This window comes from Cololabis saira, chromosome 11 (genome assembly GCF_033807715.1).
Source record: "Cololabis saira isolate AMF1-May2022 chromosome 11, fColSai1.1, whole genome shotgun sequence".
Lineage (NCBI taxonomy): Eukaryota > Metazoa > Chordata > Actinopteri > Beloniformes > Belonidae > Cololabis > Cololabis saira.
In genome coordinates this window covers 27,760,583-27,904,761 of record NC_084597.1, presented here as the reverse complement: position 1 = coordinate 27,904,761, position 144,179 = coordinate 27,760,583, and the positions used below count along the sequence as shown (strand labels likewise).

General features: G+C 40.5%; 6 protein-coding genes across 10 annotated transcripts; 2 read left to right on the top strand and 4 right to left on the bottom strand.

Moving 5' to 3' along the window:
• Positions 1-14,206: 14,206 nt before the first annotated feature.
• Positions 14,207-22,880, top strand: rnf208 (ring finger protein 208). Of its 2 annotated transcripts, XM_061734275.1 has the most exons (3): positions 14,207-14,831; positions 20,903-21,267; positions 21,371-22,880. In XM_061734275.1, the coding sequence occupies exon 3, from the start codon at positions 21,756-21,758 to the stop codon at positions 22,530-22,532; it is 777 nt and encodes a 258-aa protein (XP_061590259.1). In that variant the 5' UTR covers positions 14,207-14,831; positions 20,903-21,267; positions 21,371-21,755; the 3' UTR covers positions 22,533-22,880. The 2 variants fall into 2 exon arrangements, with proteins under 2 accessions (XP_061590259.1, XP_061590258.1); XM_061734274.1 differs by having other exon boundaries at positions 20,903-22,880.
• Positions 22,881-28,054: 5,174 nt separating this feature from the next.
• si:dkey-106l3.7 (uncharacterized) lies at positions 28,055-32,780 on the bottom strand. The gene is made up of 6 exons (XM_061733402.1): positions 32,088-32,780; positions 29,948-30,100; positions 29,631-29,787; positions 29,432-29,514; positions 29,162-29,259; positions 28,055-28,892 (listed from the first exon to the last, which is right to left on the bottom strand). Exons 1-6 carry the CDS (start codon positions 32,691-32,693, stop codon positions 28,805-28,807), a joined length of 1,185 nt encoding a protein of 394 aa, XP_061589386.1. The 5' UTR covers positions 32,694-32,780; the 3' UTR covers positions 28,055-28,804.
• A 7,290-nt stretch (positions 32,781-40,070) lies between these two features.
• Positions 40,071-53,283, bottom strand: LOC133455310 (AP-4 complex accessory subunit RUSC2). Of its 2 annotated transcripts, none has more exons than XM_061734272.1 (10): positions 53,177-53,283; positions 48,343-49,713; positions 45,863-46,157; positions 44,770-45,756; positions 43,728-43,804; positions 43,412-43,586; positions 43,184-43,289; positions 43,055-43,101; positions 40,372-41,023; positions 40,071-40,287 (listed from the first exon to the last, which is right to left on the bottom strand). In XM_061734272.1, exons 2-10 carry the CDS (start codon positions 49,669-49,671, stop codon positions 40,185-40,187), a joined length of 3,771 nt encoding a protein of 1,256 aa, XP_061590256.1. In that variant the 5' UTR covers positions 49,672-49,713; positions 53,177-53,283; the 3' UTR covers positions 40,071-40,184. The 2 variants fall into 2 exon arrangements, with proteins under 2 accessions (XP_061590256.1, XP_061590257.1); XM_061734273.1 differs by having other exon boundaries at positions 40,372-40,484.
• A 2,212-nt stretch (positions 53,284-55,495) lies between these two features.
• On the bottom strand, positions 55,496-56,569 carry LOC133454676 (liver-expressed antimicrobial peptide 2). The gene is made up of 3 exons (XM_061733401.1): positions 56,311-56,569; positions 56,019-56,158; positions 55,496-55,797 (listed from the first exon to the last, which is right to left on the bottom strand). Exons 1-3 carry the CDS (start codon positions 56,374-56,376, stop codon positions 55,776-55,778), a joined length of 228 nt encoding a protein of 75 aa, XP_061589385.1. The 5' UTR covers positions 56,377-56,569; the 3' UTR covers positions 55,496-55,775.
• Positions 56,570-58,426: 1,857 nt separating this feature from the next.
• scarb2c (scavenger receptor class B, member 2c) lies at positions 58,427-69,442 on the bottom strand. The gene is made up of 12 exons (XM_061734271.1): positions 69,206-69,442; positions 68,534-68,691; positions 67,375-67,519; positions 65,783-65,974; positions 65,593-65,684; positions 65,031-65,150; positions 63,596-63,774; positions 63,273-63,391; positions 61,872-61,945; positions 60,818-60,869; positions 60,356-60,508; positions 58,427-60,042 (listed from the first exon to the last, which is right to left on the bottom strand). The coding sequence occupies exons 1-12, from the start codon at positions 69,326-69,328 to the stop codon at positions 60,004-60,006; spliced, it is 1,446 nt and encodes a 481-aa protein (XP_061590255.1). The 5' UTR covers positions 69,329-69,442; the 3' UTR covers positions 58,427-60,003.
• Positions 69,443-70,648: 1,206 nt separating this feature from the next.
• rai14 (retinoic acid induced 14) lies at positions 70,649-125,196 on the top strand. 3 transcript variants are annotated; one of them, XM_061734278.1, is made up of 21 exons: positions 70,649-70,667; positions 75,165-75,246; positions 97,064-97,194; positions 98,846-98,934; positions 99,090-99,154; positions 103,232-103,289; positions 103,486-103,556; positions 110,290-110,396; positions 110,502-110,701; positions 112,699-112,724; positions 113,545-113,631; positions 114,367-114,447; positions 114,609-114,743; positions 115,304-115,399; positions 115,853-116,590; positions 118,572-119,035; positions 119,435-119,603; positions 119,714-119,881; positions 120,114-120,272; positions 120,370-120,435; positions 123,792-125,195. In XM_061734278.1, exons 2-21 carry the CDS (start codon positions 75,211-75,213, stop codon positions 123,876-123,878), a joined length of 3,033 nt encoding a protein of 1,010 aa, XP_061590262.1. In that variant the 5' UTR covers positions 70,649-70,667; positions 75,165-75,210; the 3' UTR covers positions 123,879-125,195. The 3 variants fall into 3 exon arrangements, with proteins under 3 accessions (XP_061590262.1, XP_061590261.1, XP_061590263.1); XM_061734277.1 differs by lacking the exon at positions 70,649-70,667 and adding an exon at positions 73,390-73,657; XM_061734279.1 differs by lacking the exons at positions 70,649-70,667; positions 113,545-113,631 and adding an exon at positions 73,390-73,657 and having other exon boundaries at positions 123,792-125,196.
• The last annotated feature ends 18,983 nt before the right edge of the window (positions 125,197-144,179 follow it).

Below are 144,179 nucleotides of genomic sequence, written 5' to 3'. Positions count from 1 at the left end.
GTCTAGCGTCGCCACGGTAACACTTTTGAAATAGAAAAGTAATGCGCGTAGTCGCAGGATAGAGATGCACATTTTGATGTATAACACATCTGGGTTCACGATACGGTTCGGGCCGTATTAATTCTTGAAGGAATGGCATATATTGCTCCAAAATTACGCGATTAATTCATAATGTTCAAAATGGCCGACTTCCTGTTCGGTTTCGGCCATGGCGCCAAGAGACTTTTCTTTTAGTTGCGACATGATACAGGTGTGTACCGATTTTCGTTCATGTACGTCAAACTGTATTATGGGGCTTGAGGCGCAAAGTTTTTTCGGTCTGAACCAATCAGATGAAGGGTGGGCGCGCTTTTTGGCGTCTAGCGTCGCCACGGTAACGCTTTTGAAAGAGAAAAGTAATGCGTGGTGTCGCAGGATGGAGACGCATATTTTGATGTATAACACACCTGGGTGCACGTTACGGTTCGGGCCGAATTAACTGCCGAAGGAATAGCATAAATTTCGCCAAAATGACACGATTAATTAAAAATGGCCGACATCCTGTTCGGTATCGGCCATGGCACCAAGAGACTTTTCTTTAAGTTGCGCCATGATACAGGTGTGTACCGATTTTTATGCATGTACGTCAAACCGTATCGTGGGGCTTGAGGCACAAAGTTTTCAAGGGGGCGCTGTTGAGCCATTTTGCCACGCCCATTAATGCAAACCATTACATATCAAATTTTTCGCCAAGCCTGGCTTGCATGCAAAATTTGGTGACTTTTTGGGCACGTTTAGGGGGGCAAAAAGTTCTTCCTTTTGTCAGAAGAATAATAAAAATTCCTGCAAATACAAAAGGGCCTTCGCACTGCAAGTGCTCGGGCCCTAAAAAGTGAAACATGAGGATACTGCACACAGAGCAGAACATAGGTTGCTGTGACATGAGGGCTTAGCACTGGAAAAGAAGCTCCGGTACAAAGTACAGGATTAGTTGATTGATGATGAACAGGACAGACGTTACAAGTTTTAAATGTTGCACTATTAAAGTTCTTTTAAAATCAGTCCACCAGGCTTTGACTTATCAGTTATTGAATGTGTCCAGGTATGACAGTCAGTTTTATTAAGAAAGCAGCAACGTGCCGGCCTCATTTCTGCTTTACAGCCAAATGGCTTCAATCAAGGCCTTCTAATTTGTTAATGAGGACTACTGCTGTCAGTAATGTTTAAATCTTAGATCTTTCATCTGTGTATGATGACCTCCTGATGTCTATGCAAAATTAAAGAGCACTAAAATATTTTAGTAAAAGCCCCCTTCAGTAGACTCTGGCTTCAGTCAGGAATCTTTTAAAATAAGCTGATTATAAAAGGGGTAATCACATTGTCATTGAGTAAAAGGGATTGGATTCTCTTTCTTGGCTCAAGTAACTGATTATAATCAGCTCCACCAAGATTTAAAGTGTCCTTCAACAAAAAATAGAGCCTTTGTATAATGCGTGTATAAAACACCACATGAAGGTAACACATGTTTACAATGTCTGTGAAGAGTAAATGAGGAACATGTTTCTCATACTTCACAAATCCAAATACAGCTCCCTCGGCTAATATTAAACTGATGAGGCAGATAAGCAGATCGTGCTGAAATGTACTCCATCTGCCAGACGTTACTGTTGTGGCATTTCCTCTTAGAGGTTTTTGATAAAATTTCAGCTTTCCTGGCTGAATGAATGAACCTGTCATGGATGGAAGTGTATTATTTTATTGAAGAATTATTTTAAGAATTATTTTTAGTTGGTGCTCTGAGCTCCCCCTCCCTGTTTTAACCACATTAGTCACACCAACACACACTCATCACCAGGGGGCTCCGTCCGGGGTTCCCTCTGTCGCCTGCTGGGAGGGGGGGGGGGGGGGGGGGGGTTGCTGGCGGGAGATTTCCTCCCGCCCTCTTCAGGTCCTCCGTGTGGCTGCTGGTGGCCTGGGTTTCTTCCTTGTCAGCTTCTGGTCCCTCGGGTGGCGTGGTTGTGCCCTCTCTCCTGCACTATAGTTGCAGTTCAGGTAAAACCTTGTTTTCACTTTGCACACGCATACACACCTGTTCACTCACCTACACACTCACCTCACAGTTTGGAGGGACAGATAATCGTAGTAGCCTAGTCTTGATTCAGTTTTAGAGACTTGTTTTCTGTTTGTTTGTTTTCTCTCTTGCTGATTCCAAAGGCTTGTGTGTTTTCCTGTGTTTCTCTCATTTCAGACGTGCAGCGGATGCCACCCCTCACGACCCCCCCACCCTGATCCCCCTTACATATATGTTTAAAAAAAAAAAAAAGCTTCATACATTGATGAGAAAACTGGCTTATAGGATTCTGGCCGGTTATTTTTTAGAATTTTAGAATTTTATCTGCTACCACTTCTTCTTTGTTGTATTGAGCACTTTGTATGCAAATATAGTGCAGTATACATAAAATGTGTGTCGCAGCGTCGAGTAATGGGCTGTACCAATACAAAGTTAAATCACATTGCCTGACAACGCCACCTCGGGAATTTCACCCAAAGAATTATTTAATATCTCTAGTCAAGACACACAAGTTCGTTTACTCAAGGCAAGAGACGTGAAATCCAGATACTTTATAAAAATAGGTTTTATTGCACAATGTTTTAAAAGAATACTAAAAAACCAGTCATGAAAATAAAGAGCAAAATAAATAAGGGGCAGGAGCTGTAGCGTACTGGTGCAGAGGGGTACTAGTGAAGGGAGTGGGAGTCTACAAAAATGAAAGATATTAACGTAAAAATAATTAAACACTCAACCACACGTGGCAAGCACACAGCACACAAAAGGGAAGGACTCCACCCAAATCACCAACACCACCACCGGCCTACAGCAACTGCAAAACAAACAAATTGTTACAAAAATAGTCATATAATAAACACGCAAAATAAGACAAAAGGGCAGGTAACTACTACACTTAAAACACTGCCCGAAATGAAATAAACAAGGTTAAACAAACACTGGTCCCAAAGACTGTTAAACTAAATTAATTAAAAGAAAACGGCACTGTATCGCCACATTTATTATCGGGGTCAAGCCGGGTACTGGGCGAGACTTCAGGGGACCCCAGCAGAGCAGACAAGCACCGCAGTGAGGACAAGGCAGAAGAGCAAGCCAGCAAGCAAGTAAGAGAGCAAGCAAGCAAGCAAGCAACAAACTGCAGCAAACAGCAACAGGAGACGAAACAGCAGCGGTGGCTTTAATCAGCTGGTGGTTCTGACGTCACACCACCGGGGACCCCGTCAGCTGATGAGCCTTCCTACTATAAACAAAACTAAATTAGTATCCCAAGCTAAAAGTAAGTAAACTTGGAAGGCAGCAAAAGTAATAGCATACCTTCTAGTAGGTTCACACAGGCATAGAGTGAGGGAGAGAGGAAACCCGCACGGTCACCAGCATTTGTCCGTGACCACACTAGTGTTCAGCCAGCGTGGATAACAACCATAGTAGAGAGAGAGACCTACACAGGAGATGCTAAATCACGCAAACAGGAGCACGGCATTTAGTCGCCGCTCTGCAAGGAAATACAAATGATTTTAACATACCGAGAGAGCAAGACTACCAACTAGAGTGAAGCAGCAGCAGCAGCATTACCTGAGAGGCAAGAACATCCGGGGCAGAAATGACGCAATGGGGGAAGTGCAAGACACAGGGAAAGCTGCCACTTATATACACAGCTGGACCAATTATGGTTGGCTACCAGCTGTGTTGATTAAGGGCAGCTCCCTCGTTCTGCTACATTCTACCCCCCCTTTCTGCATCGTCGTCCCGACGATGAACAAACCGAGAGCAGACTAGCTCCAAGGTCTAAAGATGGCCTGAACTAAGTTGGACACCAAAGCAGAAGGAGCAGCGGCTCCCACTTCTCCGACTGAACGTGGGAGGTGGTGAACATTAGGGTGACACCCAGCGGTTGACCGTGCCGTCCGGCGTGGCGCCTCCTGGCCAGGACTGGCCCGACCGGCTCGGGAAACAACCCCAGAGGTGGATGCTCCACTAAGTGGAGCCAGAGATGAGGATTCTCCTGCAGAGGAGGTCACTGTCACGCCACCCTCAGAAGAAACTGGGTCAGTTGGTCTGGTGGGGGGTGGGGCAGAAGAACCCACAAAGGGCTGTTGCCCAAGAACTACCAGATCATACTCGAAGGAGCAGCTATCCTCAGAAGGGGGCCCTTCCGAGGACGAAGGAGCAGGAGAGGCATAACCAGGCAAGTCCATGCCAACCACGGCCTTCAGCATGGTGCGGTGAACCCGTTTGACCTTAGTTAGGTCCTCCACTGGCGCAATGGTATACACAGAGCCACCTTCCGCCGGTGCCCTCAACACCTCATACCTTACTGAACTCCACCGGTCCCGGGTCTTGTGTGGCCCCCTAGCAGTGAAGTCACGCAGGAACACCACTTGACCCTCCCTCAGTGGCAGGTCTTTGACACGTTGGTCATGGTAGTGCTTCCTTCGGTCTGCTGCATACTGTAAGCGCTCCCTTGCGCCTTCAAATGCCATCTGCAGCCGAGCCTGGTGCTCCTGGACCCACTCGTGAACCGTGCCGCCAACAGGTCTCTCAACTCTACCCAACAGGAAGTCTACGGGCAACCTGGGTTCCTGGCCAAACATCAGGAAGAAGGGAGACTCTCCAGTAGCCTGATGGGGAGTTGTGTTGTAACAGTACAATACCTGAGGCAGGCACGAGTTCCAGTCTCTCTTCCGAGACACCGGCAGTGTGCGTAGCAGGTTATGGAGGGTGCGGTTAAACCGCTCACACTGTCCATTCCCAGCTGGATGGTAAGGGGTGGTACGTGTTTTCACAACACCGTACAGACTGCAAACTTGCTGGATAAGCAAGCTCTCAAAGTTACGGCCTTGGTCAGAATGTAAGCGAGCAGGAACTCCAAACTTATAAAACCACTCTGACACAAGGATCTTAGCCACTGTGGGGGCGCGCTGGTCTCTGCTAGGGACAGCTATTGTGTACTTACTAAAGACGTCTGTCATCACCAAGACGTTTTCCACACGTTTTGTGCAGGCTCTAGAGTGGTGTAGTCAATGGCCAGGATTTCGTTGGGGCGTGATGCTAAAAGATGTCCCATGTAGCTGTGAGCTGTTGGGTGAACATCCTTAGCAACCTGGCATCTCTCGCACTTTTGGCACCATTTGGCCACGTCAGAGAACATGCCAGACCAGTAGCACCGAGACCGGAGGAGCGCCAGTGTCCGCTCTACTCCCTGATGCCCATGCTCCTGGTGGACCTTGGTCAACACCTCACTTACCATCGCACCCGGCAACAACAGCTGGAGCACAGCTTCAGCACCGTCCGACCGTAACACCTGGCGGTAAAGGATACCATCCTTCTCAACCAACCGGTCCCACTGCCGCAACAGAGCCAATGCAGGCCGGGATACCTGAGCCCGCTCCTCCCGGCTAGGGCGCTGCTTCTGCCTCCAAAATGCCAGCACAGTCTGGATGACAGGGTCAGCCTGTTGAAGGGCACAAATCTCAGGGGAGGTATGTTGTGGTAAGGCTACAATAGCAGCTGTACTTACGTCAACCTTCAACCCTAAAGCTTGCTGCAAGGACTGGGGCATAGCAGTGCCAGGAAGCATTGCTTCCACAGTCTGGGGACCAGGGGGGTGCTGACGAGAGAAAGCATCAGCATTTTGGTTACACCTCCCTGACCGGTACCTGATGTCAAAGTCAAACGATGCAAGCTGGGCAGCCCATCGCTGCTCAGTAGCACCCAGTTTGGCCGAGGACAAGTGGCTTAGGGGATTGTTGTCTGTATAGACAACACATTTGTGACCCAGCAAGTACTCCCTGAATTTTTCGGTCATGGCCCACTTAAGGGCCAAGAACTCGAGTTTCATGGAACTGTAGTTCTGCATGTTCCTCTCAGTGGGCCTCAAACCTCGACTGGCGTAAGCGATTGGTCTTACTTTACCTGCCTGCTCTTGGGAAAGCACCGCACCTAGACCACCATGGCTCGCGTCGACCTCCAGAATGAAAGGGAGGGAGAAGTCGGCGTAAGCCAGCACAGGGGCAGTGGTGAGCTTGGTTTTCAATGCTTGGAAACTCTGTTGGCACTCGTCCGTCCAGCACCTGATAACCCCACGCTCAGACTTCCTACCAGCCTGAGTGCGACCAAATTCAGCCACTGCTTTGTGCAGAGGGGCTGCCAGTTTTGCGAAACCCTCCACAAAACGCCGGTAGTAACTGGCAAAGCCCAGGAATGACCGCAACTCAGAGACTGTGGTGGGAACTGCCCAATTGGCTACAACTTCTATCTTACTTGGGTCAGTGGAGACACCCTGACCAGAAATCACATGACCCAAGTAATTTACTTCCCGCTGGAAGAAGGAGCACTTGCTGAGCTTGGCCTTAAGGCCCTCAGCCTGAAGTCGGTCAAGCACCACCTTCAGCCTGTCCAGATGTTGTTCCACCGACGATGAGAAAACCACAATGTCGTCAAGATACAATAGCAGTGACTGGCACTGCTGATCACCAAAGATGCGCTGCATTAACCTCTGAAAGGTACTGGGGGCGTTGCAAAGGCCAAATGGCATTCTGTTCCATTCAAACAGGCCAAACGGTGTACAGAAGGCCGTCTTTGAGCGGTCTGCCTCTGTAACTGGCACCTGATTGTAACCACTGGCCAAATCTAGTGTAGAGAACCAGCAGGCACCAGACAAAGCATCAAGGGACTCATCAATGCGTGGTAGAGGAAAGGCATCTTTTCTGGTCTTACTGTTAAGTTGCCTGTAGTCAACACACATGCGCAGACTACCATCCTTTTTCCTCACCAGCACGATGGGGGATGCATAGGGACTGCTGCTCTCTCTTATTACCTGTGATGACAGCAGCTGGTTGATGTGCTCCTTAACAGCCTCATACTCTGAGGGTGGAACACGCCTATAGCGTTGCCTGACAGGAACATCATCAACCACAGGAATGTCATGAGAGATCAGGTTGGTACAACCCAGATCTCCATCATGAGCTGCAAAAACACTGGAGTACTGCCTTAACAGAGACCTCACCTGACCCTGTTGCTCCACTGAAAGAGCCGACAGGTCCAGGCCCTCCAGCTGCTGCGGTACCGTGGGTGAAACTGCCTGGGAAGACATGGTAGCTGTCTCTGTTTGCACCTCAGTGACTCCAGATGGGAGGCTGACCACGTTAACTGTGTCCAATGTGCCAACCACAGTGCGGGGATACAACACGATGTCCATAGACCCTACATTAACCACCAGTATGTATGCTGTGCCCCTGATAACCTTAACCAAGGCAGGGGAGGCAAGCAACCCCGCAGGCAAACCAGAGTCCAGGGGCTCAAACAACACTGTGGAACCTGAAAACTGTGCGGAACAAGTGGCTGCCACAATCTTCATGACACCACCAGGGATCCGCCAAGCCTTCTTACCCCTGACCTTCACCTTCCCTGAACTGTCCTCTGGGGCTGCAATAGTAGCACAATGGCACCGCTGCAGTGCCTGCACAACAGGCCCCGGAGCCTTAAAGACACAGGGCTGGGAGAACAAAGCCACACCATGCTGCCCAAAGAGCTCATGGTAGCATTTGCGGATCACATTCATCCCCAACACACCAGGCACTTGCGCAGGCACACCACCAGGGGGGTCCCTTACAACCAACACTCCACAACGGGGCATCACCTTACCACAAAGTTGTACCTCAAGCTCCAAGTAGCCGATATAGGGGATTGCCAAGCCATTAGCAGCTCTGAGCTGCAGCCAGTGACATGATCGGAGGCACTCCGGACCCCAAGGCTCAAAATGCTGGCGGAAAAAGCTCTCGGAAATAGTGGACACCATGGAACCAGTGTCCACTAAGCTAGGGACCTTCACCCCACCCATGTCCACATCTAAATGGGGACAAGAAGAAATCAGCTCAGTAACATCTAAGCTACTCGAGACATCTTGTGAGCCAGTAGCAGCCCCACCCAAACTGTGACTCTGCAGTTCAGTGGGCACTAGTTTTCCGACACCGAAGCAGAACGAGGTCGCCTACCAGCATGGGTTGGGGGTTGCGAAGGAAATTGCGAGCGAAGAGGAGCACGCACTCCATCACAATCCCTTGCAATGTGACCAGGCTGATTGCAGCGCCGGCATATTATGGGGCCAGTACGAGGTGGACGACTGCGCTGCTGGAAATTCTGCAGCCGAGCAATACTTTCAGTTAGTTGACTGAGCTGCTCTTGCTGACGCTGTAGCATCTTTCTCATCTCACCCATCTCAGACACTGGGGGTGAAGAGACAGCACACTGGGGGCCACCTTGAACACCATACTGGACACCAAACACTGAGGGGACTGAATAACTGCGGCCCCTTGCACCGCCAGGTAAACCCTCCCGCTCCCACCGGATTGCCTCTGCCCTGATTTCAAGCAAGGTGTAGTCAGGTTGCCTACGCACTAACTGCTTCAACTCACGCCGCAGGGAACCATCCAACACATATTCAACAAACTGATCTCTCAGAAGCACTTCAGCATTTGGCATGCGAATGGGTGCACGCTGCTTCACCTTCTCCATGAGGCCCATCAAAGCGAGGGAGAACTCCTGAAGAGTCTCTCCCTCCTGCTGCCTCCTGGAGAAGAAAGCCTCCTGCAGAGCGACATAAGACTCTGAGCACCCGTAAAGCTCCTGTAAAATGGCAAATATTCTGTCAGGGTTCTCTCTCTCTGTACCAGGGCGATACTTTATCTCCTCTCTCGCTTCACCCTCCAGGTGGTCAAACAGGAAAAACGCCTGGTCAATCCGGGACAAATGCCGGGCCCTCATACACGCCTGTACTTCCTCCACCCACTCACTCAACCTCATACCTGTTCTACCTCTGAAGGTAGGACACTTTCTATCTCGGGGCACAAACACTAATCTCTCTGCTACAGGGGCATTAGGAATAGAAGAGGCAGACGGTAAAACACTGGGGCCAACCTGTTCCCGTCTCAAACACTCATTATCAGCCCGTAACTGGGCAATCAAATCTCTAAGGTCCTGTAATTCTTCCTCCATAGCTGCAACACAACTCACTACACTAAAGTAGTGACTTACAAGTGTACAACCGAACTACAAAAGCCTAATCTGTTACACAAACCTTCACCAGAACTAAGATCCACCGGGAACCACTGCTGTTTCGTCTCCTTATGCTGCCCAAGGTGCCTACAAGACAGACAATGTTTAATGCATAAACACAACAAAAACAACGACAGACAATGAAAACACAGTAAGTAAAAGGAGTACACGTCTTTGCCGTAGAGTAAATCCTGCCAACGACGCCAAGTGTCGCAGCGTCGAGTAATGGGCTGTACCAATACAAAGTTAAATCACATTGCCTGACAACGCCACCTCGGGAATTTCACCCAAAGAATTATTTAATATCTCTAGTCAAGACACACAAGTTCGTTTACTCAAGGCAAGAGACGTGAAATCCAGATACTTTATAAAAATAGGTTTTATTGCACAATGTTTTAAAAGAATACTAAAAAACCAGTCATGAAAATAAAGAGCAAAATAAATAAGGGGCAGGAGCTGTAGCGTACTGGTGCAGAGGGGTACTAGTGAAGGGAGTGGGAGTCTACAAAAATGAAAGATATTAACGTAAAAATAATTAAACACTCAACCACACGTGGCAAGCACACAGCACACAAAAGGGAAGGACTCCACCCAAATCACCAACACCACCACCGGCCTACAGCAACTGCAAAACAAACAAATTGTTACAAAAATAGTCATATAATAAACACGCAAAATAAGACAAAAGGGCAGGTAACTACTACACTTAAAACACTGCCCGAAATGAAATAAACAAGGTTAAACAAACACTGGTCCCAAAGACTGTTAAACTAAATTAATTAAAAGAAAACGGCACTGTATCGCCACATTTATTATCGGGGTCAAGCCGGGTACTGGGCGAGACTTCAGGGGACCCCAGCAGAGCAGACAAGCACCGCAGTGAGGACAAGGCAGAAGAGCAAGCCAGCAAGCAAGTAAGAGAGCAAGCAAGCAAGCAAGCAACAAACTGCAGCAAACAGCAACAGGAGACGAAACAGCAGCGGTGGCTTTAATCAGCTGGTGGTTCTGACGTCACACCACCGGGGACCCCGTCAGCTGATGAGCCTTCCTACTATAAACAAAACTAAATTAGTATCCCAAGCTAAAAGTAAGTAAACTTGGAAGGCAGCAAAAGTAATAGCATACCTTCTAGTAGGTTCACACAGGCATAGAGTGAGGGAGAGAGGAAACCCGCACGGTCACCAGCATTTGTCCGTGACCACACTAGTGTTCAGCCAGCGTGGATAACAACCATAGTAGAGAGAGAGACCTACACAGGAGATGCTAAATCACGCAAACAGGAGCACGGCATTTAGTCGCCGCTCTGCAAGGAAATACAAATGATTTTAACATACCGAGAGAGCAAGACTACCAACTAGAGTGAAGCAGCAGCAGCAGCATTACCTGAGAGGCAAGAACATCCGGGGCAGAAATGACGCAATGGGGGAAGTGCAAGACACAGGGAAAGCTGCCACTTATATACACAGCTGGACCAATTATGGTTGGCTACCAGCTGTGTTGATTAAGGGCAGCTCCCTCGTTCTGCTACATGTGTTATTATTATTTACATTAAATCAGAATCTAGCATTGAATTTGTGTGACTGCAGTTAAAAAGATTTTAAAAATGTAGAGCTCATGTTTCCAGTGTCAGTTACAGACAAACTTAAGGTAAGATAGGTAGCATAGTTTTTATTTTATTTGACTGGTATGAAATTATTTTCATAGTCAAGGATTCACAATATTATAATTAAAATTCAGAATTTTCTATGTATTTTTACATAGAAAATAAAGTATTTTATGTACATACACACAGTGGTGCTTTACTGTAAGTGTATGCACGGGAATGTAATACCAAACACTTTTTACCAATTTTCAATGATATTTTCCATGCCATGTCAACACCATGAAGGTAAATAAACGTGGCTCCACGACACTTTGAATTTGGCTCATGTGGATTTGATTTAGAACTGGCTTTGTTCTTTGTCATTTCTGTACAATAAAACAATAGATAGATAGACAGTGTTGGTCCTTCTTTTTAAAATGGAGGACCGGATGTCCAACTATAGGGGGACCACACTTCTCAGCCTCCCCGGGAAAGTCTAAGCCAGGGTACTGGAGAGGAGAATACGGCTGATAGTCAAACCTCGGATTCAAGAGGAACAATGGGGTTTTAATCCTGATCATTTTAATCCTGAACACTGGACCAGCTCTACACCCTGCGCAGGGTGCTCGAGGGTTCATGGGAGTTCGCCCAACCAGTCCAAATGTGCTTTGTGGATTTGGAGAAGGCATTTGACCGTGTCCCTCGTGCCATTCTGTGGGGGGTGCTCAGTGAGTATGGAGTCCGGGGCTCTCTATTAAGGGCTGTCTGGTCTCTGTATGATCGGAGCAAGAGTTTGGTTCGCATTGCTGGCAGTAAGTCAGACTTGTTCCCAGTGCATGTTGGACTCCGGCAGGGCTGCCCTTTGTCACCGGTCCTGTTCATAATTTTTATGGACAGGATTTCAAGGCGCAGCCAGGGGCCGCAGGGGATCCAGTTTGGGAACCACAGGATTTCATGTCTGCTTTTTGCAGATGATGTTATCCTGTTGGCTTCATCAAACCAGGACCTTCAGCATGTGCTGGGGCGGTTTGAGGCCGAATGCGACCAACTCCAGGTGGGTGGAGAGGTCCTGCCTCAAGTGAAGGAGTTCAAATATCTCGGGGTCTTGTTCACGAGTGAGGGAAAGATGGAGCGTGAGATTGACAGACGGATCGGTGCAGCGTCCGCAGTTATGCGGTCGATGTACCGGACTGTCGTGGTGAAGAGGGAGCTGAGTCGAAAGGTGAAGCTCTTAATTTACCGGTCACTCTAAGCACCTACCCTCACCTATGGTCATGAACTTTGGGTAATGACTGAAAGGACAAATCGCAGATACAAGCGGCCGAGATGAGTTTCCTCCGCAGGGTGGCTGGACGCTCCCTTAGAGATAGGGTGAGGAGTTCGGTCACCCGGGAGGAGCTCGGAGTCGAGCCGCTGCTCCTCCACATTGAGAGGAGTCAGCTGAGGTGGCTTGGGCATCTGTACCGGATCCTCCTGGACGCCTCCCTAGGGAGGTGTTCCAGGCATGTCCCACCGGGAGGAGACCCCAGGGAAGACCCAGAACACGCTGGAGAGACTATGGCTCTCGACTGGCCTAGGAATGTCTCGGACTCCCCCCAAAAGAGCTGGAGGAAGTGTCTGGGGGGAGGGAAGTCGGGGCAAGACTGCTGCCCCGGCGACCCTGTAACGGATCAGCAGAATGGGACAGCAAGCACAACTGATTTCCGCAGCTGTTTTATTTTCTATGCATCGTGTATAAGATAAGATTGTCCTTTATTTCTCCCTCAATGGGGAATTTCACTTTGTGCAGCAGCAAAAATATATAATTACAAAATATAAACAGTATATACATTAAAAATAAAAAATAAAAGTAAGCATCATGGGAAAGAAAGAAAAAACTGTGCCAAAAAAGCAGATATGATGTGTATGAGTTAGACAGATATTGCACAGATATTGCACATGTTGTTATTGTCCATTACTACTGTGAGCAGGCCTGGTTGTGGAGTCTGATGGCAGCGGGGAGAAAGGACCTGCGATGCCTCTCAGTGACGCATCGCGGGTGAAGAAGCCGGTCGCTGATGGAGCTCTCCAGGGTTCTGACAGTCTCATGAAGGGGGTGGGAGACATTGTCCATGAAGACTCACACAGCCTAGTATGCATTTAATAAAATTACAACTGCCTACCTGTGGGTGAAAAAGCCATTGTAAGAGCAACATGAAACAAAGAATATCTCCAGGTGAGTTTTCAGCCAGTTTTGACTTATGTGTGGGTAGCCAGTGTGGATGGATGGCTATGTTATTGTTGTGTAATTTCCTCTTAAAAAAGGCATATGTATAATATATGTGTGGTATGGCATAAATAAGTCCTGAAGTGCTGTAAAAGTAACTCAAAGTCCCTGAAAAACTGTTGTATGGGAAAGTATTGGATGCAGATTGGCCGACATCTGGGAGAGTGAAAAAGAAGGGTGGTGTTGGTAGAGTATATGCCACCAGTTTTAATGTATACAGAAAAAAAAACAACTAACGCAGTCTGAGGAAGTTTGTAGAACACATTCAAAGCCCTCATTGTTAAAACTCCTCCAAATATTAGCTTTTTGATGCAAAGATGTTCCTCTGTATTGTCCCTGACTGTTGCTCTAGATTATGCATTTAATATTAAATGGTAAAAATGGTAAATGGCTTACACTTATATATATTAACCTCATAGAATCAAGTGCATCTTGCCTTAAAGCTTAATTCATATCATGTGTGGTTTATTTTTACTTTGATTTGAGGATTATTTATTGGTCTGCATGTAGCTTGAGCACGAAGCTTATTGAAATCCTCCTTATGCAACATGACTGCATGTGAGCATCTTTGGCAAGCGCTTGGATTGCTGCCTTTAAGTTTGAGTGTGGTTGTATAGAAACCACAGAATTTCCTCTCTCCCCAACCTCCTCAGTCTTTATTTAATTGTTTATACTCACAAAAAAAAGTGAATAAAAATGTATCTTACTCTGCTAATTGGTCACAAACGTTGGGCCCCACTAAGAGGAATCCACCTCTGCAAGCATGCAGTCAGTGGAAAGGATGAATCTGCTTTCCCAAAGCAGCTGGATTCATAAAAGCTTCAAGGTTTTGTACATGAATGTATTTTTCCTATCTCAGATATGATGCACTCTGTAGATTGAGTTGCTTTCATCGGCCTCATATGCTATTCTATCTGTCTGGCTCTTGTGATTAACCTTATTTATGCATATAAAGTAGCATAGCTGATGGAGTTGTCATATCTCAGACGGCTTAAGTGAGAGTGTGTGTTTGTGTGTTTAGATGGGGGGTGGGGAATATCATCCTGATTGGCTAAAATATTTTCTCTTGCAACGAGGAAACGTGATCCCGCCTGCAGAGGCACTGCAGTGTGTGCTGCAGCGAGAGCAATGGATCAAGAGAAAAAGAGAGGTGAGAGAGGGAGAGAGAGAGAGAGAGAGAGAGAGAGAGAGAGAGAGGATGGGCGGGCAAGCAAATGAGCTCCATGCACATGGGAGGGAGCCAGAAGCACAGCAGAGACAGAGCGTGTGTGTGCATGTATGTGTGAAAGCACTGCGCATGTGTGACTGTGAGGTGCACCGACTAAAGCAGACGGCAGAGAAGAAAGCAGGAATGAACGACAGCTGAGAGATGACAGCAGAGGAGTGGGTGAAAAAGAGAAGAAAGAGGTTTACCTAAGAACCAGAACAAGGCAGGGCAAAGCAAGGAAGAGAAGGAAGTCTATGATAGATCAGAATCTCACATCACTGCACAGAATAATCTGAATAATTTTCAAGAAGAAGAAGGGAAAAAACGGGGAATGGTGAAGAGATATCAGAGAGAGATGCTCAGACGCAACCCAGAAGACAAGGAGCAAGCTTAAGAAATTGAATGACGAGGATTGTGGAGAGAGGAGACGAAGAGGAGGAAGGATGCTGAGATCGATGACAGCAGCCTGATGTATCCACCTTACAATAGGTCCCTCCATCTTACCTCTCCTCCATGTTGTTGGTGCCTCTACAATGAAATGGACAGTGTATCCTTCCACTGACACGACATAAAGAAGACGAAAGGGTTTATATCATCATAGGAAAACTTTGAAACCAAGAACAGGAGCAAGCAGGAGAAACGAAGAGACTGCAACAAGACAAGTGCGTAGGCACAGGTGAGGATAAGGCATGGTTTTGCATCTGTTTTTTATGCTGAAGATGGTGATTGTCTTGCACTATGAGTGCAAGACAAAGACATATTTTGCTTCTTGCTTTGTGACACAGCTGGGATTTGCATGGATGTTGCATCTTGGTAAGTCATGTCACATGTACACATAGATGTGTGAATGGAGACACCTACCCAGAGAGGCACACCTACTTGTCTGCACAGACCATAAACAGAGGCGGAAACCATGATGAGTCTGCTCATGTGTGAGTTTTGTTGTGGACGAGGGTTTTCTGTCTCCATGACATTTGACAAACCTCTGCAATGGTGGAGCATGGGGACAGGGGGAGGGAGGAATGAAAAGGACGGTGTAAGAACGGTCTGTTCTGTAGTTGTCAGCAAAATTGAGGCATCTCAACATTGGCGATACTTTGGTGCTGCAGTCAGAGGACTTGGTACACCATGCTGCGATTGCATAACTCCTGCTTCCAAACGCACCCCTCCCACATGTGCAGAGCAGCGAGCTGAAGCCGCTGCATGTTACACAGTCCAGTTATTTCAGCCATCTCACTTCTGTCTCTCACTTGAGTCCCTCTAGAGACCACAACATAAACAATGCCGTCCACCTTTAAATCTGTGCTGAGACAGCCTGAGTCAGTCGCCTTAATCAATCAAGCCACCGCTGTTATTGAGGAGCTGGGTGCTCGCCGAGCTTTTACCTCGTAAATCTTATATGAGCTCTGTGTTCAGAAGAGAGATGCTGGTTATTACTGCTTTCATTTTTCTAATAGTGTGCAGCTCTGCCTGCTGCTGAGAGACTTACACAGACGAGAACAAAGAGCACTTGGCTGTAATGAATTGCGTGGCAAAATGGCCGATGTCTGCCATGAATGTCAGCGGGCTGAATTATTTAAATCAACACCTTGCCACACACTCACGACCAACAGAAGAAGCACAAACATCTCTGTCAGCAGTAATACAATTAACAATTAATATTGCAGATGCACCAATGAAAACATTGGGTGGATCTAAATCCAAAGCATCTAGATGTATTTAAATACTGGCACAAGCTTGTCATAAACTTGCTGTAAACTAATGCCTGACAATTGTAAGGAAGTGCACAGGTGCCTGTGCCATCTGCATTTCTGGATTGCAGCTTTTGAGGAGCATTTAAAATTGCACAATATGAGTAAAGTTCCCTGCATTTATGTAGTTTTTACAGAAGTCCATCATTTCCAGAGAAAATCTGCAGTCAGTAAAAATTCAGTAAATCTGCGGATTTGTCCTTAGTTCACGCTAAGGTCATGACATGTTATGCAATATTAACACAGCAAATATTCCACACAGGTCCTACAAGAGATGTCGCTGTGTTTTTCACCAGCCGAGAAACACGAGCGCGAATTCAGATGGCTACATAACTGGCATACTTGACATACTGCTGGCATGTTGCATAGGGGCACAAAGACCTGCACCCGCTGTTCTGTACAGACCATCACACAGACAGATGAATGATGAAAGGGGTGGAGGGTAAGGAGGGAGATGGACAGACTCTCAGTGAGAAAATGAGACGGACAGTCAGATATGCACATGCGCAGAGTCTCTATGAGTCATTCAGAACATATTGCCCTTCTCCTGCACTCCCATCTGCACAGGTGGACACCATCCAGTTTTGGTCGTGTTGTCCAGGGCAGAGATGCACGTGTATTTACATACGCACATGAAAGAACATGATAGGAATTTGATATCACAGGAATGTTTCCTGTGTGTGTCTCATTTTTATCATATGGTAGAGAAATAATAATAAAAAAAAATAATAAAAAAAAGGATTTCAGTTTCTTATACCAGCCTGTCATAAGTTCACTGGTTTGTCCGCAGGAATGTAAAGGGTGGTGCTCTGTACGTGATGGGGAGTTGTCTGGGGGTGAGACCGTTCTAGTGTGTGTGCTGGTGTGGCTCTAAAATGCCAAAGCAGCTCTGTGTGTGTTTAATGGTATGAGGAATTTGCTGCTGACTCCACTGACATCTCTGTGGTCAGCTCTCCTCTTCCTCCTTTTGGTTGTTGATGACGAGGTCAAATGCCTGCCATGATTTCATTAGTGTAATAAGTCCTCTGCTGGAAGTTATGTACACACAGGCACACATACACACACAAACACAAGGTCAAGAGAGCCGCAGCAGTTCACACTGTCTTAATATGGTGGCTGGGTGGACCATGGGCTCCTCACATAACTGGAGCGGGCTTCGTCCATCACGAAGAGCCTGCGCCAAAGCTGGCCCATCAGCACCCAGCCTGCATCAGTTATCAGCCCTTGTCATAGTACTGTCACCAAATTAGACGGTAATTTTAGCTGCTTCATCTCCCCTAGGCTCAAAGGCTCCTCACACAGCCTAGATGCTTTATAAACTCAACCCATGCTGCTATCAGATAGATATATTTTTACAAACTCCTTGATCCACTCGAAGATTCCATGAATGAATTACTTTTTTTTTCTGTTGTTTTTCTTTTTGATTCCTTTTCTTAGCCTCAACTTGACATTTCCAAGCTTATAAATGACAAAAAAAATGTATCTTTAAATGAGCATATAAAGAAATGTGCTTCAGGTTTCCTCAATTTGTTTGTGAATCGTGTATATAAAAATTCTTAAATGTGCAGTTACATTATGAAACAATACCATTACAATCTCTACCCAGTATCATATATCCATGCAAACAGATCAGTAGTCACTGATGAGGGAATGGACGCGGATGGGCCTTCAGGGTCAAAGGGTGTGTTTTCATATGAGAAGGGGTTTTATTTTAGCACAATATTAAATTGCATTGATATCAACATCGTCAACACATACTGTCAGTAAGCTTCGTCCCATGTTTTGATCCTGGTCTCAGCTGGTTAAGCCAAGATTCAAAACATACTGTAACTTCAAGTTTTTATTAGGTTTTTGCTGAAACTCAGAACAGATTAAAAAAAAAAATCTTACCTTGACACCATGCAATTTAAATTGTAATAAAAATGGTTTAAGTCGAAGGAAAACACAACATTATAAAGGATCTGACATGTTTTCAAAGCCCACATGAAGTTGTGGAGTTTTAATAAATTATATCACAGATATTAAAACCACTGACAAGTGATGTGAAAAATGTAAAAATCTAATTTGCAAAGGCAGTTGCCCAGCCTCCATTGGTGACTTTTTTGGGTAGATGTGTCCAAAACCATTATCATGGGCATGCCAAGTAATGGCATGACCATATTGCAATTGTCCAGAATGGCCCAAAAGGCAATGTTGCTAGCATTTTGCTAACAAGCTAAAGTCGCAAAAGTCCCACGTCTCACCAGCCGGTGTACAGCATGACCCCGCTCTGATGTGGAAAAAAAAATCCCCAAAAAATAAAACACGCCCGAAAAAATGAGGAAAAACATGAAAATGAAGGCGATATAATGGTATACAGAAAAGGTTTCCCTTTTCCTATTCTTATTCCGCACTCTTTTTTCGTCCGGTAATAGGGGTTACCGTGGCAACGCTAGTTGCCAAAAAGCAAAAAATAAGGCGAAAATTCGGACGCTTATTGCTCGGCCGAACTTTATCGTAGAGACATCGTTCAAACTTTCAAACACTCGGCCCGAGAGGACCGAGTGTATATATATATATGTCAGGGATGGTGAAGAGATGTCCAGACCATAGAACCTCATTATGCCAGTTTTTAAAGTTTTTGCGATATTGACCTTTCATTTTTTTTTTTTTTTTCTCCGTTTGACTCTGTTGCTAGGCAACAGATTATGCTAGAGACATCATACAAATGTTCCCCGACTCGGCACGCTGTGGACTTCACCATATTAAAATTTCATGAAGCTGTGATATAAGGAAAGTTTAATGTGAAATCCATGCCAAATGGCCCCATTCATTCGGATGTTTTTTTTTACCATGGTGGAAAAAAAACCTATCCGTTAACGTAGCCTGAACAGGAACGTGCACCCATGCACGGCACACATCGTTGGATGCTTCTCCATCGTGCCTTGATGGGCATTACTTTTCTCAGTCAAAAGCGTTACCGTGGGGACGCTACACGGCAAAAAGCGCGCCCCATTAATAGCTATTGGGAGCACAGGAATTAATGCAATACAACCGTAAACACCTCAAACTGACATAAAACCACCCCGACCACAAACACTACAGCCCCAAACCAAAGCAGCGAGAGGGGACGAATGGGCAGTAGGGCATTCCCATATCAAAATTTCCTGAAATTTTCTAGTTGATATTGATATTGGTATTGATACTTTATGTATGATTATGACACCAGAATTTCTTCTGCCATATAGAATTACTTTATAGAATATCCTGTAAAGATTCACCATGATCATGTTTAGGTTGCTAATTTCTAGTGCTGTCACATCCTGATGGCTGGAACAATTTGATGAGAAGGCAAACTGACCAGTGATGTTTTAATAAATTAATGCTAAATAAATGAAAACTTCCTCGATATGGCTCACTGCGTCAGATGAGCAAAGCAGTTCTACCTGACAAGAAAAGGAGCATCTTTCTCATTAAATGTGACTCTTCAACAGAAGTGAGGGGGCAGGAAGCCACTAAGAGGTGCACAGATAAACAAACCATAAATAGCAGTCAGGACCTGTGCTGAGCTGAGCTCCCTATCGTGTTTTTTTGCTCCCCCTTCTTCGTTTCTCTTCCTCAGCAAGTAGGTCAGCTCCTCTGCTCAGCCTCTGCTCAGTTTTTTTTGTTTTTTATTCACTCTTTAATGAATCATCACTGTCGACAGCCAAGCAGAGAATGAACGATGTGTCATCCTCCCTCTTCAACTATTTGGCAGCATTTGTTTTGGTCATGTTAAAAATGTCATCTGTGCACTTGTTCCCTTTTCACAAACCCACACACTGCATGACACAAACCCTGCAGATTGTAACATGTTCCTACGCGTTAGATTCAAACAAATGAAGCAAGATGACTGAATGTTTACAAGAGTAGGAAGAATGGTGAGACCATCTGTGTCACAATCACCTGCTCTTATCACCAATATGGACTCTTTTTATGAAACACATTTGCATGAATGTTTGTCTTATGTAAAGTATAATTACATGTTTTTTTTAAAGGTTTGAAAATGTGTTTGAAATTCAATATTTTGTGTTTATTCTGTAAGTCAGAATTTCAAAAAGCTCCCACAGACAATAACGAATGAAAAGTTTGATAGCATGTTGTAGCCAAAGGAAAGTCAAATCATGTCATTTTCAATCCAGAGTTTGGGATTTATAAAAAAAATTATAAAATGCTTTTGTCTTTACTATGTATGCCACCTTTTTTTGAAAAACTAACCAGGAGTTTCTGACAATAATTCCAACACCTTTTGGTGTTTTCTTCGATTCTCTTCCAGAAGGAAATTAAAATAGTTGAATTTCAAGTTGTTTTCTTTTTACAGCAGAACCACAGTGGTATTGATTAAAGTAAGAAACAGCTGATAGCTATGCTTTAGTTTTCACACACTCTATGAGAAGAAACAAGGGAAATATGAGCAGCCACATTTGTTTTTTCCCAGTGTCCTGGGTTCCCAAGTTCACCATTCTGGTATTATACATTAACCCTCCAATTGTATTCAGGCCAAAGGTTACTCACTGCAAAACTTGCTTTTTGGTCAATTTTCTCCACATGACATATAACAATAAGACCTGATCTGGAAACTGCATTTAGAGACACACATATTTCAGATGAAGATTGGGTGTGCTGAGTTTATTTATCAGTGCTATATTGGTTTTATTTTGTCAAAGGAAATGCACGCTTGCTGTGTCTTGCCCCACAGTAATTGGCAACAAGATGATTACCTCAGTATATGAAAAGACACCGCTGCCAAGATGCCAAAGGAAATGGAGCTAAGCTTTTCTCCCCCATGGAATCAACCCCAGCATTTTTTACAATCAGATAAAACACAAGGAAACTGATCTTTATGCAGATAGAGCTCAATCACAGTTAATTACCCTTTTAAAGTAGAGTTAACATTTTATCAATGCAAAGAGAAAGTAAAAATGCAATTCTTCCCTGTATCAAAATCAACGATAACATTTTGTTTCTCTTTTCACAGGTAGTTGGACCAAAGAACTCAAAGATATCGTGAAGCACGTTATGGGATACTGAGGAGCACAAAGACATTTGTCTCTTATCACATTTTCTGCTTAGTTTTGAAGAAAAAACTATTCACTCCCAACTTTGAGGAATTCAAGGAGCTTAGGAGTGTGAAGGAGTGATTCCAACTGCTTTCAAACAAGACCTCCTCCCTCCTTCTTATCAGCATACTCAAGGAAAGAGGTCACACAAAGTCTCCTGCCCAAGCTGGACTGAGAGTATTAAGACTGAAGGTTATTCTTTCTTTTTCATACACTGAAGTATATATAACTAAACCACAGTTATAAACAGGAAGCTAAGCGGTCGTTGGTGAAATTAAACTCGGTGAGTGCAGACATCCCCCAACCTATAGAGGTTTTGTATATATGTGAATATTTGTTCCTGTAAAATGTAGTTAACTGAACATGAACACATATTTGTGCTAAAGTTTTACAGATCTCTGTGAGCTCTGTGAATAACCATCAGAGACATCGTAAGGACATCTGCATTGCTAGAAAAGCCTACATTCAAGGAGTCAACACTTTCTAGGGACTACAAAAAGAACTGTTTACGTAACAATTAGCCCAAAATTGTGTTACTCTGGCTGAGCTCTTCATTAAGTCTCCCCCTCATAAAGACTCAGGCTGACAAGAGCACCTGCCTGAGGAGATCTTTGAAGCAAACATGGAGGGAATCATCCGTCCCCATGTGCCCTGCAATGGCTGACTTCAACAAAGGAGTCTAATCTTCTTCCACTTGTGCACAACCGGGCGGGGTGTCCGTCCCTGATCAGAGACACAGTTCTTCTCTCTTATATCTCCATAAGTGTGTGAATGTCCTGTCTCAGGCGTCAGCCCATCACCATCCCCATGGACACCGTCAAGATCATTCAGTCGGAAAAGTTTCCCAGAGAGTGCCCTGTGCCCGTCACCCAGCCATGCTATGCCCCGCCACCCAGAGTGGCATGGGACGGTGGCGGTGAAGGTGAAATCATCGTCAACCAGGCTTGCAGTGACCTGACACTGGACAAAGCAGGGCCGCCGAGGCCGATGGTGTCCCCTCCGGCCCCCGTGATGCGCAGGGAGCAGAGCTTCCTGGCGCAGCGCAAAGCCAGTGCCCACGAAATCTGCTACCACCAGTTCCACTACAAGATGGATGACGTCATAGTCAATCAGTATGTGCTGCGTTCCTCTTCCACGTCCTCATCCACTTCTTCTTCCTCCTCCTCAGGGCCCGTCATGCCCTGCGAGCCCCTGGACTGCCCCACCTGTGGTCACACTTACAACTTCGCCGGAAAGCGCCCACGTATTCTCTCCTGCCTGCACTCGGTGTGTGAGGAGTGCCTGCAGATCCTCTATGAGTCCTGTCCCAAGTACAAGTTCATCTCCTGCCCCACATGCCGGCGTGAGACGGTGCTGTTCACTGACTACGGTCTGGCTGCTCTGGCCATCAACACCAGCATTCTGAGCCGCTTGCCCTCTGATCCTAACGGGCCTGTGCAGTGGGGTGGGGAGGCCGACCGCAGCTGCTACCAGACTGTGCGTCAATACTGCCAGTCAGCCTGCACCTGCCAGATCGCCAACCCCTTGTCCTCCTGTGGGATCATGTAGACATGGGGGAGGCACTGCAGGCATGACTCGACGCCGCTCCCCATCACCACCAATCTTCCTTTCTATAAGCTAAACCCAATTTGCCAACCCCTTCTCTCACACATACAGTAAATAAATCCCTCCATAGATGTTATCTCTATATTTCATAGCACAGATGGATGCTGTGTGGGACTAAAGGATGCTGGTTCTTCAGTATATAGTAAATAAATGTATTTTATGTATGGACTGGAAACCTATCCACCTTCTCGTTTGGTTGGACGTGTTTGTCATGACATCTCTTTACATGGGAATGCCAGGGGTGGTCTGTTCCCCCAATTTAGGTGAATAAAGATTACATAAATTAAACAAGTACCTCTTTGTGTCCCAGGTCTGTTTTCTTTTATGATTTACTATGTGACAATGGCAGCTTCTATCAGTTATCTCAAGGGCATAGAATTAGCATGGACAGCTGGGACATCTTAAACAATATCCAATGATTATCAAATTGATCCTCTTAATGATCTTGACTCCCCACTTTACAAAATATAAATAATAATAATAATTAATGATAATAATCAAAATAAATAAAACATGTCAATGTGTCATTAATGTAGATGTACACAAAGGGTTGTTCTGAGTCCTCAACCCCCCACTCCCTCCAACCACATGGCCAATGTGATTGGCTTTGCCTTTTCATGCTGGTACGGGAGAGGTGGTGGCTACCTTTGTTTTTTAGCATGCTAGTGTGCATAAAGTGTGCGTAGTAGTGTGCATGAGGGAAAATTATTTTTTAAACTAATATATTATTAAGAAAACTGTTTAAGTCCCTGAGCCACATGTGAGACATATGGGTGTCAAAGGGGAGCGAGGATGGCCGCAAAAAAACAGAAGGTGGACATAAGGAGTAACTCTTACGTTTATGTTACATTTAATGAGGAATGAGTCCATTATGCTTGTTTTTAAGTTTCTTTGGTGCAGGCTAAAATATATTGTTGCTATGAACATGGTATTTAAACTCACTATAGACACACAGCTTACTGTTAAAGTGTAAATATGATCTCTGTCAGTTCTCCTACAGTCCCTCAGAGAGTAACTTCTGTTAAAACTGTGGCAGGGTGGAGAGGCGGATGGGACACAGGTGCGTGTGTCCCATCAACCTCTCCACCCTGCCACAAAACTATGTCAGAAAAACTAGGAATGATCAGCCTGCAGAGCCTGTTATATTGACATGCGAAGAATTTTGGTAACATACAGGAACTTTTTATTCTGATGGCACTGACGTGTTACCATCCTACTAATTTGTCTGTTGTCATTCTTATCTAACATTACATGATTCATTATTTAACATTGTCATATTCATTGTGGAATGAAAACACTCAGAAGCGCATGCAACTAATGTAAACTAATTTAACATCAATCCCTAATATGATCATTTCCCTTTATCATGCTGTATGGCAGGGATGTCCAAACTTCAGAGAAAAGGCAGGGGTACAACCTGGACAGGTCACCAGTCCATCTTAGGTCCACAGACAGACAACCACACACTCACAGTCATTCCTATGGGCTATTCATAATAACTGATTAACCTGACACAGGCCTATAGGCTATGTACCTGGAGAAAACCCAAGCAAGCACAGAGAGAACATGAAAACTCCGGGATTCAAACCAGGAACTCTTGCTGTAAGGCAACAGTTACAGTAAAAGACTTACATTTTTCATCCCGTGTAATGAAATTTAAAAAGCCTTTTTAAGATAAATATATACTCAAGGTACTTGATCTGTCCCAGGAGAGTTTTAAAATGAAAACCCAAGTAATTAAAAAAAAGATGTGTAGATTTATTTATCCTTAATGTTTCTAACGATCGAAAAGCATTAAAAATGTGTAATTTCAGTGCAACTGTTTATTTCATTGATATTCTTTCAATTTGAACTCTTCTGAGGATTGTGATGATATAGTGATATTAAGACATCAAACAAACAAAAAACAGCATTTTTCAACTTTTTTTTGCCACTTTTAAACTCAATTTTGATAGCTAGCTTATAATGCTCTGATGTGTCTCCTGCTAGCCATGAAGCTAATGTACATGTTACTGCTACAGTACTCACAAGACTAAATAATTATCATTGAACTAGCAATATGATTGTTGGGATCACACAATGCTAAAACCTACACCAGTGTGTTTGCTGTATAGCAAATGAGTAGCATATGTCAGTGGAAGTTAGCAAATTAAAAATTACACTATCTTACACTCCTCCTACACCCCTCCTTGAACCGTCACCTTACTGTGGTGGAGGGGTTTGTGTGCCCGAGTGATCCTAGGAGCTATGTTGTCGGGGGCACTTTCGCCCCTGGTAGGGACTCCCATGGCAAACAGGTCCTGGGTGACGGGCCAGACTAAGAGCGGTTCACAACGCTTACCATGATGAAAAAGAAATCAAGGACCGCTACGTCGCCCGGATCGGCGTCACCGGGGCCCCGCCCTGGAGCCAGGCCTGGGGTCGGGGCTCGTAGGCGAGCGCCTGGTGGCCGGGTCTTTGCCCGTGGGACCCGGCCGGGCTCAGCCCGAAACGGCGACGCGGGTCCGCCTTCCAGTAGGCCCACCACCCGCAGGAAGGACCATGGCAGGCCGGTGCATTGTGGGCTGGGTAGCAGTCGTGGCGGGGTGCCTCGACGACCCAATCCCTGGACATCAACCCTCACAGTGGGGACATGGAATGTCACCTCGCTGGGGGGGAAGGAGCCGGAGCTTGTGCGTGAGGTTGAGAGATACCGGCTAGAGATAGTCGGGCTCACCTCCACACATAGCTTGGGCTCTGGAACCCAGCTCCTTGAAGGGGGCTGGACCCTCCACTACTCTGGAGTTGCCCAGGGTGAGAGGCGGCGGGCTGGTGTGGGCTTGGTTATAGCCCCCCAGCTCAGCCGCCATGTGTTGGAGTTCACCCCGGTGAACGAGAGGGTCGCTTCCCTGCGCCTTCGGGTCGGGGATAGGTCTCTCACTGTTGTTTGTGCCTACGGGCCGAACAGCAGTGGGGAGTACCCGGCCTTCTTGGAGTCCCTGGGAGGAGTACTTGATGGTGCTCCAACTGGGGACTCCATTGTTCTACTGGGGGACTTCAACGCTCACGTGGGCAATGACAGTGATACCTGGAGAGGCGTGATTGGGAGGAACGGCCTCCCCGATCTGAACCCGAGCGGTGTTTTGTTGTTGGACTTCTGTGCGAGTCGCAGTTTGTCCATCACGAACACCATGTTCAGGCATAAGGGTGTCCATCGGTGCACGTGGCACCAGGACACCCTAGGCCGGAGGTCAATGATCGACTTTGTTGTCGTTTCATCTGACCTTCGGCCGCATGTCTTGGACACTCGGGTGAAGAGAGGGGCTGAGCTGTCAACTGATCACCACCTGGTGGTGAGTTGGATGCGCTGGCGGAGGAGGAGGTTGGACAGACCGGGCAGGCCCAAACGGATTGTGAGGGTCTGTTGGGAACGTCTGGCTGAGCCCTCTGTCAGGGACATCTTCAACTCCCACCTCCGGGAGAGCTTCTCTCGGATCCCGGGGGAGGCGGGGGACATTGAGTCCGAGTGGACCATGTTCTCTGCCTCCATTGTCGGCGCGGCGGCTCGAAGCTGTGGACGCAAGGTCTCCGGTGCCTGTCGTGGCGGCAATCCTAGAACCCGGTGGTGGACACCGGAAGTACAGGATGCCGTCAGACTGAAGAAGGAGTCCTACCGGGCTATGTTGGCCGGTGGGATTCCTGACGCAGTAGATAGGTACCGGCAGGCCAAGCGGGCCGCGGCTCGGGCAGTCTTGGAGGCAAAAACTCGGGTCTGGGAGGAGTTCGGGGAGGCCATGGAGGAGGACTTTCGGTCGGCCTCGAGGAAATTCTGGAGGACCGTTCGGCGCCTCAGAAGGGGGAAGCAGTACTCTGCCGGCACCATTTATGGTGCTGGTGGGGAGCTGTTGACCTCGACTGGGGACATTGTCGGACGGTGGAAGGAATACTTTGAGGATCTCCTTAACCCGACTGACATGCCTTCCACTGAGGAAGCAGAGGGTTGGGGCTCGGAGGCGTGCTCATCCATCACCCAAGCCGAGGTCACCGAGGTGGTTCGTAAGCTCCTCGGTGGCCGGGCACCGGGGGTGGATGAGATTCGCCCTGAGTACCTCAAGTCTCTGGATGTCGTAGGGCTGTCTTGGCTGACACGCCTCTGCGACATTGCATGGAGGAAGGGGACAGTACCGCTGGGGTGGCAAACCGGGGTGGTGGTCCCTCTGTTTAAAAAGGGGGACCGGAGAGTGTGTTCCAACTACAGGGGGATCACACTTCTCAGCCTCCCGGGGAAAGTCTACGCCAGGGTACTGGAGAGGAGATTACGGCCGATAGTCGAACCTCGGATTCAGGAGGAACAATGCGGTTTTCGTCCCGGTCGTGGAACACTGGACCAGCTCTATACCCTCCGCAGGGTGCTCGAGGGTTCATGGGAATTTGCCCAACCAGTCTACATGTGCTTTGTGGATCTGGAGAAGGCATTTGACCATGTCCCTCGTGCCATTCTTTGGGGGGTGCTGAGTGAGTATGGAGTCCGGGGCCCTCTACTAAGGGCTGTCCGGTCTCTGTATGATCGAAGCAGGAGTCTGGTTCGCATTGCCGGCAGTAAGTCAGACTTGTTCCCGGTGCATGTTGGACTCCGGCAGGGCTGCCCTTTGTCACCGGTCCTGTTCATAATTTTTATGGACAGGATTTCTAGGCGCAGCCAGGGGCCGGAGGGGATCCGGTTTGGGAACCTCAGGATTTCATCTCTGCTTTTTGCAGATGATGTTGTCCTGTTGGCTTCATCAGACCGGGACCTCCAGCATGTGCTGGGGCGGTTTGCGGCCGAGTGCGACGCGGCAGGGATGAGAATCAGCACCTCCAAGACCGAGGCCATGGTTCTCGACCGGAAAAGGGTGGCATGCCTTCTCCAGGTGGGTGGAGAAGTCCTGCCTCAGGTGGAGGAGTTCAAGTATCTCGGGATCTTGTTCACGAGTGAGGGAACAATGGAGCGTGAGATTGACAGGCGGATCGGTGCAGCGTCCGCAGTAATGCGGTCGATGTACTGGACCGTCGTGGTAAAGAGGGAGCTGAGTCGAAAGGCGAAGCTCTCGATTTACCGGTCAATCTACGCCCCTACCCTCACCTATGGTCATGAACTTTGGGTAGTGACCGAAAGGACAAGATCGCGGATACAAGCGGCCGAGATGAGTTTCCTCCGCAGGGTGGCTGGACGCTCCCTTAGAGATAGGGTGAGGAGTTCGGTCACCCGGGAGGAGCTCGGAGTCGAGCCGCTACTCCTCCACATTGAGAGGAGTCAGCTGAGGTGGCTTGGGCATCTGTACCGGATGCCTCCTGGACGCCTCCCTAGGGAGGTGTTCCAGGCATGTCCCACCGGGAGGAGACCCCGGGGAAGACCCAGGACACGCTGGAGAGACTATGTCTCTCGGCTGGCCTGGGAACGCCTCGGACTCCCCCCGGAAGAGCTGGAGGAAGTGTCTGGGGTGAGGGAAGTCTGGGCATCCCTGCTGAGGCTGCTGCCCCCGCGACCCGGTAACGGATAAAGCGGGAGAAGATGAGTGAGATGACTATCTTACACTAGTGGGCGAATTTGATAACATAAAAAATACAATTAGCTTACAACAATGTCACAGGTGTTAAATGTCAGTCATGAAACTAATGTGCATGCAGCAGCCTTATAAATTATCTTTAACATAATTGTTGGTACAACAGCTAACAGTGCTAACTATGAACATGCTACATAACGTCAGTGAAAACAGCTTTATATGATCAGTCGATTTCTATAATAGCAAATTAGCTATTTAGATTACATTAGATGAATAACTAATGACTTACTTTTTAAAATCAAATTAGACAACATGGATATTTGTAACTACTCAAAATATGAATAATCCTTTAGTAGGCAAGCCATTAGCCATTGGACAAGCCATTCAAAGCCTCATTGTAAGTTGCAAAAAAATTATGAAGAGTTATTTTTTCATCTTATAAATAAGAAAAACTATTCTATTCCTGATAAGCGATCATTTGTTTAATCTTATATTAGGTAAAAATTATATTGGAAATTGTATAAAAAATACATCCTATACATATAGAGTCCATTTGCGGGTGAATAAATAAATAGAGTAGATTGCTGCATCACGAGGCAATAGGAAGTGATGTTGAAAGTAGTATCAGTGCTGAAATTGTCTCCTCTTCAGAAACCAAAATGCCAAAGCATGCAGACGAACACTGTGGTCCATTTATACGGGCAGAGCTGTCTTTCTCCTCCTGAACAGCTGGCTCAACCGTCGGCTGAGAGAGTTTTTCTCAGATGACTGCATCTGTTGGCTTGATAGATAGAAAAAAATATATAAGGTGGAGAAGTTGTGGTGGAAGACTGAAGGCAGTGTTTGAGCTAAGTGTCATGAAAAAAAGGGGGACACTGTTCAAGCAGAACAGATACACCAACTGAACATGATCTCTCACCGAAGCCTCTCCATCTAGTGTACGTTAGTTCTGGGCCACTGCGTTCAGTGTGGCTGGCTGCAATGTTAGAGCAGCACACACATTTCCCCTGAGCATCATGAGATTACAGCGTCATAATTACTAAATCTCACCCTTTTGTGTCTGACGCAGCATATTCATCTCTTCTTCTTAAAGACCCAACCTTTAACCTCCAGTTCTTAATTTTATTTGGCTCTTTCTTTGTCAAGTCCTGTAAAGATACAAATATTTGTAGTCCCAAATAATAGAAGATACAATTACAGAGAATAACAATACGTTTAAGTGAAAACACAACATGGATGACAAGTATGTAAGACATTATATCCATTGTGTTAACCACCTAATTATGACCTATGTATGTGTTTTGTATGAATGTATCTCACCTCCATTTTATAGTCTTCCACTACCATCTCTAGCAGGTCATTTGTACTCAGCTGCTGCCCTCTGCAGTTTCCATTCAACTTTCCTGCACCAGGTACATACAGTCTGTCAAGCCAGCAATCTTTTCCCATACAACTACAAAACGTACAAAAATATCAACAAAAATGTATTTTAAAAAGATAGAAAGTCAAGAAAATTTACTTGAATGTAGCATTGCAACAGTTGTGTCTGAGACAGATCTCCGCCGAAAATGTTGGTATTTCTGCTGCTTGGGTTTATTGGAAATGTTCTCTGAATCTTCTGGATGTTCAAGTCTATTACAGGGAGACGGCTCCTTCTCAACTGCTGCAGAGTCACTCTGACAAGTCAATTGGTGAGAAAGACAAAGTTGTAAGGATTAAGACATATTAAAATATGGAACAACATAAAGGCACTACATCGTTGCCAAATGGTAAACCTGCAAAGCAGTGATTATGTCACTAAAATTACTTTTGAAAATGTCACTTCACATGTTTCACCTGTATGTCTTTATTTTCCAAGAGAGCGTCTGTCTCCATCTGTAATCTTTGGTTTTGCATCTGCTGTCTGGCAATTTCTTCCAGCATTTGACAAACCTGCTCCAAGTAGCAGAGCCCGGGACTCAGTTCCTGCCTTTCCTGGACATCACAGTCCTGCAAAGATCAGATTAGATTTAATGTATTTTTAAACTTTGAGCAAAAAGGTATCTCAATTTGTTTTTAAACAATCAAAATTTAACTGCAAAAACTGTCAAATTATTATTTGACATAAATGACACTTCATACGTCATACGTCATACAAACAAAGCAGGAAACATAAAACCACCATAAATTATGTATTTATTTATTTATTCGTCTTAGTGGAGGGTTAGGATTAGGGAACAAGAGGGAAGGGCGCAATACCCATCTCTGCCCAGGGCCCCATTGTCTCAAAACTTAAAGGGGACCTATTATGAAAAACAAGTTTTTTTCTTGCTTTAACATATAAAAAGTGGTCTCCCCTCAGCCTGCCAACTCAGAGAAGGAGGAAAGGAACCAAATTCTGCAGTGTCTGTACAGCCGCCCGGATGAGCCATCCAGTGTGATGTGGCTTCTACGAGCCGTTCAGATTCTGCTCCTGACGTTACGTAACGACAGGAGCGATATACATAGGTTTCTCCAATGCGCCCACAACTACTCCGCCGGCCGGAGCTTCCGCCATTTTTTCGTAGCGGTGCATCCCGTCATTCAGGCAGCCAATCAGCACAGAGCCTCATTATCATAACCTCCCCGCCCACTCAGAATCCCGCATAGATAATGAGGTTAGAGACTGGGATGATAAAGACATGGTTTAGAGGCTGAATTTCTAATTTATTTAGCAAAAACAATCAAAAGCTTGTTTTTAAGACATTCAAGGCCTGTTTAAAATAGGTATTAGATGCCATAATAGGTCCCCTTTAACTCCTTTGATTATCTATTATTTCAGCTTATTTCAGCTCCCTTCACCATGGGGTTTATAAATTATAAGGAAAAAAGTTCCTCAAGCTATAGAATAGACTACCATGAACATTTCTCCAGATATTTATCTTTTCCTCAAACTGTTAAGAAATAATTCATTCAAGCTTTGGCAAGTGTTTTGAGAATCTTTATCAATGTTTTTTTTCAACACTTTTCAACACTAAATTAAAAAAAAAGGTCAAATGTGTGTCAGCAACCACACTTTAATTAAAAACTTGAAGAGGTCACCATAGGGTTACATTGAGATGAATGACAGAAGCAACGATTCGCAACCTTCTGAACTAAGTTACGCTCTCTGATGAATGTTTAGGTGAACTTTGGTAACAACAAGTAAAATATAAACCTGTTTAGTCTGAGTATCCAGATTTAGTTAGTGTTTCCAACTCATGAGCTTCCAAATAAAGAAACTCATTGACAAAAAATAATTGTGCAGTTATAACAAACCTTTATGTGACCTCTTTCTTGTTGCATTCCTCAAAGCCAGTAACCCTGAGCACAACAATACAGAGAAAACTTGTGCACACACACACACCCAAGCAGCGAAACATGTTGCATGTTAGCAGCCAAATATTACAAACTGCTAACATGCCACACTTAATCCAGGTTTTTAATCCTGATTTTTCAACATCAAGTCCAAATCATGAACATGTTTTCTCTGCTGTCTGTCTCCAAAAATATCGTTCATGTCTATCAAAAACCCTCAGATGACTCAACCTCCCCCTCATGTCTCCATCCATTCCTCTCATGCCTGCCACCTGGACAGACCGGTTTATGATGCCTCGCGCAACGGAGGGATTCATGTCAGGTCGTGAGCAAGAAGAAAAGATCCTGCATGGGTAATGACATGCCTTTCCTTAACTTGAAAGCAAGTATGTGAACGGGTGTTGCAATCCTTTAACGACCAACTCTCTGCCAGAACATTTTTTTCTCGGAAACTTGTTTCTTTACAAAACCATAAAACTGTGAGTCACTGACAAGCATATAATACTGAAACTAGGCAAATAAATGCCCCCCCCCCCCCCCCCCCCCGACACACACACACATGGATTCAAGATACTGTACTTAATTGTAAAACAATTTCTCTATTTCAAAGATCCTTAACTCTTGAAGATTTTGGTTCATCACCTTGGACATTAAGTCTTACCTCAGATCTCTGCTTGTAGCATTCTACAGAAAGTGGTCGTCTTTCTGACGTCTGCCTGATGGCTACTGATGAATTATCCCTCCTTGAGCTGCAACTACCTGACCTTTGACATCTCACTATATCTATTGTGTGCCATTTGGGCAGAGATGATGGTCGAGGGTGTCGGATGAGCGCCTCTCTGGAAAGAGTGAGATGTTTAGTGTTGGTCCTCTGCAAAGCTTGTTCCACTTTTTGGTGCAAAGTGCTCGAAACTTCCTCAGCTCTGCTGCGACACAGGGGTGGAGATGAAGAGGAAGCAGAGGAAGGCATGGGAGAGGCCAGTACAGGAGACTGGGACGTTGATGCCATGGTGGGTCCATTCATTTGTGGCAAGAAAATATCCATTTCTGCAGTATCTGTTGAGACGGAGCAGGATGTCGCAGGGTGCGGTGAATAACAACTGGCTGTTTCCACTCCGGAGTCAACAGACTCTGAGCGCAGGTTCGTTTCCATGTCAGAGCAAGGTACAAAAGTCTTTTCAGAATTATTTCCATGCCACTTAGTATACGTCTGATCTTCATGTACCAGTACCTCCATGAGGTTTCCAAAACTCTTGTATAGATTCATCTCCCAAAAGCTCCAGCTCTGTCCCTCACGCCTCTGCTGTTCAACTGCCAAAGGAGAATGAACGAGCCACCAGTTTGAGCAACGTACGAAAGGTGAGCAGATGATGTATGCTTGAAATTATCCCCTTTGATCCGCCTTCGTTCCTTTGCCACGCCTCTCTGCATCACAACATGTTGATACCTGCTCTTTCCTGTCACCAAAAAGTCACTGCAAAAGAATGATATAGTTGCAATACTAGTTGAAGGTTCAGATGTCAAACCTGTAAACGATCATATAGATTCCACCTGACACTAAAATGCTTACGAAAAGGAAGTAAAAACCAAGGAATGCTCACGTTTAAGAAAAGGTGACAGCTTAAAGACCTGCAGCATACTCATAGTTTCCCACAAGCTGAAGTGGAAACAAAAGTCCCTGTCATGACCTGCATAACTTAAAATACCAGACACATAATGTTGTGAAATCTTCCAGCAGGTATACAGCCTCAGCCCCGAGCTGTAGGAACTTATATTGTTACATCACATCAACAAGCCAGACAAGCCGACATTTATCTTAGACAACAGGAATGTATAAAAGGGACACCCATGACTGCTGACGTGATCTGCATTCTCCAGGTGAACATATCTCTGCTCATCTGATAACACTCATTTTAAACTCTGAATACGCAGACAGAGAGAATGAGTCTGTGTATTCGGAGTTTAGCCCTTAAGAGTTTGGAGAGGCAAAAAAGCTCCCTTTTCACAAGCAGTGAAGTGGTCCACAGTTAAATATCTCGCTAATTTGATGACTAGGCTACTAGATGCTATTTCTGTTGTCAGTTATTAATCATTTAACTCAGTAATTGAAAAGATAATTCCCCACCCTTTATTCACTAATTCACAAATATTTTTAGATATCTTAAATGCACTGCATTGGTAGCATGGCTACCAATGCAGTGCATTGTGCGAGTGAGTGAGTGAATGCATTGTGTGAGTGACTTGTGTTATTGATTCTTACATATTTGACCTCCCTGTTCTCCCGTGGGCGGTTGACTAATTTTTCTAAGGATGCTTTGACGTGTGGACTTATGAAGCCGAGGGGATGAACTGTTGATTGTTGCATGTGTGTTTCTCTGTCTTAGTGTATGGTTATTATCAATATTAAGAAAATAAAAGTAGAACATACAATAAACCGCACTGAGCAGCAGAGCAGTGTTTTGAGCATATAAATACAGCATGACGGCTGGATGCAGCCCCCTGACCAGTCTGCCCTTCTTAAATACAAATGAAACAATACAATAATTAAGATGAATAAATGAAAAAAAACAAATCACTTTTGACTGAACTCAAAACCAAACCTTCGCTACGATTTGATTTGACTACAGCACGTAACACTGCCTATTTTCAAATGACCGTACAAGCTCGTAAAAAGTAGAAAACCTTCATCTGACAGTGATATTTAAAAAAAAAATTATATTATTGAGTTGTCTGGTAATCTGAACCAGTGTTTTGTCCAATGTATGGCTTTTTGTATAATTTAACTATGATATGGTGAAAGAAAAAAAAGCCAAAATGTGGTTTAGAGTGTCACAATCTGAACGGGAATGTAACATATAGACCTGTAATTAATCAAAATAGAAAAAAAATATATATTAAAAAAGATTTGAACTTTTCAGACGGATGTAAAAGTGTTAATGCTGGTGTATGTTTTATTATTCATTTGGCATACTTATCAGCATATTTATATAAAGAAAGCGTTTTAAAAAATACAGCAGTTTATTGCAACTTTATTAGATCTACTCCGGCACTTTAAAACCAATATGTTGTAAATTTTTTCTTTTAATATTATTTGCTCTTTGGTATTGCACCAATCACCACAACAAATTCCTTGTGTGTGTTAAACTACTTCGCAATAAACATATCTGATTCTGATATGCTGTTTCACGCATGAGACACTAGATGTCGCTGTTATTCATTTGTCAATAATATATCATGCGTTTCTTGTTTGGGCGATACTCCTAATAATAGTAATCTAGTTTGCTCACTTGTTTAGTTGAGTATTCAGCAGAAGCCGGAGCTTTTTCCTCCGTACCCTTGACAATGATCCGCTTCAAATTATTTGAGTTTGCATCTGAGTGTCTTTGTCGAAAGCAATAAATGACGCATGTGAGACCTTATACATGTGCTGCAACCTCATGTAATTGATCATAATCGCTACTGTAATAATATTATTTTAGTGTTTTACAGCAATAAAAATGTTAAGTTCAAGAAATGTAAATGTTAATGTTTAATGTATACGCACGTGTGTGTGTGTGTGTGTGTGTGTGTGTGTATGTATGTATATTTATATATATATATATATATATATATATATATATATATATATATATATACAGTGGTGGACAGTAATGGAGTAAATTTACTCCGTTACTGTACTTAAGTACATATCCAGAGGATTTGTACTTTACTTGAGTATTAGATTTCTTTGGTACTTATTACTCTTACTTGAATACATTTCCAAGACAAATATTTTTACTTTTACTCGAGTAAATTTCTAGGAAGGCTGAAAAGTACTTGTTACTTTCAGGTCTGCTGTTTTTTCTTCTTCCGTAAAATCCTATTGGACACAAGCTGTTTTTGTCAAAGGAGGAGACCTATCACAGTGCACGCTCTCCACTGGGATGTACGGAAAGCGGAAATACATCAAGCCTCCCCCTGAGGGGGATCCAGACTTAGTGGGATGCTGCAGGTTCATTTGGTTTCAGTTCATGATTGTTAATAAACTCTGCATCATTCGCTGTCCTCTTATGATCCCATTCATTTGATTTGTTTTTGGTGTTTCTAACATTGTGGTTCTAAAAGCAGCACATCAGTGCAGCTGGTTTCAAAGAGTTAATTCTCAGAAACAAGAGTTAAAAGATCCTTAGATTAATTTAGAAAAAATATAGTAATTTACTGATGTGGAAAATAAGAAATTTACTCTTACTCTTACTTTTACTTAAAGTTAATTTAAAAGCATTTACTTTTGGATACTTAAGTACCTTTAAAAGCAAGTACTTTTCTACTCTTACTCGAGTAATATTTTGACTGAGCTACTTTTACTTGTAACGGAGTAAATTTTGACCATTAGTATTTGTACTCTTACTCAAGTACTGGGGTCGAGTACTCTGTCCACGTCTGTATATATATATATATATATATATATATATATATATATATATATATATATATATATATATATATATATACACACACACACTCTGAGATAGGGTTCTCCTTATTTAAGGTTGTAGGAACACCTCTGTGTAATTTAAAGGGCACATTGGTGTCACAGTAATACTAAATAATAAATGATTGGAAAGATGAAGAAACTAATTTTCTAACTAATATTTGAGTTCAGTAACAGGAAATATATAGTTTTCCAGGTCTTTACATTTCAGTTCAGTTCAGTTCATATTTATTTCGAGCAATACAACATCACATAAGTGACCTGCATGCAACAGAAAATTAAACAAATACCTTTAACAGTAGATGTGTAGGTTCAAAATACAAATGAATTCATTAACACTCGAAAGGGAGTGGGAAGAAGAAAATGTATTTAATCCCACCCCTGTTTCTCATCAACAACTTGACAGATTTTTTTAAGGCTTCCTCCTGTCTCAATATTTAAACCAAAACAATGAACAAAAGACCTATATCAAATTATAATAAAAATGATTATTCTACAGTTCACCTCACCTAAATTTACACACATTGTGGCCATGAAAATGCAGATGATCACAACCACAATGCGTGCAAATCCAGGAACGATGTATACTGTCACCACGGGTGACAGTTAACCGTTAACTTATATTTATAATACATTTATAATACATACCAGCAATGGTAAGGACAACAATACCAGAAGGTAATGGACATAATGGACATGGACAGATAGTACATACATACTGTACATACATATAGTACATACACGTCAGTGATGGTCAGAACAACAGTACCAGAAGGTAATGGACAATACATACTTACTAAATGAGGAACAAAAATTACACATCAACATTTGGATATTTTGTCATTGCTTGTGTTGGATATCTAGACTGTTCCAAAGTCTCACACCACATACAGACACACAAAAACCTTTACAAGTAGTTCGAACTTTAGGTATTTTAAAATCACCATATCCTCTCAAATTATTAATATGTTTGTAGCCCAGCTAATTTCTTGGTCTTTTCAGGCTTTATTATTAGGTATAGCTGAATATCATCTCCAATAATCAATACAATTATATGTCATTCTGCCTACTAATGGAAGCAAGTATAGAGTGAATATTAATTCAGATTTAGATTCAGGGGCTGTGGATGTGGGGGATGGTATTTAGCAGCTGGAGTTATATAGCAGAGTGGCTTTTGGGACAAAAGTGGCTCTCCTCCTCTCAGTCCTGCAGATTAAAGGTTTCCGATGAAAAACACTCCTGGTTTTTCAAAAGAATGTTGTGATTTTACCAAATGCAACACTGAGACCCAACAGGTTTACCATCTTCAAACAAATCACTTCTTTGTGAATGCTCAATTAATTAATCTGCAGCAGTTTTGGTTTCCCTGTGTGTTTTTTCCCCTATAACTTCTGGGTTCTTTTGTTATTAATCAGTTGTATGGGGGTTTATATTTTGTATTTTCTGGATTTTCTGTTTTACTCTTGACTTTTTCTCGTGAAGCCTCTGTTTTGTGTTTAATTTAACCATACGCTCAGTACCTCTATTACCTTGAGTGTGTTCTCCCTTGTACAGTAAGTGGTTTTCTCTTGAATGTGAATTCTTAATGATCCCCAATTGTTTCTCTTTGGCCCTGCTTTGTGTGTATTAATTCATTATTTTCATGCCCATTTCTCTGCTCATCCCTCTGACCATCTTTCTGTCCATTTCCCGATGTGTCTTCAGCCTTTTCTTGCTCCTCAAGTTCCCTTTTGATTTTTTTCTTCTTTTTTATGATTTAATCTTCTTTCTGGGATCTCAGCAGCAGTTTTTTTTTAGTTTTTTTGTTTTTATTACTCCTGTTCTTGATCTTCCACATTTGGATTCTTCTTAAACCTCCCATCTCCACAGTTTTGCAGAGTTCTCGCCCTTCATAGCATATTTATACAAGCATCACTCATACATGCATTACATGTTTCACTCCGTGCAGTACACCACTCTCTCAAAACATATTCCTACTTCCTCTAAAAAGATTCCTGAATGAATCTTTAGCGTGCAAGGTATTCCTCTTGAAAACGGATAAGAGAAACTTTTAACTTGAAAAAGAAAGACAAGAAAAGACAAGAGACAGATAAATGTGGGAAGTCTTTACTTACAGGGGTTGATTGTCACTGGGCATTGGAGGAGGCATTCAGAAACAGGGAAAATAAATCTATATCACAGACTTAACATTATTGCAGAGCACCACAATTTGTCTACACAGCAAACGTGAGGAATGTGCTTTCTTTGATTTACCTCACAACTTGTCAGTCACAATAATCACCTTGCACACAGTAAAATACCTGAAATAGCCACAAGATGGCTAAAATTTCAGCTGCTTAACAACTACTCTGGGAGATAAACTATCTGTACGCCTGTAAGGAAGTTCATAGATTGAGCATTTACTGTATGTTTGAGAAATCATGCACCTACAATAAATCCATGCTGGGAATATGCTGGAGAAAGTTAGCCAGAATAGAAACATCGATGATAAGTTACCAGAGGAGACTGGTGTCTTTAGCATATTTGGCACTTGTAAAGAGTGTTGGTTTATTTTTGTCTATAAAGAAAATGAAAAAAAGAACTATGAAAACGGTTAACAGTGACACAAAGTTTAAGAAATTGATTTTCTTTTTTTTGGCACCACAAAAATGTCTAACAGTCTACATGAAATACTGTAAATAATCACATTTCCTGATTGATAGACACCTGCAGGAAATACAAAGAGGAACATGAGCACTTAATCATGAATAGGTGCAATTGGGGTCAGCTGGCCATTACCCATCAAGGTACAGCATTTCTTGGAACCAGTTCAGGATCTGCTTTGAAAATAAATCTTATTTTACAATTAACGTGAGCACAAACTACTACAGTTATGGTTAATTTTAAAATCATAAGTAACTGCACCAGCTCTCAGAGCCAGCTGACGGTAGACGATGAGGATTTACAAAGTCATAGACATCTTGTATCACTTAAACATGAGCAGGTGAAGGTGGTCTGTACAACCACATGAACATGACAAATTGTAAAACACATATTTCTGCATGTAATGACCAGCCACAAGATTAATCCACATTAATGAGCCTTTCTGGTTCGGGCTTGGATGATCCACAAAGGCTCTTGGATACTCAGTTTGCTACGAGCAACGTCCTTGTCATTCAAGTGTTATTTACACAACCTGTCGCGATATTCAAAACTGTGGCTGACCTCAATTTTAGGAGAGTTGCTGGGGAGACATCAACGATGTTTGGGGGCGAGGAAATCCCAACTCCTGTGTGCTTGGTTTCCTGAGTATTCAGGCAGATGTAGACTGCAGATAGAGCAGTAAGAGTAAAGGAAGATGGACAGCATGTGGTGGAATCCTGGACATATCGCATGAAGGTATTAAACCTGTTTTTATTTTGATGACAACCGTGGACTTATCCATCGTCTGTTTTCTTCTCAGTACAGCCGTGTAGTAGGGCTGTTCGATTAATCGATTTTAAATCGTAATCGCGATTATGTAATTAGAACGATGTTAAAACTGGAAAATCGTAAAATCGATTTTTCACTTTTTTTTTTTTAACCTTGTCTGCACACATATGATTGATACCATATTAATGATTGTTGGATGATTGTCGGAGAGGCTCTTTAGTGTAGGAGGCGGCGTTGTAACATGCCACCGGGCATCCCTCAAGCCAGATGCGGTAGACCGGCTCGTGTTCCTTGCAAAAAACTTGCAAATGTGAACAGCAAATGTAATGACTGACATTACACACCTCTACCTCCTTCATGGGTTGCATTATTATTTAGCATGCAAAGACCCAGTTTAGTTTAATTAGAAAATGTCTTGTTGTATTTAATTGGAAATATAACTTACTGTATGTTTGCAAGTGCTGATTTGCTGATTTTTCTTTTCAGAGATAAAACTTTATATTTTATTATATTTTTTAAAACTTTTTTTCAACTTATTTCACAGAGTTTTGCACTTTATTCATTCATTTTTGGTTTAATAAGAGCAAAGTTTGCACTTAAAGCCCAATGGGGCAAATGTTCAATAAAAAAACAGCATATTTGAAATCATTTCTTTGCCTTTTGTCAATTCACAAAATAATCATAATCGTAATCGAAAATCGGATTTTGAGAGAAAAAAATCGAGAATTTATTTTTGGGCAAAATCGAACAGCCCTACCGTGTAGTTGTGCCATGTATGTGTTATGTGTTTTCATGCAGTAAAGACATTTTGTTACTGTTACCGTATTACCGTAAATAGCCCACCCTATTCCATCACCTCCACCTGGGGTTTAGTTTTCAGCAGCCTGTCTGAGCAGCTCCTCCTAGCTTGAGTGACATCATAGATTGAGCCAAGAATCCAAGCTGCGATCTGTCCAACTGCAGCCACTGCGATGGTAGCCTGGGAAAATATTATAAAGAGGAGAGTGTAAAAGGTTAAGGGGAAAAAAAAATCTAAATTCTGCACAATTTTTTTAACTCTTACCTTCTGCTTTGTGCTCCGTTGTGACGCTGGCAGCTTTTCTCTGCTCGGGTGGAAGTACCAGCTGCTCCAAACAGTTTGGCCCAGCGCAGGCCGCCTTGACCAGGACTCTCCGTCTGGACAGAAGTTGATACATTCTGTGCTCCACAATGTGTATCTTCTCCTCTCTCTTCTTGTCTGCCATCCACACTTATTTGAAACCAATTATCTGGTTGACTTTGGCTCGAGTCCTGTGCTTTAATCCTTTCATCTTCAAGATGAAGTTCCTTTGGCCAAAACTCCAGAATAGGAGTTAACAATGCACTCCTGCTGCCCTGCACACCCTCATGTTGTTGCTTGTAGCAAGTGGAATTCTGGGAACTGAGAATCTCTTTACCCCTCTGGCACAAGGTCTTAGTTTGCTGACTGCCATAGCTGCTGTGTAACTTTCTGTCAGCTTGTAGTTTTGGCCAGCTCGTCAATAACAGGGCTGAGCACGGCTCCTCTGTACACAGCTGTCTTTGACTTAATAACCGTGGCTCCAAGAGCAAGTTGAGGTCAAAGGGCAGCACAGAGAGGGGCTGCAGCAGGAGAAGCAGCTCCTGAAACAAGGGCTGGCACCGACCCAGAGACATGGATAGGAACCCCCAGGAGTGGTAATATGTAGTCACCACATCTGCGGAGAGGACACACACATACATCCACATATGCAGCAGTATGATGACTATTTGGTTTAGATTTGGACAAGGTTTAGATCAAAAACACATATTTGCGAGCATTTTTATCATCAATAAAAAATAAATAGAAAGGTACGCAATGCAAACGCTACAGACCTGGGGCCTCATCTATAAAGCTTGCTTGCGCAGAAAAAGCGCTTGAAAGTTGCGGAAGCCGCCATCTACGCAAAGCCTTGGATCTAAAAAGAAAAAACTAACCGGAAAATCTACTTATCTTTACGGCAACTCTGACCCTCCCGTAAGAATTTACTTAAGACACGGGGAACTGGCGACGCAGGCTGTGAGGTGGTGAAATGAAGCCAGATTCATGTCATACTCTTACTAATGTCATCACACATCACAACATATATCAGACTTATAATAAAATAGCGCTGATCGTGTTCCTCTGTGTTTGAAACACAGCGTAAGTCAGGACTCTGCCGCTGCTGCAGCCGCGGTGACACACCGGGAACCTCCTCTTCACCCACCGCTTTAGGACAGAACAAATAAGGGGCTTCGTGGAGCGTTTAGGGGCTCCACGGAGCCCTTCATTTCTTCCCTAAAGGGAAACAGATTTTTTAATATATATAATGAGTTTTACGCGCGCGCGAAACCGTGCGGGTGTAAGCCTAAATTATGGTTCTGCGTTAAAACGACGCAGAGCCTACGGCGTAGGGTACGCGGCGACGCGCCGGGGGACTCACAGCGTTTAGCGCAGCAACGGCGTGCTGCCACTCACTCTCTTTAATTATTTTATACTATTTATATACTCTTTCTACTTTTACTGTCACCACCAAATAATGTCGTTTTCTTGGCCTCCACCTCATCCACAACATCTAGATCTCAGATCTCAGTGAAAGTCAGTGTCACGGTGGCTCGACACGTTCATTCATTCTGACGCCAAACAGGCTGCCGGAAGCTGCTGCGCATGCTCAGCAGGCTCATCCATATGCAAATACTACTTTGCATTACGCTTTTAAGGTAAAAAGTGGGCGTGTAGAGGGCGGGATATGAGGCGGATTCAGCTGCGCAGCCTTCCAGCTGGACTGTGATTTATAAAGCGAACATTGCGTGCAAGTGTGCGTGCACATGGTTTTATTGATCCGGATTTTTTTTTTGCGCCCTGCATTTTCGGCTTTTGGGTGTACGTGCACTTATAGTATGACTCCTACGCACTCCATTTTAAGTGAGGCCCCTGGTATTTTAGCTCTGAAATTTAACTTCCAACCTCTAAAACTGTATTCAGGCAATAAATCTGAGACCTTTCAACCTCCACGCTCAGATGACAGCTAAGCCAAAAAACTGAATTGTGTGGCTGATGCTGTGTTGATATATTAATATACTGTTTTAAACACATATAATGTACCATTGAAACAATAATGTTGCTTGTAAAAGGCTGCAATTGGAACATATAATGCTCATGTTTGTATGGCTATATCCTGTGTTGTCGTCCATCTACTGACTCATACAGTTCTTCCCTCTTTTTATTGTTGCAGTCATTTCAGTAAAAGTAATGTGTTTTTTTTTATTATTTCTTAGCTCCCTAAGACGTTACTGAACTGGAATAACATCCAGTAAAAATTGTTGAAGACACTGATAGTGATGATAAAAACTCACCGCCCAACTTCCGTGGTTCATTGACCTCACGTCTTCATGTGAAAGTATAAAAATAGCTTACACTTAATAACTATAGTTTGAAGTAGCAGCCAGACATGTTTTACTGATTAAGTTAATGATTATCACATCGGGCAAGCAAGTTAGCAGGTTAACATCCGTATTGGAATGAAGCACAAAGAACACAACACAAGGTACAGCACTGATGTGAATAGTTCTGGAAAACTGACTGGAAAATTCAGGGGATACAGAATGTTCAGAGGATATATTTTAGCACATATTATGATGCGTTTAGCTGGTACTGTGGGTCCAGGGTACAGGATCCACTGGGCCATGGGTCCCTATTGTGTATGGAGCACATACACATGTGCACGTACCTTTTTGACTCTGTAGATGACTGAGCCAGAACTCTAAAGCCCTCAAGCTGTGGAGGGCAAAAGAAATAACCAATGAAGTAAATGGTTTTATGCACAATGTTCTTCATCTCATGTAGTTGAACTTCTTACTTCAGCAAACCCATGATGAAGGCTCTCAGTCTCATGCAGTGGCTGGTGAGCTGGGGACACGTCCGGATTTTGGAGATCAGACTTACAAGGACCCTGGTGGATGGACCTGCAGCAGAGTTGGGCAGAGAAAAGAATAATTATCTCCAATTGACAAAGTGTCTCCATCAGAATCCTGTTTTTACCGCATTAACTGACGTTGATATGAACTGATGGTGTAACTGCACCCACCAATTCTAGTGGAGATCTCCACCACACTCCAGGAATGATTGCGGCGCTGACCGACTATGAAATCCAGTTTGTGATCCCTCAACCCGTCATCTAAAATGTTCTGGATCGCAGGACACAAATGTTCCAGGACCAGACCAGCAATGGTGGGGCTGTAAGAGCTATTACCCAGGCGCATCTATGCAAACAGATGAGATATAATTGATCTACGCTGTATATCCCATTTTCAGAAGTTCATTCACCCCTTTCCAATAATACCATACTAGTACTTTTGTATTGGGACACGTAATTTATGACGATTAGTGCAGGGTATCAATACCTTTTCATCAGGGTCTCTGCTGCTGCCAAAATGAGCCATGATCAAATCCACTGCACTGCTCACAGACCTCAGCAAACCTAGAGACATTGAACATGCAAGCTGAGTTGAAATTGGGGCAAATAGAAAATCACACATTTTAATAATATTCATACACTACATTTTATTTAACTTCCCATTTCATGTTTTTTGTGCCTATTCTGAATACCTGAGACTGTTCTTGACATAAATCTGACTTTTTTTGATTAGCAGATTACAATTCTGCGACTACATTTGTGTTTTTTTCTAATTCTAAGAAAGTATGATTCGAAATAAAACCAAACAAAACCTTAATTTTGACTTTTATTTTTACACGGTCGCTGCTAAATAAGGGAGACTTCTTTTAGGGTTCAGCAGGAATTTAAATGTGAATGGTGACTGAATATAAAAGAGTCGGGTTTTAGCATTTTTAGCATTTTTAGCATTTTAGCAGAAATCCTCACTGATTTTTGTTTCTGCCTCTCTCTCTTCATCTCTCATACTGGCTATCCTCTGCAAATGTCACGGTAAATTCTTTATGCACATTCATGCTGCCTGCAGTGCCTCACCACACTCTTCACCCGTGCTGCAAATACCTCAATTAAAGACTATATGTGTAAGATATCCACATTTATGAAATTAAGTATGTGTCAAAATGCATAAGAAGGCATTAAAGCAAAATGATCTGATGTGGCATAAATAATTAGAACTACTGCATCACTCTCCTTCTCATCTTCTCTTGAAGCTTGCAGTGTGCACACATAGGCTACAGAGCAGCAGGCTCAACCAATCCTGTGCAGGGAGAGTTAAAAATAGGTCATGTTTGACAGGAAGCCCCTTCAGGGTGCTGAAGGCACTACTGCGGCACAGAGCAGTTTTATTGCTTGCCTGGCAAGACAGTCCATACAAGCATGAATCTAAGTCATTCCTGCTACGAGTTTACAAGATTCAGCTAGAAAATAATAACCCATATTTCAGATCATGCATACGAGTTTATATAATGTTGAAGTCATGAGTTGGGCCCCACCTTTCCTCTGAAGATGGCTGATAGACATGGACTCATAAGATGTATCAGGCGTGAGGCAGAACTCTGTTGGAGGTCTGTCACTCATCACCAGAGATTCAGAGTGCTGTCTCCGATTCGGCTTTGAGTTGAGAGCAACAGAGTCCTGGATTTGCTGAGGATGCAGGGTAGAAGTTGCCAAGGACAGGAGCGAGCTCAAACAGGAGAGAGGAGCCACTGTGGAGAGGGCAGCTGTAAAACTACTGTGACGTGAACCAGAGTCAGCTTCAGGGGCAGCTCGATACTGCGGGAGGTTTATCTGCGGTTGTGAAGATGCGCCAGGTGACCCGGACACTTGCATGTTCGGTTGATGGGTGTCAGATGTTAGAGATAATGTGGGTGGTGTAGGGGAGGATTGGTAGGAAGTGTGACTTGGGAATTGGCTCTGCTTGGAGGTGATGCTAATCAGATCCTGGTATGTAGGAATCTTAACAAGTTTGGACTGATTTGTGTCTGAGATTGGAGTTAAAAAACTATTAGTCTGAGTTTTACTGGAGTTTGGGCTTGTGCGATCTCGCAACTGAACCATTTCAGGCTTTGGATCGGTGTGATTTTTATCCAGGCAGTTTTTTGATGTGCTTGGGTACTCCAGGATTTTGCGGGACTGGTTGTCCGTGTTTTTGTGACTGAAGCACTCTGGGCTGGGAGTACAGGTGGAGCACGTATCAGAGCTGGAAGGAGCCTCCAAGAAGATAGAGCAATAGCTCTCTGACTGTGCTGACCGAAGATTAGATGAATACTGGCTTGTTTTCCCTTTGAACTTGAAACCGCACTTGGAGATACCGGGGTTGCTTCTCTTTTGATTTATATACTGCTCCAGAAGACAGCCCAGTTGTTGGGCATCAGACTGCCGTTTTCCTGTTGGGAGCACAACAAACGGCTGGATGGGCAGTGACGTCGGTCTCTGGGGTTTATTGTTGCCCACAACATCTTTTTCCAATGGATATAACCCTGAAAATAAAGTAGAAGCCGTTATAAGTGAAATAAGATTATTTTGCCCTCCCAACTCATGAGACCAAACAAAAATTAAAAAAAGAAAAGTCAGATTTCTCCATACCCATCTCGGTAGCATCAGGTTTACTGTGCTCTTGGTACTGAAGCACAAATGGTTGAGTGGATGCAGCTTCTGCGTCTTGGTTTTTACTGTCATGTGGGCTACACCCACTGGGACAGAGTGAACAGGGCGTGTGGGAGAGGCTCTGGATGCCTTCTGAGTGTTGTTTCCTGCAGAAGGCTTTATCAGTGGAGGTGGTGGCAACCTGGTAATCACAGGTCTGAAAGTGGGAAGAGTCGAACCCGGCGCTGAACCATGCAGAGGAGAGTTTTTTATCCTTTAACTGATCCTCCATCTCCTGATAGGGAAACATAGGAAAATAATCTAGATTAAATATAACAGCATTTAAAAAAGTATATTTTTGTATTCCAGATTTCAGTGGCACAAGTTTTAGTCTTTTAGTTTCTGAAAATAATATGGCTCCAAAAGACAGACTTTCAGATTAAAATTAAAAGCTCCTGCATGTACACAGAAGACAAGGATAGAGGATGATTCAAAGATTCTTTCAATTGTAATAAAAAGCTCCTTTACAACAATCCATGCAAGAAAGGTTTCCAGGAAACAGACATTATGGGAGTAAATACAGATGGTTCACTACAAGGTGCCATTTTTAAGCGTTATTAACAGTAGAGAGCAAATTAGACATGCTTTTGTAAACAGCCAAAAGATGAAAAGAAAAAAAACCCTGCGAACACAAAATCACAATCAACCTGGCTGTGTTCAAATAAGGTGCATTTTAAATCAGGAAAATGAAGACTTTGGCGCCTCTTTCATGGGGGTTAAAGGTTATTTCAGGTCTGGGCCTTTTGCATTTTTGTTGAAGTCTAATTTATAAGGTAGATTTTCCAAATTAGATCATTTTAAGTGAGAAAAGTTTAATTTCTACATGTTTTTTTAATGAAACATTATAATTATAAATAGAGTTGTGTGAAGTCATTAGAAAAAAAAAAATATTATTGCATTCTGCCAACTAAAAATGTACTTTTAATATCTTAGTCCAACTGAAACTGAACTAAACTAAAGGTTAAACTAAAGTTAAACATTCAGCTGGCCCCACAGTCCCTGCACCAGGCCAACAACCGATACAGAGAACAAAAGGGAGTAATAATTTACAATAAATGCTACAGAACGTACAAGATGGAGAACGTTGTGTGTTCAGTTCACTATTCACCAGTGTTTCAATTTGCTGCCCTCAGCTAATCTAAAGATGTATCTGTTGTTTGTGTATCAGGCATAACAGGTCCACCTAAAAATCCCAGATGAAAGTAGCCATATCACCACCTATCGTGGCCGAGGCTGACACATTTTAGTCGGTAAATCGATTCCCTTCACGTGCAAAAATATTGGGAGAAAGAAAGGAAACCAATAAAACGGCTGAGTTTAGCTATAGCCACAGCTTGACTGAACTCTGCATGTAAATATACCTGCAGTAAACAACAGTCACAGGTTTGAAGTTAGCAGGTTCTTAACTGTGAATACTTTTATTGTTACCGTCACTTTTACTGGGGATACTCAGTCAATCTGTAATGTTCAGCTCTGTAAGCCATAGATTTCGGTTTAGCCCCAGCATTCTGCAGTGGAAATGAGCCCCCCAAAAGACCCTTGTTTCCTAAAATCAAAACAGTGCATTAGGAAATAAGAGTATAAACATTCTTCAGAGCCGCCTGGTAGATTTGCGAGGCCCTGTGCAAAATGGCCGGGGGGGGCCCTCGCGCAAAGTTTTTTTGGTTTTTCGGGTCGGATCGGGTGTCTATATGCGCAATTTTAACTCTCCAATTAGCAAAATACTGGATACCTTCCCCTGCCTCATCATCATCTGGGCTTGCCTCGACGCGGGGCCCCGCGGCTGCTGGAGACGCGGTCGGATCGGTGATTTTTCTAACAAATTTATCAAACGAGCCTTTCAGAGAGGCATTAAACTCTTCCATTTTCTTTCGTTTTTTTTCTTTTTTCATCCCCTGATGGAAATTTTCCTTATTCTGTCTCGTTCTCTCGACATTGTGTGACAGTTTGTTCCAACTCCACCCGTCTGGATCAGAGCACCTTGTGTCTGCGCTTGGTCTGACGTTGTATTGAACAACAGACACGCGCATCATTGCACATATTTATTGATATACACAGACTAGTACACACTTAGGTCTGTAATGGAACGTGACTGTTGATATTTATAAGGGAAAAAACAAAAAACAAAAAAAAATTTGGAAAAAAAAAAAAAAAAAAAAAAAACGCCCATAGCGCGAGGCCCCTTGGGGCGCGAGGCTCCGTGCGGTCGCACGGTTCGCACACCCCTTGCGGCGGCCCTGACATTCTTTGCCATAAGCTTAGAAAGCAGCAGATTTATGTCAGTGTATATTTCAGATGATACATTTGAAGAAGCATTTCATTTACTTGTGAAACAAACTTTTTCTTTTTAATTACTTCTCTACTATACTGTATTTGGGTAAGTATAATCTAATTCAGAACTCTTTTTTTTTCAAACATACTTTTTTGACATCATTGCGTTGTCCCTCCTCCTCATGATGAAGAGGGGAAAGGATGGAGCTTCTACTGCCCAGCCTCTGGGGGCAGCTGGTGATGCTGGACCAGGCCGGGCTTGGTGACCGAGAGGAGAGATCGCAAGTCACAAGCTTGTAGTACTTTTGGTTGGTCCCCGTGGCCAGTGGGGTCTGGCTTTGAAGACAGGACGCCAGGTCTGATACTTCGAGAGAGGAGAGACGAGGGGGCAGCGGCTTTAGGGAGCATAAGTTGCAGTTAGAGTCGAGGCCCTGAGGAGACCAGCGGGATGCAGAAAGTGTTTTGCCAGCCTCCTCTTTCAAAGGCGAGTAAATATTTACGTCACCCTGATGGAAATGTTCAGTCGGACTCTGAGGAACAGGTTGGAGACTGAGGAAGACGGACCCCTCAGACGACTGTGTGGGGTGAACTGCAGGACTGCTGAGGTCATGAGGGGTGGCAGGATTATTGCTCCTGCTATAAATGGCACTGAAATTAACCAAGACACCATCAGAGCTGTTACAAGAAGAGTCACTGACGAACTCTGCGTGATTGTTGGACAACAGCTCTGGGGAACATTTGTGCTGTCTGTGGATGCAACAGGACACGTTATCCTGCAGTCTGTCCAAGTCCTGCTCCAAATGAGAAGGCGTCACGATGCCAGATCTGCTCACAGGAAAGCACTTGCATTCAGGCTGCAGCGAGTCTGCCCGGTTAGGCTGGTTAGAAAGCCACTCTTGTTCACTGCTTGTACACAGCATCGTCCCCTCATTGCCCCATTCACTGTCCAGGTCCCCCTGGGGCAATGCATCATTTATACCATCATTGCTTAGTTGCCAGTTGGAATTTCCATGCAACACAAAGGATGAATCCTCGTGATATCTGTGGAGATTATCTCCACTGCTATCCTCATCCTCCTCATCCTCATCTTGTTCCGTATAAGGGAGGAACGAGTTGCGGGAGCGCAGGCTGCCTCTCGCTCCAGAGCCTTCTTTTTCCAGTCGGGAGCTTGTCTCTTCCGGTGACGAGGTGGAGTCGTACTTCCCGCTGCTGTCGCTGGTCCCCTCCTCCTCTGCTCGGTCCTCATTGAGGCTACCGTAGCTGTTGGAGAAATGCTTTCGGCCACCTGTGAAGGCATGTTCTCGGTTGTCCTGCTCTGGGAGGGATGCGGCCCGAGTGAGGCCTGCCGAGTACAGGCGGCTAGGCCTTTTGGCTGAGCTGCACAGGGCCTGGACAGGGAGCTGCCAAGTGGGAAGTTGCACCACAGGGAAGTGGCACGCGACCAAGGTGTGCCCTGGGAGACTGGAAGCTCCAATCATGCTGCTGGATAAGGCTGGGTCATAGAAGCTGTCCCCATTTTCCTGAAATGCAGACAAAGAATTCACAATTAGGGGTGGGCAAAAATATCGATATGGCAATATATCGCGATACTTTTCCAGCTGATTCAATATCGATATTCAAAATTTGAATATAAATTTTTTTTTTTAAATATTTTTTATCCCCGATTTTTTATATATTATATCACCCAGTGCTCCTACCTAAGTGACAGTCCTGGGCATTGCCACTCTCTATTTTATTTCATTTTATAATTTATTTTTTATATAACACAATTGCCTGTTCTTAAAAAATGAAAAATAATGGACAGAGGTTTATTTATTTATGGATTTATATCTATACTGACTGATCACTGTGCCTGTCCTTGGTTTTAGTACCCATCTTTCTTGTGTTTATTATCATTTGCCACATAATTAAAGCAACCTCATACTAAATTTAATGTTAATTTCATATGATGTAAATAATATAAAAAACATATACAAATATGTTGTAACTTTAGCTTGTATAGTTATAATAAAACATTGTTTTGACTCAGTTTGTCCCATGAATTGTCACTATAATCTGATGAACGTGCAACTCGGATTTTAAGATCCATCACTATCATCTGATGTACATATATACAACTTGGATTTTAAGATGTGTAATGCATTTTTAAATTTTTCGGTGAACTATGTAGAATATAATAATCGGGATATCGCATAATCGAGATATTGCAATGTGTCTCGTATCGTGGCTTAAGTATCGTGATGCGTATCGTATCGTGAGGTCCTTCCCAATACCCACCCCTATTCACAATTATAGATTTGCTTTGAATTACTCTGTTGAAAGCTATGTGCAGCGGAAGTGACAGTAGAGGAATCATAAGGTCATCACAGGAAGTATTTGAATAAATTCATTTTGGAAATACTTCTAAATCTGTGAGTTCTGAAGACGTTATCACTGTGATCTGCTTCTCAGGTTTCCTTTCTCAGAGATTTTGGGGATCCAGGCCTCATCACATTGAAATCATAAATATTGCATGTGTAGCTATTTCTGGCTGCAGAGCTGAAACTTTTGACCAAATCTGTTTCTTTTGAGTTCTCTGCCAAAATAAAAGAGTATATTTTATATAGTATTAAAGCATGCATATAAACACAACATACATATAAAAACAAAAAGCACAACTGCAGGCTACCCCTGTCACATATCTTCTCCAGCAGCCCTCAAAGTCCTACTGTTATCTGCCCCCGGCTATAAGTGCAGCCCCCACTCCATAATTCAGTGGACCATTAACAAACCTTTCCTCTCTCGATTGTGATTGGCTCAGGCCAACCACAATCTCCCACAGTTAGTCAGTGGCTCTGTAACTAGGGCAGCTGCACTGCAGAGCTGCACCGCTGGCACTGCAAGGAGTAAATACGTTTTTACATCAGTTTAGTTCATTCAAAAGGGTTCTACTATTGTACTATTCTTTCAGGTTTGATTATGTTGATACTGAGCATAAATCAAGTCCACCTTATTCTGTCTTGGTTTTGTTGTCAGACATCAGTCATTAGTTCATCATTAGTTCAGCCCAAATCGCATCTGTTGCTACAGAAAACAACATTTCTTTGGTCATAGTGTCACAATAATAAAGGAGATTCATACTAAAGTGTGCATGGCTAGCATGTTCATAGGCAGTAACCTTTACAGTATCCTCTGATATAACAAACCTGGTGAATGATCATGTTTTCATGTTGGTTCGAGCTGTAGATTTCTTAACAACAAAATAAACTGAAAGTCATTAGCTATTAGGCTCCTTCTGGTTGTTTCTTCTTGAACTATTTCAAACCTAAAATGATTGAATTATCCTCATCTCTGCATTAGCTCAGTTGTGCAGATTAAGAACTTTAAAATGAGTATAAATGTGTGCAAGTGTTTCAAGATACATAAATAAGACAAAAGAAAAGAATTTGAGGTGAAGTGTATGGCATTTATGTTTGTGTTAGAGTGCAATTATCTGCAAGGAAACATTGAGTCCAACTTTATGTTGAACACCAAGCATACCTCCAACAGCTGAAACAGCCTCTCCCAAAGCAACAAGGCAGAAAACCCCCCACAGCCACTTCCCCAACTCCCATATTACAACATGAATGACAGTTGTGTTAGGGAAAACCCCATCCTGGAGGATCCTGCAGAACAACCCAATGTCAGAGAGCCAGATGTTCCAGGCCAGCAGGTCAGACCTGGTATTTGGCACTGTAAGGTGCACCAACACCATAGTCAGGCCAATTTAATATTGTGGCTGAAAAGCAAATGACTGCATACATTAATGTAATGCATTAGTGATTACCCATTAAACCTTTTAAAAGCTGCCATTTCTGCAAAAAGGCCACTGCTGGACATTTTACAGCATTAACTAACATCAAAGAACCGTTTTTGTGGCTGCAGCTCAGACACTGTTCCCCAGCTACTTGCCCTTGCACCTACTGTGTGTTTTTCGTCAAAATAAAATAAGCTGGCTTAAGCTCATACAATTTCATTCAGTTGAACGTTATTGAGCCAGACACTGAAGCACCCAGTGCGTCTCCCTAACTGCAACTAGTTTAGCATAAAATAAGCTGCTTAATGAATTGTATGCAATGCAAATGTGAGTTGCATAATACAAAATCTCCCCTGTTAATATAACAACAGGGGCTCGTGATAAAGGGGAACACCTGGCTCCCATAAAATCCCCAGTATCTTAAATCCACAGAAAAGTGGGCCAGTGTGAGAGGCCAATTGTCGCAGAATTTCACTGCAAGGTGAAGACAACTCCTGTGTGCTATCTCTCCTGGAGGTTTACCCAACTTATAGCACAGAAGGCCAAGTGGAACAGCTGTCCTCTCAGTGTGCTGAAGCAGAAAGAGATGGTAGTGATTAACTGAACAATTTCTCTGGACCTATATCCGCCAGTTCATGTCAGCCATTTAATGTGAAGGTTACATTTTAACAGAGAGTGTGGCTGCAACGACCACGAGGCTGCTTGTTATCTCTGATGTTGCCCTTTAAAGAGACATTGCTGTCCATACTTGTCTGGGGAAACATTTAAGACTGAACTCTATTTAAACATCAGCAGAAATGCTTGACCTACATCTTCTTTATGGCCACTTTATACATTCAAGTGTATGTTTATATGTTGTGTGTGTATGTGTATAGTCTCCACACATGCATGACCCCAAAAGCATCTTTGAAAGAAGTAGCAACAAAAACACAATGGCTTTGGTGCAATAGATTAAAGCTGATTTTAAGGTGAAATGGCATTAAAAAAAAATGAAAACTGAAAAAAGGCACTCATGCATTTATAGGATCACTAGTGCATATCCTGATAAATCTGCTTTAGAGTAGTCGGAAAGAGGCGATATCCATCCTTTCCTTAGAGGTGTCTCATGCGGTGAAGTCAGGAATTCATGCACACATTCGTGTTGTTAAAAAGCATGCAAGTGTCTGATAACGCATGTGAAATGAAAGGTGAATTTTTAAAAAGCTTACTTTGTCCTCTTCGTTATAAATCCGTGGTTAAAATGTGTGTATTTTCCTAGGAACTGATAACTGTGGTGGGACACTGTGAGATCGGTCGTACTCGGACGTTGAGGTGACAACAGACAGCATCGCTACCAACGCAGCCGCCTCAGCACCGCTGTGGCTGCCGGGGAGACTGCGTCACGACGGCGGCGGCCAATCACAAGAGCCATCATTTATTATTTATTATTATTATTATTTGGTCTGTCTGGTGTACAATAAAATGTACTTTGTCATTTCATTTCATTTATTCTTTATTTCATTCAAAAAACAAAACAATTTAATACAAACACAAATACATGTTCCTAACTTATGAATGAAAAGGGAGCAGAAAGAAGAAGAATCGTATCTGATCTGCCCCTTTCACAAATAACATAAATTAAAAATAATAATAAAAAAAAAACAACCAAGTGAATAAAAACAACTAAAATAAAATTAAAATAATATTAAATAAAATTACCACCGCCTACGGGTATGTCAATCAAACTCAACATTTTTTCGTTATATTTCCTTAACATACAGGCTTTAATTGCTCTTTTGAATGTAATGTTTGATTTGGATTCTTTGTTTTCTTTGTTCAGATTGTTCCATAAATTGATTCCTTTCACAGAAACACAACGTTCCATCAATTTTGTCCTGCATCTTGGTTTTATAAAAATCTCTGTTCCTTTTAAGTTATACTTGCTTGTCAACTGTGTGTGTGTGTGTGTGTGTGTGTGTGTGTGTGTGTGTGTGTGTGTGTGTGTGTGTGTGTGTTACCATATGCCTGTTATCTTCCTCATTATTTCAGAAACAATAAAACAGAGAAGCACATTAGAAGTGTATTAAAGCTGATATATGTTAGAATTACAGTTTAACTTCTTTCTACTTTCAAAGTATATTTAGGGTCAATGGGTATTTAACTGAATGTGATTAGACAGTACTGCCCTACAAGGCTCAGGAGTCATCTTTCTACCCCTGTCATCATTAACAGCATCAATACAGTTCCCCTGGCAACCATACATGCCAATGTCGTGACCCTCTCTCCACTATAGTTGACACATGATGTGGTTTTTGATGATAAGATGTTTTTTTTCTTACCATCTGTTTGTCTTGGTTTCATCTGTCCACAGAAACAGATTTCAGAGCATCAAGGATTTTTTTGTGTTTGTTTGTTTTGTTTTGATGATATTTTCTAGTAAATTTAATCTGGCTCTCCTGATCTTGAAATTTAGCAGCAGGTTGGACGTTGCTGTAAATGTGCATTTACGTTCTTTTTTCGACTGTGAAAGAAGAAATACATTTAGTTTATTTGCAGGCAGTGACGCTTTCGTCTAATCTCACTCAACTGACTCAGCTCGCCCTCTAGTGGGGAATAGCCACAATTGTATGTCCCAGAAAGGCCTCCTAATTGTTTATAACATAAAAACAATAGACTGTTAGGAAACACTGAAAAACTGCACCAAGAAAAGGATAATTTGTATTCTTTTTTCCCTTTTTATCTTAGGAAAGTCAGCCTCCACTGTTGTCTTCCCATATCCCACTTGATAGTGATGGTCTTGGCTGCCAAATGTCAGGATTATTTTATTTTACGTAGCAGATGGCTGAAAGGTCCTTGAGGTGTTTTGAGTTGAAGAATTCAACTTCAGCTTTCAAATAGATGTAAATGTTAATAACACTAAAAATGACCATTCATACCTACAGCATAACTCAGGAGATAAGACTAACTGGCATCCCTGCACAAACTGTGGATGTGGATGGATTTTTCACTGATGTCCCAAATATGTTGTCCTTATTAAAATAAAAATGTATAAAGTAACAGTATTTATTCTTCCGGCACCATCTGAAACAAAAAAAACAACTCACAACTTCCACCACTACTGGACAAAAGTTAATCACACACCAACTATTATATTTTCATGAATTTTCATAAAAGTGGGTAATATGGATGCACATTCATTTGAATTAAATTATATTTGTTTGTTTTGATTTGTTTTACGATACTTCAAGATGTATTATATGAAAGCAGAAAAAAATCTTTGGTATTGACTATGATCAAGCTGCACTTGTTGGGAATAGGAATATGATCAAAAAATATATATAGATCAACATACAGTAGATGTTTTTGAAGGTATTCCACCTATCAGGGAATGTGAGGAACATTTTTATATACTGTTTGAACAAAAAGAAAAAGGTCTGGGCAATGCAACTACTTGAAAAAATAGTATATATTTGAATATTTACATAGTTTACAGTATATACAAATAAATACAAAATATCTATATGAACCAATAAACTCAGAGCACTTCATAAACTTTGCATGAATTTTTATATATAATCGAAAACATGCTTATGACACAGCCGTTCTGATGTTGCGGTAAACAAGATAACTCAAGATGGTGTCATTTATCTGGTAGTCTGCGTCCAGCTTTTACAGCATTTTTTTTTTCAGGACAAATTATTTTAGTTGTGTTTACAGGGTCTGATCAACTTCAGCACTCCTTCATATCGATCCAGAATGTCCAAGTTTCAGACAGATGGTTTTGGTCCACGACAGTCTAACACAGTTTTTCTGTTTCCAGGTGGAGTGTCAGAAAGAGCATATATGTCTCCTGGAAAATAAAGAAAATAGAGAAATATGGTAGCACTTTGTAATAACTACACACTATTAAGCATTAGTTAAGCATCAGAAACATTACTGCATGTGGAAACTGTGAGAATGGAATATTGTTTAACAGAACAACCTATCTGGCTTTATTAAGTGGTGAATGAAATGCACCAGGAAAACAGTTGAGTGAGTTTGTTTCAGTGCGAGTGAAAAGCTCTGCTCTACCTGCAGTAATTTGTGCCACATTCCGAGGGATCTCTGCAGCTGGTTCCAACAGGCTTCAGGCTGTTCCAGCGCCACAGCAGCGACCGCTTGGTCCGCTGGATCAAACCATTCCAGTCTTCAGGAACAGGCATTGTATTGACCTTCAAAGATAAACATTGGACCGCTTCAGAGTTTTGATAACCCACAGGAAAAATGCTGTTAACATACGCCAATGTACTGCATCAAACTATCAAAAGCCAAAAGGATATCAATTAAACTTTGCAATCAGTGAGAAGAAAGATGCTTAACTCACCTGAATGATGCATATCAGGGAAAGAAAAACAGAGAGAAAGATAATCTTTTCCTGAAGTGTCCTCATGCTGTGTACAGATCGGAGCTTGCAGCTGATTCTAGTCCGGTGTGGGCTGCTACTTGTATCAAGGGTGTTAATTGACTTGGGGTGGAGTTGACCTCTGACTGGTTCCCAGATTTAACAGATTGACCCAAGTCAAAGTCAGCAGTGCAAATCTGTTACCCAGTAGTACTTATCAGTTTTATAATGACAAAGAAACTCAGAGTTCATACACGGTAATCCAAAGTACACTTTAACCTTATAATTAAGGACAATTCCACGTCAGAGGTCCTGGAAACCTTAAAGACATAGTATGGTTAAGTATGGTTATGCTTAAGTTACTTATTCAAGGTCAGTGTATGACTAACTGACACACCCCCACTACTGAGATGCAGGGTCAGAGGAAAAGTGATTTAGCCACAAAAAAAGTCCCACCTAAAACAAATCATGATGTGTCCCAGTGTATCATATACAGTACCTTGTAAAGGGTTCACTTTAGTATAGCTGGTGGTGAACGCTGGAAAATTCTTAGGGAAAATGTGCTTCTTAAACCCATGATGCATGGGTTGAGTGGTTCAAGAGAAAAAAAGATGACATTTAAAATCATATCTCACATTTAAAAATGTGAGGTTCAATTCAAAGAATGTTGGGAAAAGGAGTCGGAGAGGCACGCTGGTTGCAGGATCATGCTGTAGATATCATAAAAAGCAATACTTAAGACATTTTAGAGAAAAGTCCAACCTCACACATGCAATGAGAATCTGTACTTCACCTGCTGAACCACTCTATCTCAAAAAAGCCGTAACTGTTTGCCTCGAAGAAATGTCAAAAATCCCTCTGACTACACGTGCTAAAAATTTAAAGCCATACCAAAACAGATTTGTAATATCTTTCAAAGCATTGTCTTTAAATGTTGGATTATAAACAGACACACACAAGTTGCCAGGTTACCATAGCTCAGGTAACGGACCTGGCCATTGAAAAATATTCAATTTATTTGCATTCAAAAAGTTTCATGGCGTTGCTCTCAAAGCTTGTTTAGGGTCATTATTCATCATTACCATGAATCACCAGTTTTGTAGTATTTGACTGAATATGAGTAGACCTACACCTGTACACCTCGGAATTGATCTTATTTCTTTCAGCAGTCACATGATCAATAATCACCAGTGATCCTGTTCAGTTGTCGGCCTACATGCCCATACCATAACACTGCCTCCCCCATGTTTGACACATGATGATATTTGATCATGATCTTTTGGATGATGAGTTTTTCGTTTCCTTCTCAATACTTTTCTTATCAATCTGAGACACGTTAATCTTAGTTTCACTTTGCAGAACATGAACAACTGCTTTGTAAAGACATTTTCTGGCTCAACCTGAATTGGTTTCCTGTTCTTAAATGATGGCAGTGGTTTCCACATTGTTGTAAACTCCCTGCATTTACATTGATGAAGGCTTCTCTTGATAGTGCAAACTGACAATTATGCATTTTCCTTCTCTGGAGTATTTTTGACTTCCCTTGATGTTGTGAAGGGGTGTTTCTTCATCAAGGCAGGGACTCCATGATCAAACAGTAAAGTTGCCTGCAGTCTTCCAGTGCTTTCTTTTCTTTTTAAGAATTCACCAAACTGTTGATTTTGCCACACCTCAGGTTTTTGCTGTCTCTCTTACATATTGATGTTGATTTTTTCAGCCTAATGGTGGCTTAATTTACTTGCTTTAAGACCTCTTTGAACTTCATATTGGTAGCTCCAGCCAAACAGCTGCTGAATTTAATACCCGATATCAACTCCAAAACTTTTACATGCCTCATTCATCTTGAAGTAATGAGGAAATGGACCTGGTCAAGTAAACATACTCTACTATCCAAATATGCTTATAACGGCTGTAATTCCATAGTGGTAAAACTAAATTGAAGACGAAAGTGGAAACTTCTTATAAAGTGGAAAAAAAGAGTAAGACAGGATAACATTTCCAGTATCAGACATTTTTTCGCAATTTGACTAAAAATAACACACATTCTGCAGATAGAGAGGTTTGTTTCACTGGGAATAATTGAACTTTCCCACATAAGTGGCATTATCACACATAGTTTATTAGTAAGTTAGAACAAATGACAATAAAAGGTGCTAATTATGTGAAGCATGGCTGACCTGTTGAGTATTTAATCTGTGATTACATGTTAAGTACATATTTTCCTAGAGAGGGGTAATGTAACCAATGTTACCTTTTACACGTACATCACAAACAAACAAACAAAATAAGCACAAGACATCAGCGATTTAACATGAAAACTCCTATTAAAAAAAAAACGCCTGATGAGAGTTATATTCTGTGCAATGCTGGACAAGTTCATATTACTTCATAAATGAGCAATCTTCTGTAAACACGAACAGTCCAACAAACCAATAAAGATTTCATCTCAAACATTCACTCTTACAACTCCTGTAGAAATCAATCCTACAAAAACAAGTACTTAAAATTCATGTCAATATGATAAATCATATTTTCACAAAATCAGCAAGAATCAGAACAAAATACTGACTCCTGGAGCGGAAAACAAATATTTCCATGTACAACATGTCACAGACAGTCACGGCAGGCTAAAAACTTCCCTTTATCCTTTTAAATTAATATTAACTAACTTTTCCTCCAGGTAAAGTAGATTATTGGGCTTTGCTACAACAGATTAAAGGCGCATTAGGCAGGATTGAGGCAGGATTTATGAAAAAAATTTGTATACGTTTTAAGTTTTCTAGTAATAATGTCAGATGAAGCGTTCCAAACCAAAAAGAATGAGCCCTCTAGCGTATCTCTCTGTTGCCTTGAACAGGCTGTGTGCTGCAAAATGTGCTGCAATTGTGGGGCCGAATTTCCCGCGCTGTCCTGCGGATGTGACGTCACATGACGCTGCATGTGCGTTCTCCCCGTTCTCCCGGGCCGGCTTCACTGTTGGCTGCAGTACCCCCGACGGTCGTCGTGGCGAAGGGTGGCGCTAATGAGTCTCATTTCTTAAAAGGAGCCTCATGCTCCTTTAACAACAAATTAAACTGATCCATACTATTTCTCCTTTTGAGCACAAGATACTGATTCTGACACGATTCCAAACGATCAATAAATCAGAGTTATTTGTTTTTGGGGTTTTCTTCCTTTGCCAAAAACACATTTAAGGCTGATTAAAAATAAAATATTATGTTAGTGATTAGTCTGACATTATATTTTAGTCAATACAAAAAAATGGAACGTAGTTTCTTATTTTTAAAAACAAACTTGAGTATTTAAACTATTGCAGTAGCTTCACACAGTTTCCTTATAGACCTCCACACACGTCCGTGCACAAACGGAAATGTAGAGTATGCCGCTGCTCAAAAATGGTGCCATATCTTATAAAAAAAACAAAAAACACACACATAAAAATATTTTAGCATCATTACAACTTTGAATGAAGACAGTAACGCTAGTGCTTTTTTTTCAAATACTGAAAACAGTCCTGCTCACTTTGTTTCAAAAGGTTAAAAACAGATTAAAAGGTGGCATGCCAGTTATGAGTGGTTACTTTGAGTCGGCGGTACAACTGTTAGATCGAGTGAAGCCTTGAAATAACAAGATGGTAAATGTGACAGATCTCCTTCTTGCACATTCAGTTTGGTGCTATGATGACAGCAGGGGCTGTCGCTCAGCAGTGGTGCTCTGGAAGACAAAATTCATCACCGCAGTACATTATTCATCAATACTGGTTAGTTGTCACCCCTTTATTTGTTTTATAGTCAGCGTTTTTCAAAATGTTTAAAGTCTTTTTTTTTTCCTCTCCTGCTTTGTTAATATTAATTTGGCACATAAAACATTTACTTCAACCATATAAGTTATTTTAAACAGTTTTGCAGCAATGTCACATTTTAACCATCTAATTGATCAGCTGTTTAACCATCAATCCAAAAAAAAACTACAAAAAACAAATACAGTTACACTTTTAATGACATAAAAGTCGGTCCCTGGGACTCACCTCTGGGACTTTCTGTCGACACATGAGGAACATAAAGATCCCTCCGAGAAATATTCCCAGACCAATCAGCATGAACGGGATGTTCTCCACAACATTCTTCTGAGCAACAATCACACGCAGCTTCTTTGCTGACGTGTCATCAATGACAACACTCTGATGAGGGGGGGAAAAAGATTTTAAAAACATTCAACAACGATAATCTGAGTTGTAGTGTTGTATTTCCACCGAATCATTATTAAAGGTTTAAGCACAAGAAAACTATATGAATTATTCTTTTACTGAAAGAACCAGCAAGAAATGAGTCAAGTTCAAAAGGTATATACGTATATGAAAGATACATCCACAAAGAAAACAAAAAAAGCATTGGCATTTTAAATATGGTATGAATATTGAGTGCATATACTGTATATTGCACAAGGCTTTCTGCTACGTGTGTAAGCAGCATGGAGAGTGTGTTTGTACCTCATTGAGATAAACCACAGGCAAGACCACTGTCCTCACATTTCCTGTTTGACTGAAAGAAGAAACAGTTGCACGATGAAAAACAACCACGTAGTGTTTATTTCCTCTGAGACAAACTTCCCAACATTTTTTACCCACAGCAAAAAAAAGTTCAAAAAGCAAATAATCTCCTTAAACATCATTTTCCAATGATCATGTTAAACGGTTAAGCAATATATCGCGCTATTATGCTTTTGCTAATTCAAGCTTGATAATCTACAGTATGCAAACAAGTACTTGGCCGGTCACAAATTTAAATTTGTTTATTGAGTTTTTTGCAGCAGGACTTTGAATTAGATTAAAATAATACTTATATTAACAGGAAGAAGAATGAATGCTACACAGTAGTGTAATGGCTCAGTCTTATAGTCTGTTGATGTCAAACTGAAAAGCTCCGTGTGTCCTGCTGTCATTACCACATAAAAGTTGACCAATTAATGATATTACTAATTCTTGGGCAGTTGTATGTAATGTCAAAGTTAGTTTTCTCATAAATGAGTCAATGCAGACAAACTGAAGTGGATGAATATGAGAATAAAAAAGGAGAAGAGGTGACCATCCAAGTAAACCATTCATAGTAAAAGGTCATGCACTTAGATCCACACTACATTTCTGTATTTTAATTTCACTTCTTCAATTTGAATTATGTCTTGTTGGCCTGCTTGACAAAACCTAAAATCACATCTGTTTAAATGTCAAGTTGTGATACAACTAAATAGAAAAGTCTGGATTCAAAGTGATCTCACTCCTTGTTCTGTCAGAAGTCAGGTAGACACATAAACAAGTGAGCCAGTGTCCAAAAGGTCACTAATAATGATGACGGTGGCATAAATTCTCTTTATCTTCCTGGCAACCCTTCCCTACATGCTTTGTCATCCAGCTATTACAGCTTCAACTCAAACCAGTATGGTGAAAGTGATGTTTATGAAGAACTACAGTACAGACGAAAAGTACTGTACGTAAAACTCCAGCTACTTCTGAGAGACAATAAAAACCAAGGAAATTAACAAATTACCTGAAAGTCTTGATTTTCTCTACATAGACATTAATCTGGACGCGCTTGGCTGCACGGAGGACAATCCCCGTTAGCTGCAAGACAGAATTAAGCTTTGTTAGAAAAAAAGCGAAGAAAGATTTCAAAGCTCTGAATTGTGTTGCATCTTCACACGTCTATCGCATCTGACGTACATGTATGAAGATTCATGCCTAAACACTGTTTTCGTAAATAACCGGTACTAATAACATACGCTGTGCAGATAATATTTTGCGATATTTTTGGTGTCAATATATGTAACAAGTATTTTATGAGGTTAGTGGGTAGAAATTAAGTAAACACACTGACTCCTACACATTATTATGGAATTTTTTACAGATGCAAACTTAAAAACTCGTCAACGATATACTCTGTCATCAGACTCGCATCTGATTTAATAAATAAATGAAACAAAAAAAAAATTCACAGCAGTTTTTTTATGTTATTGCCGCAGCTGCACAATGATGATAGTAATATAGGAAGCATGGCAGAACTTGGATTCAAACAGAAAAACAAAGTCACTAGAAAAAAAAAACAGTTGCATCAAGGGTCGGTACACTTCATACTTGGACGGGACAATGCATTTTGTCTTTTTTTTGCTGTTATAAAAGCTGAGTATGAATTCACCAGATGATACATGTCAAATTATAAAGTTGCAGACCTTTAAAAATGTGCATGTAAAAATTTGTTTTTTTAATAAAAGGTCATGCACTTTAAGTTTTTAATTTTGCAACGGCAATTTCCCTTTAACAGATCAAGTCTTAAAAGACAATAAAATAACCTTTTTTTGGACTGGATGTGAACTACTGTTTGCAACATTTTGTGAAATTAATGTGATGTCTTTGAATGTAAACAGAAAATATGATGCAATATATCATTAATGATGTAAAACATTAGAAACCAAACAAAAAAGAAGCAACTGGTCTATAACAATAGCTTTGCAACTCATCCTCCAATTTAATATCTGCAGCTATTCTCTTTTTCACATCCATTCATTCTGCGTATTCCCGGGAAAACAGATGAACAATCTGTTTCTCTGTCTGCACCCTGTTATTGAGTTTCTACCCTGAGCTCAACTAGGTTATTATTTGCGATAAGAGCCGTTACAGCTTATCTTCGGAGACAGCTCTGTACCATGTAGTCTGCTTTAATTTTTAACCACAGCTTAAAGCAGAAACCTCATTTCCCAGCTCACCGATCCCACGCAACTGAAAAATTGAACTAGAGCAACATCAAGTGGTTGAGTTTTATACCACAGGTTTGTAAAATAGCAGAAGATACGGTATATCTGAGTTTAAAAAAAAACAGACTGTCATATTAACAACATGACTCACAGCAAATTCATAAATTATATATTTAGGCAAGAATAGATCTGATTCCTACCGGGTTGATGTCAATGTTAGTCTCATGCAGCTCCTTTTTAGGATTCATCCCAAATACATCCTGAACGAATTTCTCATCTGCCTGGTAGAAGTGTGGCGAGGACATAATGATGGGCGCTCCTAAACAAACATAAGACTCGGTATGAATGATACTGTGTACGGTATCAAACAGAGCAGTTTCAGAAAAAAATGGCTTTAGTAAACATCAACGGCTGAAATTCATTCAAGAAAAAAACAGCTCTTTAAAAGAACATTTTGTCTGTGTGGCACAAAGAAGCCCTGAAATATGTTTTACACAGATTGGCTGCTAAAAGGGTTTCCCACCTTGTTTACATGCACTGACGTTAAGCAGGCCAGAGCCGAGGCAGTTACCCGCAGGTACACAATAGCCCTTATTGGCTGGGTTCACAGTCAGATTGGCAAACACCTCATCTGGAAGAATGAATCGATAGCCAGGGATCCCATTCACTGTCACGTCGTCCTCATACACAGCATACAAAGACCTTGGAGACAGAGTCACATGAGGCTTAATCTTTGAAGGGAAGTCTAATTATGTTCTGCTGTTGTGTAACAAAGAGGGAAGTATTGCATTTATTTTGTATTGAGCCAAGTGTTAAGCTGGTTTTCTGAAAACCTGCATGACACAATTGGGTTTTATTAAGCGTTCAAAGGTTGTATGAACATGCTACTGCCTCATTACCCTTTATGTGGATGCACTGACAAGTACTCTGTTGTTTTAGACAGCACTAAACGGGTTGTACGTTAACAGTGGCCTTACTTAATAAGCTGGCACAACCCAGATATACAACCAGCCAGGTTAAATTTGTATCCTTAATCCAACCTCCGGACATAAATAATTCCAAGAGAAAGGTTTAAGAGGACGAGAGAGTGAGTGCAGGTTCAAGCCGGACGGGGTGGGGGCTGAAACCACAAATGCTGCGTCAGCAAAAGAGGAAACAAAACTCAATGGAAGTTATTCTCACTGATTGTTTATAATGCACAAACAAGTGTTCACTATTGAAAATGTTATATTCATTTGAAATACTGTGCTTGAGATAAAATTGAAAAGTTTCATTAGATTTAAAAGTCTGGCCCTTAAAATAAAATCAAAAAAAAAAAATAGTCTTTTGTGTCTCATCTAGACACACAAGCATTTAACTTTTGTCCGAAAGAAAAAGAAGGCGTACTGCCAAAGAAATTTAAATTTGCTTTTAAGGTATATCTAGCTACCATCTGCTGGAGCTCATTAATTATGCCAAAAAGGTCTTGGAGAGACAATAAAATGAGTGTCCTTCCAGAGAGTTTCTGGGCGGGTTTAACACGACAACGACAGAGCAGCGACGTAATCTGGATGTACAGTACTGTACTGTAAAGAGTGTTGATGGCTGCAGTTGAGGACTAACAACCATTTTAAATCGGCCTTGGCATTGACAGTTAAAGATTCACACTTTTTATTGGAAAATTGAACAAAAGACAGCACTCAAATCATTGATTTGAAAGGTTGATCTATTTGCCATTTTGCGGGCTACGTCAAAAGTTTAATTTACTCTCCAACACAACACTTTCTCCCATTGACTCGTTTTCGGTGCTCTGAGTACATCACCTTGCTTGTTGCTCTGATTGGTCGTAGTTCTAACCAACTATGTGATAAGCAACCGTTGGTGGGCCTCCCCATCCAATGGGAGGCCCCCTGGATCGTTTTCAGACTCTGCAACTTTCTAAATGTGGGTCTGATCTAGCAGGTTACATCGAAGCTTACCTGCACAGGTCAGAAGAAAATATGTACAGCTCTTCATTCTTGGAGATGAGTGGATGAAAAGATGCTCCATTGGTTCCATTGATCATATTACACTCATCAGATGTCCACCAGTTCAGAGAGCTGCACATTAAAAATGACAACATTAATGTTTTTGTTGCAATCAATATTTTTCATTTTAAGCTCACGTGAAATACAGAAAGTACTAAAAAGAGGTTTAACACTAATGTAGCTTTGTGAAATGGAAGTGTCCTGGGACACGTCCACAGGGTTCAACTGCTCTTTTGTATTTTTAATGATACTGTACACAAGTTGATTGTATCAACTAATTAATGAAAATAAATATCAGTTTTGTCAAACATGTCTTTAATATCCTCTGGATCATAGCCACTATGCCAAAAAAATCACAACCCAAAACATAAACTTCCTTTAATTCCCTCCATTAATTCTATCACTTTTACATCCATGTAAAGTTCATTTGATCAAATCACTCTTACTGACTTTTTCTACAAAATAGACAGCAATTAATTTTGTGATCAATAATTTCATTCTGTGAACATACTACCTTTGATCGTTCCATGTTGCCACTCTAGAAAAATCTTTGTAATTCTGCTGGCCAGTGAAGAACACATATTCTCCATCATTTGAAGCATTGCTCTGTAAAAACAAACAAAAAAATCAATAAGCCGCTTTTACACTAAAACTGGCAATAGTTAGTACAAACTATAGAATTACATAAATATAGTAAAATAAACCTTATAGAAGAGTCCAAAAACGTCATCTAGCTCAGGTCTGACTAATTTGAGGGCTTTGAGCAGAGGGTCTTCATATCCCCACAGCAGCTCTCGTACTGTGTGGGTGCTGAACAGGCCTTCACCGGTAGACCTCATGTAGGCTGAGATAATGTTGGCTTCAACAGGGAAATCCTTAAATTTCTCCATAACCGTCTTCCAAAAAAAAAAAGAAATAAGGGCAGGGATGTTGTTAAAAACATGCCAGAAGGTATAAAACAGGACATGTTTTATAAAAATGAGGGTAAGTCAAAGAATCAAGATACAAAACATTCCCATTTCAATAGAACATAATATGCAACAATATCACACAATATACTACATAAGTACAACAAAAAGAGTTTATATTTATTCAAACTTGCAATATTAACACTTCACAAACTAAAAAAAAATGTAATAATCCCTTATGATTGACGTGATGATTTTTATGCTGACTTTTTAATGCATCAGTCCATCTCTTAAAACCAGCTGCTATGAACTGCTATGTAAAAAATATAGTTAAAAGCAAAGTTATTCTCCTGCATCTGTGTGGTATTTTTATAAAAGCATGTCACAAACATCTTTAATGCCCCCAACAATTTGTATAAAAGGACAGACTATTACTTCCCACACTTTAATTATTTTGAGGTTTGAACAGCTCAGCTGATTGGTAGAAACTATGTTTCTGTATGTGTCTGTTTGCACTCTGTGTAATTGTAATTCCAATTTTTTTTTATATTATCCAAAATTTCCACTTCCCAGTCAATTATCAGCTAGGGAGAGTAATCACTGCATGTAATCAGATGCAAAAAAGTCCAAAACAGCCTCAACTATCTCTCTAAACCAATGTGGAGAGACAGAAAATCGGTTATTACTTTTTCAGAAAGGAGCTGTTTATTTCATATCATGTGCTCTTCCAGCAAAGTAAATTTAAACTGTATCAAATAAACCGTTTATTCTCCTATTTTAAAAGATCTATTAGTCTGCTAATGCTGGTACCGGTATTACTTTCTATGAAATTTCAATAGTACAGTAAAAGACTTATAAAAGGACTTGATATCCATTCATTTAACTGTAAAACAGAGGCTATGGATACGAACACAACAGGAAGTAGGATGATATTGAAAACAATGGAAATCATCTAATTTTTGTTCTTTTAAGGAATGGATTGAATTAATGACCAAAAGGGCTTTATATGAACAAACAACTCTCAGGATTTGTTGGGATATTTTTGAAGAAGATAGTCAGGCTTAGCATATATATATATATATATATATATATATATATATATATACACATACATACATATATATATAGAATATGTTTGCTTAGTGACTGATATCTTATTGGATGTAATTGTTTTGTATACTCAGAGGGCAATGTCAATTTCAGTTCACCTTTTTCTGGTGTGTTTGGTTTATTTTCTGTCTTTTTGATATTTCTGTGCTTTATTCAAAAAGGAAAGTAAGCCGTCTATATGTTGAGGATTTTTTTATTTGAAGTCAATGCTTTGTGTTTTCTGATGTCCTCCAAAAATAAGAATAATAAATCAATCAATCAAAAGAATCTTTGCTCACCATGGCAGGGATGTTGACTGTCCTGATGAGATCGCTCTCAGGGCCCCGGGACATGCCGCGCTGAAAAATGTAGGTTTTAGTGTTGACAGCTGCTACTCTAGTGCTGTTATCCTCAAATGTTATTTGCTCCATGGGCCGGTGCTCTCTGTGTAGAAATTATTGAAATCATAATTTGAAAGGTTGGTTGAAATGACAATGGCTTCTTTATACAAGTCTATTTTTCATGTGCCTTTAGAAAATGAATACCAAAAATATACTTTTCAGTTACATGCTTGTTTATCCAGCAAACATACAGCTAAATAAAATATTTTTCCACTAAAAAGAGAAAGAGATGCCTGAGCCCTTTAGTGAATGTCTGAACACAGAAAAAGAAACAAATGTACAATCGAGGTATGTTGAGCTCTCCAATCTATGTCACATGTCTTTGTTGCCACAACAAATACACTGTAGTTAACATTTTATAAGCCTGTTGTTTATGAGCTATGCTAAGGCTCTTTAAAAAACTTAAAAACAAAAACTGACATATCCAGGAAATGGAAGTTCAACGTACAGAGACATACTAATTGTAAGACTATGTGAAAGAAAGAGAAAATTGTAACAACTGGGCCCTCACACTACTATATTCATGTTTTATTTTAAGGAAAATGTTTGCCATTCTTTTTTTTTAATCCATAAAGTTAGGTTAAAGCTTAATACTGACACCATCCGGTTTACCTTGTTTGGCACCCATTTTCTTTGCTTCCATCAGAATATGTAAAGATAAAGGTAAGATCTTTCCTATAATATCAGATACATTTCTTTTAAGGATTTCTAGTGCCAGAGGGACTTTTAAACAAATTATTATTTTATTCCTTTCACCCCTTGATCAATATTCACCCTCTTGGCATCTTTCAACCTTGATGGACAACATAATTCACTTCCCTTCCCGTATCTGCTTAGGTTGTTTATGTGCAGCTGGAGTATTTCTGAAATGCTCCAAAAACAGTGTTCGAACGACATTATATGTTGGTGGATCTCCCAACTGTAGCCCAATCTTGGATAAAAATTATTTAAGTAATGGATGGATGTATAGATAGATGGACGGATAATGTTTCACCAATCAACACTTAAATTTAAAATTGTTTATAAGGGATGATACTGAAAGATAAGTCTCTCTCACAGATATGTGTATGGTCCAATCTCCAACACAGCAGGCCTCTCCCCAGCCAGCGCCTCTGAGGGATTTGTCAGATTGAAGAAGTAAAACTGCATGTAGATAGGAGCCGGTGGATCAGCCCAGGCCTCAAACGCATCTGTTCCATTTCTCAAAACTACTTCCTACGGGGAACAAAGGGCAGTGGGTTAAAAATGTTTGACTCGCATGAATAATCTGCTGACAACAAACTGCCCGCACGCACATCACATGATAAGCAACTAATGAAGTCACCAATTCATATGACATCTAGATCAAAACATAAAAGCTAACTCATTAAAAAAAAAACAACATAAAAAACCTTTTGTGAAATTCTGAGACGTGCTAAACCACACTTGAATGTTGTCGGTTCTGCGGGTATCTAAAGTCAATGTTTACAAATATTTGAGTTAAACTTACTTAAATATTACAAACGTAGTACGTTTTTTTGAGCTACCATAATTACTTTTTCTAAATATTTCCAGTTTATCAGGGAAGTCTAAGGGCTAAAAAAAAAAAATACAATTTAATAAGGACACATAGGCTATGTTGTCTTTAAATAAATGTTATCTGTTGTTTTGACGGAACAAAATCGTAGCTAGCGTTAGCTTATCTAGCGTTCACGATAAATACAAAACATTAAGATAAATGAGAGCTTACCCTTTTAACCATCGACTGCACAAAACGTGTAAACACGGTAGACAAAACCAAAGAAATGCCAAAGATTAGCATTAGTATAGAAAGTACTCCCGTACTGTAAATGCAACATGATTTCAGGAGCATGATGAGAGAGCTGCCACAGAGTTCAGGTTTTCACTGACAGCTCGGCTGGCTGAGCTGTTTTTGTTTTGGTTCAGCCAAAGCCCCACCAGTTCCAGGATCTGGGATGGAACTCGAATGGTTCGTATCCGGAATAAGAAAATACCACGCTCACCACTTCCGGTTTCTTCGATAGTCGAGTTTACGAGAGCGTTCAGTCGTAACGAAAGCATCGGAAACAATCTAATTGTATCGCTAAGTGTAGGTGATACTCGCAGTAATTAAATATAAAATATACCTAGTGGCATATGTCGGATAAATTGAATTTATTGTCAAGTTAAAGGATTGTTAAAACCCAAATGTAATTATATTACATGGCTGCTGACAATACAAGGCAGTGAACCATCTTGAAGATGAAAACTCTTTGTTACAATGATTCAACCCCTGACAGCACATTAGGGAGAACCAGTTTGATGAGCATGACCAAGTAAAAAACATAAATATGCGTCTTACTCTATTTTCTTAATTCTATTAAGTATATTTACGTTAGGAAATAGAAAAAATGGGTTTTACTGTTTTCCCGAATAGGCCCAAATCAATAACATTATTAGGCCTATTTAAGAATCTACAGTGATTCACATCTCATGTAGTTCCTAGCATCAAAATTAATTTATTTGTTAAGATACTCATGTTAAGACACGAAGGTTCACCTTTGATTAAAATAACACTTAAAATGATGGATCCTATTCGCTTTATCCCTGTCTTTCTCTGCTTGCACAGCGATAATAAGCTGCCACTAGATGCCACTGTTCTTGCATTTACTGAAACAGCAGCGTACAGTACTTCCTCTGAAGGCCATAAACTGAACTCAGATATCAACATTTTCTTAGCGGAATAATCTTTATGCAATTCTGGCTATAGCTTTCACTTATTTAACTTCCATTAATTGTTTACACAGAGATTTCCAAGTTTCATAATGTGACTGATGTTACCCATTTTTTTACCCACTTAGTCACAATTCAAAAGAAACAGATACTGTACAAAAAGGCAGTAGGCTATCTAAAAAGTTTGAAATTTGAATTTAATTGATTATTTCAGTATGACATACAGTGAGCTAACTTGTGATAGGTGATATTATTTTAGCTTACCAGATGATACCAACATCACAATTTAACAACACAGACATGTTCCTACCTGCAATAGAACATTTCATTACAACATGTGAGCGTAACATCAACATGACTTGTCTGACTATTCCAGTTTCCCAACGTCAGAGCTGAAACACACTGAATTACAAGCAAAGACTACGTGGCATGGTATATATAGGGAGTAGCCTGCTGCAGCTTTGGCAGTCAATACATGGGTGAGTTTGGTTCATCTTTGGCAAGTTTTGAGATGCAATGCAGAAAACAAAGAATTTGTCAAACTTTGATAATGCTGAATAAAAGTTGGCCCTGGAAGTTATTTGAACTTTGAAGTTTAGAGTCAGCTCACTTAGCTGGCTTTAAGCCAAAGCCAGAAAAAGCAAGACCACCACCAAAGATAATGGTACAATAGCATAATGGTTAACATATTTGATCCATGTTTAAATATTTGAATTGATACATTTGGCAGTGTTTTGATTAATAATGCATCATGTATGTTCACATGAGTTTGAGTTAAAACAGGTTCATTTAGAACCTATTCTTAGGCTTAAGACATCATTTACAGTATAGCTATAAATAATGATTCTTTATTCTGGGCTGTTGCATTTGGGCTATTACAAGGCTAAAATATTTTAGTATTCTACGTATACTAGCCTGTGACACAGGAGTGTAGACGGATGGCTGAATGGATATTATTTCAGTGCTGTACTGGTTTAGTTTAAATTATCTCAGTTGCAAGTATGTGACTTGGGATCACATTCCAAAATGTGGAAAATATTCACAAAGACAGACTGGTGCAAAAGGCAATTAACATTATCTTTGACTATGTACTCCAACTGGCTTTTGATTTAAATTGCCACCAGTTTTTTTTTTTTTTCACATTTTCTGTGAGGTGTTAGGCAGGCTAGAGCTATAACGTACAGAATCAGAATCAGAATCATGTTTATTTGGCCAAGTCAGGTCAAACAAAACAGGGAATTTGACTCAGTTATTTTCGCTCACTGTACAGTAAATAGGCAAATGACAGCTCTTATTAACATATATACAATTTAAAAAAAAGTGAAAGGTGCAGCAGTATGAGGTAGACATGGTTATTGAAAGGTGCATTGTTACAGTATATGATTGTGGTGGTTATTATTATTATTATTATTATTATTATTATTATTATTATTATTATTATTATTATTATTATTATTATTATTATTATTATTATTGCACAGTGATGAATTACTCTGGGACTATATGAGTGATGAGATTGATTGATTGAATTGATTGAAGAATTTATTAGAAGAATTGCATAGGATCAGGTACAGTTTCATGACAGTACAGATTCGCTGATACAAAGTCAACTAAAAGGCATTATTCCAAGAAAGCATTACACTTGTTTACATTGGAGACCTTTTTAAATTCATATAACATTGAATGACATACAGGTAAGAAGCAGTACTTTGTAGGGAAGATTGTAGAAAAAAGAAAAGGGGGGAATTACTGTTATTTTCAGTTTGGTTCTTGAGTTCATCAGAGCAACAGCTTGGGGGAAGAAACTGTCTCTGAGTTCAGACAGACTGTGTCCTGGGTGTGAGGGGTCTGCAGAGATGCTACCTGCCTGTTTCCTGGTCCTGGACCGGTACAGGTCCTGGATAGATGGGAGGTTGGTCCCAATTATCCTCTCTGCAGACCTGATTGTCCATTGCATTTTGTGTCTGTCTAGTTTGTCAGGCACATACAGGTATAAGGTATGACTGTTAGCAGTGGCGTCAATTCAGTCGAAGATAAGATATGGCAAGGTTACGAGTCACAGAACTTAACTAGAGTATGAATCAACACATCCAGCAAATACTCATCACAGAAGTCTGCTATGTAGCTTATCTGTGTGGTCAAGAAAATTGGAACTTTTTCAAATGCAGTCTCGCTCACTGCAAAAACTCAAAATCTTACCAGGAATATTTGTCTTATTTCTAGTTAAAATGTCTCATTTTTAGTCATTTTTAGTCTCATTACACTTAAAACAAGAGTCATCGCCAGAAAAATAACTTATTTGACCATTTTCACCTATTTCAAGTAAATTTTCAATTGAAATAAGTAGAAAAATCTGCCAGTGGGACAAGATTTATCTTCTCATTACAAGCAAAAAAAAAGTTCTACTTATTTTAAGTGAAAATCTACTTGAAACAGGTGAAAATTGTTGTTTTTTGAGTTTTATGAGTCTTGTCTTAAATGTAATGAGATTTTTTTGACTAAAAATTCGACATTTTAACTAGAAATAAGACAAATATTCTTGTTAAGATTTTGAGTTTTTGCAGTGTATAATAACTAGTGAAATCAATCATGTTGTTCTGATTTGCATTTGTAGTTATTTTATATGTATTAAGTAATAGAATAATCAATACAAATAGACACAGAGTAATTCCATAAATGTATTTAAAAAACAAACATTTACATTTTCCCTTGAAGCCAAGGTGTGGCGGCTGCCGTACCTTGCCATACCCAATTGACGCCCCTGACTGTTAGTACTAGTACCACTTACAGTAGGCTATGTTTATTACTGTACTAATAATAAAAAAAAAACTACTAATAAAAAAAAAAACATTTAAAAAAAACACTGACATTTTCAATCTCGATGGGAAATACCTATTCAAAGTAATTAATCTTAAATCTTTCTGAATACTAGGAACTTTAGTTTTGCATTGTTGTATTTTTGCCGGGAATGCTCCTTTAATCGCACCGTGAATGGGACACAATGGGAGGAGAGGGTTCGCTCTCTGCGGTCACGAGAGCGGTGGGAGGATGACGTCACTTTCCTAAAGCCTAAATTATGGCTCCGCGTTAAATCGACGCAGAGCCTACGCCGTAAGGTGCGCGTCGCCGCGTCCCCTACGCCGTAGGGTCTGCGTTGGTGTAACGCGGAACCATAAATCAGCTTTAAAGCGGGCAGCGAGCGGCAGCTGAGCCGAGTCCCGGACGGGAGGCGAACCCGTGAGAGACACAACTTTTAATGTATGTGGACCGGGTCGAGCCACAGTGGAGTGTCCTTTATGCATTATCCTGGCGGACGTTGTGTCGCGACCGCTCGCTTCTTCTTCTTTTTTTGATTTGTTCAGTAGCTAATCTGTTTTTGTCTAAAAAAAAAAAAAAAAAAAAAAAAGCGGTTGTCTCTTTTATGTGTGCAGCCTTCCTGTGATTCCAGCATACAGACACACACAGCAGGGTAAGTGTGCAGGAATTTCATGTCATTTGTAAGTTGTTTCGGTTGAATCAATGGACCGGCATTCTTTTAAAAAAATGAAAAGCTCAGAAACAGAAGAAACAGCTTATGAGTCCCAGTGTTAGGTTAAACATGAAGAGCTACTGGCGCTGGGAGAAGCCTTCAGTCATTGTTTGATGTACAATAATTCACTACGCTTACATTTCATACTCCTTTAGCGAAACGACTTGCAGCTTTACTCACTATCGTTCATATATTCAAAGTATTCATGCAAAGCTGTCATTATTTTAAAAGCATTATGGACATGCAAAGCTTTCTGAGCTGGTGGTAGTCTATTAGCATTATTGTGGAAGTTTGATAGTGAATTTTGTTGGACTTTGTTCTCTTTCTGCCACATCTTAGACCACATATTTCTACTATATTCTATGTTTCATTTTTTTCATGTTAATATCTGGTAAATACTGTCTGGTACTGCTTTTTGAGTTTGATTTTGTACACAAATTTGTGTCACCAACCTAGTTCTTAAAAATCCTGACAATATGTGCTGCACGAATGTGGTAGACATGTAAAGCTAACTTGCTTGGATGTTGCCAGATGTTCCCCCCATGGATGCACTTATAACTTAAATTATTGTTATCCCACATCATATATGTGTGTGTGTGTGTGTGTATATGTGTATATACATATATATATATATATATATATATATATATATATATATATATATATATATATATATATATATATATATATATGATATGTGTTTGTGTGTGTGTATATATGAATAACTCTCATGCTTTGTTTCTTCAAAGTCTTTATGAATACCTGCATTTTAAAATGTTTGTCTTTCCAACCAAACTGCTTGTAATCATTCCAGAGTTTCAAATTGCTTACATGCGGCTCTCAGTTGAAATTCAAGTAGACACAGAGTGCCCTGCAATTTATTATAATGAAGTAAGTAAGTTGCCAAACTTAAGCTGGAATGCTCCGAAGGATATTTTGGGGTTAAATCAAGAACAAAATCCCTCCAGGCTTGAAAGACTGGAAATTGCTTGAGGCATTTGGAGCACAACAATTCAGTCTCCAGACATCCCCAAGGAATCTCTGGTGATTTATGACATTCTTAGAGGAAACGCTACAAAAGCCTATACCTTGTCCAACAGCACATTTAAATGAGCAATAACTGCGTTAAGTCAATTCCCAAGATTACAAATTAACCGAGCTCTCATGGATAAGTGTAAAAGAGTTATGGTTGCGTATTTCACTTCAAGCTACAAAATATTATCTTGCCTAATGAACATATTCCTATTAAAGCTTTAATAAACAAATAATATTTTTCATAAGGAAACTGATGATTTGTTCATGCAATAAATATTGATAGTCTTACTCACGATTCACTCAATTCTTACAACTAATTGGACATAACACACTGAAATACCAGAATAACATTTGAAATGAAAGATAATAAGACTGAGGCAAAGTTTTAACATCTGAATTTTGTTCCCAACAGCGTGGACTGAGCCATCGAGTGACTGACTGCATGGATCAGACTGAACATGAAGAGCCTCAAAGCCAAGTTTAGAAAAACTGATGTAAGTACTCTAGCATGTGCTCATGACAACGTACAGTAAATTGTGCACATGTGACTATGTGTGTGCAGGCATGTGAGTCACTGTCTGTATATGTATGGATTGATCAATTACATTATTATCTTTTTTTGGCCGAATGCCCCAGCTTTGGGGTCAGCAGGACGACATGACCTGTTGATATTTGTAAAAGAAGAAAAATAGTTTGAAAATTAAACAAACAGCGTTTATTGAGCGCAAAGACCACAAATATCATCAGATATGTATTACCTTAGATGAGCATTTGATCCTGCCTGTTATGAATCAGTCTTAAGACAGGAATTTCTCCATGTTTGTAAAGTTATTCATTTATTCCCTGTCTGAGTTGTTCTACACTCACAGGAAGTGAGGCGTCTCCACAACGTCTGACTCATCTGTTGTCACGGTGACCTTAATGACACAGATCTAAACGGCAGACAGGAAAAGTCTGAGGGGTTGTTTGAAGAACAAGACAAGTTTTTTTTGGGTGGGCGGGGGGTGTGTGTGTTAGAAGTTGAGGAGTTGGCGAATGAAGTAAGGAATGCTGACTAAATGAGACTTTGGTTTATGTTGACAGTTTCCACAAGATTAAAAGTTTGTGGTGGAGCAGGATAGTTAGCTCGGGTTAAATGGCATGTTACGCTGAAAGTTGGAGAGACTGCCTATCAGAGGAAGAATTAGGTGGAGTACAACCCTGCTTTTATTCAGTTATATCTACAACACACCGAGGGGGATAGTTAGAGCCTGAAATATAGTGTGTAGAGTAAGACATATCCCGGTGGGGATAAAATCTAAACCTCAGAGAACCACATGTAGAGCATGTAGGAATACCTCACATCATGTGCCTCCGCCGTGTGAAATTAGTGAAATATTTAAAATTTAGTCAGCTATGTGGGCAAGTATAATGGTGTCCATTCTTCTAGAAACTGTTAATACTGTGTGGAGTCAAATAGTTTTATTCGCAGTGAATAATACAGATGTTGTCTGTTTTTATCTTAAGTAGATGTGTTTGAACACATCTTTTTATAGAATCAGTTATATGTTGTTTGAAATGTTTTTGAAGCGAAATGCTCGTCCTCCCTAAAATAGTCGTTCGTAGGCGGCATTAGAGAAGACAGATGAGAGCTGTGGATGTGAATGTTGCTTAGAAACACAACTGAGGAGCCATCATACGTACTTTTGCACACCTCCTACTCATACATTGTCACATTTGGCTTCAGGAATTGTTCACTTTGTCTCCTCTTTCATTTAATAAACCAAAATGTTCCTATTTGTACACTGATATATGATAGAGTACGGAACTGGAAGTAGCTACACTGATTTTGCTGCATTATCCCTTTACAAAATAGGGAGGCTTTAGTGTTTTGATAAGTACTAATAATGCTTGACTAAATCATCTGGCTGATCTGACTGAGAAAAGCTTGTTTCTTGCTCATCATCCAGTGTAGCAAGCTCAGTGTATGTATGTATGTGAAACTAAGGCTGTAACTTTGTGAGTATCACAGTTTGATCCATAATGATTCAGATTGGGGCGGTGCTGATTACTCGACCGATTTTTCTAAAACAGTAAAGAACACACTATGCTGTCAATTTACCTATAATGTAAAAAAGAAAAAAAGGCCACTTTGATTAGTTTAATTCAGAATGATTTGATTAAGAGTAAAATATTGCAGAGTTTTCGTACCTGGCAAGTAGATTAGTTGAAACATATGAGTTCCTGGAGGTTTTATAGTTTAAAAGCTTGTTCAATCAAATAAATCAAACAGTAAATCCATTGATTAAACCCAGACTGCCTTAGAATATTGTCATTTGATGATCATCCTACAGAGGTTCGTAAAAAAGAGTAAGCTCTTATATTCAAAGGTTCAGAGTTAAAGATCTTTCTAGAAAACTGCGAGCAAACTCTTTTTGGAGAAGAAAGTTTGATGCTTATAATTTTCAGGCTCTCTCTTGCCATTTTACTCAACTGATGTTTTCTAAAACGGTGATATTATTTCATTAGGCTTGATTGGTAAACTAAAGATAAGCATTGTGATACAATGACCATAAATGCTGCAGTTTGTGTCCCACTGTTCTTGTTTTTAGCAACCAACGCCAAAGCTTCCTTGGCCATTACATTTGTGTTTTTGATCACATTACACCATTTTTTCCTCCTTAAACAGAACTTAACTTGGTGATGGAATATGCATTTGTTTTTTTTCTGGAAACTCTGGAATTTTTTGCTGGTTAGCGGTTGGATTTTCAACTTCTTTTAACTTATTTTAACACTGTGCAAGTAGATGATGTCAGCTTTGATTATACTCAGTTCTGTCTTTCCCGTAATATTGTAGAAGCTAATTTTCTCATTGCTAACTTACAACCTGATAATTCCTTAAAAACCAAAGTGTGTCATCAGTATGAAAACTCCAAAAAGATGCAAGGCCATACAAAAAAAGTAAAAAAAAAAAAAATCTTAACTAAGTTTTAATCTTATAAAGTTATGTTTGCAATTGTTATGGGGATTGATTTATCTCTCACAAACCAGTTGTTCATAAAACAATATATTCTGTCATTCAAGATCAGATAATATTTAGAGACTAATGAACAAGATCTTTATCTTCAGTGAACAAAACCGGCGTTTTAATGCCGTGGCAACCTTCCAGTACTGCTGTGTACACTTAGTGATTAAAATGAATAGTGTTGATTAATATATAGTGGCTTTGCAGGGTAATTTGTTTGTCCTAGCTAATAGTCATTCCACAGCTTTTTATAGAGATCCCCAGCTATTTTAATAGAAAGGACAAAAAATATGGGGTTCTATTTTAGGCTGTGTGTCATTGACAGATTACCCAGGAATGTTCCCCCCAAACCAAACCTTCATTTTTATTTAACAAAATAACAGAAACCTAGTGCCACTGTAAATAGCTTTTTGATTAAATTAAGACATTTCCAGTCAGATAACTTGGAATGGAATCTGTGGTTCAGTTTCACAATGTAATGAAATGTTTCACTCTTTATAATCCTCCTCCAGCTTAGTGAACTGAGTGCATTAGTCAGCCAAACGTTTACTTAAACACCTCTTAAAGATGTGGTCCAAGTACTACAGACAAGTTAAAAAAAAAAGAGTGTGGGAGAGAACAAGATGTGTTATTATTGTAAGTGATATGGACGTAGTGGGTCAGAGCTCAGATGATAAAATGGCAATGCAGTTATGTGAATGAGAAAGAATGTCCTTCAGTTTCTGAGGTTTTATGTGTATGGACATTAACAAACAAAAAAAAAAAAACGTCTTCGGTCCTAAAATTTGATACATACAACCTCAGATGTACAATAACATAGGACAATGTGTTATCATTTATTTTGCAAAAACTAAGCCAAATGAAGAAACCAAATGAAGAGTATGGAAAAACTAAGCACTCTTCATAATTTAATTGCCTGGGGAATCACCCTTTGTAGCTATTGCATAGAGTAATCTTTTGTGTGATGCTATTGGTCTCACATCATGGTAGAGGAATTTTGGTCTGTTTTCGTTTACAACATTGCTTTAGTTCACTAAGGATTATGAGCAGTCATTTATTCCAAGCTTCTTTAAGGTGCCATCACAGGATTGAAAGCTGGACTTTGACTATACCATTGCAGCGCATTTTATTCTTTCTCTTTTTTTAGTAATTCTGTTTAGAGTGCTCCCGTCCTTTGGAATCATTGCCCTATTGCATGGCCCAAATTTAACTGGTCATATTTTAATTCAGAATACTTTTACTATATAGAGTTGGTGCGTGTCCATGCCCTGCTACTACAAAGCAAGCCCAAATCACTACCAACACGCTTAACAGTTACTAGGAGGTGTTTGTGCTGGTTATAGTGTACTTAGTAGTACAGAAGTGCAAGTACAGGTACACAAAAAGTGTCAAAATGGCAGGTAAACTTATCACTGCTAATGGGCAGAACTTAAGTCTATCACAGTTTAACTGACATTTACCTCCTCGGTCACACATGCACGTTGGGAGCATCAACAGCGTTGCTGTACATTGACTTTGAATGGGGTGATGTCAAGCATTGCTGAACTAAATTGTGGGTCCATCTTGTCACATTGGATGTTTTGCTCTCATCTGGCTCCAGTCAGAAGTTGAGAAAAGTTAAACTTTTCAGCCATTGTGACAGCCAGTCAAGTTGTGGCTACACACAGCCTACATGCATGACTTTGTCCTAGGCTGTCTTGTGTACCTAGCAGGAACAGATGTGATTGGTTGTTTATATCAGAATGACGACAGCATCAGTAAGGAACAACCCAAAGCGTCAGAAAAATCCACGTTTGTGTGACCACATCGCTCCTGTGTGAGTGCACAATTAAGATGACAGGTTAAACATCCAGGACGCCATGCGCATCATAACTTACACGACGGTGCTTCCCAACCCTGTTCCTCGAGGCACACAGTCCTGCATGTTTTAAATGTTTCCCTGCTTCAGTGTATCCTGATACAAATGACTGTGTCATTAACAGACTTGTGCAGACTTTGACGACAAGCTGATGACCGTCCATTAATTTGAAACAGGTGTGTTGATATCAAGAGACATCTAAAAACATGCAGGATAGTGTGCCCTGAGGACTAGGTTTGGCAAACACTGATATACGACATGATCAAATAAACCTGTTTGGAGAACTGGGATTTACATGTGAACTTAGTCTAAACTTAATCTTTTATGTATCTAGTGAGAATACAGCAATGTGATTGTCACACAAATGAGTCAGTGGATTCATAAGAAGCTCATTTTACCTGGTTAAATAAAGGATATATATTTGCAACTAATATTACCATGGTTCAGTTGTGAGCTCATTTTGTCCCATCAGATTTGCCCAGGAAAGTTCTGTGCATACCTTTTGCCAAATAAGAAGGTTCACAAGTGTTATTGTATCAGAAACTGTGAGGTTAGTAGTTATACAAGGACTTCATCTGAATGTGTGTTTTCTATTTGCAAATTCCTGAGACTCTATGTGCTGAAGTATATTTTACATTTATCTTTGCCTGCATATGTATTAAATATTTTGTTGTAATTTTTCAAATAATTTATGAATCGCTTGCAGCTACACATATTTGGGCAAACAAACAAAGCATCTGTGTTTGAGATACAGCAGTGCTTAAAGAGAGACGGGCGGTGTTATCTGGTTTCTGGGAATGAGTTTGGCAAACAGCCACTAAGAGACTCAGAGAAATACTTGCTGTGACCTCCATTTATAATCTCAGTAGTGAATTCTCTTTGATTTGCAAAGCAAATCATCAATTTCATTCAAATTAATTCCAATCAATGTTGATATAATCATATAAACTTAGGTACAGATATAAAGTGAAATTAAACTGTGCAACACTATGTTGTAACATTTCAGTCTGACATTACGCATTTCTGCCCATGTAATTGTACTAACACAGTTCAAGTGCTTTTCAACTCAGTTGTAGAAAAACGATTGATGTTTAAAGCTTGCTACGTATTTTTGTGAATATTGCAAGGAAATGTGCCTGAGTAAAACTGGACTTGGTTTTGTTCTTGTGGACCTTTTTTTTTTAACTAAATTCATATCAGCAGTGGTATAAAATATTACCTTCAAGCGGAGCCAGTACATTTGGAGCGCTTGGAATTGCAAGGCTAAGCACAGCCACAATAAAGCGCATCAATTGGAGGGGAAGCAGCCTATGGATAGAAAGAAACATAAATAATCCAATTGGCAGCTCACCTTTCTTATCCAGTCACAAATAATGCTCTCCGTTTCTTATTACATCAATACCTCACCTTTAGGGTAGTCAAATGCCACCTAATTCTACAGGATTGTCTAAAGGAGAATTAAATGGACCACAATATAAGTAGTTGATGAGCTATTGTGAGGATTTCTTGTTGAAATACTATTGCAGTTGGCTACTACAAAGGACTTTAAGAACCAGCACCAGAATAATACTTTTTCATACCTTTTTCATTTTTGGACTATAAGAAAACCTCAATTTCTGTATATCAAGCAAAAATGAATAAGACGTGAAATATTTTGCACAAGGATCTCTGCACAAGCTTTGCCAATCAAATTTGACAAGTGGTGCCAATGGACTGTCAATTTTGAGTGTCATCACATGTTACTGTTTGGAAAAATTCCAATTGGTTATTTTAGTTGATAATCCTGCTATTTTAAACAGACGATCCCTTGACTTTTTTTTTAAACGATTTTACCATTATGGAGTAAGATGGCTTTCAAAAAGATGTGTCCATGTTATAACTATTCATATTCATAATGATAAACATTTGTATGTAAATAAAAAAGTTGTACCCAAAATTCTGCTGTAACACACGAGTCTGATAAATTATTAGGGTTATGATTGTTTTTAGGACTGTCTGAACAGTACAATTTAATGAAATAAATAACTAAATAAATAAATGTTGGATGGGTTATTTACTTTATCTTTGATGGTGCTTCCCCTGCGTTACCCGCGGTGTCCATGGCTGAACTGTTGCCAGCCATCCTCGGCTTAGGCACATCATTCAGGGTTCGATTGCTTCCCCCTATGACCTGCCTGTGACGTCATTTCAACAGTTTTTCGACTCGTACCCACAAACCTGAATTCATGTTCACAGTGAAGACTCGTAGTCATAGAAATTAGAGTTGTATTCATAAGACTTTGCACTAAAAGCTTTTGGATTCATACTCGCATAAAAACAATCCTAAGACTCGTGTGTGTTACAGCAGAATTTTGGGTACAACTTTTTTATTTACATACAAATGTTTATCATTATGAATATGAATAGTTATAACATGGACACATCTTTTTGAAAGCTATCTTACTTCATATACCATTACCTTACTCTCAGGCCTTTCTTACTATCTCCACACACACACACACACACACACACACACACACACACACACACACACACACACACACACACACACACAGTGTGTGCTTTTTTGCCTATTAAATCTAATGTTAAAAGTCATCTTAGTGTTGAACACTGCTAACACTTCATGCTCCCCCAGCTGCTAGTCTAAGCAGGATTACTCAAAGCTTACGCACACACACATGCACTCATACTCTTGCATGTGTGCATATGCGTAGTAGAACAGTATCTACATCAGACACACACACTCTCCTTATCACCCAGCCGCTCTCTGTCTAATTGACATGTGGATTATTCTCTCTCTTCTCACGCCACACAGCTGTTTCATGGCATCAATTAATCTAAAGGGCAAGACTGAAGGCTAACGTTACAGTAACAGTTAGTTGTATTTTTTGGCCCTTTCAAAATGTATAGCATCCATCTATCCTTATCAGGAGTTATGAAATATGTCTGCTGTGTTAACTGGAGCAGAACTGCTGGAGGAAAAAAAAGCCACATGCTGATCATCTGAAAACATTTTGAGAAAAAATGCCTTGTACACAGTTTGGTTAAAAACATTGAGCTAGTGTTTCCCAGAATTCTTCATGCAGCACATGAAGGAGCCATTAGATAAAAATGATGAACATTGCTTTTCCTACAAAAACGTAAAATACAAAACAATTGCACAATTTAACTCACTGGGGTGCAGGAACCCTTCAGCTATAGAACGTTTCCCTTAAATGAACTACAGCCTGAAGTATTCTCACTTGGCTGTATTTGATTTGGCCAAGCCTCCCTTGGTTTGGCATGGTTTGTTCTGGCTGGGTATAGTGAAAGGGTATTATTACTGGAAAGGAGTGTAAAACCTTCAAGACAGCCCAGGATCAATCTGTAGAAAGCATGGAGGAAGAGTGTGGGTATTGTGTATGTAACTGTCAGGAGATGGCAGACTAAGGGATATCTATGACCATAGTCAGATACTTCATCCAGGATAATCAGGTGCTATTTAGATGCAAACAAAATAATACTTGGCAGTTGTCATAACTGATGTAAAAATATATATGTAATAGTAATATAAGGTCTGGGGCCATATGCCCACTAATCCATGAGCAATTTTGTACATTTTCCCCTTTGTCGTCACGTAGTGGGTATATACTTACACAGATACATCCCTTAGTTATTAAATGCAATGGAAACCCCCTTATGATGGATGAATTTATTTGTACAAAATTGGGTCAAGCTGAACTATTTCATGCACTGCCTGGGTGCACTGCCTTCCCGAGACGCCTTGAGAATGCATTCAACTCGTCGTTTTGCTTCCTGTAGAAAATGAATAGGATCTGTGCAATGCAATTGATTTGTCACATAAATTGGACACCGGCCAGGAGTAATTGCAACTTTAATTGTGACTGTCAGAAATGTTATAAACCAAGGCATTTCAGTCTGTTCCTTGGGATTCATCCAAGCACCTCACAGCATGAACACATAAAATGCATAACTTGAAGGATTAGTCATTTATCTGATTTACTGACTATTAACTATCTCACCAAGTTATTTTGGCCACATAGTATTATGAAGAAGCAGCTATTAAAAGCCCCCTTTTTATATACCGGTACAATTTTTCACTTACACTAGTTTAAGGTGCCACTTATAGCAACCATTCATTTGCTAATGGGTTACATCAGCAGGGCGGCAGTGGCTCAGGTGGTAGAGCCACTGCCGGTAGAGCCAGTCATCCAACGATAGAAGGACTGGCTGTTCGAACCCCGCTCCCCCAGTCATCTGTTGTTGTGTCCTTGGGCAAGACATTTCACCCTCATTGCCTCCAGTGAGGGCACATACTGCTGTATGAATGTTCGGGTGGCATTTGGAGAGGCTGTTAGGCGCAGATTGGCTGCCACATTTCCGTCAGCCTGGCCCAGGGCAGCTGTGGCTACTCATTGTGAGCGCTTTTAAGTGCACAGTATAAATCTAATCCATTATTATTATGGGCATGCCAAGTAATGGCATGACCATATTGCAATCGTCCAGAATGGCCCAAAGGGCAATGTTGCTAGCATTTTGCTAACAAGCTAAAGTCGCAAAACTCCCACGTCACACCAGCGGGTGTACAGCATGACCCCGCTCTGATGTGGAAAAAAAAAATCCCCAAAAAATAAAACACGCCCGAAAAAATGAGGAAAAACATGAAAATGAAGGCGATATAAGGGTATACAGAAAAGGTTTCCCTTTTCTTATTATTCCGCACTCTTTTTTCGTCTGTTAATACGGCCCGAACCGCAACGTGCACCCATGCATGCCATACATCGTTGGATGCGTCTCCATCGTGCCTCGATGGGCATTACTTTTCTCAGTAATAGGGGTTACCGTGGCAACGCTAGTTGCCAAAAAGCAAAAAAAAAGGCGAAAATTCGGACGCTTATTGCTCGGCCGAACTTTTCGTAGAGACATCGTTGAAACTTTCAAACACTCGGCCCGATTGGCACTAACGGACCGTAGAAACTCATTATGCCATTATTAAAATTTTTTGCGATACTGACCTTTTACTTTTTTTTTTTAATTTTCATTTGACTTTGGACGCTTGTTGCTAGGCAACAGATTATCGTAGAGACATCGTACAAATGTTCCCTGACTCGGCACGCTGTGGAATTCAATAGATTCAAATTTCATGAAGCTGTGATTTTTTTTTTTTTTTTAATATTTTTATCCCAGTTTTTTTCCCATTTTTTTACCACCCCGTGCTCCTACCTACTGACAGTCCTGGGCATTGCCATCCTCTACCAACCCCGGGAGGGCCCTGCACTGAGCTCAGGTCTCCTCCTTAACCTGAGGAGTGAGCAGGCCGCATCTTTTCACCAGACAGGGTGGGGCTTCTCCGGCCGAACGTAGCGCGTGGAAGGATCACGTTATTCCGGCCGGATCCTCCCCACCCCATCTGGCGCCCCGGTTGGCCAGAGGGGGCATGTATAGCCCAGGACTGTGTGCATGTTTTTGTGAGGGTAGCTGATGAAGCTGTGATTTAAGGAAAATTTATGTCAAAATCCATGCCAAATGGCCCCATTCATTCGGATGGAGTTTCTTACCATGGTGAAAAAAAAACCTATCCGTTAACGTAGCCTGAACCGGAATGTGCACCCATGCACGGCATACATCGTTAGATGCGTCTCCATCGTGCCTGGATGGGCATTACTTTTCTCAGTCATAAGCATTACCGTGGGGATGCTAGACGCAAAAAAAGGCGCACGCCATTAATAACTATTGGGAGCACAGGAATGAATGCAATACATCCGTAAACACCTCAAACTTAAATATAACCACCTCGAACACAACCACTACAGCCCCAAACCAAAGCAGCGAGAGGGGACGAATGGGCGGTAGGGCATGCCCATACAGGGTGCTTGCGCAAGTCTTGAAAGTCTTAATAAGTATGGAATTTTGAAACACTGTTTTCCAGACCTTGAAAAGTCTTGAATTTTGTGTGAAAGTCTTAGTAAAGTATGGGGAAAAAATGTATGGTAGAATTTTACAGTATGCTCAAAGGCATTGTGAAAATGTGAAATTCATGTACTTGTGATTTTCATGTTTTGAAACGTTTTCATCAGTAAAAACATAATTTACTGTGAATAATGCATTCGTTGAATACTAGGCTATAGAAAATTCTAACAAACATTTCTAATAAACACAATTGGTACAATCTTAACCAATGAAGTAGGCAGTAGGCACACAAGTATACAAGTATGTAAAGTTAAGGTCTTGGGAAAAAAAATATCAGTTTTAAAAAGGTCTGGGAAAAGTCTGGAATTTTAATTTGGAAAAAGAGCAAGCACCCTGCCATATCAAAATTTCCTGAAATTTTCTAGTTATTATTATTATTATTATTATTATTATTATTATTATTATTATTATTATTATTATTATCATTTTATTTTTTAACACCATACCCCAAATTAATATTTTTATTTGATTCTATCTATATGAATATACTTTATATTTTATTTTCCTTGTTGAACATGTTTAACTTAATCCTAGGAAAGTAAGAGTAAAATCTCCTGGAGCCTATTTAAACAGGGACTCAATTAAAGAAGCTGCCCAATATTTGAATTTAGCGTGCGTCTGCATGCGTTTGCATGTAGATTTATGTGTGAGTTTACTTTCAACCAAGGGTCAGTTTGTTGTTCCATGTTAAGGATTCATTGATGATGCCAGAGGCTTGTATGCTGCTCTTTTTAAGTGTGGCATTTCTCTTTTCCCACAGAGGATATAGGACTATGGAGTTTAATCTTGACTTCATGTAGACAAAATGAAAGATACAACTATTTCCTGGGAAGAAAGAAAAAAGGCAGATAAGGTGAGAGCGAAGTGAGCGCAGTTTTAGGGTTGACAAGAATGGGAAGAGTTTTAAGAACTGATGAGATGCTATGAAGAAATAATATATTAGCAAAGGAGGAGAGCTTCCAGATGATGGGGAAGAAAGTCCATAAAAGAAAAACCCTACTGCAGCAGACTCCACACCTGAAGCTCAGTTCAGACCTATTGTATTGCACTGGAACAATATTCACACTAAGGTATGATTTAAGGGGGGCCAGCCTCGGTGAAGTCGAAAAAAACTGAGATGGAAAAACTGTTTTGTGAGGTGTGTTTTCAGTTCTGTCTAATGATTTTATGATGAAAGTGTCATGTAAGTTTATAGGCACAACTCTGGAATAGTTTGGTCAGACGAATATGGTTTCCTGTATCAGTTCAATGGAATTATTTTGCTTGGAGCACCACAGAATGACCAATGAGGCTGTGCAATGTTTTTTTTCTTTTTTTTTATTGGACTCCATCCTACTTCGCCTGAATGTGTATGTGTCTGTATAAATTGCTTGCGTTATCACGACTTAAGTGAGTGATGCTGTGTATTTTTTCCCTACTCCACTGGCTTTGTGAGCAGCCCCCAAGTGTAATGAGGCTGGTTTGCTCTCCAACCCCAGCAGTGTTTTTTATAGGGCAAAAAGACTATTTGTATCCAGAGGAAGTTTTCCAAGAGCGCTATTTTTTACTGGAGGTCTGCATGCACCCACAATGGTCCTGTGCTGGCCATGCACTAAACCTTCAGCTTTAATTTGAAATGTGAGTATGTTTCAGTTGAAAAGAAACAAAGAAAAAAACCTTTTTTAAAGTATTTGAACAGTATTTACGAGCCCTCCCCACACCCCCATCCTCGTTGTTTTTTTTTTGTTGTTTTTTTTTTTTAAATCATGCTCTAGGGAAGTGGCAGCCTTTAATGTACTTCAGACTGCATAGTTTATATACTCATCAAGACTGATTTTATTAGAGCCCAGGATTGCGGCATTTCACTTCATAAAAGATTCTTGTAATCTGTTCAAGTTGTTTGTAAGGGGCGATAGGTGTAGCTGGAAAGTAGTACATAATTTAATAGTAGGACTTATTTAAGAGTCATTAATATGGAGGGAGGAGCTGCTGGATGATGGCTATATTGTTTTTGTTTTCCTCTCATCCTGGTCCCTGTTTTCAGTACAGATGCTGAGTAGATGAAATAACAAAATGTCATCAAATTGTATTTGACATTTTGTGGATTTTAATTTACAAATTTAAATAAGGTATTTAAGTTATACTTGCAAAAACATTTCTAGAATGTTACATATTAACAGCTGTCAGTCTTAAATTTGAACACATTTGACACATTTTCTATTTTGCTTGATGTAGAATTTCAGTTATACAGCTGTGCAGGGCCTTCTGTTTACATGTCATTACACTTAGCAGACTCTTTTCACCAAAGCAATTCAAAAACTGAACATGCACCCACGGAAGCTGGAGCAGAACATCCAAATTCCACACAGAAAAACTCCTGCAGGGAATTGGGCCGGGAACTTTCTTGCTGTGAGGCTACAGTGCTAACGGGCCCGTGCTGCTATGTCAACTTTTTTATTGCATTGTTTTGAACGACAAATCTGAATGTTGCAAAGCATTGTAACCAAGCAAATTACTTATTACATAACCTTAAATATTTAGCAGAATCTGTATTGGAAAGACAGTTTTACATTTTGCAAAAAATACTCAAGGCAATGTGGTCTTTGACTTACAGTATAGACCAACATAATTATGTGATATATTTAAAATGAATATATCACTGCCTACAAGAGACAAATAATATCTGTGATAGTCTCATATAATGGCAGTGTTGGTGCGAGGGGAAAAAAAAGAAGAAATCTACTGGCAAGGAAGTAGTAGGAGTGCTATTTAACTTGGTTCCGATTGATGTCTATAAACTACAGTAAACAGTCTATGTGGGAGGACTACCACATATGTACTTAATGGATGGCTGCACAGAGACTGATGCATTATTCCAAGTGTTTATCTGAATCATGAATGCTCCCAAACTGAAGTTTGAGATATATATTAAACAAAACAAACCAAACATGTGTCAGTATTAAGTTAGAAAGGGATAATATTTCTTCTATTGTCAACTTTATTCTAAAGGCTGGTGGCTACAGCTTTATCACATACCCAAATCTGCTCTAGTCAATAGTCCTTCTGCAATAATTTTAAACTTGTATCAACTTATTTTTAAACATGCATAATATACTAAATTGTAAGTCTAATAATGTTGAATTTGCAATGCTTTTATGCCGCCTTGGGTAATTTGATGTATGGCGCAATATGCAGGGTGTTGAACTCATTTTAGATTGAGGAAAATAATATTAAATTTTAAGCACATAATTAGTTTTTCTTAAAATAAGGTTGCTAAACTAGAGAAATGTTTCCCATAATCTAGATTTGCTTCATTATCTAAATGTGAGGCTCACAATAGCCAGTATTATATGGCAGCATCTGTTATCCTAAGAACAACCATCTGGTCTTTGTTTAACTGTTCTGCATACTTACTCTTTTATTCTTGGTTTCAGAATCTAAACTATTGTGGTGTGTATATACTTTGCATGTGTGTGTGTGTGTGTGTGTGTGTGTGTGTGTGTCGTTGTACTACAGAGGAGAGTAAGCAGTTTCAGCTGTGGCCTGAGAGAAGGGAGGTATTGTTTGAGGACATTTGATCATTGAATTTGCTGCACGTAAAGTTTTTGAAGTTATCAGGCACGGCTGATCAAAGGGCAGATACATTGTTCTTGTGTCAGAATATCTGTGTTCTGTTCACCATTTCTCTTTATTCTGTAAAGTTTACACTTTTCCAAATTCTCCTCAACTTCCTGTCTGGATTTCCATCCTCTGTCTTTTAAACAATGAGGTTTGGTCTAATTTATTTCTCACTGGAGTAAATCTTGTTGTTTTTGTGAACAAACCTTCTTCACTTTTGAAATAAATCCCACAGAAATCATAATTCTTACTTAAAGACAAATGTGGGTACATGTTTGAACTGGTATGGAGGATAGTGCAGGACAAAATATTATTAGGGGAAATAGTTTTCATCATAATAATCTTGAATGACTGTGGCTGTTTTGTCTGTATCTACCAGGCATATTCTGACTTGGTCTATTTGAATAGTTTCCATACTCTATCTTTATATTCACCCCATTCAGTGTTTTTCAACATATTTAGCTAATTCTGTATCTGTCTGGCCTTTTGGTGAACTGGGTGTTTCTTGTCTATCCACCAGCTCTTGTCATTCTGCCTTTCGCTCCAAGACTTAGCAAGAGTTCCTGAATACTAATATTACTTTCTTTTTTTTTTTCTCATTGCCCATTGCATTATGAACTTGGATTTTGGTGTCATAGTTGGTTCAGCTTTTGGTCGCAGACTTCTTAAATACACAACAAAGCTTTAGGAATAATCATAGCTTTCCATACATTTTTCAACAGATATCAATAAGCATCAAAGGAAAACATGTATTGCATTTTTCAGGTCTGTCAGAATTCACAATGTTCAAAGTCAAAAAAGTTTCTCCCAGAAGTCCCAGAAATGCTCTGTTTCTTTGCTAAACTGGTTGGTTTTATTTGTGAAACTATTGGGCAGACAACATTGATGCCATATACAAAAAGGGACAGAGTTGACTACACCTGTTAAGGAGACTGAGGCCATTTGGAGTCTGTAGACTACTTTTAAACACCTTTTATGATAGTAGTGTTGCATCAGTTGTTTTTTATTCTGTTGTTTGTTGGAGAGGGGGGAGCTCAGAAAGGGACAAGAAAAACATGCTGATCAAAAAAGCTAGTTCTGTCCTGGCAGACCCTCTCGAGTCTGTTGAGCAGTTGGGTGAGAGGAGAATGTTGCAGAAACTGTGATGGACAACTCCTCCCACCCCCTGCATGTGACGGTGAGCGCCCTGGTAAGCTCCCGTAGTGGCAGACTGAAACACCCCCAGTGCAAGACAGAGCATTTCCCGAAGTCTTTTATCCCAATGGCAATCAGACTTTTTAACAGTTCCATGTAGTTTTTACTGTTGTTGTTGTTGCTGTCATTATCTAGTGACAGTCGCATGACATTACTGCAAAAAAAAAAGCACCACTTAAACCACTGCACTTTTACTGTTTTTATATCCTTTTTTTTACTGTGGGGTTTTTTTTTTATATCCAGCAAGCAGAGTAGTCAGTCTTTCTATGTTTTTTTACGTAATTTGTTTATTATTTGTCTGTCCTGTTTTTTTCCTGTTCTGTGTCGTGCTGCTGTGACAAATTTCCCCTCGAGGATGAATAAAGTCTACCTACTAGAGATGGGCGGTATGGACTAAAAAATGTATCACGATCATTTCTGGCATTTATCCCGATAACGATAAAAATGACGATAAAAAAAATACCAATTCATATAAATCTATCTCGCTTTCAGATCCGCCATGTTTGTTACACAAAAACGTCATCAACAGGAATGTTTCTTTCTTTCTTTCTTTCTTTCTTTCTTTCTTTCTTTCTTTCTTTCTTTCTTTCTTTCTTTCTTTCTTTCTTTCTTTCTTTCTTTCTTTCTTTCTTTCTTTCTTTCTTTCTTTCTTTCTTTCTTTCTTTCTTTCTTTCTTTCTTTCTTTCTTTCTTTCTTTCTTTCTTTCTTTCTTTCTTTCTTTCTTTCTTTCTTTCTTTCTTTCTTTCTTTCTTTCTGGCTCATTTCCTCCTTCCTTCCTTCCTTCCTTCCTCCCTTCCTTCCTTCCTTCCTTCACGTACGTTGTGCGTTGATTTAACGCAGAACCATAAATCAGCTTTACACAAAAACGTCATCAACGGGAATTTATCATTTTTACCGCGAGATGACAAATTCTTATCGTGGGGAATTTTTTTGACGGTTTATCGTGAACGGTAAAATATCGCCCATTCCTACTACCTACCTACTTATATTTGCTAAGTTAAAACAGTGTTTTGCCCCTTCCATGATATTTAGCAATTTAAAACATAGTGATGGCAAAGCAGCAGTGCATAAAAGCACACAACTCTTTCTTTAATGTCAAGAACATCAATAATATAGCTTTATTTGGCAAGAAATGCCTAAGATTTTCTAAAGTAAATGGTTATGTGTTAAACTTAATTTGTAACTTGCCAATTTGAATCCTACAAGCATGCACTGATATGTCACCATTTATCTTTCCCCGTTTACTTTTCGTCTCACATAACTAATTGTTAGAGGAAAAAAAAACTAAGCTCATACAAAATTACTTTAATGAAACAGGGAGACCTATTTGGGACATCAATGTTTGCCTCAATTTATTGTAAAACTGAAACGATTGGAACAATTACGATAATATAATCTGTTTTCAAAGCTTGACAGATTGATTCCTGCAAAAACATGAGTGGAGAGAAGGGTAAAGGAAAGTTAATAAGTAATAAATCTGTACAAACTAAAGTTTATAGCAAGAAGAAAAAATGTTATTGAAATCTTTTAAATATTTACCAGTCTCTCAGCATGTCTCTCCAAACACTAAATAACCTCTTTACTTCTTGCTTGCAGTTGCTTCTTGCTCCCTTTCTGTATCAGACAGCCTCAGGACTGCATAAACAGGAAACACTTAATGTTATCAGCACACTCTTTGTGTGTCTTAATGAGTGTCAGGCCAGAGAAAGAGTGAACACACACCCGGATCCTACTGTAAACACACTAACGGCGGCACAAGAAGCACAGCGAGGTTCAACCTGAAGGAGAGGCAGGCAGACGGAGGTAGAGGAAATAAACCTCAAAGCAGGAGAGGAAGTGAATTTCACTTCCTGACGGTGAGCTATGAATGAAGTGGTCCTTCCTGGTTAAATCTATACTTTCCCGAAATAAAAATAATCATTTCCTCAGAACCGGCAGAATGTTTCTTGCCAGGTTACGGTCACTGACATGTCCCTCTTTCCTAGTCAATGACTTATTCATTTGTTTAACCATTAGCCTTTAAAGAAAGAAAAACATAAATGTACACGAAAATGGTTGTACACCTATAAGACTTGATGAAGAAAAAGTATGAAAAGACATTTACCAAAATAAATAAATAAATAAATGTTTTACAATGCACTTTACAGAAGCACATTTACCCCTAGGTAACATGTTAGCATCCACATTTGACCAGTTGGCCCTCAAACCAAGCAACATTTTATTGTACGGTGCCCTTTTTGGTGTTAACATCTTTTTTTGTTGAATTACTTTTGTTGCAACTGAGGTCTGCAGTGATTTTGCCCTCTCCCTGCCAGTACATGATAACTTCATCAGCCTCCCTGCAATGACACTACATTTGTAAGTGGCCGAAACTGGAGCGATGCATTCCGCTCCACTTAAACCTGTCCAGTAAAATATAGCCTAACACTATCAGTGTCATGCTGCTTTGTCCTCACCAGCCTTCCTTTTTTTTTTCCAGCCTATTGTAAATACACAAGCCTTCCACATTGTCATACTACAGTGTCCATTAGTGCTTTTACAAGTGCCTGCGTTGGTGATTTCCTTTTTGTTGTGGTATCGTTTGGATTACTCCTCTAACATGTCAGTGTTAATTGGAGCATGAATGGCAACATTTGTTTGATGTCAACATTGTCAAAGTTATACACAAACCGCAACCCAGATTCTAATCACAATATGCATTCTTAAAACAAAACAAAAACACATTTTTTTTTGCTGTATTTATGTTCCGTTTTGGGTTAATTTTTTTGAAGAGCATGACCACTTTGATGTTAAACATCAGTCCACAGGGGAGAGCTTTCCTGAGACAGATTTGTGTACATAAAGTTGTACAGATGAAGCAAGAGTGGTTTCTCTGCAGTGCAAACCTCTTTGAGAAGCATTCAGTGACATAATAGTGATAACAATAATAACATTTATAGTATCAATAAACAGTATTGAGTCTATTTGATAGAGTAAAGGAACGTTGACTCTGCACTTCAGACAGAGTGGAAGTTCAGATAAGATAGGCACTTCTGAAGGATCTTTATCGTTGCTCTGAATGTTCAGCATTTTTCTCAAATGACCAAGAACAGAAAATATCAAGCAAATGTAGAGTGATTTGAGTAATGTATGATTAACTTCAAAATGCTTGAACCAAAAAATTAAAAAACATAGCTGTTTTTAATCGTCTCTATTGTAGACCATTGCAACCTCTAGTTTCCATGGTGCTCTTCCTCTAACTCTTCTCTTTGATTTGTATGATGCGACCATGGATTACCCTGGATATTGTCTACACTTAGATTCAAAATTTAGACTGTAGTATGCATGACTTTTTTTGCAGTATTCCAAACTGTGTAGATTGGAATAAATGAATAATTGTTTCAACAATATCTGATGAGAGCCCCTCAGCCAGTTGAATATTCATGAATAACATTGTACTGGAGAGCTAACAATTGCTGCCTGAGAGAATACTGAGATTGCGTGATTGTTTAATTAGGAGACTACAAATTTGCCATTTAGGTATACTTGTGTGAAGAAAATCTTTTTGCAACAAAAGAAATTGAAATAGATGGAATGAAGAGTTTCCCATCATGCATCTGATGGAAATCAAGTTCTGGAGTTTTGAGTATACCATATAAGGCCCTCATATATAACAGCAGAGTAGAGTTGACTTGAAAAATATTAGAAAGAGAAGGTTAAATATCATACATACCTTTTATGTTTACAGCTCAAAATTATATACATCAAGCCAAATTTTCATTCTTTAAAGTTTCGTTCAGGAAAAATGTATCTGTACCAAACCTTTGTCCTAAATTATAGTTTAGTCTACTTAGATAAATATTAAGTGTCATGTGACCGTACTTAACATCTGACTGCTTTGTCAGTCTATCATTAGTCGGGGTGGGTTTGTTATGCTGCTGTTTCCGATTCACAAAGACTCTCAATTAAAGTAGTTGGTCCTACCCTTCCTGGTATCCATAAACAAGATAAGAAGAGTGCTGCTCATTGCTCAACAAATACTGCTTGTATTTATATTAAACGTGTTGAATAATATAATAAAGCCCCTTGATGTTCCTTCTCCATTCTGTTGGGTGCTTCACTTAAAACTTGGGCAAAATATTATCAGAACATGAGTATATGTTAGGGCTGTGCGATTAATCGATTTTAAATCTAAATCGGATTTATTAATCACAATCGATGTTAAAAAAAGGAAAATCGGAAAATCGATTTTCCTTTTTTGCAGCTGACTGCATTACAGACAGAGCCCGTCTAGTTATCTTTGTTTGGTCAAGAAAATTGTAAATGTTGTCACTTTACTAAACTCAAGGAGGATTTACAGTATCTTTCAATGCACTTCATTCCCAATAGGGAAATTTGTTTGCTATTTTTCTTTAAAAATAAAAATAAAATATTTGAAACAAATTATTCCATTGTCTTTTGTAGTTTTACCAAAAAAATCGAAATCAAAAATCGGGTTTTCAGAGAAAAAAATCGGGATTTTATTTTAGTCCAAAATCGCCCAGCCCTAGTATATGTATGCCTTTTTTGGAGTTTTCTTCTCTTAATTCTCTCTTGTTCAACAGTTTCAGTTGTGTTTTTAGTAATTGATGGCCTCATTGCCTTTGATACTGATTGAACAACACATGACTGTCTGCAAGAAGTCATGAGACTTTCTTTACCAGCAGGGCGAGAGGAAAGTCGACTTACTTCTGTGAAAACAAGAAATTCAAACCAGTACACCATTTGGCATCTGTGCATGTGACTTCAGCTATCTTCTTCTGTTATGTTTTTTCTGCTTCTTAAATGGTCAACATTTCGGTTGAGGTAGCTCTGTTAATCCTCTGGAGTTCAAAGCAAAATGAACCATGTGAGGAACTGTAGCAGTTCATGACCAGCTCTTCGTGTGTCTTTTAGAAATAAGCCTGAAAGTTTTTGGGTTTTTTTTCCTTCTAAACTGTCCTCTTAACTGCCAAAAAGCACATCAGTACTAAATAGAGCAAAACTGGTTCTAAATCACAGATCTTACCTTTTCTATACTGTTCTCTGGTTTTGCCATATTTAAATTATTGTGTGGAGGTTTGCGGAAATAATTATAAAACTTCAATTCATTCACTGTCAATAGTCTAAGAGAGCAGTACGCATCATGCATAAAGTGCGTTTCCTGGATTGTACACATGCGTCCTACAGTCGAAATTCTGCAAACCTATGGATCTGTTGGAGTTTTACAAAGTGGAAAAAATGTTTAAACCCACAGATATCAGGTTACCAGCAAACATACAGAAATTATTTATTAAAAGAAAGAGAGTACAATAAAAGATAAAAACATAATTTTTACATATACAAAGCACACACAACTACAAAACATTTGTTTGTATACGTGGAGCAAAACTACGGAACTGTATAGAAGCTGAATTAAAGCAATGTCCAAACATAAACCAGTTAAAAAAAAAAAGATAAAAACATGGTTTTGAATAGGACCTTGCATATTGTGTGTGTGTGTGTGTGTGTGTGTGTGTGTGTGTGTGTGTGTGTGTGTGTGTGTGTGTGTGTGTGTGTGTGTGTGTGTGTGTGTGTGTGTGTGTGTGTGTGTGTGTGTGTGTGTGTGTGTGTGTGTGTGTGTGTGTGTGTGTGTGTGTGTGTGTGTGTGCGCGCAATTTTTTTTTTTTTTTTAATAAACCAGCATTTTTCCACCAGCTGCACAACATTTATTGCAGTGTTTGCACTTTAGTGTTATCCACAGAGGCTATTTACTTACCCCCTGCAGTGCCATGTTGGCTTATTGCTGTTTCTAAAAGGGGTACAATTTGCAACTGCATGCATTTATGGTGTCACAGAGTTCATCTCCTTCTCACGTGTAGGTCAGTGGGCTATCAGGTCAAACCTAATACTGTACTGCAAGCTGATATGTACAAGTGATTACACGGAGAGCCAGTTTATGAACTTGCTAAACTCTGGGGGGGGTTATGTCCTCTGCAGTTCTTTTCACCACAGTTGCCTCCTTTTTTTTCTCCCACAGGTTTTTCTTTCTTCAAAGTGGTGGTCTGCTTGTTCCGTTGTAACTAGTACCATTGAACTTCTGTGTGGCAGTTTGGTCCCTAAATGAGATCATGCTCAGAGCTTTCCAGTATTTCACTTCTCCTCATGTGAACAGCCTGTTAGTGTGTAAATCTGGGGCCATTTGGTTTGTGTATCTGAGGATGTCCTTATTAAATGCTGTTTATGTGACAGTGTGCATATAATACCCACTGCTCTGTTTGGAGCCACAGCCAAATACTAGTCTCGTTCTGAAAAACATTACTCACATTTCAGGGATCTCAGTCATTTTGAATGTTAAGTTGGATAATGCACAGTATAAATATACATCTACCATTACTACAAATAAATATGATTAATGCATTATCACATATTTGTTTATTCAATTATTTGTCTGTTCGGTAAATGTAATGAGTATTTTTGATAGACAGACTTCAGTAGTCAACAGATGACAGACAAAACTACCAAAATTGATATTCCAAAGTTTTTACTGTTTTGATGATGCTTTGTTTACAGTCATTTTTTATTGCACTGTCCTCCCTCTCCAATATAGTTTAACGCCCATGACATCTTCAATAAATATCTCAGTTTTTTTTGTCTCCCTCTTTGTTTCAGTCTCCCTATAAAATATCCTGTTTGTCTTTGTCCCATTTAGGTGAATGAGTGGAACAAAAATGACGAGCGCCTCCTTGCTGCGGTGGAGCATGGCGAGGTGGAGAAAGTTGCAACTCTCCTCGCTAAGAAAGGTGCCAATGCTGTGAAGCTGGACAACGAGGGCAAGTCAGCGTAAGCAGTCTTTTTATCATCTACAAAACAATAAATAAAAGTGCCTTTAATACAGATTTGGAACATAACATGATTTATTTCTGCTATGTATTTATCTTTATCTTTGCATAATCAGTCTATGAATTATAGTTGTTGATCCAGTTTCCCAGTGGGGTTAATTAAATCCAGAGAATCACAATCAGTTCTCTGCAAAAAAAAAAAAAAAGAGGAAATTGTGTAGAGCTTTTTCTTTTTTTATGTTTTGACAAAGCAATGGACTTTAATCTACTGTGACTTCTGAAATATAAGAATGAAATGTGGAGCTCCTAACCCGGTAGTTTAGGAATGTCAAGCTGGCACTCAAGATAGTCTTGTTAAAACGTTTTATGATTTTAAAAATGCAGAAAACCTCTAGTCGTGCTATATTTTCAGTTTTCTCTTCAGTTAAAGGATTACACATTCCTCAGAATACTGTGTGCTCAAAGACTTGAGCTTATGAAACTACTTACATGCTTCACAACACAATGTTAAAAATGAATGGCCTTACTAAAAATATGTCTCTTTTTTTCATTTTTGGAAAGGTTCACTTTTTGCAACCATTCATTCAGCCTCCATGACATTCACTATTTTGACTTGGCACATTTTTGCAAAAGCCTCTCCGCTTGAGACTGTCAGTAGCACAGAGGCTCAGTGTTAATATTCGACCTCTTTCTCTTTCAGAAACACAACACCCACTGACCTCAATATGTTGAGCAGCTCACATAGAGCAACATTAATCAAAAACAGGATCAAATGCTGTAAGAAATTAATATGCAGATTCAGACATGCTGAAACAAACGACTAACCCTTTGAGTTCACAGGTTTTAATATATGAGCTTTTCCCTGAGGGAAACACAAAAATACACAAACGGATGCATTCCTGCTGTTTCTATACATCAGGGCGAACATGTTGACTTGGAATCACAATCCTCTGATCTTTTCAGGATGCACAAAGGAGCAGTCTCTTGTATTTCTATGGTGATAAAACCTGACTGAAAGGCATGTGGACATAGTTGTGTTTTTGTTTGTGTGTAGCGTGTGTGAAATGTGTGTATACCTTACACATACACACTGAGGGGAGGCAGCGTTGTGGAGTGTTTCTTTCATTCTGCTCACTGAGATGGAAGGGGGTTGTATTGATTGCCTGCTGCATACACATGCAAAAACAGGCATGTACTTTTCAGTCAAACAGTATTTTTGTAATATTTTCTACACAGGGAAATTATATTATATTCTTTAAAGTATGGCAGCCAGACATGCATCACTAACTCATGTGCCTTATGTTCTGTTTGCAAAGTCTTGAGTTTTGAAAGTGGTTAGCAGTGCTGCATAGTCATTTCATTAAGACTAAACAAAGGAGATATTTAGCTGACAGTTAGACTGTGAGGATACATCCCTGTAAATCAAAGTGATGGGTCAATGGGGTTAATATGATGAGACAGGCAAAATAAATGGAATTGTGTAACTTTTTATTTATACTCTGTACAACTTAAGGTTTTTACTAAAGATGCATCTTTTTACTAAACGGAGGTGTAATGAGCTGTCATTCAAAGAGCTTTGAGGTTGTAAAATTATAATTAACAATCAAAGTTCTGTTGTTCTTATATGTTTTTTGCTTTGGGTTTGTGCATAGTCTTCATGTGGCAGCTGCTCGTGGTCAGACGGAGTGTCTGGCTGTGATTTTGGCACATGGAGCTGACCTGTCAGTCACTGATGCGGCTGGTAAGTGTTGCAATTATTAAGTGGCGTTTCGTACATGAGTATTTTCCAATATTTGGTTTTGAACATGAAAAATAGTCCATTCATGTTAATTGCTTTCATTATTCTTTTTGATTTTATCCAATCCTAACTAAAAATGTTATTTAAATTATGTCAAGGTTTTCCTGCTTTACATCTGGCATCCAAAAACTGTCATGTTGAATGTTGCAGAAAACTCATACAGGTAAGTCTTTTTTCAAAGGAGAATATGATTTGCATCTATAAAATGCTTATTTTATGTATAAATGCACAATATGACCAACAATGCAAGAACCTGATAAGCTAAATCCAATGCTTGTCAAAAAATGGGACATGCTCCAATATTCTGCTGGAATACCTTTAGCTTTGATCTTATCATACATGCGGTGTGGCAATATTTCAATAATCTTATGCAGTGTTACTACATTAATTTATGTTCAGAGTTGCATTTATTTTTCACCAAGATCTTGTATTAGCAATGGGTGAGTCAGTCTTCTGCATGAAGTCTTTTCCACATCCTGCAGACTCTCAGTGGGGTAAAGGTTTGGAGTATTTAGCAGCCAACTCATGAAAATAATCCTGGCATTATCAACCTGGAATATCAGTGTCCTTCAGGAAGAAAAAAAAGTAAATAAATAAAAAAATATGACGCTGAAACCTAGACCTGAGCAACAGAAGCAACCCCGATCATAATACTTTCCCCGCAGACTTCAGGTTTCCTGACAGGCGCTGTGTATGACGGGTGCTGGATTTGATTCTGGCACTCTTTTTATCCTGATGCAGGCGTCACTGTGAAACAAGGTAAATCTGGAATTATCAGATCACATGACCTTTTCCCGATTGTTCCAGAGTCCAACCTTTATACTCCCTAGCAAAGTGAAACCTTTTCCTTTTTTGTCAGCCTCTTAAGTTGTCTTTTTGAGGTTATGCAGCCCTTTGAATTATGTATGTGCATTAATGTGCTTACTTCTATACAACATTTATTTAAGTCATAATTCGAGATTTCTCTCAAACCATAGATCTTCCTCACAGATGATGTTCACCACCATCCCTCCAGGGTTTATTATTGTGCTCTTAACCCAATTTCTGTAATCTCCTTAGTTCTTTTGTTTGCTTGAGCAATAATTTGACTCTTCTGAAACAGGAATGTTTTTTCACGGAATGAAGTGCTATTCGCTGCATCATTTAGGGTTAGATTACTATAATTTCAAACTAAAATAAATCAATTACGTTTTCCTTGTTTTCCAGGTAGTGTATTTATAATGCATCACAGTATTTCACTAAATGTAGTGTCTGTAAACTTGCAGCCTTAGTGAAATGTCTTCAAGATGTGAGATACAACGGCATATGCTAGAAATGTCAAACATGGCATTAAATACCACTGTCACCTGCCAGGACTCGTTGTGTAAACAAAACTTGAATGTGTGAAATCGCAATTGATAAGAAGCCTCAAACAAAACAGTTTTGCAGCGTCATTTCTTCAGTTTGCTGATTGCGTGTGCATATCAGCAGTTCTTAGCAGGAGGAATCGCATGCAAAAGCACTCTTTTTGGTCTGATTTGCTGAGCTTGTGACAGTCTGCAGCATCTCAGCCAAACACACCTGCCTGGTCAAGCAGCACTCTGCTTATGCAAAGCAAAATTTGCAAACCTCAGGAATCCCAAATGGGCTCTCTGTCAGACTTTTTTTTTTTCTTTTCATTTAACAGTATTGATAAATATTGCTACAGTTTAAAAAGTTTATATTTAGTGATCATGACGAGTAAAGTATGCAAAGAAAGAGATGTATTACCTGGCACAAATATTCTTTGTTATTAAAATATTTAAATCATTACTCATCGGTTTAAATGTGGTTTAATACCTCATACAATTGCATTTCTATTTAGCTTCATTGATAGACAGATTTTTGTGTCAGTTCATTGGAAAACAAATGGTTTTATTTTAACGCTAAACAAAGGAACGCTGCATTTTCTTTCCTGAGCGTCTCCCTTAGCCTCACAGACATTCAGTCACTTTAAGACACTGTCTAAAATGTACTCTTGTTTGGTCTCTTTCTCAGTCACTTTCTTGTTTTCTCTTCTGTTATTACTTTCGTGAGTCTCTTAGTCACATCAGCCACAATACCCCCTGTAGCTCTATGAACTAGTTTCATCCTTGATGATATGTTACATGGTGCAATAAACCAACAAATAGTTACTGCTGTTGAAAGAGCGGACCAGGGCAGGAGAACGACGTTACTTTGGCTGGTTTTTACCGATAGGAAGATAGGAGATGGCAAGAACTAGATGACACTTGCCAAAAGAGATACAATATTCCTTCAAATGAAAATAAAATTAATATTTTAACGTTTTTTTGCTGGTTGTTTTTTTCCAAACAAATGGCGGGGGAAATGACATAAATTACTGAAATGACTTTAACTGAAGCTTAATAATAATAATAATAATAATTAAAGCTGCAAGCAGCGATGAACGGGCCCTCGCACTCACGGCCACCGCCCGCATAAGCATATCAGAAATGACACCACCCACGACTTCCTATGTCAAACCATTCAAAAGTTATAGCAGAAAAAAGGGACAACCAATCAGAAGAAGGGGCGGGGCTAATTCAGGCCAATGAAGGTCAAGGACTCCATACAGAATCTGATGAGACCACCCACGACTCTCTATGTCAAACCATTCAAAAGTTATGGCAGAGAAAATTATTCTAGGGGGCGCTGTTGAGCCGTTAGGCCACGCCCATTAATGCAAACCATGAAATATCAAATTTATCGCCAGGCCTGGCTTGCATGCAAAATTTGGTGACTTTTGGAGAACTATCAAATATGGACCAATCAGATGAAGGGGGGCACGCTTTTTGGCGTCTAGCGTCGCCACGGTAACACTTTTGAAAGAGAAAAGTAATGCGCGTAGTCGCAAGATGAAGACGCACATTTTGATGTATAACACACCTGGGTGCACGTTACGGTTCGGGCCGTATTAATTGCCGAAAGAATGGCATAAATTGCACCAAAATTACACAATTAATTCAAAATGGCCGACTTCCTGTTCGGTTTTGGCCATGGCGCCAAGAGACTTTTCTTTAAGTTGCGACATGATACAGGTGTGTACCGATTTTCGTGCATGTACGTCAAACCGTATTGTGGGGCTTGAGGCACAAAGTTTTCCGGGGGGCGCTGTTGAGCCATTTTTCCACGCCCATTAATACAAACCATGAAATATCAAATTTATCGCCAGGCCTGCCTTGCATGCAAAATTTGGTGACTTTTGGGGAACTATCAAATATGGACCAATCAGATGAAGGGGGGGGTGCGCTTGTTGGCGTCTAGCGTCGCCACGGTAACACTTTTGAAAGAGAAAAGTAATGCGCGTAGTCGCAGGATGGAGACGCACATTTTGATGTATAACACACCTGGGTGCATGTTACGGTTCGGGCCGTATTAATTCTCGAAGGAATGGCTCATATTGCTCCAAAATTACGCGATTAATTCAGAATGTTCAAAATGGCCGACTTCCTGTTCGGTTTCGGCCATGGCGCCAAGAGACTTTTCTTTAAGTTGCGACATGATACAGGTGTGTACCGATTTTCGTTCATGTACGTCAAACCGTATTATGGGGCTTGAGGCGCAAAGTTTTTTCTGTCTGAACCAACCAGATGACGGGTGGGCGCGCTTTTTGGCGTCTAGCGTCGCCATGGTAACGCTTTTGAAAGAGAAAAGTAATGCGCATATTCGCAGGATGTAGACGCACATTTTGATGTATAACACACCTGGGTGCACGTTACGGTTCGGGCCGTATTAACTGCCGAAGGAATGGCATAAATTGCGCCAAAGTGACACGATTAATTCAAAATGGCTGACTTCCTGTTCGGTTTCGGCCATGTCGCCAAGAGACTTTTCTTTAAGTTGTGTACTGATACAGGTGTGTAGCGATTTTTGTGCATGTACGTCAAACCGTATTGTGGGGCTATAGGCACAAAGTTTTCCAGGGGGCGCTGTTGAGCCATTTTGCCACGCCCATTAATGTAAACCATTAAATATCAAATTTTTCGCCAGGCCTGACTTGCATGCAAAATTTGGTGACTTTTTGGGCACGTTTAGGGGGGCAAAAAGGCCCTCCTTTCGTCAGAAGAAAAAAGAAAAATTGCTCGGGCCCTAATAAAAAAACATGATTTCAGTATTAATTTTCCACTTTAGCATCAAATAGGGAAATCTGAATAATGTTGATCTTACTGCTATCAATAGTTTTATTTGATAACACTTAAAGACCATTCCCTTCACATTCCAGAACAAGTGTCCCATTGATGCTGTGGACAGTTCAGGAAAGACTGCTCTGCATCACGCTGGTAAGTGTTTCAATAACCTGAGATGTAATGCGACAGAAGGACTTTAATACAGGGTTAGTCTGCTTTGTGAAGAACGTGGGACCATTTCTTGTGAGATTTAGTTTAAGATCCCATTTAACATCCCATTGATAAATCGTATGACATATTTAGAATGAAGTGATTTAAAAGGTTTTTGTTTTGTTTTTGTTTTTCTCAGCTGCCAGTGGGAACCTCCAGATCGTTCAGCTTCAGTGTGAACTAAAAAGTCCTATCAACCTAAAAGATGCAGTAAGTGCTTTCATTATTACTTCCTCTCTACCCAACCCTACTCTTATATGAAGTGGCAGAGAGCGTCTCTGAAACACATTAAGGGCCACGAATATGCTCTACTTTCTTTAATTCACAGCACTCTCTACAGCAATACTTTCATGGAGGAACTTTTGAGGAATCAGTTTATACTTAAGATATTCTTAAAGATTTACCTGTTCCAGGAGTCCATACTGGCCTGTTCTTGATTGATCGTCTTGACTTCATGTCTGAGTTTGTCTGCAACTCTTTATGGGCTCTTTTTGCTCATGACAACATTAAGATATGGACTTCAAAATGTAAATCAACTGCAGATAGTTATAGAAAGAAATAGTCCGCAGTTTAAAGTCAAAATGATCGAGAGTCTAAACAATCTAGTAGATCTATGTGATAAATCCTCATGAACTGGCGTTGGCTTCAACTTGTCCACCGATGAAGACTGATTAATGTTATATATTGTGGGAAGCCATTTGTTGGCGTGTGTAAGGTAGAAGGTCAGAGTACTGTGGGAATTGCAGCTGCAGACCTGTGGTCTCCGTAGCAGTGACAGACCATGCCTGTGGTTTTTACCCAGCTGGGATGTGTAAGCATGAAATGGTGTGTGCATGTGTATGTTTGCTTGAACTGAAAATGAGGAGAGGAAAATAAAAGGAAATTAAGATACTATTCATTTACATATTTCCGCAAAACTAGTGTCACACAAATACCTCCCAACCTTCACGTATGTTCTTTCTATTTAAAAATAATTGCATCTTAATTTTTAAGCATTTTTGAACATGTCTGGACAAGGCTTTTTAAAAATGTAATCTGTGTACCATTTGCATATACAGTAATCCCTCGTTTTTCCAGGAGTTGCGTTCCAAAAAGAACCCGTGATAGGTGAAATCCGTGAAGTAGTAAGTTTTTTTGTTTTTTTTTACAATTATTATACAAGGCTTCAAATTGATCAGCACTGCCACCGCGACCCGAGTAATTGGATTTGAACGGGAGAATCGTTGCAGAACGTTTTGTCGACATTATAGGTTTTGGAGAAAATTTGCAAACTTAAATTTGGCAAGCTGTTTAACGTACATGTACATGTAAAGTACATATTAAAGGAAGGAAGTGAAGAAGCGGGTAGACTGTTTGCCAATCAGAATGCAGAACACAATGCACAATGCAAATCTGTGAAGCAGCAAGACTGTGAAATGTGAACCACGTTATAGTGAGGGATTACTGTAATCAACTTTGTAATATTTTCTCTTATTGGTGGTTGCACTGTTGCCTCACAGCTAGAAGATTCCGGGTTCAGACCCCAGCTGGGGTCTTTTTGTGTGGAGTTTGCATATTCTCCCTGTGCTTGCACGAGTTTTCCCCGTCAGTCCAAAAACATGAGTGTTTGGCAAATTGGTAACTCCAAATTGCCCATCAGAGAGAGAGTGTGTGTGTGTGTGTGGTTATTTGTCTCTGTGGTCCTGTAATGGATTGGCCACCTGTCCTGGTTCTATCCCTGCCTTTCCCCTGCAGAGAGCTGGCATGAGGACCCCTGGGACTCTGAAAAGGAAGAAGTGGGAATAGATAATGGATGGATGAATAGATTTTACATTCGGCAGTCATATTGTTGTTCAGAGAAAGTATTTTGTGCCTTCTTTTCTGTTAGCAACTAGGGCGGGTGTGATTTCAGCTATAATCATCTGCAAGTGTGTATGAGGGGTCTGGGCAGCTCTGTATTCTGTGAGTGGGTACATACTGGAACATTCAGCTTTTTTTATACAGAGCAGAGCGCGCCAGATTGTTGGCCTTGGGCGTACAGCATGGTAGTTTCGGATATCAGTACCTGGACTATATTTGGCTTAGATAAACACACAGTAAGATCTAAAAGGAAATAAGTCTATTTGACATCTCAGTTATATTACGGTATATGTTTGAAAAATGTTTATAGAAAATCAACTAAATGTAAGCTTTCATTTTGGCAGAGAGAGTGGTGAGAAACTCTGTAAAACCTTATTTTTGCAGTTGGAACTCTTTTTGGGATTGTTTTACATCTGAATGTTGGATAAGAATGCATAATATGATGCTATCAGTCTATGGGTTCAACTTTCACACTAGTGTGATTAAAGGGCTCACCTCAAATAGATAATTAACTTTATCTTCCTTACTTTTTTCAAGCTACAGGTTAATCATACAGCTAGTAGTGTACTACAGAGTCTTGATCACTGCACTGCAAAAAAACAAGACAAAAAAAAGTCTAAACATGCAAACCTCTGAACAGCTCATGATTTTGTATCACGAGAGCTTTTGTGTGCTTGAGCTCTGCATCATTGTTAAAGTATGTTAGTCATGCTAAGATAGGTTCTACGTTACTGTGGAGTATGTACTCTGATTTTCTTTGTCCCAAAAGCTGGAGTATGCATGCTGATTCCAGGCAGTGTGGAACATTTTAGGAATGATCCAAATTTAGGTTGGCCATTAAAAACATACAAAAAACAAAACCTACAGGATTCCAAGAAGCAGTTTATTGAGCGTATGAATGCATAGCGCCATTACCTCATTGTGTAGTTGTATTGATAAGTGCGGTTCTTGCAGTCTAGAAAACTGATTTGGGCACAAGGACTTCCGGCATCATAACTAATTTTCTTGAATGAATGGTAGAGTGAAAAAAAGACCTCCCTTAGCTAAAAGTAGTATACTTGAAGTTTATTTTATTAAGTATAAGTATAGCAAGTATACTACGGTATACTTTATATGGTCATTTTAAGTCTACGAAAGTACACTTTCAAGTATACAAGTACATTAATCTATATACTACTAGTGTACTAGGTGTATACTTCTAGCCCATTGTAGTTCAGTGAAATATACTTAAAGTAAACTTAAAATTGTTCCAGTTTAGTCCAAAGAAGTATTAGTTTCTATACCTTCCAGTAAACTACAAGTACAAGGTCTGTAGTATACTTGATATACTTATACTCAAGCATACTTAATAAAAGAAAATTCAAGTATACAACGTTTTGATGAGGACAGATCAATGTACAAAGCACTTTCATATATGAGGTTAAAAACTGAAACTGTTAATGCTGCCTGGCCTGACATGATTAGAACACCACTGCCAAACCCTTATGACTAGAATGTGAGCAATTAAGTCAAGTCAAAAACATTTTTGTAGTGAAAAACATTTTTAATCTACTTTATGCCACAAAGAAGTAAAACATATATTAAAGTACATAAGCTTTAGTATTAAAGTTTAAGTAGTAGTATTATTGTACGTAGTATTAGACTTTTCAGTATATGCCAAGTATAGTCCACTATACTATTCTTAAGAATATAAAATATAGTAAATAAACTTCAAGTACACTGCCTAAGTTTTAGTATAAAATAAGTATACTCACTCAATACACTTGAATTAACTTCTTTCAGTCATGTGTCATAATAAATATTAATTTGCAAAGTTGTGTCACATGCCCAGGCTATGTATGTTTGTATATCCAAGTACGCAAGAAGGAGCCATTTTGAATAGAGACAGGATTTTCTCAAATCTTTATTAACTAGGTTGGCTTTTTTCATTATCTTTTATCGTCAGAGGCATAACTTATCAAGAAATACAATTTTTCAAGTTGCACAGAATTCCAGTTTCAGCTTGAAACGTGTGAGTTCAGTATTTACAGTGTTGCATAAGGATTCTTAAATGAGACATATTATGTCCTTTGTTTTTGACAGGCTGATACAAATTCCTAAGGTCTTAGAGAAATATCTGTGACGTGCTTTGGTCAAAATACCACAGGATTACAGAACAACGGCTCCCTTTTCAGCCCATATTTTAAATCTCTATTGGTAGCAGCTGGTTTTAGTGGGTGGAGTGAGCCCATTCTCTTCCACTGAGATCAGCTCCTTCAGAGTAACATCCAAACATTAATTTGGACAAAAATTACACATAATGTCCCATGAAGCATGCTATTAACAATCAAACCAAAATACGTGTGGGATTAGACCATCTCTAGCACTGCAGTTCCTCTTTCCCCATTCTTTATTCCTCAATTTCTCAGAAACTGGGAATCTGAGGGATTTTTTTTCACCTCAGCGTCATTGTTTTGACTGTACTTTGTCAACATTGCAAAAGTTGAAACGTATAAGTATTAACAGGAATCAATTTAAGCAGCTAATGCATCCAAGTTTGTCTAAAAAATGTTTTAAAAAGCATTCAATGAGGAAAACAAAAACTTCAAAAAGATACAATATAAGAAGAAAATTGCTGCAGCAGACTACCACTACAGGGATGCCACTCAGCACTCAACAGTGCCGCATGAATATGGGATAGTTTGAATTGGTGGGTGGAGATAAACATGGGAAAGCTGGATCATTCTTGTCTGAACTTGCAATAACACTTTGCAGCACTTACAACAGCGCACAGAATGTCATGTTGTCACACCTGGGCGGCTCAACACAAAGTGACCGTGTTGTGCTATGTTAGTTTTTTATTTTGTCACTTCAGCAGCAAAGTATTGGAAAGTGATGTTTTTTATGTCCTCTTTAAGCTTTAAACTGGGGCTGTGTGTGTTGACAAGACAACCACAGGTTTTGAACATAACTGAAACTACACATGTGACTCTAGTACCGGTAATACATCTGTACACCCACACACAAACCCATTTAAGCTATTGCCCAGAAAAGGACAAAAGCATTTGTTGCCTTGTAGATTCCAGAGCAGCAGAAACACATTGCTGGGCAGAGCAACCCGGCTGTTAAAGTCTTTAACAGAGCTCAGAAGAACCCAGAGCATAGTTTTGCTGTCTTTGGTCTGTGGAAACAGCAGCAGCCATGTAATATAAAACACACAACTATTCAGACACAATTTCCAGTTTCCTTGTTTTGTTTTGTTTAGTTTTCCTTTTTTCTCCATCTAGGATTTCTTTTTCCATTCCCCCCTGACACCTTGTTTACGATCCATGCACATTTGCTTTATGACCATTTCATAACTTTGTCTTAAGTTAGTCAGTCCACATTCTTGACCTGAGCTGAGCTTCCTTGCAGCCACTCCTTCGAGTCTGTAACCATTGCCAGCAGTCTTGGCCAATCAAGTGTTTAGATTAGTCTTGGGTAACAGAGGTCTATGTTTAGGTTAAGTGTCAAGGTTGGGGTCTTACTCTGCCAACTCTGGGGGAAAATGTGCTCCGTTTCATGAAATACTGCTGTGCTTGGTCAACTTTGACAACTGTGTAATAAACTCCACTCCAACCCTCTCATTTAGAGATGCAATTAAACCATTTGGGGATTTTCCCTTGCTTGTATACAGTGATATCAAAGAGTAAATATATCTAAGTATTGTTGAAAGTTTTGGCTCGTTTTGCAAATTTGGACGGAAAGAATTTAATCCTTTAAAAAAACAGTGTCTATAACTGAACACTATAATGACATTTGTTTAAAACATGTAAAAAAGGAAGATTTTTCAATCCCTTTTACTGAAGAAAAAAAAAAGCATTTATAGATTTCTTTTTTTATGTTTTCTATTATTGTTTTTCTGTGGAAAAAGTGGCTTATTTTACATTAGACAGTGAAGTTTTTGACTTATAATCCATACTTCAGTTGTTTTCATACATGTCCTGCTGCTTCAAATCCCTTTTAACTTCTCATTTTATGGATGAACGTTTGCTACATAAACATTTACTTCTTGTTTTTGAGTCTTTACTTGACAAGTTTGCTAGAAAGTCATTATTCTGTTTGAACTTGGTGGCCTCAAATAGCCTTTTTGAATTTTTTTGCTGACTTGCCTTGTGTCCAATTCAAATTTAAGCAATCTTTTGCTAATTATAGCCAATTGTAGCACTTTTGAAGCAAAACTTCTGTTAATGTGCTGAAGGAATTTTGGGTCTCTTAGAGACATTTTTTATTATGAAATGGTTTGCTCTAGTTTCCTAGGTAAATTGGCAGTTGCGAGAAATCAACACCACTTTTGGGCAGTAATTCTTACAGTAAAGGGTTTTCTTTCAAATAATAAGATTGTTACTCCAAAGGTTTTGTAATGAACTTTTGTTTGTGATATACGGTGCCATCTAGCGCACACAGTCTCCCATTCCCTACTATTGGCATCAAGTGTCCAAGGTGACTTTGGACTTTGCTTTATGGCACAAAGTCTAACAGCAACAAAAGTGAAACTGGCTCGCAGATTTCAAGTCAAAATAGTGACAGAGGCGACATAGAGACTCAATAAATGAATGACAGAAGAGAAACTGTGCAAGTGACCAAAGAAGAGACCAAGTAAGAGGAAATCTCGGACAGTGTCATGACGTGGACTTAGCTTCCACACCTATAGGGAGACTCACTGAATACAAATTTGCAAAGGTTCCTTTGCATTACTTTAATGAATCTTATAAAAGACTGAGTCATTTGAGCATATCAGATTTACTAATCACTGTTTTATCTGTTTAAATGTCCTTAAACAGACAAATATTTTTATTGAGCTCATTTATTTTTCTTCCCAATAGTACCTCGTATTAAAATAAGTGATGTAGGTATAGGTGTAGAAGGCAGAACCCCGCCTCTGTATGAGCTAGTACGTTAATTTACAACAGGACACATTCACTTCTTCTTTACACTGCCCTGTGATTTCTCTCACCACACAGATATGAAGACATCCTGATGCCTTGTGTGATCATTTATATTTAGTGTGTATATAGGTACATGTATGTTCCTTTTGAATTCCATTAGTCATATTGAAAGTTTTTGTTTTGTCTATTTTTTAAAGGATGGTGTCACTTCCTTGCTGTTGTCAGCCAAACACAATCATCCAGAGGTATGCAGCGCTTTGCTGGACTGTGGTGCTGAAATCAACACTTCTGACAACACTGGCAGGTAAAAACACAGTCAACAAGTACTCTGGGAGAGACAACCTCTTCAGATAGTTTCTGAGAAGTATGCACTTTAACACATGCACACCTGGGTTCTTGGATCTCCTAGGACAGCCTTGATGGTTGCTACCGAGTCCAGTGCGGTGTCTGTGGTTGAGGTTTTGGTTCAGCGAGGAGCAGACCTGTCGGCTGTAGACTCTGAAGGTCATGATGCCTTACACTACTCCAAGCTGTTGGCCAACTCTGAAGCCAAAACGGCCATCACGACTGCTCTTAACAGATTGATGTACACACCTCATAGAGAGAAAGGTAAAAGTCCCCTTTTTGCCTCCTTCTGTTTTGTACAATTGCTTTCAATGTTTGTCTGCCTAGCCTAGACTGATATGCTTTGTTAGTCACTGATGGAAAGTTCAATAACTGATCCACTATATGGTGCAGATTTGATATAGTCTCAGCAAATTAGCAACCAGCTCATTCAATAATGACCTGAGCAATCATCCAGAAGCCACACAAACGGAGCCATAGAAACATACACACACTGGTGGACAGTAACGGAGTAAATTTACTTGAGTACTGTACTTAAGTACATATCCAGAGGATTTGTACTTGAGTATTAGATTTCTTTGGTACTTATTACTCTTACTTGAATACATTTCCAAGACAAATATTTTTACTTTTACTCGAGTAAATTTCTAGGCAGGCTGAAAAGTACTTGTTACTTTCAGGTCTGCTCTTTTTTCTTCTTCCCTAAAATCCTATTGGACACAAGCTGTTTTTGTCAAAGGAGGAGACCTATCACAGTGCACGCTCTCCACTGGGATGTACGTAAAGCAGAAATACGTCAAGCCTCCTCAAAACGATACCGCCAAAGTAGCCTGCGTTTGTCAAGACAGAGCCGCAACAAGTCAAGACATAGCTGCAACAATACGCCTGCGTCAGGAGAAGAAAGACAATCCGCTGAGTCGTCTGAGTCTGATAATGAGCCGGACTCGGAGCAGGGACTTTCATAAAATCCTTGGCCGTATCTTAACTCAATGTTTGAGTTCGACCGAGTAAAAAACGAGGGCACAGACAAACCACAGACATTTATTTTCAAATGTTTATTGTGTCTGCCGAAGCAGAACTACCTCTCTGCTTTCAACAACTCAGCATCAAATTCTCAGAAACAAGAGTTAAAAGATCCTTAAATTAATTTAGAAAAAATATAGTAATTTACTGATGTGGAAAATAAGAAATTTACTCTTACTCTTACTTTTACTTAAAGTAAATTTAAAAGCATTTACTTTTGAATACTTAAGTACCTTTAAAAGCAAGTACTTTTCTACTCTTACTCGTAATATTTTGACTGAGCTACTTTTACTTGTAATGGAGTAAATTTTGACCAGTAGTATTTGTACTCTTACTCAAGTACTGGCGTCGAGTACTCTGTCCACCTCTGCATACACAGCCTGTTTAATATGAAAACAAACATAGTTACCAGTCCTGTTTCTTTGTTTTTTTTTAATGTTTTGTTTGTTTTAGTTGCAGATTAGTTGCACTTTTCAAAAAGTAAAATTCTCTTTATTGGTTTTTACATGGGTAAGTAAACTTCTTCATGAGTGTGATACAACTTCACACTTTGTTTTTTTCTTTCCTTCACCTCAAGATCAGACATTACTTGTGTTTGAATCCTACTTGAAGATTCCAGGTCTATAGATCTATGTGTGATCTAAGAATAAGAGAGTTTGGCAATCAATATGTTCTGATATTTCTTTCCTTTCCGACATTCCACATAAATGTATGAAGCCTTGTTAAGTGATGAATTTAAGATTTATTGTTGGCCTGTACTATTTTCTGATGCAAATGAAAGTGCATGGCAAGTGCAAAACATTGAAAGATTAGTTTATTTGGATTAATTTAAATAATCCTCATCTTCCGGTCTGTTTTCTGAAAGAGAAACCCTCATAAGTTCATGATGTGTAGGCGGCAATTTACTATATGCCTTGATAGTTAATGCCAACGAGAAGATTCTTTTTGCAGTGTTGGTAATTCTGGCCCAAACTTTGACATCATATGGCAGAGAACTTGGTGCTGCTCTGGTTTCTGGTCAACACTGCCATCTGTAGTGCAACTCTTGTTACTGTTGTTTGTTTATTTTAAATTAATTTGTTATTATTTTATTAAGATGTTTTGCTTTATGTGTTACTCTGAATTGTACTCACCTTAGAAATAGTAAATTTAGATAGCGTCTTGAAATTATTTCCAAAGCCTGCTTCTCTGCCTCAGTTTTTAATAAGTTCCTCATTTTCTGACATTTCTTATGACAGATGCCAAGTCTCCTAAAAGTCCTCAGGTAAGACATTCATCTCCTGTTCAATACGTCCTTGCAATCAAGGATTAAAGCTGCTTAAATAAATAATATATACTGTGCGTGTGTAGGAGGGCTATAGTGAGTGGAAAATAAAACCTATGGAACCAGTGGAAGGGGGTAATATTCAAAGGGTGGGGGTGGGGGGCTTTTTGCAATAAATAAAAATGTTTACATCTAAAGTGATACATTTACAATAAAAAATGTATGAGGCATAAGTCAAACTTAACAGCAAGATTTATTGGCCCAAGATGGTGATTGGTTTATGAGCTGGTTCAGATTACCAAGAGCTATTTTCTTTGAACTCTGGGCCAGGTTTTGGAAAGAGACAGAGCAAGTAATGGTGCCCTAACAGTCGCTACTACGCTCTCAGGGTGATAGAGGGGACTTTCCAGAGGGAGCTGGCTGACTGGTCATGTTTCCCAGACATCCCTGATTTGGATAATTTCTCCACACTCTTGGGAAGCGGGCCAGGATTCATCTGTAACGATGAGCATGTATCAAATGAACTCATTAGAGCAGAGTACCGATCAGAGTTTGCTTATGTGAACAAGAAGCAGTTCTATTCCTTCAGTGTCCAAATGATCTGGGAAATTCTTATTTTCATCCTTTCCTTAGATTTTTTTTTTCTTGGAAAATAATGAAACATGGTGAATTAAAGCCTCTAGACTCTTTAGTTATACTTTTTGAAAAGCAAAACCTACAGTAGCACCAATTGATTGACTATCCTTTTACTAACCAGCACTGAATCCCACTTTTCTTTCTCTCTTGCCTTCCCCCCCTGCCTCTTTTGCTGCCTCCTCAGCATGATCAATTAGCTAGGCTAAGTGATGAGCGGATCACAACTCCCAAAAAACGAAAAGCACCTCCACCTCCTATTAGCCCACTGCAGGTAAATGCATGTCTCCCTGTGCCACACTATTTTAAGTGCATGTCTGCAGGATAATGAGTAGTTTGACCTTTATGGGTATACTCTTGAGTTTTTTTTATCTCAAGTAAATTATGTAGGTGTTTTCTAACCAGGAATCAATTTGTAGTTATGAAGAAGTTTTTTTTGGTTCTGTTGTTAATTCTTTTTAAATTAGGAGATAATTAACTATTTTTGAGCATTTCCGGTAAACTATTCTTAATTCTCAAAACAAAATGTATCCTTCAGGATAGGGCTGTGCGATTAATCGATTTTAAATCTAAATCGGATTTATTAATCACAATCGATGTTAAAAAAAGCAAAATCGGAAAATCGATTTTCCTTTTTTCCAGCTGGCTGCATTACAGACAGAGCTCCTCTAATCATCTTTGTTTGGTCAAGAAAATTGTAAATGTTGTTACTTTACTAAACTCAAGGAGGATTTACAGTATCTTTCAATTGCACTTCATTCCCAATAGGGAAATTTGTTTGCTATTTTTCTTTAAAAATAAAGATAAAATATTTGAAACAATTTATTCCATTGTCTTTTGAAGTTTTACCAAAAAAAATCGAAATCGAAAATCGTGTTTTCAGAGAAAAAAAATCGTGATTTTATTTTTGTCCAAAATCGCCCAGCCCTACTTCAGGATACATTTTGAGTGATAAGCATTGAACAAAACAGAGTTTATCTAAAATTGACTAATTTAATCATTTTTTTAGAGTTCTGGACCCTCTTCCCCCTCAGTCATGAGCACTCCAGCATCCAACAAAAGTGACACTTCCATGAGATTCAACTACAAGGTAATAATCCATGATCCTTTTTCCATTTAAGTTTGTGGTAAAATGCCTTTTTTTCCAGTAAAATCCCAGTTTTTGTCATCAGTGTCCACAAGCTTCCCCCTCTTTCTGTGTTTCCTATTTCCCACCACCCACTACTTCTTTCCCCTCCCCTAATTTGAAAGGAGGATGATATCAGAGAATCAGCAATGAGAGAGGAGGTGGAGAAGCTCCATGAGGAGAGAAGCATGTTGCTGGAGACAATCGAAGACCTGAGGCAGACTGTGGAGACGGTGACTGGTCCTGAGCTGGATACAAAGGTGACTAATGACTAACAAGCACTCTGCCGGCCTGCTGATTTAATTTATGAGCACATTTAAAACCAGGTGTGCTGACAAAACCAAAAGACTTTTACAAAAGCAATGACATCATACTAGTACTACATACAGTAATGCCATAATGCATTATGTAAAATATCACACATACATTTGGTTCTTTGGTTGGTGTTTATTGATAGACATGTGTCTTATATGACAGTATTATATGATCATATAATACTCAGAAAAATGTGACAGTCTTGACTTCTGTATGATAAAAATGAAGCGTGGTGGATGTAATTTCAAACTCCTTATCTTTGATGTATTGTTTAAAAAATCCCTTCTGAATTTGACTGATTTTGTAAATAAGCACTTCACTCCAAAGTTTAGTTTTACACTCTTAAACCAGGCAATTGCCAAACTTTTTCAGCAGCAGCATTCTTAAAGGAGGTCTCAAGCTTGCAACGTGTCATGACTCGTGTTGTTTTCTTCACAGGTAGCTTGTGGACCTTAACGCTGTCTTTATGTCTCCCTGTGGCATGTGAATGTATGCGTGTTTGCAGGTAGAACAAACAGCATCTGCAGCTCTTGTTTCAGCTCTGCAAGCCAGGATTACTGCTCTTACCTCGGAAAATCAGCAACTTTCAAACAAACTCAAGGTATGTAACCCATTCAGTCATGCTCAAGAGGTAAAGTGTAAACAAATGATCTGAAGTACTTGAAATAATAGCAGTAAGGAAGTAAAACTACGGCAGAATATCATTCCCAGAAGCCACCGTGGTTCTTTTATAACTAAGGAAGAAATTATCTTCTAATGTGGTTCCACATTGGATACAATTTTCCTTTGTTTCACTTTTGTGAACAGTAAATTAGTAGTCTAGAGTTAAAAAAGGAACAGATATTGTGAAGAAGCCCTGCGTAATCCAAACATGCAAAATGCAAATATATTGTTTTTTTTTGTTTGTTTGACTTGAGAGTGTATTGAAATCAGACGAAACTAGGATGTAAGGTTACTCTGTTTACTTCAATATGAAAAATACCAATCATTGTTTGGTTTTAATAGTTTAAAGCTTATTCCTAATCTTTTCATTCCTTCCAAACTCAACGAGCAGAAACATCCATCCATCCAAGGAAATGAGGAGATGAAGGAGAACAGTCGTCCAAACAGCATGAATTCTAACTCTTCCTTCCACTCCACCCAAGATGATTTTTATACACCACCACAAGTTTCATCCACCACCCATGTTGAAGGGAGAGAGCACCCAGGAGTATGTTCTGTTAAACTGGCGGATGAGGGGAGTGAAGGTGGGAGCCAGGAGGAGATCATACTTTTGAGACAGGCACTAGAGAGCGTTCAGATAAAACTAGTTGAAACTAGGAACGAAAACCGCGCACTTCAGGCTCAGGTGAGACCCGAGCGAGGCGGAGAAAGAGAGGAGGATGGAGGCGTACGAGAGAAAGGAAGAGAGGAGGAGTTGATGGAGAGTTTAGCCGAGCTGCAGGCGAAGCTGACAGACACTCAGGAGAGGTACCACCATGCTATGGAGGAGGTAGAGGATCTAAGAGCACAAATGGGTGGAGGAGGAGGAGGAGGAGGTGGTGAGCTGACCGAGAAGCAGGAGGCAGTGAGATGTACATCTTCCACATTTGAACAAGAGGTAAGACAGCTGAAGGCCCAGCTCATCCAGTCAGAGTCGGAGCAAGATAAAGCATCTCAGCAGATCAGACAGCTGGAAGAGGCTCTGAAGAAGACACAAGAGGAGAGACAGATGGGGAAGGAGAAGGAACAGAGGACTGCACAGACTGAAGAGCTCTACAAGGAGGCAAAAGAGGAAGTCAGGATGCTTCAGGTAAAACCTACATTCTTCTTTTCTGTTTGTGTCTCATTGACTGAAGGTGGAGCTTTGCCAAAATGTGAATGTTGTCTTTTACGTTTATATTCATAACAACAGCTGAATTAAGGGAATTAAGGGAAACGTGTGTGTGTGTGTGTGTGTGTGTGTGTCAGTGTTGTGCAAGTTCATACTTCTCATGAACTAGTTCAAAGTTCAGTTCACATAGTTTAAAAATGAAGAGTTCACGTTCATAGTTCACCATTTTCATTTTGAACTAGTTCAAACTCAGTTCATTTCAATATTTTTAGATGAGAAGTACGAATGAAACCCCCCCCTGTCCTAAAACTGTTCACCGTATACCAGTGGTCTTCAACCCTGGTCCTCAGGACCCCCTGTCCTGCATGTTTAGATATTTCCCCTCAGAACCCTGATAAAAATGACTGTCATTAACAGACTTGTGCAGACCTGGATGACAAGCTGATGACGGCCATTAATTAGAATCAGGTGTGATGATGCAAGGAAACATCTAAAACATGCAGGACAAGGGTCCCGAGGACCAGGGTTGGAGACCCTGCTGTAAACAATCATGTTTTGTCCTAGTAGCTTTTCAATAGGGCTGCACGATTCTGGACAAAATGAGAATCACGATTTTTTTGCTTAGAATTGAGATCACGATTCTCTCACGATTTTTTTCCAATATAAAATTTATTGCACTTATTACTTTAACTTTGCAACAGCTGAACAAAAATATAATAACAATAAACATCTCTTGTCTTCTTTACACAAACCTTTGAATAATTTAAACGATAATAACAATTTTGAACAATATTTGTTCCTCCCTGAGTTGAACACCCTTTCAGAAAGGGGACTTGTAACAGATCCTGTAGTTCTGAGGCAACAAATTATTCCTCTGGCTGCTTTTTGCTGTAATAGCTGACATTGAACATAAAAACAATAAACATCTCTCTTGTCTTTAAATAATTTTAACAATAACAATTTTAACAATATTTATGTGCAATATGTGTCAGGTGATGAGAAAGGTAGATGTTTCTCCAAATGTAATCCACAATCATTAACAAAATATAACAAACATGACAACATGATAGTTGACCATGACAGGACGACAACAACCTAGAACATAGACCTAGTCCTTTTTTTATGCAGCCATCTTTAAAAAAAAAAAATTAAATCGTCGTCAATTGGAAATGAGATTGCGTTCAAGCATGAATCGAGATCGCGATTTTTTTTAACGATTAATCGTGTAGCCCTACTTTTCAACTTTACTCAGAAGCTGTAAATCTCCAACAATGTAGTCCATTATCAATGTGTCTCCCTGTTGCTGAGAAATCAACCCCCTGAAGGTGCAGCAGGGGGACTGGGGTCGTTTGGGGCTGTTTTTTTTTTTTTAAATTTTTTGATTGTTAAGGACTCGCAGATATTTCCTCCCGCTGGACGGATGCTTTAACTTCACATGACGTTTCAAATTTGAAGTTGACGAGGCAGACGTTCAGACTTGTTTTCTCAGCGCAGCTGGACATAATTTGCACAGAAAAGTTAGATTTCTACCGTCGGACTCTTTGGGAGACGATGTGTAAAATTCCCGCAGATAATGATAAGCGAATCATCATCTGACGGCTCACCGACGCTGCTTCCGCGACGTCTCTCTTCACCTGTCAAGGCTGATTTATGGTTCCGCGTTCCACCAACGCAGAGCCTACGCCGTAGGGTACGCGTCGATTTAACGCGGAACCATAAATCAGGCTTCATTCGTAAAGACTGCAACAGGCTCGTTGAGTAGGCTATTTTAAATGTGCGCGCCGCCCGCTGGTGAAATGAGAAGGATTATTCCGTAATAATTGAACCTAAACAGTGAAGCTGAAACCCACATAATCTGAACAGTTCAAATTCCAGTTCATGATCTGCAGAATAATCCCATGTTGCATTGGTCTTCCATGGCATGCACTCATCCAAAAGCACCTTCCATTCTGTCCTGTAGGAGGCTCTGAGGGGAACGGTGCCTGTTGAAGCTGCCGCCAAAGACTTTGAAGAAATGAAGGCTGAGCTGAACGAGGTCATTGCAGGACTGCAGCGACGCTTGCTGGAGCTCTCCCACTCCTACAGTGAAACGAAGAGTCAGCTGAGCGCTACTCAGAAAGCGCTGTCGGAGGCCCGAGCTGAGTGCAGCACATCTTCGTCTCCCTCATCAGAGCAGGTGCGCATGCTGGAGGAGACACAGGCGCTGCTAGCTGACGCTCAGTTGAAGTACTCGGCTGCACAAGAAGAGATTTTAACATTGAAGCAGGAGGCAGAAGCTCAGGCACAAAGCACTGTGGCCCTCAGCGACCACGCTCAGGTCATGTCAACCCTGGGAAACGCCATCAAAGAGCTGGAAGGCGAGTTAGAATCCCTGAAAGAGCAGCTACACCAAAAGACCATTCAGGTGGAGGATCTTCAGAACAGGTGAGGATGGAAACTTTGACAACATAAGCTTAAAAAAAATATGATTTTGATTGTTTAAGAAAGCGGAAACTGCTGGTTAAAAGATGACTTGGTTCAAGAACTACCAGTAAATGTACCAGTTCATAATGTACATTTAGAAAGAAGCAGGTAACAAACTAACGTTAAAGTAAGATGAACAATTAATTGCTTGTTTGAAAACGGCATCAATAATGCATTATAACACATAAATGCATGATTAATTAGTGAATATTACAATATCATACAAAAAAACTGCACAGAAGCCTTACTTCTAAGTCTACATTTAGAATATGAAGGATTCATGAGAATACTGTTGGAACTGAAAGCATGAAAGATGAAAGATGCAGTCATGCAGTTGTGGTTGTTGTCTTTCACAAAAAGGCTGAATACCGAAAACAACATCAGTCCAGCTGACTCAGTATCCCGGCTGGAGCATGACAACATGCGGGAGCAGCTGGAGGGCGAGGTGAACCATCTGACGCAGCTTCTCCAGGGGGCATTGAGGAAGCAGGATGAGATGGCTCTGGAGGCGGCTGATGCATGGCAGAAGGTGGGAGCACGGAGAAGATAGCAAGTGCAAGATATCTACAGAAGAGGGTTACAAGCACTTTTGAATGATCTTCTGTTATAACTCGCATGTCTTGTCCTTTCCTCTGTTAGGCTCGGGACAATCGCGCAGAGCGTGAAGCACTGCAGGAGCTGCTGATGTCGAAAGAGAAGGAGAACCAGACGCTGACCTCCAAACTGGCCGAGTCCCAGGATGCCGTGTGTCAGCTCAAACAGCTGGTAGAGAATCACGTTGCCTCAGAGAGGGAGAAAAACAAGAGGGTCAGTTATGACTTGAGTATCTACTGTATAAATAATACCATGGTAGAAAACCGTTTGACAGTGAACTTGCTGTGAATGGAATATTGTTGGTTTAAAATACAACATTTTATTTAGGCATTATTTTATCTGAACTAAATGATCCAATATAACCAGAGCATTTTTTCCCTTGTATTTTTTACATTTTCCTTCATGTTTACTGTTACATCAACTGGATTTTTTTGGTCTCTTTCAGATAGATGACTTGTCTCGGGAGGTAGGGAAACTAAAGGACGCCTTAAACAGCTTATCGCAGCTCTCTTACAGCTCCTGTTCCCCCCTTAAGAGACAACAGCAGAATCAGCAGCTGGAGACACTGCAGCAACAAATCAAGCAGTTACAGCACCAGATAGCTGTAAGATTCATGTCAAGTAACAATCATCTGGTTATATTTGTACCTTTTGAAACGCTATGATTATAACATTTAAATGCAATTTTTGTTGCCTTGCTAGGAATCAAAGAAGCAACACAATGAAATAGTGTCAGTCTACAGGATGCATCTCCTCTATGCTGTTCAGGTAAATCCATTCTTGGATCAATATATTATATTTAACTACAGCTTTAAAATCAATTAAAGGATCATGCAAATGGGACGATTAGATTTTTATTTCTCCCTCTGCTGGCTCAGCATCTTTGAGCCAAGACCAGAGGTAGTCTCTGAGCAGGAACAAATCAGCACTTTGAGGGGAAGAAAATGGTTCAGATGTGTTTCTACTGCCATCAGAAAAATACATCATGTTAAAATTGTCATTTATTTAAAAAATAGTATTTGTTCCAACACAGAAGGCTCATATGGTTTACAGTGGTCCCCAACCCCCGGGCCGCGGCCCGGTACCGGGCCGTGGGTCATTTGGTACCGGGCCGTACAGAGAGAAAAAAATAAATAAATAAATAAATTTTTTTTTTTTTTTTATTAAAAAATAATTTCTGTAGAATCCCCGACTGATGATGGATGACTCTCAAACTGATGGTTCACAATGTTTTTATTCCTTGGATGTAAATACACTGCAAACACACCGTAAGAGCTATAAAGGAATAAAATAAAATAAAATAGTTAGTCTTTCTACATTCATATAAATTTAACTTAAATACAGACCGACGCAGCTGCTCGCTCGGTTGGCAATAAAGCTACCACAATACATGAGCGACCAAACTCAAGCTGGACATAAATACGGTATAAAATTTGTACAAATCCTCATCAGCAGGTGCTTTTTGTGTCAGTTAGGCTCCACTTTAGCATTCCTGACACTTGTTTAGTCTTTCAGACACACTTTCTACTGCCGTTAAGCTTTTACCGTTAATGTCCGAAGCGGATGTTTACGAGGTCTCGGTGAGACGCCTTCAAAATAATAGCACTAAATATCGGTCTACTTAATATATACCAATAAAATTAAAGCCTGGCTTTAAATAACGTTAATGAGAAAACAAAGATAAAAACACATTTATTGAAACACTGATATTATAGGTCATTTACAATTTCCATTATTTCATTTTATTTCTTCAAAAATGATGTTTTTTTATTATTATTATTATTACTACTATAGCGAAAATACCACAGTTTTTAATGTCTTTTTATTTAGTTTTTATCAGCTACACCTTTAGATTGGGCCGTGAAAATATTGTCAGACATTAAACCGGTCCGCGGTTCAGAAAAGGTTGGGGACCACTGGTTTACATCACGGATACAAAAACACATTTAAGTGTGCAGTACCGGCGGGGTGGCGCCATTCCCAGGTATCTATGTCTTATGTTGTCAGTATGAATGGGAGGATGTTGGACCGTTTCCCCCTCCGTCTGGGGGGCTCCGGCGGCTCCGGGGGCGCCCGTGGAGGTACGGTGGGGCCCTGGCCCGGCTCGGGGGGCCGGCCCCCGTCTACTGGATGGCCGGTGGGGGGACGCGGGTGTCTTATCAGGGCCAGCTTTGCTGGTCCTGCCTCCTGGCTTCGGCCTCCGCTCCCCCTCTTGCCCCCCCTACACGATTCATACGCACATAGGCGAAAGGCGGGGGGTCCGGGTCGTGGGGGGCACTGTCCCGCGTGGCCCGGCACTCCCCGCCTCACGGTTTTAACAGCAAACTAGACACTGCACATTCAACACTTTATAAATACACTTGACAAGGACACGTAGTTCGGGAGGGGGGGGGGTCGGTGTCAATCGATACTTGGCCCTCCCTCCTCCCTGTTTTTATGGCATTAATCACATGCACTCAACACAAGGGGCGGGAGGGGGTCCCACATCACCCGCGTTCCCTCACCGGCCTGGGCCTCGGACGGGTGGGTCGGGTTACCCGGGCCTGGCGGGGCCCGCCGTGCAGCCTGGGGTGCCTTCTGGCGGTGCTGGACCCCCCCGGGGAGGGGGAAACGGTGCGTGATTGTATGTCTGTGTCGGTGAGAATGCGGTATGGAAGGATCCTGCCATGGAGGATTTGAGCCTCCATTGGCAGGACATCAAAAACTTAATAATTTATCAATATTATATTATACAAAGATGGTTATTATTATTAGTATTATTATTATTAGTATTATTATTATTATTATTATGTATAGTATATTATATTATTATTAGTATAGGTATCGGATAGGTGAATGGATGAATGAATGGGATGCCTGGGTCTGGGGCCCTCCGTTGTCGGGCCTGCGCGGGTGTCGCCTTGTTGGGGGGTTCCCTCTCTCCGGGCCCGTCTCCGGTCCCCCCCGCTGCCTCTACGGCGGGGCGCCCCTCTGGTCTTGGAGGGCCACTTTCGTGGGGGACGGGTGCGCCTGCCCGCGTCGGCGGCCGGGGCGGCTCTGTCTCTCCGGGCAGGCTGGCCCCCTGCCGGGTGGGGGTCGTTGGCCTGAAGGGTGAGGGCCTCCTGGCCGCGTGTCCGGCCCGGACCGGGTGGCCGGGGATTGCCTGGGTCGCGGTCCGCCGCCGCGGGATCCCTGGCTGCTTCTTTCCGCGCCGTGGGGGCCCCGCCCGCGGGCCCCCTCGGCCGCCGCCGGGCGGGGGGGGGGCCTCGCAGGCGGTGGGTTGCCTCCCTCCTGCTTCTCCCCTCTGTGGGGTTTGCCGGTGGCCTGGGTTCCGGGCTCTTCCTTGTCGGCCTCTGGTCTCGCGGGTGGCGGGGTCGCTCCCCCCCCTCCCCCACTATAGATACACTTCAGGTGGAGCTTTGTTTGGTTTATTACACACACACACACACACACACACACACACACACACACATACACACATACACACATTTAGTCATTTAGTCACATGCACACACACACACACACACACGCATGATCATATACATACACACACACACACATAGACATACACACTGGCTTGTTCACCTGCATGCTGGCTCTCTAGTTTTTGGGCTTAGTTAGCGGTAGCAGACCAGACTGCGATCAGATCTCAAGATTTAGGTCGATTGCTGTTCGTGTTTTGGTTGGCTCCGTGCCGGTTTCGTGCTTTGTTTGTGGTTTTTTGTTGCAGATTTCCAGTGCTTGACGTGTGTCTCCGTGTGTTCCTGCTTCCTGGATTGGCAGTGGATGTCGTCACCCCCCCCCCCCCACCCCCTCCCCCCCCCAAAAAACAAAAAAAAAACAAAAAAAACAAAAAAAAAAACACTGGGTTTGTATGTGTATATTTATGTATGTGTACGCATATGTGTGCGTATATATATGTATATATTACATATAGTAATAATGCACATATATACACTTTTGGTTTCTACCGTCATGGTATCAATCAATAATATGTGTGCAGACAAGGTTAAAAAAAAAAAAAAAAAGTGTGCAGTACCTATTAAACATCACATATTCACCTTGAGTTGCATGAAATGAAAGTACACAAAGCACATTTTATTTTTAGGTGATTAATGAACTGAACTTGTGCTGTGTCCCCTCAGGGTCAGATGGATGAGGATGTCCAGAAGGCCTTGAAGCAGATCCTGTTGATGTGCAAGATGCCAAGTCAAGCCAAGGAGGCCTGCTGAGACAGAGTTGGGAGGGCTTCCCAAAAATGTACCATCTTTAAAGAAAGGAAAAAAAGCAAAAAAAACAACAACAAAAAAGCCCCACACATTGTGCCTGTGGATAAACCTTGAGTATTTGTAAGGAACAGGTTTACAATCATGTGTTCGTTGCCTTTTCTTAAGTCTTTTTGGACCTACAACATCTTTCACCCCACACGCACATGGTGATACGGTGCATCTCGTCTAAATGAAAGAGTGACCACAGACAGAAAGAAGAGCCAAGCAGCTAGGCCATATGTGGAGATGATCCAAGTCCCAGGTGATCTGAGATCAGCCAGGTGTCAGTGCAGTCTGCGCAGTGCTCATTCTGAAGCTCAACAATACTACAATAACTTTGCCACATCCTGCTAATTCAAACTAGCCTTAACTCAACTTCAAGAAAGAAAGGAAGCAAAAGTATAAAAATCTGAACTGCTGCCACTAATCCACACATAGCACATTTGTTGAGAAATAAGCCATCACATTAAATTGCCAGAACAATCAAGACAATGAGAACACGCTTCAGTTCCAGGATAAAAGCAAAGCCGGATGGATCACATGTTAGGATCCAGATACAGATGGATGTTCACAACAAATCTAAACTGGGTTATTGAGGTTACTGGAAAAGCAGTGGAAATTTTGGGGAAATTTTCATCCAAGGTTACAAATTTGAGCTTCACGTTGGCCAACTGATCGCTCAGATGTATGCAGTAACCAGGTGAATCTTTTGTCTAGTGCCCACATTGACACTACAAACCAAAACTATCCGGTTCAAGTAAAACACCTGCAATAGCAGAACTGTGTGCACTATCACACAAGTATCTATGTGTGCACCAATCATCCTAAATACAACTGAATTTGTTTGTGTTACAGCATGCTGTCAGTAGTATTTATGTTAGAAAACACAAGTGTTAGTATTATTTTAATCTAAATGTGTCATGGCTGTCCACTATTACTTCATACAGTCTAAATTACACCAGTGCATTAGATTTGACAAACACCGAACCCAAACTCCCACAGAAATCTTTTCTAGCTGCACTAATTTGAAAAAAGAGGCAAATGTTTTTTCTTTTGACGTTTTCACGGACAAGGTGTCCGACGCGAAGCGGAGGACGGTTTGCCTCGCGAAGTCCATATATTTCTGATAATGTAGACCTCGAAGGGCATTATCCTGCTTATACCATGGTCACTTACCAAAAAATAAAAAATTAAATCAGTTATTCATGCTTTAATGTGTTTTCAGTTGAAATCATTAGTTTTATAACAAGCCACAGCTGAGCGGCTGAGCGGACTATTTAATCTCGTCTGCAGCCGTTGTAACCTGGTAAGTTACAAAGTTTTTTAACAAGCCATAACTCAGTTTCCTTGGTAACGGGAGATATTCTAGTCCGCTCAGCTCTGCTTGGCTATTTTCTTTTCTCTCCGCTTCTGCATCCCAGTCATCAAAATTATTAAATTCACCAAATAAATTAACAGAAATTACAAAATCACTCATGTCGCCGTCCTGCGGTAGCCGGCTCTTCTCTGAATCTCTGTTGCCGTGGTTACCACCTGGCAGTTGATCCAGCACAATGATATTAAAAGTTATCAGGCAATTTGACCGAACTTGTTTTCTAGGTGTAGGTTATCACTTTTAACCTACACCTGCCAGCCAATCAGAATCGAGTATTCACACAAACCGTGGTATAAATATATATATTTTACTGAGTTGTACTACCATTTCATGTGGTTAGAGTTACTGTACTGATGAGCTATATTTTTCCCGGCTTTGTGTTTATGGTCTTGTATGAATGAATGAGATGCATTTCATGCTCAACAGCACATCATTTGTTCTTGTGACTCTTAGATGAGTTTATTTTTCTGTTATCACTCAACACCTGACTGTGTTGGTTTGTGATCGAAAAGAAGAAAAACAGTTCAATTCTAAAACATGCGATATGCACTTGAGTTTTTTTTTTTTTAACTCTTTGGAGTAGCCCCTTTCCTACAGTTTGGTCTTTTGTTAACTTCTTACTTGAAAAGCAGGAAAAGAAGTACTGACTGGAACCAAATGCTCAAGTTCTCCCTTTACGTCCATATGAGACTTTCTCCACCAGGCTTCCTCGTACTCTCTCATTAATTTATTTACATTCATCACTAATGTTTTTTTTTTTCATGTTTATAGTACCTCCATTTCTTAGATGTGTCTTCTGAAGGCCTCTGCATTGTTTTCACTCTACACTCCTTCGCCTTAGCACTGTGCTTTAAGCCTCAGAGATCACCTTTCAGCTGGACAGTGTTGGACTGTCCAGCTCAAAGTAGAGTAAAGAGTTTGCATGTTTTTTATAGTTTAGGTTATAGGATATCTTAAACTTTATCGCTCTTCTCTGAGCCTTGACTGAAGTGTTTTGTATCAAGAAAGGGAAAAGAAGGGAACTGCTTTTTCCTTGTTTTTTTGTGACAAGCTTGACATGTTTGCCAACTGTATTTTTCCCACAAATTTTCAAAATACTGCGCCAGATGTTTATTTCATGTTTCTCACCTGATGCATATAAGATCATAGCTGCAGGTGATGTTGTACTTTATGACACTAACATACAGTGAAAAGTGACTGAATAAATTCAGATTTGCATATTATTAAGATTTACTGTGAGTGTTTCAAATGTGCATGGATACAGATGTTGGAAACATTTTTGGTACCTTTCTATGAATAAATAAAAAGAATCCTCAAAACCACTTTGAAGTGAGTTGTTACTTGCATCTATTTCTTATTTGTTTCATGTTTGACACAAATTAGACTGCTTCTGATTCAACTGAAGTTTCCATAAAAGAAATGACGGCAAAAAAGTGTGTGATCTTTCATGTTGTAGCACAACTTTTAGAGATCCCTCAAGCCCATAATGAGACTTCTGCATCTTCCAGCAGATATTGTAACCCACTCTTCCTGAGCAAACTACTCCAGTTGGCTCAGAAGAGTCATCTAAGAATAGTTCAAATCTGTCATTCTGCTTCAAGATGTATGTTCTGGGTCATTATCCTGATAGAGGTCACATGATCCTTGACCAAGGCTGGACTTCCACATACTTACATACATACATAGTCTTGAGACTTCAGCATGTCCTCCAGACTCGAGGTCCACCCACTGCAGAAGCAGCAAAGCAAATAACCAAGTTCCATCTTTGTTTTTTGTTTTTTTTTTCTCTCTCCCTTTTAAATGGGTTGAAAGCCTGATTAAATGAATTGTTACTAACAAAAATTCTGGTAAAAAGTTTTCTTTTGATATTCTTATTAATTGACTCTGCCGCATACAAAAACAAAACACAGCAGAAATAGACCAGCATTTCAACAAGCTGTATCTGTTATTACAAGCCAGAGACTATTTATAACATGTATCCAAAGAATGCTTGTCAAAGAGATAAATAATGGAAATGAATTGCAATTTGCTGGAAATTAGATTAGATTAGATTTTCCGTTATTGTCCCACAATGGGGAAACAAACAAGACACAAAAGAAAGACAACATGGACTAATAGCAGGTAATACCACCAGTATCAGTAGTTGTACGTGGCAAAAGAAAAGGAAGATTGCGCATTGTTTTATTATTATTATTATTATTATTATTATTATTATTATTATTATTATTATCATTATATACAGTGGCACTCCAGTTAAAATTAAAATATTTTGGGATTCACTAGCGGAGCAGGTGGGGGGGTAGGGGGGGCGGCCGCCCCGGCCCCACTGCTCCGTGGGGGCCCACACCGAAGAGGAAAAAAAAGTATTCTGAATAAAATAAGGAAAGTTGGACTATATAACAATTGCGTTCATAAGGATAAAGTTGTTTAAAAAATAAAAATGAAAGAAATAGTCCCTTCTCCCCTTGTGTGTCTGCCTGTCATGCACGGGTACGTGCGCGCATGTGGTCTGTTTACTTTTAAGCCTGAATTATGGTTCTGCGTTACACCAACGCAGAGTTTACAACGTAGGGTACGGCGTAGGGTTTGCGTCGCCGCGTACCCTACACCGTAGGCTCTGCGTTGGTGTAACGCGGGCCCATAATTCAGCCAGTTGTCGCATCAGAAGTAGCAGTAAAGTCATGCTGAGTTTCAGCAGGCTGATAGAAATATTTTTTGATGTGGTTTTCTGCCCACCGCTGGATGAAACCATTGTTGGTAAGCTGTCATAATTATATTATATTTAAAATTAAATTATATTTCTGATAACATTGTCATAATGCTGGATATATGGCCTTTCCTATATTTTGTTGCTGTTTGACCGCGTGTCGCTCGGTCAATGTGTTAAATACATCATGTCGTTGCACATTGTAGTCTGTTGTCGTGTAGGTTGAAAACGTGTGTCTGAATTGTGCTACTCGGCGAATCCGACATCTATGGAAGCCCATTTCCGCCAGTAAAAGAAAAAAAAAAAAAAGAAAACTTAATAAAAATATCCCCACGATAAGTCATGAGATACAAACTCGAAATTATGAGATAGAAAGTCATAATTATGAGATAAAAAGTCGAAATTATGAGATAGAAAGTCATAATTATGAGATAAAAAGTTGAAATGATAGTTTTTATTTCATAATTATGACTTACCGTGGGGATATTTTTAAGGCTAAGATCCCATCTTATTTTTTTCTTTTACTGGCGGAAATGAGCTTCCATAGACATCACTGGATGTCATTTGATTTTTATCTCCAGTTTGATACCTATATCTTAAAGTCTGCATTAGGCTTATAATTAGGTTTGACATAATGACTGGTAAATCCCTGGTGCTAGAACCTCATGTGATGGTTCTGACTGTGTTGCTGCGTGTTGTGTGTCAGAGAGCTGATCTGTGGCATTTTTAGCGATTATGTTTAACGGGGAAGTTTAGGCCACAGGGGCCCATCTAGAATGCTTCACCCCCCCTAGGCTGGGACCCCTGCTCCGCCCTGACTACATGTCACATGCAAGTGGAGTGAACAAAGGCTGCGTCCCAATACTCCCCCTCGTCCTGGTTTTCTTCACTAACCCTAACTTTTGCGCGTTCCCGTGAAGGTAGTGGTGTCCCAATTCCTCTTTTCACCTAGGGGGAGGGGGCATAACGAGGGCTAGGGGCTGAGAATAGCCCCTTCAAATCGAGGGTTTGCAGATGCTCACTTGGCGAGCGAGGGGGTATGAAAATTTCCTAGAATGCTTATCGTCGTCATTTGCGGACTGAATCAAAAAAAAAACATGGCGGACATTTCTTATTTTTTTGGGAATAAAATCAATATTTTGAGTTAGTTTCTGCATAAAAATGCATTTTTATTACATTTCTCGGCGCAAGCCAATATTTTACTTTCATAATATTCACTCAGTGAATGTACATAATCCCTTTTTTGTCCGTTGTTCGCTAAGATCATGCCGGAATATGGTTACGTAACCTACGTAAGCGACGCCGTAGGTTACGTAAGCTACGCCATAGGCTGCGTCAATTTAACGCGGACCTAAACTCTCGGCAGACAGAAATCTCTAAATTTCGGAGCAAATTTCTTAACAGGCGTAGCTACAACTGTTAGATTTCATCTATTAAACCAACATCTTCCTAAATGATTTATTTCAGCCAGCGTAATTCTCAACAGAGCTGCGTCCGAGGAGAGAGTTTCTCTCCTGGGACGACGCAGCAGCTTGACCCGGCGGACACGTCTCTTCTCGGGCTGTGAGCTGAGGTTGCTCCCCTGGGGCGGCGGCTCTTCTCATCTCCGAAAACATCGGGTCAAATTTCTTAACAGGCGTTATTTGGATACACTGAGCCCCGGTTGCGGATCTTAAGGTTACCTTTATACCTGAAAAAATATTAAAACTTAATAAAGTGCCATATTAACAGCGCTACAGCTGAAATTAAAACAGCTTTTGGCTCTCAGCTTCCTGATCAGGTTAGGGATGAAAACGAGGGGGAGTAGGAGAATTGGGACAGGCACCTGGGCCAAGTGCCCTAAAATCTCCCCCTTCTTTTTTAGGGGTTAGGGAAGAAAAGAAGTGCGAGTGGAGAAAAGTAGGGGGAGTATTGAGATTGGGCCAAACACTTCGTTTTGCAGAAGACTGCACGGGCAATATATGTCCACCAGGTGGAAGCATTTGCCAGCACTGAAGGTCTCCGATGAGGCCTTTCCTGCTCACATTTTGTACATGAGAAACAAATTACACGGGAAGCAAAAAAAAAAAAAAATCTCGACTTAAGAAACATCTGAAACTGCATGTTTTGTCATAATCAAAACTGTGTTGTGAGTTCGACCAAGTTGAATATATACAGTTTATTTTGGATTTGTGTGCAGAGACAGACAGTTAACACGTTGGTGAAAACTAACCAAAGGGATATTTTCTAGAGATGTGGAGTTGGATCAGCCTAAAAGAGTCTTAGAAAAGTGTTGAATTTATGAGATGGTTCTTGGAGGCTGTTTTGACCGTTTGCTCATCATTATGTTGCTTTTCTTGAATTTGTTCAAAAAGGAAAAAAAAACATTCTGCTCATTCATTTTTTTATATCATAACTCGTGAAAGAAATATACAGTTCAGAATTTCAAATACTCTGCGGTTATAAAAGTAATCAAATACATTGTTTGCTTTCCTGTTGGGTTCCACGCACCATGATCCATGTCAACACGCTGTCCGCCCTCTACGTCCACTCGGTTCTGCCTCTCAGAAGTCCTGCCAGGCTGATTTTGAGTAATTTATCTGCTGCTCTGTTTCCTCTAACCGGTGGCACAACCACTTCGTTTCCTGCCCTGTGTTCTGCCCGCTAGGTAAACACACACATGTGCATATGCACGCCAGGACAACAGACACGCACACACACACAGGCATCTGCCTTTACACAACAACTTCCTGTCAATCTTGCTTTCCCACACGTTCTGCCCTCGGGCGTTAGTGGAGAGAGATCTGGTACTGTGATCCTAATCCAGTAAGGGCCCATATTTGTCAAGCATCCCGGGCTGAAGCGAAATCTCAAAGTCTGAAGTCTGTGAGTGGCAGGATGAACGCTGCTTGGATCAACTGTATGAAAAGTAAGCTTTTGGCCTGCTTTATAGACCAAACAAACTGTCGATTTGTTGAGGAAATCATCTGCAGATTCATTCTGATGAAAGTAATTATTCGTTTCTGGCCTACTTGGAGGCAGGACTGCCTTGATTTCTGTTACAGTGTTACTCATATTTCTTTTTTTTTTTCTACGCTTGGTTGGACTATAAGTTGAAATAAGGTCTTTATGAAAATAAATTGCCCCTGTGATAGAAAAGTTTAGAAGGTTAATGGATTTAGCCCATATAATGCCAAAAGATAACAAATTATGAGGGAATGAACTCTGAGGAGCCCAAGAAAATCCATCTGTCATGTTATGACTGGTTACTCCACAAAAGAAAAAAAAAAGATGGCTTATATTACAAACAAAAAAGAGGGGGAAGGGGGTTGTTGCTCATTTCTGAACTGTACAAATATCCAAAGATAAAGGATAATCCTTTCTAAGGAGAATGAGTCAAAATTAGGGAGTGGAGAGTTTGGACGCTGCAAAGGAGACATGACAGAAGGTTCAAGCTCAGAAGAGGAAGACTGCGGCTCAAGGAGCCTACTCAGGGAGGAAATGAGACAAAGTTGTGGCCAAGAAAAGGAGGAGAAGGGGAAGAAAAGAAGAAAAACTCAAGAGAAGCCAAAGCAACAGATCAGGAGAGCGGGACAAGTGTATATGTTGAATCACTGCGGGGATGACTAATCTGCCACTGACACACTCCTCTGAAGTGGCGCATGTAAACGTGCAGGGTTTGCCAGGAGTTTGAGAGGAGACCGGGCGGAGCGGGGGAAGCTGCTGGTCAAGAGCTCGGCCTCCTGGTAGTTCTCTCTGCAACCGTCGCTCTTTGGTGATTGGCAGCAGGGACATAGCGCAAGCTCCAGCGGCCACCTTGCACCCTTAAGAATATTTTTGTTTTGTTTTTGTATTCTTGACCCATGTCCTTGTTAACTGTGCGTTTCGCCCACATGTTTCCGACTAATCAGGGTTCGTGTGCTTTGTAAATATTGTTCAATTGCCTCTCGCTAATCTGCGTCATAGGTCACGTGCTCGCTGTAACCGAGCCAGTCGCAGCATCCGCTCAAGTACAGGTACTTCTACTTGTGTGTATAGCTGTTTTGTTAATTAAGTAGGCCTATTTCCGAATATTTTTGGCTGCTGTTAAAGACATCTGGCCCGAGACTCCTTTGGGAAACCTTTTTGGCCTGTCATCATAGTTGTTTGTTGCTTCAACATGACCTTGCATTTATCACTTTTTTCCCTTACATTTTTTTTTTTTTGTATATTTCTGACCTTAAAATCACCCGTGTTACTTTGGGTAAGGCTGTTTTGTGGAATTACAGGAAAACCTGATTGATCTGTGACCTCAGCGGGATCACACCAGCCTTTTAGTGAACTGGAAAACTGACTGTTGGCCAGATGTTTGCTGCCTCTCTCCCGACTCACTGGCTGGTGAGATCCAAAGACACCGTCAGTGCTGCCAGGACAACGTCTCGGACACCAGAATCCCTGGACAGGTTTATTTTACTCACTATTGAGTAGAAGCTGTTTCTGTTCAAGTAACCTGCAACCCAGAAACTGAAAAGCACAGAATGAGGTTGGGTGGCAGGTAGGGCTCTCACTCCTGGCTGTAATCTTACTGGTGATTACCCACTGACTCTCAGCTCCTACTTAAAAAAAAAGTATCCTCACATGTCACACACTCTCTCCCCCAGATGGGAGAGATGGGCAGCCTCACCTTGGGTGTTAAGGACGATTTTGAGGGGCTACAGACTGTTCCCCCACGATTTGTCGGTATAATACACTTCTCGGCTCAGGGAGAGTCAGCTCGTGTTTTGCAGGAGGAAATTCTCTCTGTGTCGTACCTCCCGCACGATGTTAGAGCAGCTTTTACTCCAGGTATTTTCTGGTCCCCAAACGAGGACCTATCCTGGATCTTGGGGCTCTGAACAAATATCTCAGGAAATACAAATTCAGAATGCTGACACGCATCCCTGCTGCGCCTTGTGTGACAGAGCGATTGGTTCACTTCTGTCGATCTGAAAGACGCGTATTTCCACATCCTGATTTATGCTCCCCACAGAAAGTATCTAAGATTTGCTTTCCAGGTGATCTGTTACGAGTACCGCATGCTCCCCTTCGTTCTGTCTTTAAGGCCGAGGGTAAGCTGGAGGTGGTGATAGCCCTGCTGAGACAGCAGGGCATCCGCCCTGGACTCGGGGACTTTCTCAGCTCGCCTGTCGGCGGAGCAGGAGAAAGCTTTCAGGGCGTTTCTCGCGCCTATTCATCCAGGCAAATCTGATCAGTTCAGATTGTGTCTTTGGTTACTAGGGCTGATGGCGTCTGCCATTCTTGTAGTCCATCTCGGCCGCCTCCACATGAAGGAATTCCAGTTTTGGGTGGCCCCATGCCGGTTGGATCCTGTGCGTCATGGCGCACGGAGAGTGCTGGTCACACCGGGATGCGCCAGGGTGCTGCATCACTAGCGAGTCCCATCCTTTCTGACCCACAGGGTACCCATGGGGTCCGTTCGGTCCAGGAAGGTGGTCACTACAGACGCCAGTAGGGCTGTTCGATTAATCGATTTTAAATCGTAATCGCGATTATGTAATTAGAACGATGTTAAAACGTGAAAATCGTAAAATCGATTTTTCACTTTTTTTTTTTTTTTTTTTTTTTTTTTTATAACCTTGTCTGCACACATATTAATGATTGATACCATATTAATGATTGATGGAAATACCTCTCAATACCTGCGACAAGTGCCCCATTGGAGAGGCTCTTTAGTGTAGGAGGGGGCGTTGTAACATGCCACCGGGCATCCCTCAAGCCAGATGCGGTAGACCGGCTCGTGTTCCTTGCAAAAAACTTGCAAATGTGAATAGCAAATGTAATGACTGACATTACACACCTCTACCTCCTTCATGGGTTGCATTATTATTTAGCATGCAAAGACCCAGTTTAGTTTAATTAGAAAATGTTTTGTTTTATTTAATTGGAAATATAACTTACTGTATGTTTGCAAGTGCTGATTTGCTGATTGTTTTTTTCAGAGATAAAACTTTATATTTTATTATATTTTTTAAAACTTTTTTTCAACTTATTTTACAGAGTTTTGCACTTTATTCATTCATTTTTGGTTTAATAAGAGCAAAGTTTGCACTTAAAGCCCAATGGGGCAAATGTTCAATAAAAATACAGCATATTTGAAATCATTTCTTTGCCTTTTGTCAATTCACAAAATAATCGTAATCGTAATCGAAAATCGGATTTTGAGAGAAAAAAATCGAGATTTTATTTTTGGGCAAAATCGAACAGCCCTAGACGCCAGCCTGACAGGTTGGGGAAGAATTTGCGAGGGCCGATCTGTGAGGGGCCATTGGAATGTGGACCTCCAGCAGTCACACATACATTTTCTGGAACTATCAGCAGTGTTTCTCTCCCTGAAATGTTTCATTCCGTCTCTGATGGGTCATCATGTCCTGGTGAGGACGGACAATATGACAACGGTGGCGTTCATCAACCGCCAGGGGGGATTACCCATCGGTTGCACATGCTGGGACGCAAACTGATCCTGTGGAGCTGCGGTCGTCTTCGTTCCCTGAGAGCGACGTACGTCCCAGGAGTCCTGACCAGGGGTGCGGACCTGTTGACCAGGGGCGCGCCAGTATACGGGGAGTGGACTCTGCATCCGGAGATTGTGGAACAGATATGGGCTCGTTTCGATCTGTTTGTATCGATAAACAACGTGCAGTGTGTGCTGTTTTACTCTCTGCGCAGCATAGACGCTCTCCTCAGGGTAGACGCACTAGCACAATCCTGGCCGCGTGATGGTCTTTACTAGGAATGGGCGCTATTTTACCGTTCACGATAAACCGTCAAAAAAATTCCCCAAGATAAGAATTTCTCATCTCACGGTAAAAACGATAAATTCCTATTGATGATGTTTTTGTGTAAAGCTAATTTATGGTTCTGCGTTAAATCGACACGGAAGGAAGGAAGGAAGGAAGGAAGGAAGGAAGGAAGGAAGGAAGGAAGGAAGGAAGGAAGGAAGGAAGGAAGGAAGGAAGGAAGGAAGGAAGGAAGGAAGGAAGGAAGGAAGGAAGGAAGGAAGGAAGGAAGGAAGGAAGGAAGGAAGGAAGGAAGGAAGGAAGGAAGGAAGGAAGGAAGGAAGGAAGGAAGGAAGGAAGGAAGGAAGGAAGGAAGGAAGGAAGGAAGGAAATGAGCCTGAAAGAAAGAAAGAGAGCCTGAAAGAAAGAAAGAAAGAAAGAAAGAAAGAAAGAAAGAAAGAAAGAAAGAAAGAAAGAAAGAAAGAAAGAAAGAAAGAAAGAAAGAAAGAAAGAAAGAAAGAAAGAAAGAAAGAAAGAAAGGATAAATTCCCGTTGATGACGTTTTTGTGTAACAAACATGGCGGATCTGAGAGCGAGATAGATTTATAGTTAAAAAGGTGGAGTTGAATTGGTATTTTTTTTATCGTTATCGGGATAAATGCCAGAAATTATCGTGATACATTTTTTAGTCCATACCGCCCATCCCTAGTCTTTACGCTTTTCCCTCCACTGGCCTTGATCATGCGCTCATCTTTTTCCGGGGGAATGTGAGGATGATTTTGAAGCCCAACCCGGCATTTGTGTCTAAGGTGGTGGGTTTATGTTCTCCCATTGACCCCGTGGCTTTTGCTGCCCCAGGGGTGATCTGCGGTCGCATGCGTTATGTCCAGTCCGTGCGGTGCACACTTACATGGATAGGACGAGGAGTTTCAGGAGGAGCGATCAGATGTTTGTCTCCTGGGCTAATCCCCATACGGGGAAACCTGTCACAAAGCAGCGCCTTTCCCACTGGGTGATGGAGGCGATTGCTTTGGCTTATACGAGTCAGGGTTTGTAACCACCTGTGGTAACCACTGGTGCACACTCGACTTGGAGCCTGGCTGCATCCTGGGCCTTATTCAGGGGAGTTTCTGTTGAGGATATCTGTGCTGCAGCGAGTTGGTCCTCGCCTCTCACTTTTGTCCATTTCTATATGCTGGACATCTCCGCTCCATGCGTGGCATGTGCGGTTTTGTTGTCCTGGTTGTGTGATGCCCCTATATAGATTACTCCTAATATGGAGCATGTCATGCAAGCTAACATTCCAGGTAGTCCTGAAACTGGGGAACCTGCTCATTGAGGGTTGATTGCCTGCTTGTGCTCATTGGATGACACCTGGGCCCGGTGTCTCCACCCCTGAGTATATAAGCAGCCTGCACCTCAGTCTGAAAAGATCTCTAGGAGAGAACACCTTCCCTCAGCTCTCCATGTCTTTGTTTGTGTTCTAGTTCTTCTGTATTTTTTCCATCCACACACCCTGCACTACACTATGTTTCACTCATCCATCACTTGCACACACTACTGACTTACTGACTCCACACTCCATAGGATCCTTATGGCTTTTTCTGTTTGTTATGGTACCTCAGTTGTTTGTTTTTCGGTTAGCTTAATAAATATTATTTGTTTTACTTCCGTCTCCTGTCCCCTATTTTGCCATGACTTAGAGCCGGTCATGACAGTTGGAGCAGAATATTTTTTCCCTGTGGGTTGGTGGACGCTGGATAAGCTTGTCTGGCAATATGGGAGCAACCATATCCCATAGTGAGACATCGAGCGAAATATTATGAAAGAGAAGTTTAGGTTATTTACATAACCCCAGTTCTCTGAGTAATATGAGTGAGATATCTCACCAGACAACCCTTCTTGCTTGGGAGAATGAGAAGAGGTGCTTATCTTGAATGACGTGGTGTCCTCTGCACGGGATATTTAAGGTAGGTGGTACTACCTGAGGTGGACTGACACGTTTCACCAGCCAATCAGGATTGGCGTAATGAGATCAATGCTTCTGAGGTCTGCAGCGGGGCGTGCATCCCATAGTGAGACATCGAGCGAAATATGAAAGAGAACCGGGGTTATGTAAACAACCTAAAGTTACTTTATAACTGAATGACCTTAAAATATCAGCAGTTATTTTGAACATTGTGACATTAAGCTGTGGGTCTATTAGGAAAGTCAGTGTTTGGCTATCAGGCTCTTATGAGCAATTAAAGGTTTTGCCAAATCACCTCATTCACAACTCAATACTCCCCTCTTTTTATTATTATTTTGTCTTTGGAAAAGATTTCCTCTGACCTGTACACTATGGTGTTTGTATTTCGATGGAAGATCAGAAATAAAACACTTTTGCTACATTAATATATCTTCACCCCTTCCTCCATTCATCCGTCCAACTCCTGTTCTTCCTCCTTTCCATCTCGACTCTCTGCAAAACATCTGGGCGGCTTGCCTGTATTGTAAACACTCAATTTGCATCTACTGTATTACAACCACATTTTACTGTCAAGTGACAAACCAATGAGTGTTGTTGGTGTGTTTTGCCACCAAGCCATCAAATGTTCTCAGTTTGTCTGATGCAGGCGGCCTTGAAATAAGACTCTGCAGCAGACGAATGGAGGGGCGTAAGAGACGCATGCAGCTTAATTGCTGCAAGATGTAACCTTGCCTGCGGCCTGCTGTGGCCCACAAACACACTCGAGAACATGTACAAGCACACGCAGGAAACAAAAAAAAAAAACATGCGAACACACAAACATGTTCAAAGTGTATTTCTAAATTACAACATGGCTGTGTTTGTTTGTTTTTTTCAAGACATATTTTGTTTGTTTGCCAGAGAAAAGCCAAATCTACCAAAATCTATGGCTTGTTTTTTAAATTTATTTTATTTTTTCATTTTAGGCTTTCTTGGACAGCCCTTAAACCACAGTGTAATAACAAAAAGATGATATTAATGCAAAGTTGCTTTTTAAGAAGTATACAGCATTCCCTTGGTAGATGCCTGTGGAGGATTACAAAGCAGAAGTGAAGAGGATGAGGCAGGAGGAAAATCTTTAAGTGCCCTCAAAACCATAGCGCTTAGTGCTCAATAGAGAGTTACACAACAAATACCAATTTTCTATCAGCATGTTGCCCCTCACTATCAGAATAAAAAACTAATATCAGAAACAATGACTACTCTGTGACAGGAAGAAGCCTCCGAAGTGATCCAATAGAGAAGGAAGAAGAACTAGAACATTTCCTGTGGGAAAACGTTCAGTTTATGTCTAAAATCTAACATCCCTAGGAGATGACAAGAAATAAAAAAAGAAAGAAAGAATATCAGCCTCATGCTGAGCCATGCACCAGAATAACATATTTAGCTTCTCACTCTGATGAAATCTTCTTGGATTCGTGAAGCAGACCTTTGACAGTTGGATGGGATGATAGCAGATGTAGAGTGTCCTCCTCGGGTATGATGAGGACATAATGCCACTAGGGATGGGCGGTATGGACTAAAAAATGTATCATGATAATTTCTGGCATTTATCCCGATAACGATAAAAATGACGATAAAAAAAATACCACATCAACAGGAATTTATCTTTCTTTCTTTCTTTCTTTCTTTCTTTCTTTCTTTCTTTCTTTCTTTCTTTCTTTCTTTCTTTCTTTCTTTCTTTCTTTCTTTCTTTCTTTCTTTCTTTCTTTCTTTCTTTCTTTCTTTCTTTTTCTTTCAGGCTCATTTCCTTCCTTCCTTCCTTCCTTCCATCCATCCTTCCTTCCTTCCTTCCTTCCTTCCTTCCTTCCTTCCTTCCTTCCTTCCTTCCTTCCTTCCTTCCTTCCTTCCTTCCTTCCTTCTTTCCTCCTGCTCTCTCCTTCCTTCATCCCTTCCTCTTTTCTCCCTTTCTTCCTTCTTTCCTTTTTTTCTGCCTTCCTTTTCCCCTTCCTTCCTTCCTTCCTTCCTTCCTTCCTTCCTTCCTTCCTTCCTTCCTTCCTTCCTTCCTTCCTTCCTTCTTTCCTCCTGCTCTCTCCTTCCTTCATCCCTTCCTCTTTTCTCCCTTTCTTCCTTCTTTCCTTGTTTTCTCCCTTCCTTTTCCCCTTCCTTACTTCCTTACTTCCTTCCTTCCTTTACATACGTTCTGTGTCGATTTAACGTAGAACCATAAATCCGACTTTACACAAAAACGTCATCAACGGGAATATATCGTTTTTACCGCGAGATGACACATTCTTATCGTGGGGAATTTTTTTGACGGTATATCGTGAACGGTGAAATATCGCCCATTCCTAAATGCCACTAACTGCCGTGGTAGCATAGGGTCACTGAAAACCACAGCACAAAAGCAGGACGTTCAGCAGCACTGAAATACTGCACCATGTGCACTGCTAATGGTAAAACGTGTTCATATGTGAATAAATTGATATAATCTCACGGCACAGTTTGTAATGTGTCTGAGCTGATGAAGGACAGTAGCTACACGGGTCTGTGTCAGTAAGAGCAGCAGAGAGATTGTCGTTTCTAATACCCAAAGATTGATAACTGTCAACTTAGGATTACTGTGCTGCAGAACAGATCAAACATATTTTCCTCTGTAATGAATGTGAGATAGTTGGATGAGACCCTTGATGTGAAACAGTTTTGGCTAAAAATCCAAAGCCTAGAGATGTTTATTTCTGCATCTGATTTAGTGCAGAATGATTGCAGCAATACTGTCTGGAGGTGGGGTAACAGCAGTGGGCGGTATAAGGCATTTGATCAGCCCATTTTCTTGTACCGGTATATGTTTTACATTTAAGCACATTACATCCCAGAACAGTTCAAAATCATATAAGGAAATCATATTATAGAGTACTGAGAAAAATAATCAATATTGAAAAAAATCATTTTTTGAAGTTATTATCCCTGTAATTCTCTTTTTTCCAGATTTTTTTTCATATATCATCTACTTATACCTGCATACTGAAACAGTGGAGACCCTGTGATTTAATTACCTTGCCTTGCGCTGCTGCTCCCACCTCAGGCTGGGCTTCCCAGATTCAATCCCTTTCGTTTGCTCCAGCCTCCCCACATCAGGTTCTGATGAGCCTAACTGGAAACATGTGCTCCACGCTGGCTACCCCGACAGATGGGACAATATCATCTTATTAATGACAGAAAGAAAGAGATGGAGGGAGGGGGAGAGATGTGGGGAAGGAAAATCCTCCATCCTCAAAGGCTTGCTGGTCTTAAATAGCTCAACGCTGAGCTGCCATCGCTTCTGAGGAAGTTATTATAGGCAAATTGCAAGTGTGTGTGTGTTTGCATATGGAATATCCCCAAAGTCGGACTTAGTACTCGGCAGACTCAGCCCCATCTCAGTCCTCCTAAAACTACCGAACTCTGGACACTGGTTCACACATTTTACCGACAAAAGAAGAAATGACCTTAATTTTGTGAAAGTATGTGAACTGTTAAATTCAATGTGTGCGCCAGAGATGGTCTGATATTCAAAGAAAAATACTGTACTCTAATCAACGGTCATGGAAAGTTTAGATACTGATAAACTCAAACGAAAAAATGGGAATGGTGCTGCGCAAGGCAGTTTTTTCGGAATTGAGAACAAAGCATAAACTACCCCAAAAGGGAGGGGCAAACTCTTAGAAACATTTTTCTAAGTGTCACACAAGAGAAATTAATTTGTTCCATTCCTCTCCCTTTTCATGCATTTTTTCTTGATTTTTTTCACATTTTTCTTTCAATCAAAATCAAGGGTGCTTGTGGCCAACAGGAAGTGAAACAGGATGGCCAACAGAAGTCTGAGATACTCACGATAGAGAGGGAAGCTAATGCAGACACTTACAACCATGACCTTTCACAATAAAAGAGCAATTTTACAGGAATGAGAAACAAGAAGTGACATCACTGACTGTATTATCATATTTTTGTTATAATAATTTTATAAAGTTGTTGAGAGTACTGGGTCAGGATGTCTAGGATGGGACCAGGGCATCCAGGGATCAATAAATTATGAATAACTTTTGTTTATATTTCACTATTAATATGAATTAACTTCCAGTACAGTACAGTGAACTGAAAAAGTACATTCTTAGATAAGAATATAAAGACCTTAAATGCCTAAAATCTTTGCGGTGACTCTGGATTTGAAAGGAAACGTAATTTTGCAGCAGGTTGAGTCACAAAGGCCAGATTCACCTGCACTGAATTACTCAGGGAGCCCAGGGCGACGTTCGTTGCCAGTGCAGGAAATACTGAGCATCAACAGAACATGTGGGTGTGGAGCCAAAACACAAACAGGGTTCAAATCCACTCATCTACAGAAAAGTGGTTACTATGACTATTATACGTCCCACACATTTTGGATAAAAGTTGGATGTCCACATAGTTTTGATGTCTTTTGCAATAAACTGGGCAGGTAATAGACCCCCAAAATACCCGCCGTGTGACAATTAGATGGTTTACTGCTTTAATGGCGTCTGTCACCCCCTGAGTCACCACTGATTCAATTTGTATCAAAGCAGCGGAAGCTACATTAACTCTGAGTCAAAGCAGATATTTCCTCAGTCTCTCTTTCATTTGCCCCCTCTCTTCCCACCGAACACACACTTACAGTACAGCAGCATACACACAGGAAGGCCTCTCTGAGTTTGCAGGCAAGTGACAAAAGAATTTACAGGGAAGTTGTGACGACCCATAGATGTGAGTGTGCCTGTGTTTGTGACAGCAGGTGAGAGAGAAAGAAAGAAAAAAGCTCTGACACTTGTCTATTAACGCCTTATTAAAAAGGTGAGAAGTGAGTGAGGCGTCTGGAGGAGGGGGTTAATTGTGCTCTTAAAAGAGGACTTCAAAGAGAGGCTGGTGTCAGAGCTGAGGGCCATGGGAGCGAGAGAGGATAAAGAAGAGGAGAAGGAGGGGTGGAAAGTCAGGCACTAACTGATGTTAGGATTTAAGGAGATATTTCAGAGGTTATATCAATAATTGGGAAATGCCCAAGAGAAATCAAATTCAAAAATGTCAAGGTCCTTGTTGGTTTTTGATGTTTGTTCCATATCAGATTTAATTTTTTCAGGAGCCGATCTCTGAAGAAAAGAAAAAAAAAATCAGTTAAATATATTGCTTTTATGAGTCGACTGAAAGAAGAAAAAATAAGGAAAATGAAACCAAGCTGTTTATTTCTATTTATATAACTGTTGACAGGGTTTCCGCGGGGTTTTAAAAAGTATTAAAAAGTGATAAATGAAAATTGCCAAATTTAAGGCCATTAAAAGTGTTAAATTCACTGTCAGAGGTATTATTTTTTTTTAAATTGGTGTTATTTTTTACCTTTTACATTTTAATCAGTCTATTTTATTGTCATTCACAAAGTGAAATAAATGTGAAACATCTGGTCAACATCAATGAGTCTATAAATCTGTTCTGTATAGTGTTCTATAGGTCAAAATCTGTATTAATGTTAAAAGGTCCGTGATTAACACTTAATGTTGTGACAGTTTTTAAAAAAAATCTGAAGGTAGTGAAAAAGGTATTAAATTGGTATTAGATTTAACATAAGGATTGCTGTATAAACCCTGGTTGAGCAAGTGTGAAGTTTCTCAAATATTGCAAAAGGAAACTAAATTGGGCATGTTTCTATTACCTGGTTGGTTAAGCAGTTAGTGTCCTCAGTAAAAGCAGTAAAAGCTACCTAACGCCTGGTTGTAACAGCTAATTAGAAACATGCCTCTGAAGAAGAGCAGACCTTGGTCACACAAACACAAATGGATAGAGGTAATCATGAATTCACGTTGGTTCAACAGTAACGCACGCCCAACAGCTGTTTCTGACCCGTCCTGTGATGAGATTTCCACAGATTTTCTGAATTCTTTCATATTATGACTGTAGATATTAAAAGAAAAAAAAAATCTGGAACTTTTGGGTTGAGAATTATAGTTTATTTTAACTGATCAACAGAAATAGTCTAAAAAGTTTGAACCACTAATCCTGGCACTCTCGCCTGCCATCATTTAATGTTGTAAATACATTTTTTGTAACTTATTTGCTTCTATTTAAAAAAAAAATGTTTTGTTTTTTAAATCTATTGCTTTTAAATCAACATCTAGATTTTTTTTATATTTCCTTAAAGCAATAAAAGTGGTCTGTGAAAACAATGAAAATTATTTTCTTTTCCAAACTTGGAATAGGAGTAGTGGAATATATAATGTCCTTCTTTCTCCATTTCCATTTATTGTCACATGTCTTCTGCATCTTTCTCTGTCACATCAGCTAAATAAATATCTTCTTCCTCTGAGTCATCTCAGTCAAGCCTATTTTTAATTTACCTAACAAGACACTGCATCTGCAGTGTATTTTCATGGCATGAAGTAACACCAGTACACACAAATCATGACCACTTTCCCTGCTCTTTCCCAGATCTTCACTGTGTGGCTCATAGTTTCATCACCTCTGGAGTTACACCTCTGGATATCACACTTGTTCTTGAAAACTGGCACTTTTACACTTTACTTCCACTCCTAACACATTCTTTCACTCTCCTAGATGTTGTAGAACAATCTAACTAAATACTCCACTCACTGTCCTGGACCCCTCCAAGAGGTCATTTGTAGGTGCATTTTACATTTATTTCCTTAAAAAAATAAATAAATAAATAAATAAAAAAAAAAATAAATATATATATATATATATATATATATATATATATATATATAATATATATATATTGATATCCTATTTCTTTCTTTCTGATCTTTGACATTACAACCAAGATCATAGGTTTTCATCCTTTTTAAAATTATTTAGTTCAATATCATCAGTAATCTAATGTGTTATGTTTACAGATGATTGAATATTACCCACTAATAAGGTCCACGGACAGGCAGCTGTGGAGCAGATGGTGGACTGCAGCTCTCAGACTAAACACTTCCCAGTCAGAGGAGATGGATATCCACATTCTCCCCGGATTTTAGGGGGACCCCTGTATGAGGGAACCATAAACCCAGCTGTCAGGTAAAAGTAAATCTCGCTTTCTACCTTTTATATTTGTGGTACCGTGTTTTATTTTGCAGGTTTGGATCTTAAATACACGCAAAATACTGAAGGATGCACTTTATCAGCTCACCTCAACATTTCAGCAACAGATGTTGCTTTCATCCATCCATCCATCCATCCATCCATCCATCCATCCATCCATCCATCCATCCATCCATCCATCCATCCATCCATCCATCCATCCATCCATCCATCCATCCATCCATCCATCCATCCATCCATCCATCCATCCATCCATCCATCCATCCATCCATCCATCCATAAGGCAGGGTACACCAGACATATCATGAGACAAAGACTCTTCAGTTCTCTTGATGAGTTAACTCACTAAACATGTAGTAACAACCTCATGTTTTTATTGTAGATGATATATGAATGGAGTTTATTGTCTTGT

Excerpts from the sequence above, each read along its gene's own strand:
- rnf208 (XM_061734275.1), top strand. The coding sequence starts at position 21,756 with ATGTCCTGTCTCAGGCGTCAGCCCATCACCATCCCCATGGACACCGTC.
- si:dkey-106l3.7 (XM_061733402.1), bottom strand. The coding sequence starts at position 32,693 with ATGAATCTATACAAGAGTTTTGGAAACCTCATGGAGGTACTGGTACAT. Across the intron at positions 30,101-32,087 it reads GCTACAAGCAGAGATCTGAG|GACTGTGATGTCCAGGAAAG; the intron begins GTAAGACTTAAT and ends TGATCTTTGCAG. Across the intron at positions 29,788-29,947 it reads TGGAAAATAAAGACATACAG|AGTGACTCTGCAGCAGTTGA; the intron begins GTGAAACATGTG and ends TTGACTTGTCAG.
- LOC133455310 (XM_061734272.1), bottom strand. The coding sequence starts at position 49,671 with ATGATTGGAGCTTCCAGTCTCCCAGGGCACACCTTGGTCGCGTGCCAC. Across the intron at positions 45,757-45,862 it reads ACCTGATGCTACCGAGATGG|GGTTATATCCATTGGAAAAA; the intron begins GTATGGAGAAAT and ends CTTTATTTTCAG. Across the intron at positions 43,290-43,411 it reads GGAGATCTCCACTAGAATTG|GTCCATCCACCAGGGTCCTT; the intron begins GTGGGTGCAGTT and ends ACTCTGCTGCAG.
- LOC133454676 (XM_061733401.1), bottom strand. The coding sequence starts at position 56,376 with ATGAGGACACTTCAGGAAAAGATTATCTTTCTCTCTGTTTTTCTTTCC. Across the intron at positions 56,159-56,310 it reads CCCTGATATGCATCATTCAG|GTCAATACAATGCCTGTTCC; the intron begins GTGAGTTAAGCA and ends TTATCTTTGAAG. Across the intron at positions 55,798-56,018 it reads TGTGGCACAAATTACTGCAG|GAGACATATATGCTCTTTCT; the intron begins GTAGAGCAGAGC and ends TTTATTTTCCAG.
- scarb2c (XM_061734271.1), bottom strand. The coding sequence starts at position 69,328 with ATGCTCCTGAAATCATGTTGCATTTACAGTACGGGAGTACTTTCTATA. Across the intron at positions 67,520-68,533 it reads ATTGGACCATACACATATCT|AGAGCACCGGCCCATGGAGC; the intron begins GTGAGAGAGACT and ends ATTTCTACACAG. Across the intron at positions 65,151-65,592 it reads GCAACATGGAACGATCAAAG|CTCTCTGAACTGGTGGACAT; the intron begins GTAGTATGTTCA and ends TTTAATGTGCAG.
- rai14 (XM_061734278.1), top strand. The coding sequence starts at position 75,211 with ATGAAGAGCCTCAAAGCCAAGTTTAGAAAAACTGAT. Across the intron at positions 97,195-98,845 it reads GACAACGAGGGCAAGTCAGC|TCTTCATGTGGCAGCTGCTC; the intron begins GTAAGCAGTCTT and ends GTTTGTGCATAG. Across the intron at positions 115,400-115,852 it reads AACTTTCAAACAAACTCAAG|AAACATCCATCCATCCAAGG; the intron begins GTATGTAACCCA and ends CTCAACGAGCAG.